At 37.2% G+C, this 111,839-nt stretch overlaps 8 protein-coding genes across 8 annotated transcripts in view; 3 read left to right on the top strand and 5 right to left on the bottom strand.

Annotated features, from left to right (window-relative positions):
* Positions 1-23,548: 23,548 nt before the first annotated feature.
* Positions 23,549-39,505, bottom strand: LOC148959050 (uncharacterized). The gene is made up of 3 exons (XM_089111398.1): positions 34,295-39,505; positions 28,174-29,486; positions 23,549-25,182 (listed from the first exon to the last, which is right to left on the bottom strand). Exons 1-3 carry the CDS (start codon positions 35,112-35,114, stop codon positions 24,121-24,123), a joined length of 3,195 nt encoding a protein of 1,064 aa, XP_088967524.1. The 5' UTR covers positions 35,115-39,505; the 3' UTR covers positions 23,549-24,120.
* Positions 39,506-39,512: 7 nt separating this feature from the next.
* Positions 39,513-41,029, top strand: LOC135693331 (uncharacterized). Its single transcript, XM_089111418.1, has 3 exons — positions 39,513-40,000; positions 40,127-40,372; positions 40,867-41,029. The coding sequence occupies exons 1-3, from the start codon at positions 39,759-39,761 to the stop codon at positions 41,027-41,029; spliced, it is 651 nt and encodes a 216-aa protein (XP_088967544.1). The 5' UTR covers positions 39,513-39,758.
* LOC135693333 (uncharacterized) lies at positions 40,977-45,822 on the bottom strand. Its single transcript, XM_089111409.1, has 9 exons — positions 45,436-45,822; positions 44,678-45,037; positions 44,222-44,448; positions 43,419-43,965; positions 42,755-43,190; positions 42,371-42,542; positions 42,044-42,192; positions 41,345-41,533; positions 40,977-41,200 (listed from the first exon to the last, which is right to left on the bottom strand). The coding sequence occupies exons 1-9, from the start codon at positions 45,820-45,822 to the stop codon at positions 41,064-41,066; spliced, it is 2,604 nt and encodes an 867-aa protein (XP_088967535.1). The 3' UTR covers positions 40,977-41,063.
* A 3,793-nt stretch (positions 45,823-49,615) lies between these two features.
* On the top strand, positions 49,616-49,954 carry LOC148959049 (uncharacterized). Its single transcript, XM_089111436.1, has one exon. The coding sequence runs from the start codon at positions 49,616-49,618 to the stop codon at positions 49,952-49,954; it is 339 nt and encodes a 112-aa protein (XP_088967562.1).
* Positions 49,955-52,818: 2,864 nt separating this feature from the next.
* Positions 52,819-64,517, bottom strand: LOC148959048 (uncharacterized). The gene is made up of 3 exons (XM_089111393.1): positions 63,453-64,517; positions 57,386-58,698; positions 52,819-54,452 (listed from the first exon to the last, which is right to left on the bottom strand). Exons 1-3 carry the CDS (start codon positions 64,273-64,275, stop codon positions 53,391-53,393), a joined length of 3,198 nt encoding a protein of 1,065 aa, XP_088967519.1. The 5' UTR covers positions 64,276-64,517; the 3' UTR covers positions 52,819-53,390.
* Positions 64,518-76,133: 11,616 nt separating this feature from the next.
* Positions 76,134-76,472, top strand: LOC148959047 (uncharacterized). Its single transcript, XM_089111435.1, has one exon. It carries the CDS (start codon positions 76,134-76,136, stop codon positions 76,470-76,472), a length of 339 nt encoding a protein of 112 aa, XP_088967561.1.
* A 2,756-nt stretch (positions 76,473-79,228) lies between these two features.
* Positions 79,229-91,490, bottom strand: LOC135694012 (uncharacterized). The gene is made up of 3 exons (XM_089111397.1): positions 90,000-91,490; positions 83,873-85,185; positions 79,229-80,862 (listed from the first exon to the last, which is right to left on the bottom strand). The coding sequence occupies exons 1-3, from the start codon at positions 90,817-90,819 to the stop codon at positions 79,801-79,803; spliced, it is 3,195 nt and encodes a 1,064-aa protein (XP_088967523.1). The 5' UTR covers positions 90,820-91,490; the 3' UTR covers positions 79,229-79,800.
* Positions 91,491-100,840: 9,350 nt separating this feature from the next.
* The window catches only part of LOC148959046 (uncharacterized), an 11,687-nt gene continuing 688 nt past the window's right edge, over positions 100,841-111,839 (bottom strand). Inside the window, exons 1-3 of the mRNA XM_089111400.1 lie at positions 111,618-111,839; positions 106,192-107,504; positions 100,841-103,181 (exon numbers count right to left, since the gene is read on the bottom strand). The exon at positions 111,618-111,839 is cut by the window's right edge and continues 688 nt beyond it. Of these exons, the coding sequence (XP_088967526.1) occupies positions 102,120-103,181; positions 106,192-107,504; positions 111,618-111,839 (2,597 nt within the window). The 3' untranslated portion in view covers positions 100,841-102,119. The remainder of the gene's footprint in view (positions 103,182-106,191; positions 107,505-111,617) is intronic.

Genomic DNA, 111,839 nt, shown 5'->3' with positions numbered 1-111,839 from the left:
CATCCATGACGTCATTATGATGTCATAATTGAAGAAAATGGCAGAATTTGCCAACTATTGGTAATATCTCAGTTTTAATTATTAAGTCCTTTTATAGTCTCTAGAATGTATCAAAATGCACCAAAAAGTAAAAATCAGAGATATGATTCCCATCTAAGCTTATTATCTATATCGCTTATTCATGATTTATTTACACCAATTTGTCATTGTTTCATTTAAACCCCTAATTGCTGGTGCAAATACTCTAAAATGTCTTGAATTTACTTTTAAAGATTAAGAGAACCAATTTGGGCTAGTAAAGTTGATCTATTACATTTTCTGTGATTTACATGACGTCAAAAATATGATGACGTCATTAACTTAAAAATTGTTCACGCCATCAAAAATTGAAAAGGTCATGCAAAATTTCAAAGGTCTCATCGAAATCAGTCGAATGGTGGCATTCTCGATGATCTATGATCCTCCGGCAAAAATTAAACTCATTGATTTGGTTTTCTAGCTGGTTAGTGTCTACCATTTGAAATAAATCTTCCAGTTTTATTTAGCCCATTTAATTTTAGGAGAAATGGCAAACTTTCGGCTCTTCATTTTTCGAGCCAACGACAAGTTTATGTATGACATTTTCTCAAATGAAATTTTTCCCCAAGTAGTAATCGGGTAAAATGTCAACATTGAATATTCAAGTGGCTGAGCACGTTCCTTTTGTATATCCAGTTCTACTTTGCTGCATTTTTGTGAAGGTCTCTAACGTGTGTCCAAGCTTGAATCTAATCGATTATAGGTCAGTTGAATTCGTTGTTTTCAGCCTTGCTGCATATGCCACACAACTTGCTACATTACAGGCCTTGCGCAAATTAACACTATCTTCTGACTAATAATTCTTGAGAGTTGTTAAGAAAAAAACAGTTGTAGTTTCACTTGAAACTTCATTGCTAATTTTTGAGGATTCTTCTCATGTTGATATGCGCAAGGCCTGCAGTGTGAAGCTTGACCCTACATTAAGATTTGAAGGAGTGTCTGATCTGAATCTTAAAGCAAACTAAGCTATATGAGTTTCTGCATCGTATGTTACATCCGCAAAAGATCATCTCCAGAGAAGCAGCAGGGATGGCTTCACTGTCATTAGAATCGGCTTTAATCGATCTTCAGAAAGCTCCCATCCGAAATCTGTAGGTGACGGTAAATCTTGATGCGGTGATCCAGCTTGTTTCCATATCATTGCTTGGAAGTGTGCTCTTCTGATGTGAAGATGTGCCACATCAATTGTTGGAGGCAATGCCTCGGGTTTGGTTTTCTTGAAAAATAGAACGTGTCGGGCTTCATTTGTGGCCTGCACCAAAGCCGTGGAAAAAAACTGTCTGCTTTCCGCATAATACCTCCTTCTCCCATGTTCATGCGACTCTTTAAAAACTTTCCATGCAGATGCCTTTGTACTCCCAGACAAGTACGAAGTTGTATCACATCCAATAAGAGTGTGAAAGGGGATCAGTGTATGAACAGGTCCCTCTGGCAAGGCGTGAAGAATCTCTTTGACTGGAGTATATTTCCTCTTCTTTGACGTTCCAGACATCATCCAAAGATCATTGCATCGCATTCGTTCACAGTGGGACACCAGAATGATGAGCACATCTGCATCTCTAGTAGCAACTACTATGCAGTAATTGCAGGTGACATTGATAGCATGAAGGGCAAGTCTGGTGTCTGCTTCTTCATGGTCTGCAATCAAAGACAAGGTATCAGTGTAGTATTTCGATGACTGGGCAAGCAATTCATTGATAAATCCACCAGCTGTAACAATTTCTTTATCTTCAGTTGCTTGGCGAAGCAACTCTTCTGACAGGAATCGTGCAAGATCTGCTTTGTTTTCTGGCAATGCAAAGAAGTTTGACCAGAAGTTTGGAAGAGATACCAAACCGCTCTCTTTAACTCGGCGAACAGGCCGGCTAGTTTTTGTCCGCCTTAGTCTGGTACTAGTTTTGATTGATAGTTGTCTATAGCGGTCAAAAACAACATCGATTCTCTGGTAGCGTTTACCCATTTGAAGCACTGCTAAATCTCTGGTAGCGTTTACCCATTTGAAACAAATGTGTCTGCTAAATCACGAAACGAAGAGCAACCATTTGGTTTGCCTAATAACACCACTAGAGCCTGACCATCGATGATTAAGCACGCTGTTATTTCATGAAGATCAATACTCTCTAGACAATTGATGCTATCCGTTAGCTTGTCAATAAGGACAGACTTGCTTCCAGTCCGAAGAGAACAGTTCATTTCAGTGAGAGATGAGGAACTGGCATCAATTCATGAGAAAGCACACTCTTAAGATCAATTTCACGGCCGCCTTCATAAGCAGTGATCAGCCGCATGAGGATATTTCGATCGGCCTTGAAAATCGTCTGCTTCTCCTTGTAGTTTGAATCTATTGGAACTTCATATAGGCTTTGAAAGGTAAGCGCTCTGCATCTTTCTAATGGTTCGTTGAAGGATATCATGGGCTCTGTGTCAGACGGTGTCAGTCTGTGCGTGACAAAGCTTAAAATTTGTTGCTGACCAAGATCGGCTGCATGCAACAAAGATTCTTGAATTTCTTTACTTTTTCTTTATTTGCTATATTCTACTACTTGCCAGAACTTTATGCGGTTCGGAGGGTCCCTTGGTTATACCTTGAAGTTTTTTGACCGGCAGCCATTTTGAATATGCAAATTAAGCCTTTAAATTAGCAAATTTCGCTTGGGATCCGCCAAATTCGTAATCAGCATGGTGAAAATACCCAAAATAAACTGGATCCCAGCTTCTACCCGAAAATGCCTCTTGATCTCTTTTTAAGAACTATTTTAGAGAAATGGAACCAGTCTAAAACCAAAATAGCAAAATTTATTTGTTAACAATGTACAATGATGTGTAGAATAAATGGTGCTGACATCAAGGTTCTTCTAGATACGGGTGCTCAGGTTTCGATCATGAGTTATCAAAACTTAGCAAATTTACAAACGTAAAAATTCTTAAATTTGAAGAGTTGCTGGAGTCAGGGGGAAATTTAGAGTTGACTTCAGCAAATGGAACGCAATTGCCATATCTTTGTTAGGTAGAAATGACCATTGAACTCAAAGGACCCTCAAAGAAGTCACATAGAGTAATTCTACCAATATTGATCACAGTTGCTACTTTGGATTTACCTATTATTAGGTACAATGTCCTGGAAGAGCTGATAAGCAGCAGCAGTTATGAAAATCCAGAATATATTATACTTGAGAAATTTTCAGCAAGTTTTCCAATGATACATAAAACGAACATGAGTGTCCTTTTGAATGTTATATTCATGGAGAGGGAAGCATACCTTTCAACTGTAAAGACATGCAAGAGAGATATACAGAAATTAAGGCGGGAGACATTGCTAACCTATCATGTCGTGTTAATACAGGTTTCTTTGCAAAGGACACTCCAGTAGTTTTTGGAAATGTTATGATGTGCCCCCCCTCCACAGGAAATGCAATTAACGAGTCACTACTGAATCGAATAAGCGGTAATTGTTCTAAAGTAGACGTAATTTGTAAAAATATAAGTGTCCACGACATTGTACTAAAGGGCAGGACAATAATTGGATCACTTCATTTGGTTGGGGTAGTTATGAAAGTTGCAGTGAAACCTGTGGAAGATTACAAGGACTTGGGCTTCTGATGACGCTAGATGACGCTGAAGAAAGTTATAGCCTTGATCTTGTACCTAAAGTCCCTTCGAGTTTAACCGTTAACCAGAAAGAATGTATTCAGAGAATTTTATATCAAGAAATAGACGCATTCTGACAAGATTATGATGATATGGGTTGTGGAACAGACTTTGAGATGATAATACATTTGATAGACAATAGCCCTGTTCAGTGAAACTATGTTGGGGTACCACGCCCTCTTCTGCGAGTATACAGAAGACCTACTGTACCACGGATTTTTACAGAAGTAAAGATCATCTTGTGGCAGCCCATGTGCAGTGGTGCGCAAGAAAGATGGCTCTATGCGTCTGTGCATTGATTGTCGGGAACTTAATAACAAAATAGCGGCAGATAGACATCCATTACCAAGAATCTAGGAAACTTAAGAAAGTTTTTTTGGTCAAAAGTTGTTTTCGACGCTAGATCAGGGAAAAGCGTACCATCAAGGATTTGTCCACCCGAGTAGCCACCCTTTGACTGATATTGTCACACTAAAGGGGCTACATTGTATATGAGTAGGTCAGGGTACCAATGGGATTGAAGAATGCTCCGGCGGAATTCCAGCGCTTTATGGAAGACTGTCTGTCCGATTAATGGGATGTATTCTGCCTTCCATACTTGGACGACATTATTGTCAGTTCTAAAATCTCAGAGGAACACGTTGAACACTTGGGGAATGTTCTGCGCATAAACAAAAATAAAGGAATCCGTCTAAAGGCAAGGAAATGTGATCTTTTTACTCAAGAAGTACTCTACCTAGGGCCTATAATAATTGCAGATTGATATGGCTTAGACCCTGAAGGGATAAAGCCAATCTTAGATCCGTAAAGTTGGAAACCAGTATCACTAGTAGAATTTCGTTAGTTGCTAGGGCTGCTAAGATACTATCGTCGCTATATTCGAGAGTTTGCGCGTAGTGCAAAACCGATATACGATTTAACAAAAGTGGATAAGGCGCACTCAGCCCGCACGGAAGGTAGACAATAGACATGGACAATCCCCTTCAAGTTTTCCTGTGAAATGGGAACAAATTCACAGCAGGGCATTGGATTCTTTCATAGATTGTCTAATATATCCACCAGTTATGGCAAACCCTGATTTTTCACAACCATTTGTGCTACATACGGATGCCTTGCAAGAAGGACTTAGGGCTGTATTGTACCAAAAACAAGAACAGCACATGCGAGGGTGTGATTCAATGACTTTATCCCCAGCTGAACGTAACTATCAACTCAATTCAGGAAAGCTGGAGCTTTTAGCAATGAAATTGGCAATAACTGAGCAGTTCATAAACTATTTATCATTCACTGTTTACACGGACAACAACCCTTTGACTTTTGTCATGTCCACAGCAAAAATAAACGCTACTGGACACAAGTGGGTAACAGCCTTAGCCGATTTCAATTTTACTATCAAATATTGGCCAGGTTCAAGCAAAAATGAAGTTGACTTTTTATCAAGAAGCCCGGTATACATAGACTCAGTAATGAATGCCTGCACAGAGGACATTTCACAAGACGAAATTCAAGGAAGGTTAAATGCAATTTATGTACAAGAAAACAAACAGCCATGTAGGGTGAAGGGCATTACAGTCGATGAAAAGGCCATCAGTGATTTTTACGGATCCTCCTATAGGAAAACATCCTGGCCAATGAAGTTACACTTTATTCGTCAAGCACAACATAATGACCCAGTTATTGGTCGCCTTATAGCCTTTAAGCTGTCAGGAAGTCCTTCAATTGAGAAAATAAAATCAAAGTCTGCTGTGGTAAAACCTGCAATGCATAAGTGGAAAAGGTTTTTGTTTGAAAACGATGAAATTCTGTACCGAAGATCGAATGGTAAAGTGCAGTTATTTCTTCCAAAACGTCACCGTCGGCTCGCCATAAAACATTTACATGATTACCTAGGACATCTCGGGGCTGACAAAGTTATAGAGCTAGCTCGTGAGTGGTTTTATTGGCCTCATATGGCAAGGGACATAAACCACTTTGCTACAAACGTGTGCCAGTGCATTAGAAGTAAGAAACCGGTGGTAAATTCCCGTGCTCCAGCCCAGAGTTTCATTACGAGTACACTTTTTGTGCTGGTCTCGATAGACTTTGTCCATCTGGAAAAGTGTGCTGGGGGTTGTGAGTTTATCTTGGATGTAATTGATCATTTTACTCGCTTTGCCCAAGCGTATGCTACAACCAAAAAATCCGCCAAAACAGCTTCAGAAAAACTCTTTAATGACTACATCCAGCGTTTTGGCTTGCCACGTCGAATACATCATGACCAAGGAATGGAGTTTGGAAACGACTTATTTCGTATTTATGTAAATCTGGGGATGAAGAGATCCTGGACAACTCCTTAGTACCAATGGGAAATGCTCAGTATCAGCTTGTTACGTACACTGGCAGACAATGAAATTTCAGGATGGAACAATCATATGAAAAAGATGGCTTTTTCGTATAAATGGACGAGAAATGATGCCACAGGTTACTCTCTATATGAACTTATGTTTGGTCGCAAGCCTCGTCTTCAGATTGACAAAAATTTTGGAATGACTAAAACACCCGTGTGAAACTTTTTATCCGAGATTTTTTGTTGGAATAACGGCATCCTTGATGGCTCTAAAGGGAATGAATCAATATTTTTCTGCTCTGCTACGTCTTACTAAAACAAAATTTCCCACTCCTGTGACTCCCACTCCTGTGACTTCTAATACAGATGAATCTCATGGTCTGGGTGCTTTTGGTACAGTTAAAAATAATGTGTTAACCCTATCCAGACCCTTGACATATTGACAAATGACGTCATAATTATTCAAGACATGATTACAAAAATACACAAAAAATGCAAAAACATCTATTTTTGACATTTAAATAATTTTCAAAGATTGACTCACAAGGTCACCGCTTTTTTCAAGTTGGTAAATTTAATTTGAGGGCTGACGGACTAAAAATCTTGTTTTTCTGAACAATGATACAAGCAGCACAAATAGAGCGTTTCTCGATATACTAACAAGGAAATCTGTTCAACGATATAAGGTCATATACTTCATGGGTCTTAAATTCCCAGGGCAGATGTCCACAGCGTATTGATAAAATTTTATAAAATTTTATCTATTGTTTCTGTTCAAAGTTCTATGCAGAAACCCTACTAACTAATTGTCGGCTATTTTTAAAAATGATGTCATAGTAAAAGTCACATGACACATGACTGAAATTTTGTACATAGGAAAATAAAAGTAAAAAGGATTCCATAAAATGATTATGGGATGAGCCTGAATTAGGTGAATCAAGAGATTCCTCAAATTTTTACTTTGACCACTGTGAAAAAAATCAGCCTAGTTCCCCTCAAATTTTATTTATTTTGAATCTTTTACACAAATTCACACATCATATAGATAAAAACTAAAAGCCAAAAAGCTTTGTGCTAGTTGAGTCTACCAATATGGAGCACTGCTCGATTAAGTAAGTGGGAGAGGGGATGAATAAGCCTCCCCCAGTCTGGATAGGGTTAAGTAGAATAAGTCTTCCTGATGCGCTTTTTTTGATTGGCCATTTTGATCCACAAATGGGTATATATTTTCCACCTTTATCTTCCATGGCCCTTCTTCTAACCTTTTGTACTTTGAGCAGTGTCAGACGAAAAAGCTTCTAGATTGTTGTCAAAGTGAGTTTGTACAGCCAAAAAATGGTTGATATTTTTAAAGCACAAGTACACTAAATATGCTATTATCGAAAAAAGTAGGGGAAATTCTCCATGCCAAAAAAATATTTGAAATAAAGGGTAGCACAGGGCAAAACGGCAGAACTAGTGCAGAAGCTCCAAAAACGTCTGCTGTAACTGTTTAACTCAGATATGCCGACCACAGAAATTTGTAATAGAATAAGACCCAAGTGCTCTCAACGAGCACGAATGGCCATCCAAATTCTTTATTTTAAAGGCAAGTCACTTGGTGTAATGAGTTAAGGGCATCTTAGTTCGATAACTATAAAGTGTCTTCCAAGCAATTTAGTATTTATGTTGTTAAGACGTGGCGCCAATTCATCTTGTTTTCAAAACAAGAACTTTCTTGCAGTTGTGGCTTCGTCTCAGCTTTTTCCTTAGGCACCCTAGAGGCCCACGTGATGCCATTCTGCAAGTGGAACTGATGGGGCAACCCTAACTGTCATGTCCTCGCGTTTCTGGTTGGCCTATTACGCTGCATTAATTCTAAAAGCGTTTAACAAATACAAATTTTAAAAAATAGGAATGGAATTGCTAAGCTTCCCTGTTAGATAAAGCTTAAAACGATAAGGAGGTCTGAGAAAATGGCAATAACAGACAAAAACAAAAGGAAAATTTTTTTCGCAGAACTGACGAAATGTAAAATGCTCTACTTCATATCTTAATGACTAAAATTATTGGATGCAAAAAATTCTTGTAAATTTTCCTATTTACGAATATTCGTTACTGTGTCCAAGTTCTATGCAAGAGCCTGTTAATAGTTGTGGCAGGTAGGCCTATTTCAAAACTTCAAAATCTCTCGTCCCTGCTTATGGGCCTCCTTTGCATTAGCCCTATACCTGGAAGCGAGCACTTTATTAAATAATCAAGCTGAAATGACTATTTTTTACATTGCATGCTTTTATTTGTTCCTGATTAGATTATTCAATCGAACATGACAAACTGTAATAAAGGAAGCATTTTCACGATGGTTTTGATTGTCGTGCAAATGGTCCTGCTTCTCAAAAATGAACATTGAAAACATGAAATGTTATAGAGGTGATCTTATTTTGAGGAAACCTTCTGAATGTTTTTATATGACCCATCTTCGTTCAACCTCCATTAACCCGAATATAACTTCCTTCAAAGAATTCTTAATCTTGAGGGTGTACGGTATGCAGAAGGCAATGTATACTGTGAATGATAATAAAGTGATTTGATCAGGGAATTTTCTAAGGAATTTTTAGAATGCACTGCACAAATGCATAAATTATAACTTCAAACCAATATTGTGATTCACAACCTGATGTGAACTGATCATCAACACTAGAGCCAAAGCAAGACTAAATCGACTCAAAACAACATAAAGAACAACCTTCTTTCAAGTGTATACTAATTTAAATCGTAAAACTCCAATAATCGAATTCCCTGTACAACAACAAGCTCCAGGGAAACCCCTGGCTGAAGACACCACCACATAGAAAACCCCTAAGTACACTTGTAAAAATGTTCCGAACCGATTGAAACTTTGAGAGTTACTAAAATTAATATGCATAAAATACATTTAGTTCCCCCTTGTTTTTTTCTGGTTTGATGAGAATATCTGAAACGCCCCCCCGTTCGAGCTCCATACTTAAGCCTTATAACAGCTATCTCGTATGTCTGTTTTGTTTCCCCATATTTACTTCCGTAAAACGATTCAAAATTGATTGAAACTTCGTAGAGTAGCTGGAACTAATGTACTAAAAATGAATTTTGGGTTTTGCTGCCTTTTTCCGAAACTTGGTAGGATTGTTCAAAGGATTGTTATAATTCTTGTACGTAACGTGTGTTTTGGGTCATAGGTCGGACGAAGACAATGGATTGAAACCGGTCCTGTGTCTTCTCATGAATTTTACCCAATATCGATGCTATTTTTTTCAGCTTTCGGAAACTTCTGCGACTGATTTTCGGGAATGTAACTGTTACCTAAACAGCCAGTATAGTTTAGTGCACTAGCACAACAATATTTGCCGTATTTAGGTTGTTTTTTGCTATGCCCGATGTCTGCCATCCTTCAAAAGTACGCAATAAACTGACCTTGCCGGTGCACGAACACACCAGAATACATCACAAATTCCTGAAATTCCTCTTTGGCTGCGTTTTTTTATTCGAACAAAATCTGACGAAAACCAGTACTTTGGATCTTGAAAAAATTATGTTAACGAAATAATATGCAGGAAAAAGTTACACCATTCGATTCAGCACTGCCGGCTCTATACTAAAATGAAATAAATGGATTTTATAAAGTTTTTTCATTTTTCATGTCAGTTCCACTTTAATGGTAGATTTCATATCACTAACATCATCCATAGTTTCAAAGGTCGACCCCCCCCCCCCTTTGTGAAATTTATTAGCTGTAAAAAATATAACTTGGACTGATCATCATAGCTCCATCAAATCAGAGGGTGATAGGTAGTGGTACTGTAATATGGATTTTCAAAATCAAGATAATGCTCCAAAGACTGAAACTTTAGAGGATGGCGGATCCAGTGAAAGGTTGTCACTTTCCACAGTTGATTTTCTTTTTCCTTGCTAAAAATACAACGTCTGAAAAATTATCGGCATTCAAGGTTGTACATTCTTTCCTCTTTTCAAAGTGAAAGTCGCTTTCAACATCGCACGAGGGATTCCAGATTCGTGTCCTCTTTTCGTCATCCTTTTCTTATCTTCGCGGGTCTTCTCTAATAGCGTCATCTTCTATGAGTTCATCCAACGATCAATCCCACTCCTGTCACCAATGTAAAATACTGAAACTGTTATAGTGCAGATATTGTGGATTGGACAATGGAAGAGCTGGTGAGCATGGATGGAAGAACTAGAAAAGTTTTGGCAATGATTAGATGTATGCACACCAGAAGAAATGTTGCGAGACTTTATCACCCGAGGAAGGAAGGAGGAAAAGGACTCATCTGCATTGAAAAATGTACAAAGAAAGAGAGTAAGTCGTTGCATGGCTATTTGAGAGAGACCACAGAGTGGATGCTTCAAGCTGCTTTGCAGGAGAAGGTATTAGATGGAAAAGAGAGTCTCCAGGACTACCAGAAGAGAATGCGAGAGGAAAAAGTCAAGAACTGGAAGGAGAAAGCCCTGCATGGAGAGTTTGTGCGACAAACACCAGATGTAGCCGGAGAAAGTTCTTGGATATTGGCTTAGGGGTGGTTTTTTGAAAAAGGAGACAGAAGGTTGGATCCTACCTGCCTAAGAACTGGCTTTAAGAACAAACTCGACAAGTACAGCATTAGATCAGAATAATAATAACGATAATAATAATTAAAATAATAATGATCGATTTATTCACAGTATGGTATGATATAGATATCTATGTACAAGCTCATTTAGGCCTTCTTTGCAAAAATTAAGAATAAATATTCAATAACTACATGTATAAAACAGTTAGATTAATAAATTGAAAGAAAAGAACTTGAAGATTAACAGACTTTTTGAAAATTTTACAATGAGTTTATAGTCCATCCATCCATCCATCCATCCATCCATCCATCCATCCATCCATCCATCCATCCATCCATCCATCCATCCATCCATCCATCCATCCATCCATCCATCCATCCATCCATCCATCCATCCATCCATCCATCCATCCATCCATCCATCCATCCATCCATCCATCCATCCATCCATCCATCCATCCATCCATCCATCCATCCATCCATCCATCCATCCATCCATCCATCCATCCATCCATCCATCCATCCATCCATCCATCCATCCATCCATCCATCCATCCATCCATCCATCCATCCATCCATCCATCCATCCATCCATCCATCCATCCATCCATCCATCCATCCATCCATCCATCCATCCATCCATCCATCCATCCATCCATCCATCCATCCATCCATCCATCCATCCATCCATCCATCCATCCATCCATCCATCCATCCATCCATCCATCCATCCATCCATCCATCCATCCATCCATCCATCCATCCATCCATCCATCCATCCATCCATCCATCCATCCATCCATCCATCCATCCATCCATCCATCCATCCATCCATCCATCCATCCATCCATCCATCCATCCATCCATCCATCCATCCATCCATCCATCCATCCATCCATCCATCCATCCATCCATCCATCCATCCATCCATCCATCCATCCATCCATCCATCCATCCATCCATCCATCCATCCATCCATCCATCCATCCATCCATCCATCATATTTTTTACGAATTCTCATGTTTTGGTTACCTGCTAGACTTCACAAAGAGCCACGAAAATTTGTCACTGTGGAAGTTTCTATGCAAGAGCCTGTTATTAGTTGTCCCAGGTAGGCCTAATTGAAGCCTTGGTTTCTCTCTTCCCTACGTATGTGCCTTTTTCGAATTACCATTAAACCTTAAAATGAACATTTCTTCTAAATCACCAATCCTAGGTAGGACTAGGTTAAAACGGCTTAGCTAGAGTGGAAGCTCTAAAGACGTTTGTTGTAACTGCTTTTCTCAGATTACCAATTACATTACGTTAAACATAGAATTATGTGATACAAAAAGACACGAAGGCTCTCAACGATCACGAATGTATGACCCCCAAACTGTTTATTTTAGAAGCAATTTAATTGGTGTAGCGTAGTTTAGGGCATCTTAGTTCGATGATTATGGGCCCCTGATCAAAACGGTCTTCCAAACTATTTTATATCTTTGTTTTTAAGAAGTTGCGCCAATTCACCTTGTTTTCAAAACGAAGACTTTCTTGCAGTCCGTTCTTCGAGGCTTCGTCTCAGCTTTTTCCTTAGGCAGCCTAGAGGCCCCCGTTATGCCACGTGGCTAGTAGAACTGATGGAGCAACCCTAACAGTTCAGACCTCGCGTTTCTGATTGGCCTGTTTCGATGAACTGATTTTCATGAGTTTCAAAGACAAATTTTAGGAAATTGAAATTGAATTATTACGCTTCCCTGTTAGATGATAGATAATGTTAAAACGATTAAGAGGTCCGAAAGAATAGCAATGACAGACAGACAGAAAGAAAAGCAAAAATATTCGCTGAATCGACGAAATGCAAAATGCTCTAATTCAAAATCTTAGTGAAAGCAAATATTGGATACTAACAATTCTGGTAAATATAGCTAGCCACAAATATTCGTCACGGTGTCGAGGTTCTATGCAAGAGCCTGTTATTAGTTGTGCCAGGTAGGCTTGGTTTTGTTTAAGTTCTCTCTTCCCTAAGTATGAGCCTCCTACGATTTAACCCCTAGACCATAGAATGAGCATTTCTACTAAGTCACCAACCTGATATGACAATTTTTTAAAAATGAATAACATATGTCCATTCTGAAAGGGTTTTTAATCGCAAATGGCAAGCTATAATAGAGGAAAAATTTCAAAAATGTTATTGTTTGACGTCCAAAATGCTTCGTTTCTCAAAGTGAACATCAAGAACGCAAATTGTGACAAAAGTGAACTAATTGTGTGTTAAAATATAGAACTTCTAGACGTGAGGGTTTATAGTATGCAAGAAACTAAGATGATGTAAACATGTGCTAGAACAGATAAACACTGTGCAAGAACAAATAGTACCAACGTAGATATGATTTTTGGTAATGTCAATCTCAAAAGCACGTTATCTGAATTCATCAAAAGCAACCTTCCGTTTCCATACTCCATCTACTTTTTTGGAGATTCCTCTTTTTGTTGCTGCCCAAATCGCCTGGCCGGAGTCATCTATTATCCAAGAGCTTTCTGGCAACTCTGGTAACAAATCAACACTGGCTGCTTTCAGAGCTTTTCTTATTTGCTGTTGATCCTTTACTTGTGTCCATTCGGAATCTTCCATCTGATCAAACACACTGTATGGGTAATAAGAAATAGCATAAGATATTCCAAATCTGCTCAATCCATAGACAGTTTTCTTTTCAACATCAACACCCATCAGTGAGGAAATGTAAGGCAGCTGTCGCCAAAATTCATTCTGCTTCTCTGTGAAAAAGCAAGTGGCAGAGTCTCTTGTCGTGTGTGTTTTATTTTGATAACAGAAAAATAATTGCTGATTTACTTCGTCATAAATCATGCTGAATGCTGGAGACGGCAACCTCACTGATTTCTCCCTGATATCTCTACTCTGGTTAATTTTGCATTTGAATGGCACATTCCTCTCTAAAGTCGAGTTCACAGTTCCAATGAATTTTGCCAAGTTGTTCTTATACGCAAAATCAATGAAGATATCTTCATTGCAGTTTTCTCCTCTTGATAAAGTCTTTGGGTATTTTGCCTGGAGTGTTATCGAGAATTCCTGCCTGTTTAGCAGCCACATTGTATCAGTTTGAATCATAATAAACCCAGGCGTGGTTGTGTTTCTGGACGGGGGTAGACTGAAGCGACTTGTGTTGACGAATGCCAGTGATTTCAACTGAAGAAATTTGGTATTGAAATAAATCATGAGAGTTACACCATAAGCATTTGAGTTGCTTTTTCCAATCAAATGGGAAATTGAGAGGTTTAGGTAAAGATAGCTGTTTTCAACCAAATTATCCAAATTGAACGTTGTTAAATTAAACTGAAGATTGCTCGAATCTGTCTTGGATCTTTTGATTTGATACGTTGTTGGATAAGCCAGGATTCCAGCCTCAGTTTCTGTGGTTATAGTTAGAAAGGTATTGCCCATTGGATGTGCAGCGTCTACCACCTTGAAACCAAAGCATAGAGTTACAATTCATAAAAGAAATTTGTAAGACGGCTCAAGAAGTGATATTTTGTTATCAAATAGAACAAATATCTGATGCTAATTAATGTTTTTTCTGAATCATCTTCAGCCGCTGAGCAAAATTTTTTTGTTGCTATTTATCAATTTTCTTTGATCTTTCTCTTTAAAGGCAAAATCTTCTGTTTGCTTTTATTTCTCTCTTGCTGAGCAAGTTCCCATTTTTCTTCAATACTTTTCTTTATGATCGATTTAATTATCTCGACAGTTCACCGTACTATTTCGAGTAAACGCTCTTTTAATCCCCAATTCGAATAAACTTTCCTTCTTTATCAAAAAGCAGCTATATTGAATTAGCGAAAAATATATAAGCGATTAAATAGTGTAATTGCGAAACGACGCAGAAGGAAATCTTATATGTTTTGAAACCGGGAACTTCATGATTTGCAGAGAGCTCCTTCGATAAGTAATACACCGCTGACGTTTAGAGCAGCCGTGACGAAAAAGGGTTGTAGATATAAGAAATATCCGTTTTCTATTAGTCAGGTTTTCATATATCGTAATTCATCGGCGATGATCTATGCAGCTTCCTGATGGTCTATGACAGTCTGCGATGGTCCACTATTTTTTTAGCTTCATCGTAACAATGGCTTCTTCTAGAGCAATATTTTTCTGACGGGTGCGAGGGGAAAGTTTCTTACTTTGTTGTAATGAATTTTCATTTGCAAGTATATCCCGAAATTATCAATGTGTTTATCATAGATCGATGATAGTATCAAAAGTTGACTATTGGCCTTTATCAGCAGCCATATTCCCAAACTTTCATCAAAATTATAGTTTTGGCGCTTCAATATTGTTTATAGCATCGGGGATCGCCCCGACCATCGGGGATGGTCCCCGACCATCAGGAATGCTGTGCATCGGGGGATCATCGCCGACGGGTTACGATATATGAAAAGCAGGCTTAATGGCGCGTGGATTATCGAAATCTAATCTATCCTTTTGCCAATGTTTGAGAGGTACGAACAAGATGGTGTCTTACTTTAACGAGGGGAATCTACAGCTTTCTCAGATTCATTTTTATAAGGTTTTGACCAGCTACAAATTCAGGTCATTGCTGCTGCAGTAACATTTGACTGTCACAAATTGCCTGAAAACAATAAAGTCTTTGAAAGTCACTCTCCTTTCTTTCGCCTACTGGCCACATCGCGAGAGCCACTAGTTGTTAGGTCTTCATATAGATAAAACACAGAATTAAATATTTCAATAGATGTGTGTATTTTTATTTTTTAAATGGTAAGCTTTTTGGCATATAAGATGAGGTCATCTTGAACTCAACATATGATTGCATATCAATTTCATATTCTAGAGGGATTTTTGATAAGACAGAAGCTTTTTGAGCACTAAAAGGAGTTTGAAACGGCACGGTTCGGAGAAAGGATGAAGCAAGAACGCATTTTGGCGGAAATAAAGAGGGTTAAGACAGGCACTCTTCAAAATATAAACGACAGATAATGGTCGAAAGTAAGCTAAAAATTCTTATCCATTTGTTGATCGGAAGTAATGTGATAGGAAGAAAGACACATTTGATTTGTTGTTTGTTTTTGACCAATCAGCGACCGCTAATCTCTCACCTAGTTGAAGTGTCCAAGAGAGAAAAAAACGCTTTCTGTTTACACAAGTCGAGATCTTTTGTTTGATGTAGACAGATTACAAAACTCCTAACTGAAAAGATGACGTTGCCTGTCAAATGACTTGATATTATCGTCGCTTTACATTTTTTCACACTCTGGGCGTGTAGAATGAAATTCCTCAAAATGTACAAATTTTGACTGATATAGCTATATGATCACATGCTCTTTCCCAATCAAACCATTGTAATTTGTTGTTTTTGAATAAAAGATAGGCAATTTGCATTACCATCTACCAATCTACCTACAAGAACTTTGAAAGGTTTATCATACAAGTAAGGGCCACTTATAATTTTAACCCTATGGAGCATGATGGAAGTCACCATTCAGGACGTGTGAAAAATGCACGGTCAGCAAAATGTTTGATCATCGAAGTTTTCAAATCCGATAATAGCGTCGGAAAGAGCTTGCAAACTGAGTGAACTATTGTAAAATAATACATCAATGCGATTTAACCAATAACCAAAAAGTCATGTCTGTTGAAACTTAAGGTTTGCAAGCAACCAGCCTCTCTCAAATTTGATGACATCTTTTGATACGAGCATGAAGTTTGGTACATATTTCCTAAGACGATGCTTTTGCAACCATCGAGCGGTTGCTTCAGTGACGTTTTGTAAAAAGAAAACATGCTCAGTTCAATCAAGAAACGCTGACGGTATATTAACAAATATTATCAGCTCCGCAACAATTTGATTGAGATGTACGAACATGATAAAAAAGCTGCAAATGGAAGGCCTGAATAAAATATGGAGAGTTATAATGATTTCTTCTATCCTTTTTGAAAGAAAGAGAAAATTGTGAAAAACTAGATGATCTGAAGAAAGAATGTAAAACCACGAGAAGAGTTAACTGGGCGGTTCTATTACCGATATACTGCATAGGTAGCAGCATCTTTTGCTAGAAAATCATTCTTTAAAAAATTTAACAAAGCCTACCTTTCCGACAAAGTCGACTTCAAATGCATAGTAAATATCTCCCTTTAAACCAAACTGAATCAGAGCTTCATTATCAATCTTTCTAGTCCAGTCGGTCAGCAGGTTTATCTCACCATTGTCCATTATGACAGTTCCATTATCAACTGTTGTCGATGCATTTATCCTGCGAAAGTGAAACTGATCATTGCTTGTCGCAAGGCTAGAGAAATCTGGGGCCGTAGAAATATGAACTGACATGTTTTTCGTTATGGTACCGAAGAGAGATATTTTACCTGTGAATATGTCATTCACAAACATGCTAGACGATGGCGAAAGTTCTACACTTACAAAACCCTTTGATATGGAACATCCAAATAACTCCATTCTCAAACAGGTCGAGTAATCAGAAGCTCTTGCTGTACCTCAAATCAGAACCTCATTTGTATGTTTTGAATCTAGTTAACCTTTGTTTCAAATTGGTCAGTATGTTCCCCTTGTAGACCGTCCAATTCCACAGCGGAGCTTAAACCTCTATTGTAAAACTCCCAATTTATTCCGTCATTACTGTACTCTATTTTAAATTTAGAAATTCCATTTCTGCCGTTTAAACCACTACCTTGAATAGCAACAGCACTTAATATTTTTCTGGTTCCGAAATCCACCTGTATGATATTTTAAAAATGGCTTTGAAAAAGCAAACATTTGAGTAAAATAAAGCTTTTTGTCTGACACTCTTCAAGGTTTAAAACATTAGAACATCAGAACAAACGTCAGATTTATGTTCTGACGTTTCAAACTACGAAGATTGTCAGACAAAAATCTTTATTTTACTTAAATGTTTGCTTTTTCAAAGCCATTTTTAAAATATCATCAATTAGGCTAGGAGAAGAATTTTCAACAATTCTAGTTGGCTTTAAATCTAGATATTTAAGAAAGTTTGAGAGCATCAAATTAAGGTAGGAATCAGCATTAGCCGAACTGTCAACTTTAAAAAGGTTAATTGTAAAGTCACCTCAAATTTAATATTGGCTTATTTTCCTTACTTAATTTAGATAAAGTAGATTGTAAGTAATCGAAAAATGATGATAGGTTTTTCAAGAATCATTGTATACCACACCTATAAAAAAATATATATACTGTTAAAACAAGTGATTCTGCCATTGGTCAACATCTTTTAGACAACCCAGATTGTTCAAAACTCTATAATGACGACATGTTTCGGATAATTGGCAGAGCCCGGTCGTCCTTCCATCTAGCAGTTTTGGAGTCAATCTACATAAAAACGAAAAAGCCGCCATTGTGTAGACAAAAGGAGTTCGTTTTCTCTCTTGGACTCCATTGGTAATTTTTCTTTAGGCTCGCGGCTCTGATTGGTCAACTATACCGGTCTTGTGCTTGCGTTTTTCTGATTGGCCTATTTCGATCCACAACTGGGTATATATTTTTCCATCGTGTTTTTTCGGAACCTATTCTGACGTTTTATGCTCTGAGGAGTGTCAGACGAAAAAGCTTTTAGTATGTCGTAAAATGTTTGCTTTTTTTCAAAGCCATTTTCAAATTCTGTACCGCAAAAAAATTGTTCATAATTTAATTTAGAGAAATTATGTAAGTTAGAATCTACGTCACTCTTAAAAAGTATTTCTTGTTTATTTCCAAGTTTCGAGTAAGTTACTTTGCAAGTTTCGAGTTGATTAAGTTGACTTTAGTCAAATTACGAGATAGCTGTTGAGTTTCATTTACAAGTGAAGCTAATATTGTAAGAAAGATTAAGCAGATTATTATAATCAATTGTGAAAAAGGGAATAAGGATAACGTGTTTAAACAGCACAAGGGATACACCAATGTCAACAAATGTTTGTCAAAATCAGTTATATTCCAATTTCGGATTTTCGTGCATCTTGTGTGAACAAGGTGTTGACGTTGATCCCCAGGGATAGAAGACGATGACGTATACGTTCCGGTAGTGATATTTACGATATGAGTGAGGGATTCATCACTTTCGATGTTAAGCTCTTTCACAATTTTTACATTATTCAAACATTGAACCGGAAAAGCATTATGAAGGCAGGTGCCACAAAAGAATTCCCAATTGAAGGTTTGAGGTTTTGTTTTGGTAAGGGTAAGGTATAGCGACTCCTGCCGATGCACCAACGGCCAATCGTCGCTTCTTATGACTTGATAGTAAAAATAAATCTTAATTTTTTATTCCGTGAGAGACCTGGTAATGTCTTTTGACGGACCTATATAATTTATACACAGACATTGTTGATGTTTCCTCATCAACTGTTATTGTAAAGAGACATTTAGGGGATTATCCACTCAGTGGCAGATATTATGTGGGAATGGGGGGCATTTTTTTTAATTTGAGTAGGTGCGACAAATTTGTATTGCGCAGTGCAGAATTTTCACAGATAAAATTTTTGATATTTTCCGTATTTCCCAAGGCCAGGACTGAATTCCGTAAAATAAATGTCTTTCAACAATGTGCCTCGCCTCGTCATGCTTAGAAAGGCCACTTTCTTACTTCCAGTTTTGGTAAAAGTAGTCACACTGAAAAGAGTAACAATATAAAAACCAGATTTTGGATGTGAATGTCTATTGTTGCACAAACAGAACAGAGGTGGATTCAAAGTGAGTTCCTTGGTGCACAGAACTCAGTAAGTTTTCTAACATACCGCTAAAAATAGTGTTGCCTGAAACAAGTAATATTTAAAATAAAAAATAAAAGCTAAAAATTCTAAGTTTTATCACAGTCTCTTCACAATCTTAAAATTGCCAGTTTCTTCTCTGTCGTGATTTGGCATTGATTGGATGTATGCACACCAGAAGTAATATTGCGAGACTTTGTCACCCGAGGAAGGAAGGAGGAAAAGGACTGATCTGCATTGAAAAATGTACAAAGAAGGAGAGTAAGTCCTTGCGTGGCTATTTGAGAGAGACCGCAGAGTGGATGCTTCAAGCTGCTTTGCAGGAGAAGGTATTAGATGAAAAAGAGAGTATCCAGAACTACCAGAAGAGAATGCGCGAGGAGAAAGTCAAGAACTGGAAGGAGAAAGCCCTGCATGGAGAGTTCGTGCGACAAACATCAGATATAGCCGGAGAAAATTCTTGGGTATTGGCTTAGGAGTGGTTTTTTGAAGAAGGAGACAGAATGTTGGATCTTAGCTGCCTAAGAACTGGCTTTAAGAACAAACTCGACAAGTAAAGCATAGATAAGACTTCAGAGACACCTCTGTGTAGATCGTGTGGACACTCTACTGAAGCTGTAAGGCATATTATCAGTGGATGCACGAAGCTTGCCCAGAGAGAGTACAGGAAACGTAATGACAAGGTGGCCCTGCGGGTACACTGGAAGATGTGCAGCAAGTACGACATAGAATGTACCGACAAGTGGTTTGATCATCATCCATTAGCAGTCGCAGAATATAGAGATGCTCGAATTACCTGGGACACGACTGTCTACACAGATAGAAAGCTGCAGCACAATCGACCGGATACACAGGAGTGGACACTAATTGACAAAGCTGTACCAGCGGGTCAGGACATTATCAAAACCGAGGACGGGAAGTTGACCAAATATCAAAGTCTAGTAATCAAAATTAAGAGACAACACAGAGCATTGAAAGTGACAGTAATACCAATCGTGATTGGTGCGCTTGGAACAATCTCAAAGAACGCAAAAGACCTGTCATAGGAAGTTAGACATTCCTGACATCGTTGGAACAGCTCACATATTACGGAAAGTGCTGTGTTTCTCTGCTGCAAGAATTACCCACAAGAGCATCATTGGACTGGAAAGAATCACACAATAATAATAATTAAAATAATAATAATAATGGAAACATTTCATTTCCAATTCAACTTAAACTACAAATACAAATCTCACTATTACAATGTAAATTGCAATGGGCTAGTCTGGTTTTACAAGAAAAAAACTATAACAATCGTAAGGTATAAGGAAAAATTGAGAAAAAATAATAAACAACTAAAGTTAAAAAGGATGTAATTCCAGATTTTTCCATGGCTTTTTTTTGCAACAAAGTATGTAGTACGTAGTACGGATGGCAATGTTGGGAAGTTTAGAAATGAGGTACTGTTTTTGTTGCTGATCGATGGAGAGAGAGTCACACATTTTGAAGAATGAATTGCAGGAATTGCCAAAGATGTCAAGAGAGCTCATAGAAAGATTAACAAAGGAGACACATTTAAACTGCCCTTCTAAACCAGATAAGAGAGGAGCATACTTGCTGTGTTTTCTTGTACAATAATAATAATAATAATTATAATAATAATAACAATAATAACGATCGATTTATTCACAGCATGGTATGATATAGATATCTATGTACAAGCTTATTTAGGCCTTCTTTGCAAAATTTAAGAATAAATATTCAATAACTACATGTATATAACAATTAGATAAATAAATTGAAAAAAAAGAACTTGAAGATTAACAGACTTTTTGAAAATTTTACAATGAGTTTATAGTTATGTTTTACTCTTTTCACACCAAGGCGATTATTTTCTTCATTTTCTAGTCAAAAAATCCAACATGAGCTACGTAGCATCAGGTTGCAACAACATTCTTCTCCTTTCCATTTTTTTATCTGAATTAAACTGGGCAATATTTGATGACTCTTGTATTTCTGTGCACAACTTATGCCATAAGTTTTTTTTATTATTAGCTAGCTATATTAGGATAAGCAACGAAAGGAGCATCGTGGCAGGGACCAGTAGGGGGGGGGGGGTTGCAGATGTTCCCTAGCTTCGACCATTCCAAAATTGTCGTAATTTCGTATCTTTTCGGCTAAAGAATATTGGGCGTTAATAGAATGCTATGAAAGTTCAAAGATACCAATCAGCACATGGAGGAGATTATGAAGACAGAGGAAGCCAAGAAACGTTTTCGAATGACAGTCAAACTGATGGTTAAGCTAATAAAAAACTGATGGTCAAGCTTTATTCACAGTCTGCCTAAACCAAATCTGTACAATTTCACAGCTTCACGGAGCAATCTACCGGTCGCACGGTGTGACCCCATACAGATATATCAATTGGTGAAGAAGTCATGATATATCTACAGCACATGGATTTGGGTATTCTTCGAACTGTTTGCAGTTCGAATCCATCAATACTTATGCCACGTTGTAGTGTCTAGATTCTGTTTCCAGATGAAAATGGCGTAGTTTCTAATCTAATATTAAAACCAAAACTTTCCATTCAGTAACACTGCTCCATCCATCCATCCATCCATCCATCCATCCATCCATCCATCCATCCATCCATCCATCCATCCATCCATCCATCCATCCATCCATCCATCCATCCATCCATCCATCCATCCATCCATCCATCCATCCATCCATCCATCCATCCATCCATCCATCCATCCATCCATCCATCCATCCATCCATCCATCCATCCATCCATCCATCCATCCATCCATCCATCCATCCATCCATCCATCCATCCATCCATCCATCCATCCATCCATCCATCCATCCATCCATCCATCCATCCATCCATCCATCCATCCATCCATCCATCCATCCATCCATCCATCCATCCATCCATCCATCCATCCATCCATCCATCCATCCATCCATCCATCCATCCATCCATCCATCCATCCATCCATCCATCCATCCATCCATCCATCCATCCATCCATCCATCCATCCATCCATCCATCCATCCATCCATCCATCCATCCATCCATCCATCCATCCATCCATCCATCCATCCATCCATCCATCCATCCATCCATCCATCCATCCATCCATCCATCCATCCATCCATCCATCCATCCATCCATCCATCCATCCATCCATCCATCCATCCATCCATCCATCCATCCATCCATCCATCCATCCATCCATCCATCCATCCATCCATCCATCCATCCATCCATCCATCCATCCATCCATCCATCCATCCATCCATCCATCCATCCATCCATCCATCCATCCATCCATCCATCCATCCATCCATCCATCCATCCATCCATCCATCCATCCATCCATCCATGTTTTGGTTACCTGCTAGACTTCACAAAGAGCCACGAAAATTTGTCACTGTGGAAGTTTCTATGCAAGAGCCTGTTATTAGTTGTCCCAGGTAGGCCTAATTGAAGCCTTGGTTTCTCTCTTCCCTACGTATGTGCCTTTTTCGAATTACCATTAAACCTTAAAATGAACATTTCTTCTAAATCACCAATCCTAGGTAGGACTAGGTTAAAACGGCTTAGCTAGAGTGGAAGCTCTAAAGACGTTTGTTGTAACTGCTTTTCTCAGATTACCAATTACATTACGTTAAACATAGAATTATGTGATACAAAAAGACACGAAGGCTCTCAACGATCACGAATGTATGACCCCCAAACTGTTTATTTTAGAAGCAATTTAATTGGTGTAGCGTAGTTTAGGGCATCTTAGTTCGATGATTATGGGCCCCTGATCAAAACGGTCTTCCAAACTATTTTATATCTTTGTTTTTAAGAAGTTGCGCCAATTCACCTTGTTTTCAAAACGAGGACTTTCTTGCAGTCCGTTCTTCGAGGCTTCGTCTCAGCTTTTTCCTTAGGCAGCCTAGAGGCCCCCGTTATGCCACGTGGCTAGTAGAACTGATGGAGCAACCCTAACAGTTCAGATCTCGCGTTTCTGATTGGCCTGTTTCGATGAACTGATTTTCATGAGTTTCAAAGAAAATTTTAGGAAATTGAAATTGAATTATTACGCTTCCCTGTTAGATGATAGATAATGTTAAAACGATTAAGAGGTCCGAAAGAATAGCAATGACAGACAGACAGAAAGAAAAGCAAAAATATTCGCTGAATCGACGAAATGCAAAATGCTCTAATTCAAAATCTTAGTGAAAGCAAATATTGGATACTAACAATTCTGGTAAATATAGCTAGCCACAAATATTCGTCACGGTGTCGAGGTTCTATGCAAGAGCCTGTTATTAGTTGTGCCAGGTAGGCTTGGTTTTGTTTAAGTTCTCTCTTCCCTAAGTATGAGCCTCCATCGATTTAACCCCTAGACCATAGAATGAGCATTTCTACTAAGTCACCAACCTGATATGACAATTTTTTAAAAATGAATAACATATGTCCATTCTGAAAGGGTTTTTAATCGCAAATGGCAAGCTATAATAGAGGAAACATTTCAAAAATGTTATTCTTTGACGTCCAAAATACTTCGTTTCTCAAAGTGAACATCAAGAACGCAAATTGTGACAAAAGTGAACTAATTGTGTGTTAAAATATAGAATTACTAGACGTGAGGGTTTATAGTATGCAAGAAACTAAGATGATGTAAACATGTGCTAGAACAGATAAACACTGTGCAAGAACAAATAGTACCAACGTAGATATGATTTTTGGTAATGTCAATCTCAAAAGCACGTTATCTGAATTCATCAAATGCAACCTTCCGTTTCCATACTCCATCTACTTTTTTAGAGATTCCTCTTTTTGTTGCTGCCCAAATCGCCTGGCCGGAGTCATCTATTATCCAAGAGCTTTCTGGAGACCATGGTAACAAATCAACACTGGCTGCTTTCAGAGCTTTTCTGATTTGCCCTTGATCCTTTACTTGTGTCCATTCGGAATCTTCCATCTGATCAAACACACTGTATGGGTAATAAGAAATAGCATAAGATTTTCCAAATCTGCTCAATCCATAGACAGTTTTCTTTTCAACATCAACACCCATCAGTGAGGAAATGTAAGGCAGCTGTCGCCAAAATTCATTCTGCTTCTCTGTGAAAAAGCAAGTGGCAGAGTCTCTTGTCGTGTGTGTTTTATTTTGATAACAGAAAAAGAATTGCTGATTTACTTCGTCATAAATCATGCTGAATGCTAGAGACGGCAACCTCACTGATTTCTCCCTGATATCTCTACTCTGGTTAATTTTGCATTTGAATGGCACATTCCTCTCTAAAGTCGAGTTCACAGTTCCATTGAATTTTGCCAAGTTGTTCTTATACGCAAAATCAATGATGATATCTTCATTGCAGTTTTCTCCTCTTGATAAAGTCTTTGGGTATTTTGCCTGGAGTGTTATCGAGAATTCCTGCCTGTTTAGCAGCCACATTGTATCAGTTTGAATCATAATAAACCCAGGCGTGGTTGTGTTTCTGGACGGGGGTAGACTGAAGCGACTTGTGTTGACGAATGCCAGTGATTTCAACTGAAGAAATTTGGTATTGAAATAAATCATGAGAGTTACACCATAAGCATTTGAGTTGCTTTTTCCAATCAAATGGGAAATTGAGAGGTTTAGGTAAAGATAGCTGTTTTCAGCCAAATTATCCAAATTGAATGTTGTTAAATTAAACTGAAGATTGCTCGAATCTGTCTTGGATCTTTTGATTTGATACGTTGTTGAATAAGCCAGGATTCCAGCCTCAGTTTCTGTGGTTATAATTAGAAAGGTATTGCCCATTGGATGTGCAGCGTCTACCACCTTGAAACCAAAGCATAGAGTTACAATTCATAAAAGAAATTTGTAAGACGGCTCAAGAAGTGATATTTTGTTATCAAATAGAACAAATATCTGATGCTAATTAATGTTTTTTCTGAATCATCTTCAGCCGCTGAGCAAAATTTTTTTGTTGCTATTTATCAATTTTCTTTGATCTTTCTCTTTAAAGGCAAAATCTTCTGTTTGCTTTTATTTCTCTCTTGCTGAGCAAGTTCCCATTTTTCTTCAATACTTTTCTTTATGATCGATTTAATTATCTCGACAGTTCACCGTACTATTTCGAGTAAACGCTCTTTTAATCCCCAATTCGAATAAAGTTTCCTTCTTTATCAAAAAGCAGCTATATTGAAATAGCGAAAAATATATAAGCGATTAATAGTGTAATTGCGAAACGACGCAGAAGGAAATCTTATATGTTTTGAAACCGGGAACTTCATGATTTGCAGAGAGCTCCTTCGATAAGTAATACACCGCTGACGTTTAGAGCAGCCGTGACGAAAAAGGGTTGTAGATATAAGAAATATCCGTTTTCTATTAGTCAGGTTTTCATATATCGTAATTCATCGGCGATGATCTATGCAGCTTCCTGATGGTCTATGACAGTCTGCGATGGTTTATGACATATGAAAACCGGGTCATCGGGAACCATCGGCGATCATCCCCAATCATCGCAAAAGTCAAAATAATTTGACTTTCCCGACGCTTCCAGACAAACAATAGTAAAGAGAACAATGGATCAAGAATGTTCTCTAATAAAATGTTCATTTGAACTGAAGGGAGGGTAACTGTTTCGCGGAAAAACTGGAATGTTTTCGATAGTACAGAGAACATCAAAGGGGCTATAATTCCTACTTTGATTCCTAGTCTTAAGTTTGAGTTTCGTCATTTTTTCAAGGTGAATCAGGGTGAATCTTCAAGCTATGTCATGATCATTACATAATACACTAAACAGGCATTTTCCCAAGAAAATTCATATCCGGATTTGCCACTATTTTTTTAGCTTCATAGTAACAATGGCTTCTTCTAGAGCAATATTTTTCTGACGGGTGCGAGGGGAAAGTTTCTTACTTTGTTGTAATGAATTTTCATTTGCAAGTATATCCCGAAATTATCAATGTGTTTATCATAGATCGATGATAGTATCAAAAGTTGACTATTGGCCTTTATCAGCAGCCATATTCCCAAACTTTCATCAAAATTATAGTTTTGGCGCTTCAATATTGTTTATAGCATCGGGGATCGCCCCGACCATCAGGAATGCTGTGCATCGGGGGATCATCGCCGACGGGTTACGATATATGAAAAGCAGGCTTAATGGCGCGTGGATTATCGAAATCTAATCTATCCTTTTGCCAATGTTTGAGAGGTACGAACAAGATGGTGTCTTAATTTAACGAGGGGAATCTACAGCTTTCTCAGATTCATTTTTATAAGGTTTTGACCAGCTACAAATTCAGGTCATTGCTGCTGCAGTAACATTTGACTGTCACAAATTGCCTGAAAACAATAAAGTCTTTGAAAGTCACTCTCCTTTCTTTCGCCTACTGGCCACATCGCGAGAGCCACTAGTTGTTAGGTCTTCATATAGATAAAACACAGAATTAAATATTTCAATAGATGTGTGTATTTTTATTTTTTAAATGGTAAGCTTTTTGGCATATAAGATGAGGTCATCTTGAACTCAACATATGATTGCATATCAATTTCATATTCTAGAGGGATTTTTGATAAGACTGAAGCTTTTTGAGCACTAAAAGGAGTTTGAAACGGCACGGTTCGGAGAAAGGATGAAGCAAGAACGCATTTTGGCGGAAATAAAGAGGGTTAAGACAGGCACTCTTCAAAATATAAACGACAGATAATGGTCGAAAGTAAGCTAAAAATTCTTATCCATTTGTTGATCGGAAGTAATGTGATAGGAAGAAAGACACATTTGATTTGTTGTTTGTTTTTGACCAATCAGCGACCGCTAATCTCTCACCTAGTTGAAGTGTCCAAGAGAGAAAAAAACGCTTTCTGTTTACACAAGTCGAGATCTTTTGTTTGATGTAGACAGATTACAAAACTCCTAACTGAAAAGATGACGTTGCCTGTCAAATGACTTGATATTATCGTCGCTTTACATTTTTCCACACTCTGGGCGTGTAGAATGAAATTCCTCAAAATGTACAAATTTTGACTGATATAGCTATATGATCACATGCTCTTTCCCAATCAAACCATTGTAATTTGTTGTTTTTGAATAAAAGATAGGCAATTTGCATTACCATCTACCAATCTACCTACAAGAACTTTGAAAGGTTTATCATACAAGTAAGGGCCACTTATAATTTTAACCCTTAGGAGCATGATGGAAGTCACCATTCAGGACGTGTGAAAAATGCACGGTCAGCAAAAAGTTTGATCATCGAAGTTTTCAAATCCGATAATAGCGTCGGAAAGAGCTTGAAAACTGAGTGAACTATTGTAAAATAATACATCAATTTGATTTAACACACAACCAAAAAGTCATCTCTGTTGAAACTTAATGTTTGCAAGCAACCAGCCTCTCTTAAATTTGATGACATCTTTTGATACCAGCATGAAGTTTGGTACATATTTCCTAAGACGATGCTTTTGCAATCATCGAGCGGTTGCTTCAGTGACGTTTTGTAAAACGAAAACATGCTCAGTTCAATCAAGAAACGCTGACGGTATATTAACAAATATTATCAGCTCCGCAACAATTTGATTGAGATGTACGAACATGATAAAAAAGCTGCAAATGGAAGGCCTGAATAAAATATGGAGAGTTATAATGATTTCTTCTATCCTTTTTGAAAGAAAGAGAAAATTGTGAAAAACTAGATGATCTGAAGAAAGAATGTAAAACCACGAGAAGAGTTAACTGGGCGGTTCTATTACCGATATACTGCATAGGTAGCAGCATCTTTTGCTAGAAAATCATTCTTTAAAAAATTTAACAAAGCCTACCTTTCCGACAAAGTCGACTTCAAATGCATAGTAAATATCTCCCTTTAAACCAAACTGAATCAGAGCTTCATTATCAATCTTTCTAGTCCAGTCGGTCAGCAGGTTTATCTCACCATTGTCCATTATGACAGTTCCATTATCAACTGTTGTCGATGCATTTATCCTGCGAAAGTGAAACTGATCATTGCTTGTCGCAAGGCTAGAGAAATCTGGGGCCGTAGAAATATGAACTGACATGTTTTTCGTTATGGTACCTAAGAGAGATATTTTACCTGTGAATATGTCATTCACAAACATGCTAGACGATGGCGAAAGTTCTACACTTACAAAACCCTTTGATATGGAACATCCAAATAACTCCATTCTCAAACAGGTCGAGTAATCAGAAGCTTTTGCTGTTGGAACAACTCTAATGAACCTCATTTGTATGTTTTGAATCCAGTTAACCTTTGTTTCAAATTGGTCAGTATGTTCCCCTTGTAGACCGTCCAATTCCACAGCGGAGCTTAAACCTCTATTGTAAAACTCCCAATTTATTCCGTCATTACTGTACTCTATTTTAAATTTAGAAATTCCATTTCTGCCGTTTAAACCACTACCTTGAATAGCAACAGCACTTAATATTTTTCTGGTTCCGAAATCCACCTGTAAGTATTCCGACACCGGTACATAAGTACCTGAACACCATCCCGGTTTAGAAGAATGCAATCTAGCAATATGAGGCATGTGGTCGATGTCATTACTCCAACTTGTCCTTGCATAAAACCTAGAATCCGGTATTTTTCTGGTTCGCACTCCAAGTTCATTTGAACAATCATCAATTCCATCCCGTTCATGAAAAGTCTTGATGCTGACTTCAATAATTGAAGCTCCTGACCCCCCAATCTTGTTAACAGATTTCTCCCAATCTTTTCTCACCTGTCCTGTATAGCCAACATATGCCAGAGACATATTGACATTTGGAACAGGGGCAGTTGCAAATGTTGCAGAAACACCAATCTTTTGTAGCGCAAGAGCTAGACCACTATTCATGTTAACTGCATCCTTTGCTGACATGAACAGGATCTTCCCTGGGGGAAGGTTATTTAGAAACGTTGCTAAATTGTCTTGATGTACTGTGCTGCCGACGACATCGTAATTCATCCTATGCTCAAATAGGCCACTTCTGAAATCAAAGAGAACGATATCTATCCCACGCATGTTTAGACTGTGTTGACGGCCATTGACTAGCACGTGACTTTTGCAATGAGCACAATCAGTATCTGGCGGGATGTCCTTACAGGATTCGGATATGATCTTGATTTTAAGTAAATCTGAAATATAGTTAAATTATGTTTAGTATATATGAAATTAGATAAAATATTTCAAACTGGCTCTTTTATTTGGAATTAATTTCTTACTCAGAGAAAAACATCAACATTAATTAAGATAAAATGATCCCTCATCAGAAGACGTTGCCACATCCCTCATCAAATCAGGTTTTGAGGCTACACACCATCATCACAGGAAGCAGCGTCGGGCCGTTCCCAAAACTTTATCGAAGAACGGGAGAAGAAGTTCGAGGGGAAAATCCGTCTTCAAAACTTTATCGGCAAAGAAACAGACGAAATACTGCAACAATTAGGGTCAGTCGACAACTCGAGATCTACAACAAACGGATAAACGAATTTCAGGATTTAAAAATAAGCGTGCAAGAGTTGAAATTGGAGAAAGGGGATGGCCCCGTTCACGTTGGTATGTGGAGCATCAAAAATACGGAAGAAATTTTGAGCCTATTTTCACACAACTAAAAGGAAAATTAGACTTTGCTTCAACTGTATGTGATCCAGTCACAAAATCATAGAACGTAGGATGAAAAGTGGATGCCAAATCTGTGATGGCAAACACCATAAATCAATATGTGACAGGAAGGCTGAACAATCTCTTTTAGCCACAGGGGGAAAAGGAGTTAAATCCAATTGTTGTCGACAACGTAAACGGAGTAAAATGCAGAGCCTTGTTAGATACAGGTGTCGAAAGTTCGTATATCTCAGCCACATTGGTGAACCTGTTGGGTATAAAGCCAGTGTTGAAACAAACTAGGCAAATAGATAGGATGCTGAGTACAGCACACAAGCGCATAGAGATCTACAATGTGGAAGTTAACAGCATTAAGGATGATTTCAAATTGGAGATTGACGTAAGTAAGTAGGTCGAGAGGTGCTTTAAGCTATAAAGAATCCAAGATACGAAGATGTTCTTAGAAGGTATCAACACTTGCAAGGAGTGAGAATGGATGATATAGATCTAAAGCCAGAGCTTCCAGTTCACCTAAACGTGGGAGCCTCAGAGTTTGCAAAGATCAAAACAAATGCCAAGGTAAAAATTGGTAAACCAGGAGATCTTGTAGGAGAGCAAACCAGATTAGGATAGACACTGATGTCTCCAGGAGTCGATACAGAGTAAAGTCAGATTTTATTCTCTAGAAGCACTCTTGGAGACTATGAGCATCTTTGTAGTCTGGATTTGTTAGTCCTTGAGGATCGTAACAAACAAGAGGAGGATCTTTCAGTTTACGGTGCGTTCAAGTGCGTTCTAAGAACAGTTAAGACAAGATCTACAAGGGTGCTATGAGCCTGCGCTCTCAAGGAAAGCAAAATGCCGAGAACTGCAAAATAACAAGACAGGAAGTATCGCAAGAATGAATTAGGTCATAAATTAGAAAGGGAACCAGAGCTGTTTATAAAGTACAATCAGATAATCAGAGACCAGGAGGCACATGGGATCATTGAAAAAGGAGAGAACGAACCAAGTGGAAAGTTCTTTTTATTTGCCTTACAAACCTGTAGTGAAGGAAGCTGCAGAAAGTATTAAAGCAAGGGTGGTGTATGATGCCTCTGCAAAAGCCAACAATTATGCAGCTTCATCAAACGTATGTTTAGAAACTGGACCGCTGCTGCAGAATCTTGTATGGAACAGAGTGAAACCAGTCTCATTAGCAGGAGACATGAAAAACAGGCGTTTCTACCGATTAGAATAAAGGAGGAAGACCGAGATCTTTTGCGGTTTGACAAAGAAGAGTGGAAAGAGGGACATGCCGGTTTGCGCGCATACTTTTCGGTCTAAACCATTCTCCATTCCTGTTTGGGGCTACAATTAAGGGACATCTGAAAAATAAAAAATAAGAGTTTCCTTATGGAGTGAACGAAGGAAGACACAGCATCTATGTTAAAGGGCCTCTCCAGCCAAAAAAAAAAAATTTTTATTGACTAAAAAGTTAGCAATTGGTGCGTGTATTATGGCAAAGTCGTTGTTATTGCAAAATTCCAATTAGTTTAGAAGTTATAAGGCTTTAAAGTTGCACCTTTCCGAGAAAAAAAACGACGAATCAGTTTTGTGACATTCTGACGTCACAATGTGCTGCTCTCGTTCGCCGTGAATTTCGTATATCTTCCACCGAATCGTGAAGGAGTCATGGTCACGCGTTGATAACGGCATCTAAATCTAGAGCACGAGCTGTTTAGGATCGAAAAATATTAAATGTTTACAATCATTCTAAGTTTGCGGGTTGGAATGTGTCCATGCTGTGTCACGACTTTGTTTTGATCACATGTGTAGGCCCACAAAGCTACGGCTTCCTGTTCCAGCTCTTCCCTCGCGTATAATTAATCAAAATTGACACTTCAGTTGTTCTCCAGAAACGATGAACAACTAAAGGCTTCAGAATTGATATCTGAAATGCTCAAACTAAAAGCCGGTGGAACAGAACTGAGAGTACCATCACTTGCAGTGTTCAATTTGCGAATCGCTGTCGTTCGATTCGGTTTGAGGCGAGACTAACGAAATACACTGTGACGTCAAAATTGCGTCACAGTGTCACCAAACCGAAAACTTTTTGTCGGTTAATTCAATTCAATTATCGAAATGCAAGAGCTTATATCTCACAAACTGTAAAAAATATCGAAAAACAAATAACGAATTCGTGATCAGCAGGCTCAACTCCTTTAGATTGGCCAATAAAATGCTAGTGCAAAATTTGGCTGGAGAGGCCCTTTAATGACATAATTTTATCTGCAGAAACTGGAAACGACAGTAATCAAGATTTTCGATGTAGCCGGCTTTAAATTACACAAATGACATTCGAATATACCAGAATTGGAAAGTAATAATACAGAGAATTCAAAGCAGAGTTTTGCAAAACAATAGTTACGGTTGAAGACAGACGAAAACAAAGCTTCTAGGTCTATCTTGGAACAAGGTAGATGATACAATTGGATTGACCTTTCCGGAAGAACAGATCACAGTTATATCTAAGAAGAGACTGCTAAAAAGTCTTAAATATACGATCCTCTGGGAATAATCTCGTAAGTAATTCCAGGGGGTAAGATCATATAACGAGATGTTTGTGAAGCAAAGCTGCCATGGCATGAGGAGCTACCAAGAGAATTATCGGAAAATTGGAACAAAAGGACAAGAACACTACCAGAGAAAGTAGAGATCCTCAGAAGTATATCAAAATATGAAGAAAAAGTGGAAACATCGATCTACATGCTTTTGGTGACTCAATTGGAATTGGCACAGCAGGTTTCAGGTTAAGGTTTACAATCAACCCCAAGCAGGGATGTTACCGAAAGACCGCACTGAAGGATCAAGACCGTTCAAAATCGTTGGGGTGGATTTTGCAGGCCCCTAAACTTACAAAGTTAAAGTAAAGACGGAAGGAAAAATCATATTTTGCACTGTGCCCATGCAGTTTAATTAGAGCTATATACATAACTGTTCTTACAGACCTGACAACTTTATGATTTGCTTGAAAGAATTCATTGCAAGAAGAGGGCATCCTAGCAAGATCTTTCCTGACAATGCGAAAACATTCATAGCTGCTTCAAGAAAGATAAAAAAGATAATGATAGTTGAAGAAGTTCACCACATATTGATAATCGTGTTGTTTCGAGTGGCGCTTTAAGTATATATTCCACTCTTCTCTATTTTATCATGCAAAATTCATTCTCTGGCCAATTATAAAACGCATGTGTACTCCACTCCCGTGAACTTTGCTCCCATCAGAGAACTTTCACCCTCGTAAACTTTGGGGGGGGGGGGGGGGTTCACCACTTCCTTTTGACGATGTTCATTTTCTGGAGCACAGAGTGAATAGATTATTCCTCCACATGGCAAAAGTTGTCACGGCAAGTAACTAGAGAAAAATTCCTAAACTTTGAGAGAAGAAATTGGTAGAAAAAAGAATAAGAGACTATTCGAACAAAATAGAAACTCATGGCGGTGACTGTGTTGGAATCGAAAAGGGTCAAGCCATGGCATCTTTGCTTTGGCGAGTTTCAGAACTCCACAAAACTCGACACAACCAGTAGCCGTGTTGCCAGGTAGGCCTCAAGATAAATCATGTTGAAACCATTTTTTTCAGTAATGATAGCCACAATACCATTCAGCCTAGTGGTGTAGTGCTACCAAAATAACAAGAGGGGCTCCTGTACAAAATTTTGCAAAAAGAATAGCAAAAGTAGAAATTCGCCAATTTTCTCATTAACAAGGTGGTTTAACCCCCCTAAGCTCCCTAGCATAACACCCCTGAGTCAGGCCCAAAGCATGTCCTTCCACATAAAATGGTTCTGTTCACATTCGAATGGGTTTGGTAATTTCTAGCCTAAAACTGAGGTTTATTTATAAAGAAGGTCTTTGCGAATCAGCGATCTTAAATTTATAATCGGCAAATAATAGACAACCTTTAATCAAGATAAAACGAAAGAACTATAATAGTATTTATCTTGGTTTACTTAATTGGAGTAATACCAAATTTGCTGGAAGTTCAGAGCTCCCAGTAAAGCATAGTAAAAGTAGTGGCGTATAATGCTGAAAACTAATTAGGCTTAATCACAAACAAAAAGAATTCAACATGGCTACATTATAAGGTTGTATTGTGCATCATTCACATGATATCAACAGATCAAAGAAGCCCATTGTACAGAAACAACGTTGTTGTGCACAAGACAATGCACGAGTGTTAACAGATTATGATAGAGCACATATAGCCAAGATAATGGTAGAGCACCAGAGAGCTATGTAGCCAGAGAGCTATGATGAATTTACATCTATCTATTTTGATATATAACAAATGGTTTACCTTTATCGTCAAAGAAGGAGAATCTCGCGCGGTCTTCATCAGTACATCCATTGCTATGTAGGATAAGCAAATTTCCATTGGCAGGATATAAAGCTCCATTCAAAGGATGTATACAATTGGTTGGTCCATGCTCAAGTAGAGAGAACTGGTTGAGTTTGTAAATTGTTTCTGGAGATTGACAGTCGTCAGTCAGTCTTATATATGAACTTGAGAAAATAACACATTTGCCGGTTTCAACGTGCCTCAAATGGTAATTATTCATATACTCAAAGCGATCGCATGCAAATGGATTCATCAGTTTGATCAAGTTCTCTGCAGAGCTATAAACCCAACATAGTCCACCAAAGTGCCGGATGATATAGTAGGCTTTCTTTCTGAAGTAGAATTTGTTGGTGTTTCCATCGCAGCCTGACTTCAGGACAATTGCAGTATTATTTGCAGGATCAGCATCACTATTTTCTGGATGCAAACATTTGTTAGAGAGAAGATGTCGAATCACTCGATTGCTTTCATCATATTGGAACAAACGGCTTGTACCACTGCACTGGCTTGACAAAGACAAAAAGCTTCCATCGCTTGTGGCATTGATATTGATGCATTTCTTTGTTGGTATATGGATGAGTCTTGCTCCTCCCTGCCATTGGAACTTTTCTCGGCAAAGTCGACCGTAAACCAGGACCTGACGGACCTCATCGTACTCTAAGCACTTTCCATCAAAATGGCGAATGTAATAGGTCTTTGACACTCCAAAGTTTGTGCCTACAACAAGCTTTTTTTGTGCGAAAATAAAGAACACAAGGAATAAGAAAAAACGTTCCATATCCACAGTCACTCTTTGATTAAGATACGAACAATGTGCATTGCAGCTTTATAGTTGTGTCATGACATATTGAAGCACCCCTTTTAAATGTTTCTATTCGCTTGTAAAGCAAATAAAAGACAGGTGGTTTATTTAGCCCATACTGTATTACATAGACCTTAATCGATACATTAAAACCAATACAATGTTGATACCCTAGCAACGTCAACTGTGCCTGTTCTGTATGTTTATGAAAAACTCATAAGGTGTCATTGTATTCAAGCCTTTTTTTTAAACGAAGGCACTCTTTCATTTGATGCTAGGACGTATTAACCTTAGCTTTCATAATGTTAACAACAAGGTTTTGTAGCCATAACAAAGTCACATCATTGCAAGATGTAGTAGATTTTGGTGTGATTTTAGGTTTGATAATTTATAGTTGCTCAACCAGTTCTCAACAGAAAAACATTTGGCTTGAAATTAGGAAAGCAAATCTAAGACAATCATATCCGCTTTTAAAGAATAATGTTTTCGCAGGACCTTGCTTTGTCAAAAAAACTTTATAAATTTCATCAATTTCTTATTTCGTACAAACTTTGGACGTATTCTAGATAGCAAACATGACCTGTGCAAAGTTCATTGGCTTCTGCAGCAAATGGCAATTTCATATTGTATATCAATCAATTGCTGTCGACATCAGTCATACCTTTGGGTTTTTTTTATGATCACTTCTGCTAAACAATTAACAATGAATATTTTGATTCTGCTACGCAAAGAGCAATCTAAATTTATTCAAATTCCGAATGTTGATTGTGCTGAAATGCAAATAGGCAGTCTCCCCTGTCCTTAGGCAAAAAAAGCTAAAAGTAAGGACCGTATAATTGCTTTTGTAAAAAATTATAAAATCATTTTGATAGTTTGATTCTAGTATTATATGAATCATAAGGTATGCAACTTATTTCGGTAATTATGGCAATTATCAAATACAATCTTGGTACTTATTTTCAGAAGAAAAACATTTACCCAGTTAAAAACCTTCTTTGAGCTGTGTTTGACTTATAATTAAAAATACAGTAGATGATGAGGTTTGTTCACAGGCGGAATAAGTTTCTATCATTGTCATGGTTTAAAGTAATGAAGTAAATTGTGAGATTGAAAAATATTTATAAAAAACGATATTCTATGCGAATGTTTTGAGTTTGCTGGGAATATGCTCTTTTTGACAAAGGGATATCAATTAAAGATCGCCAGTTCAGAGTAAGTATATTTTCATATTTATCTTTGTCGATGCCTCATTTTCTCTCTTAAAGTTGATTAAAAATTCATCTTTATAAGGTTTTTTTTAATATAATCTCAGGAAAAGGCTACAAAGAAATATTAGTCCCAGAGAATCAAATTAAGTCCTATAGAAACGAGCTGTTTCTATGCTTTATTGAATGAACTCAGCTTACACCTAGCAATATTCCTGTGATAGTAATCTCGTAGATGACTTCATGTTATCAAACGACACTGCAACCAAACGAATTGTCATTCTCTTAATGCTCCTTTTGTGAAAAGTTACTTATGTGGCATAAGAACATGATATCCTGATAAGCAAGTCAAAAAAGGATAGTATACTAATAGTAAATCGCTGAAATTTACAATCTTCAATGGTGTTTTATAGATAGGCCATGAAAATTTATCTGCAACAGGAGTTTCGAAACAGGAATATTTGCACAGGTCGTGTCAACAGATTTCCATGTTGTTGAATCATAACAGATTTTTTTTCAAAATGATTCTTAAAATGGTTCAAATAACTGATTGCTTCCATTTATACATAATAAAATGTTAATTCAATTCAATTTCTTTTTTAATAAGTTTTTAAAATGACATATTAAAATTCTGATCTCTATGTCGTTTTCTTTCTTGCAGAAAACCACAACCAGCTCACATGAACTTGGTCATCGCTTGAAAAGAATAAGTTTATCAACAGAATATTGATGTAGTCTTTATTAACCACCCACAGTCAATGGATATCCTTTTGAATTACATGAATATGTAAGATTCATTTGGTTGAGCAACTGGTTGATTAATCATAAATTTTGAACGGCTATTGAATTTTATCTAGGCAACAGTAACCATAAAATGTCTGCAATTAATGATGTTTTGTTACTTCTGAAGCCTAAAATGCTTCAACTTTTGCAGCAAAATAGAATGATTTGAATAGCAAATAGAATGTTCTATGACTGTAGCATACAGAAGATTCAAACCACTTCTATCAACAGGTGACATTTTCTCATTCAACGAATATTGAAAGAAAATTAAGATGTCGCATTATTCATGTGTCAGAGTGTCAGACGAAAAGCTTTAGTTTACTAAATGTTTGCTTTTTTCAAAGCCATTTTTAAGTTTTGTACCACCAAAAGATTGTTAATTGATTAGCAGAAAGCCATTCTGAGGTGCTCTTAAATTCAGTATTTTCAATAGTTTTTAAGCTATGCCAGTTTTTATGAGAGAACAAATTCTAGTATCATTAGCGAAAAGATGAAACTTCAGAATTTCTGAGGAAGTTGGCATTTCTTTTATAAATAATAGAAAAAATAGGGGACCTAAGACGCTTTCTTGCGGAACTACATGGGTTATACGAGGTGACTTAGATAGGACCCAATAAAGGTAGAAGTTTTGTGTTCGATCAAAGAGATTAGACTTAAACCAATCTTTAAGCAGTACCTCTAATTCCATGATGAGAAAGCTTTGATATTAATATTTCATGGTCAACTGTGTCAAACACTTTAGCAAGATCTAAAAACATACAAAAAGAAATTTATTTCTTTTCAATGGCATTAGTTTGATGGTTACATAGGTTAAGTATTGCTTGGGTTGTAGATTTATTTTTTTGGAAGCCAAACTGATGGAAATATAATATTTCATGTTTTTCTAAGAATTGGACAAGTCGGGTATGCATGAAATATTCAAAAATCTTTTTTAAAAATGGTTAACAGGGATATTGGACGATAATTAGAAACGTCTAATTTGGAGTTTGCTTTGTAAATTAGAATAACCTAATATCTTAAAGTAGAGAATGATATTGCCCTTTACTTAAAGACTCGTTTATTAAGTCAGATAGAACACTTGATAAAGAATCACTTATGTATTTCACCATTGTAACTGGAATGTCATATGAAACTTGTGATTTAAACTCTTTGAGTAGCATAATTTAACTTTACCAGGCTAAACAGGTGAAAAGAAATTTCTGAGATTTCATTTTTTAATAAAGCCTTATAGTCAGTCCTAGCTGGGCCTAGCTAGGTTAGGAGCTATACTTTTGTAAAAAAGTTATTAGCTATTTATTTATCGTCTGAAAAAAGCTTACCCTCAAAATCCAGTTTTATCCTTTGATGAGACTTACGATTATTTTTTATTCATAATTTTTTTAATTCCTTTCTAGATTAGCTTTGAGTCATTTTTGAAGCTATTAAAGTATGAAGTGTAATGATTTTGTCTACTTAGTTAAATTACACGATTAAGTGTATTTTTTGTATTTTTCATGACGTAGAAACCAAAACTGGTCTTTTCTTTCGATAAACTTTTTTTGGAGTGAGGTTTTTGTAGCTATTGATTTTAGAATGCCATTAGATTTGCGTTGCTGTTTCCTAAAGCGTTTCGATTTTTTATAATGGAGCATGCTTGTTTAACGGGGTAAGAAAGTTGTTGTGAAATTTTTCGCATTTTGAGTCTAATGTTTCATCAACAGAAAAAGAAATTATCTGTTTGGAATAATTTATGTATGTTTCCTTATTAAAATTGAGTTAATCTCTAAACATCGAGTTTTCTTTAACTTTAGTTCTATTATCAACCTCAAATAAAGTGAAGATTGGAAAAAATGATCAGATAATTTATCTATCGAATCATCACTATCTGTTAATGTGTCTAAAGAGTTTATGAAAGTATTATCAAACAGTCTTTTGGTGGTACGAAACTTGAAAATGGTTTTGAAAAAAGCAAACATTTGAGTAAAATAAAGCTGTTTGTTTGACACTCTTCAAGGTTTAAAACGTTAGAACATCAGAACAAACGTCAGATTTATGTTCTGACGTTTTAAACTCCGAACATTGTCAGACAAAAAGCTTTATTTTACTCAATTGTTTGCTTTTTCAAAGCCATTTTTAAAATATTATCAATTAGGCTAGGAGAAGGATTATCAACAATTCTAGTTGGCTTAAAACTAGAGGTTTAAGAAAGTTTGAGAGCATCAAATTAAGGAAGGAATCAGTATTGACCGAACTGTCAACTTTAAGAAGGTTAATAAAAAAGTCACCTCAAATTTAATATTGCCTTATTTTCTTTACTTATGTTAGATAAAGTAGATTTTAAGTTATCGAAAAATGATGATAGGTTTTCAAGTATCATTGCATTCCACACCTTCAAAGTGAATATGAAACGAATTTTTTTTCCGCATTCACCGGGGCTAAAAAATGCACTGATTTCGAAAATAATCTCAGTTTTTCAAAATTCTGTGCAAAAATCACGATTTTGGGGGTATGAAAGTTTTTAAAAAACGGCGCGGGGATCTGGGACGAGTGTAGTGTTGTTACGTAAAGTGTTGGACACGAAAATCAAACAAACAATAGACGGCTCAGTTTAGTGTTAGGAGAATCGTGTACCGTCGTTGTGTTCTGCAAGAAAATGGCCGATTCCAGCGAAAGCGAACGTGAGAACTACAATATTTCTTCAAGCACTGACGAGGAAGATCTTTTTGGAACGATTGGGAGGAGGTTTCAACCATACCAAGACGAACCATTGGCATCGTCAGACAGTGAGGGCGATGGGCCTACTTCGGATGGGAATGACGATCCCGAAGATGAGGATGGGATACGACCGTCACAGTTTAGAGACAGAGAAGCTGGATCGGTTTCTGTCGATCATTGGTAAGTTCACAAAATCTTCATGTTCGCCATTTTCGTTTTCTCCTTTTTCTCAACCAACGTTCCTTCTGAATTTTGACTCTTTCGAACCCGGCTTACCGCAAACCTGTTTATTTTCTAATACCCAAGGTGTGAATGTGGAAAATGCAGTTCGGAACACTTGGTCTCCGCCCGAGAGTATCGTTGCTGTAAAGAAGTCTCTGGGGCTTATGAAAAAGTAGTTGCAGAAGGGATTCAAGATGCAACCCAGTGCATTACATGTCATCCTGATTACCAGGCGATGACAAATAAAACGGTCCTTCTTCAAGTAGGCCCGATGTTTAAGGGAAGAGATGGTAAACCTTACCGCCGTCGACCTGGGGTGTCAGAAGAAGAGTAAGTTTCATTCAAGATTTTGATAGCATCAAAATCATGCTTTAACAATGGAATAAAGTCTCTATATTTTTCACTCTTTCAAATAAGTGGTTGAACTTCATAAACATGAGAGAAGGGGTTGAGATTAGCGCCAAGGTCAAAATTTACTAAAATCGGTTCCTCTGTTATTTTTACAGAAATAATGGTAACAGAAATGAAAAACACTCTAAGCTTGGCTATCACAAAAGTAAAAAAATTCCATATTTTGCCTCATACAAATACCGAATCTAATTTAATCAAACAATTATTAAATAACCTAAGCTACATTTTGAACAAAAAGTTATTTTTTAGCACAACCAGTTTTATGGAAAAAGTGCCTAGCTAAGTATTTCTTGTGTAATTCAAATGTAATTCTTTAAACCCTAAATACATCTTATCAAAATAAAAATATATGTGATTGTGTTTAAAGACCTGTGGTTACATAAGCTATATGTTGTATGACTTTTTGCTCACAGATACATCAGAGCTATTGCCTATCGCTGGATTATAAAGTGGCTGTATGGGTATTTAGGTTGGGACAATTCAAGACCTTTATGTGCTTGTGTTTACAACCATATTCGAGGACTGTACCAAGTTGGCCAAAACAAAGGTTACAAAGACTCAGCAGAAAGACAGTAAATTACTTAAAATAAATTAATATAGAAATCAAGGTTCATTTTTGGCATTTTTTCTTTGGGTGTCCTTTTTTTGGCTGATTGCAGACTTTACATTTTGGGGCTTTTCTTTTACGATTTGCTGTTGACTGTTCCTGGTGTAAAAGTAGTTCTTGTTGGCCACTTTGCTCCCTCTCTATGGAAAAAAAGAACATCATATAACCAAATTGTTTTGTCAACTTGATGGATAATTACACTTGCTACTCACAGACTAATTTTAAAAAAAAGGTAAAAATTTTTTTGATCTATGAAAATAAAATCATTCAAAATAGTTGTTTACCTGTTGGATACATTGAAGTTGTACTTTGATTCCTCTCTAAATATTTCTGAACAGCCTCTAATTTCGGCAATCGGTCTTTAAACTGTGATGTCAATGGTAGAGGGGCAATCCTTTCATATTGTTTCATTATTTCATTGCATTCAGCTTTTTGGATTGTAAACATCAGCTTTCTGATTGTATCAACATACTCTGTTTAAAAGATTAGTATCATTGAGTATCATTTGTATCAACAAGTTGTATCATTTTCTAAATTATAATGATGCAAGATATATATTATTTGTCTTTTTATTGATCACTGCCAGGTCAAAGTTGTTCTTTCTGAAACCATATCAGATGTTTTGAACCAAAAACTGTTCTTGTCAAAAACACAATGCAAATTATATTATGCCCCTTGAAAGAAAGTCATGTGAATATATTCAGTAAGGGTTTATCAGTCTATTCTTATTATTAAACAAAAAGAGATGAAAAGCTTCCTGTGAGCCCTTCCAGAATGTTTTATTGCTTTGTTAGAAAAATACAAATTGAAGTGGGAATAAACAAATATGGAATACAGTGGAGCCGTTTGGACCAGTTTAATTGTTTATTTTAAAAGAGATGTCCATTGTATAAGGTTCTTTTAGTCCTTTTTGGCTTTTTGGAACAAAAGGATGTGAATGAAGATTCCACTGTACTATGGGTGAAAACATATACAATAACTACCATAAGTTGGAGCAACTGGGACTTTACGGACTGATTCTTCCCCTAGTTTGAATTTGGGCCAAGATATCCGCATGACTTCAGTACCATCAGCTTTCTTCTGAATGTCCCTTTTCAAATTTTCATTAAAATGACAAATTGCCAGAATATGCCTGCAAATAAATTTAAATTGCAGTTACAGAAAGAGTAAATGCAATTTTTCAAATGCGAGTTGCACTGAATTTGTTACCAGTTACTATGATTTGATAACAAAACTTTATCTACTACAGAATCAACAATCAAGACTTATTAGAATATATTGTCTTTTTCAAAATTAATATTGTAGTTTACCTGCAGAAAGTCCCAATCCATTGAAAGTGTAGCATTTTTGGATGCCACTGATTCAATGTTGAATGGTATCCCTCAAGACAACTTGTTTGCACCATGGGAGATAATTGCCGAATACCATTTAAAAGTCTTTTGTCCAACAATATTGCCTTGAGTTTGTCGTGGGCGACAGTACCTTGTAATGAAGATGCATCTTTTGTTAAAATCTAAAATGACTGCACTAGTCAATAAGGTTGTATGATATATTTTATTGTATTTTAAGTATTCTATCATTCTTTAAAAAATATGACAATCAGAATTTAGGCAAGACCAATTTATAAGTGTAAATTGTCATGACTGACCTATAACAGAAATTAGGATATACAATTGTTGGTTTATATGACTTACCATTTTTGATCCAATGCCTCTTCCTTAGTTTTTCATGTTTACAGTTTTTGTATAAGGGGTCTGGATGATTCTCATGCTCATTTGCAATATGGCGAATAACTGACTTCCATTTTGCTTCAATTAGCTCATGGAAACCCTCCTTTGTTGATGTTACACACCAGTATAAATGATTTCGAATGGAAGATGCCCATTCACTGATTCGCTCACAATCCTTCTCTTTACCTGCCTTCAATAATTTTTTTGTAATTGTTCTTGCAACATGCCAGATGTCAAAATAATGTTTTAATTGCTTCTCTGAATCCCGTATCCATTTTGCAATACCAGTGTGGCGATCAGAAACAAAAACTGAAATTGGTACCTCCTTATTTTTGAGAAACTCTATTCCTCTCTGGCACCCTACCAACTCCATACCAGTACTACTTTTGCATTCATTTGCCTACAAAGAAAGAAAAAGAACTACAAATCAGATAATGATTTAACAGCATACAGAAATGGTCATCCTTACACTCATGAAACAAAGAAACAATTAGATCAAAAAATGAAGACCTTATTAAATGTATGGTTAATTCCAAAATTTTCATTTAAAATCATCTTTTGGGTAGAATTGCATAAAATGTGCACATATGTAGATACATATCTGTCCTTATAAGCTTCTATGTCTCACCTGCACAAGCTCAAAGTGAACTATCTTCATGATATTTTCGCAAAAGAAAGTATAGCTGCCATATTTCGCAGAATGGCCCATTGAATCAAACCGCCCATCACCACAAACAATAATGCGATCTGACAGCTGCAAAACTTGATTCAATGTTGTAGAGCAGTAGAGTTGCCAATGCCGTATGATGCTAGGGAAAATAAAGTTTCTCTGGTGCAAAAAGAAAGTTCGTGCCTGGTAGGTCATGAGTCCAAGGTGCCTGCAAACAAGTAATACTTTGCTGACTGATGCACCAGCTGCTAATATCCCAAAGCTGAGAAGCACATTTCCAGCTGGGTACCTTCCAAAAATAAAAGGCTGAGATCTCCAGACAAAGGAATCTTTTCCACATCTGTTACAGCTCTGAATGGCAGTTATCATTGTTCCATTCTTCAACAAATTTACAGTTGGGGAATTATCTTTGCATTTAAAACAGAACATTGACAAGAGATTCATGAGCATACTGTAAAAAACAATAAACTTTGGCTCTTCTTCTTTGGGAGTTGCTGGATCAACCCTAAAATTAAAAAAGTGATCTTTGAGGCTCTGATTTATTAATTAAAAAACTTCAGATTATACATATTTCTACAAAATCAAAAAATACATTCTAATAGATTAAATAAATTGAACTTTGAACTAGTATATGTAACAATTATTATAGTTATTGCAGCATGACCAAAGCACAATTTAAAAAAAAATTTTGAAAAAGTCTACAGGAATTATAAATGTTGTAGTGATTTAATTCAAATGTAGGGAATTTCTGCAAAATATACCTAATGTAGCTTCTTGGAGTTGCATCAAACAAGTGCCCATTGTCAACGTCATCCTCATCATCATCCTTTTCCAAATCACTTTCACTTGTCATATTCAAATCAAAGATGTCATCTTCATCACCATCTGAAAAAACATCACTCTCGTCACCACTGTCTATCCCAGCTGCAAATTGATCTTTTTTTGCCTCTGGTGCTTCAGCTTCATTGTTTGGTGAAGTTTGTTTTGCCTATCAACATAAATAAATTGTCACATTTACTTTGTTTAGTTATCTGCACCATACAGGATGTTTAAAAGTAAGAATGAAGAATCACATCTGGTTATCAGGACTTGATGAAAAGAGACCGTTTTTATACAAAGTACATATACTGGAAGGATTCTGGCCTTTTGAGTAAGGAAAGGAAATAAGACATTTAAATTGCCACATCAGTGTTTTAGATACCAACAGAAATGCTTACCAAGCAGGTTTTCAGAAAGACTATTTCATCTTTCAGCTTCTCGATTTTGCAATTCAGCCTCTTTTCCTTTTTTTTCATGCTGTCTTTTTCCTGCATGTAAAATTTGCACCTACTGCAGGGCAGTTTGGCTTCAACAGACTTGTTTTTTGAATTTGGCAAGGCTAATGTTTCTCCCACAGCATCACAACAAGTAGGACAACCAGTCATTGGAGCACATGAGAGATGGAGGGGACATGCTTCTACATCAAATATACTTTCCTCATGATCAGGTTCTGTTGTCAGAATGGGAGAGGCTTCATTTGTGGAACTGGCCTTGTCGTCATTAAATTTAAGTGTAGCATGCATTGCTTCTTTTACCAGCTAAAAAGAAAAAATTGAAATGATTTGCAGTTTCACCATTCACCAAGCCATCTCATGTTATTCATGCAAAAATTTCAAGTCTAGTTTATCAAAAAGGGAACATTGACATAAATAATCTGGACATAAATCAATAATGTTTGACAATATATGGATAGCATGTTGAAAATGAAATGAACATTCAAACCAGATAGACCATAACAAGCACTTTAGCATTTGGGCCTATTTGGTACAACATATTTTAGATGAACCCTTCAGTCTTAAAAGCATCACAAACCATTCTCAATATTTAAACAACCATAATACAATTAGAAGGACAAAGAGTATGGAAATGCTTAGCTAACTGGAAAAGAACTCTACATAGACGAACAGGCAGAAACTTGACAGTGCAAACTTCTTACCCGGCGTTTTTCTCTGCTTGAATAAGATGTCTCTTCTTGTGGAGGATTGTGCAGCGTTGGCACAGCTTCTCGGAGAAGAAAACGCTTCGTGTGTTCTGCATCAAAGTCCCCTAAATTGGACACTAACGCTTTCGAAAAGCAGGTAGGATTGAAATGTAAAGAGCACAGAAAAGGTCCTTTGCTGTACGTTTCTGGATCAAAATTTACACGGTACCGTCGAACAAACGCAGTCCATTTGCTCCTTACTTCCGGGTTCTTTGGAAAACGATGTATTGAAATACCGACAGTACCACTACTACTGGTGCATGGTTTCCCGTTTGGTAGTCCTGCAACACAATACTGACCTCCGCGTCGATAAGTCTTCGCAGATCTTGCTTCATTCTCCATTTAAGAATGGATACTCGTAAAATCAAACTTCGAGCACGAACGATTTGCTGACCGGCTTTCGGAAACGGGCCTAAGCTGAAGGTTGCTTATTCCGATACGAATGCTCGCCTAGTCTAACCGCAACGTTAGAATGGATTTGATGTTGGCTGAAATTCTCTAGCCAGTTAACTCTTTTATTGATATTGTCCCAGAGTCTTGCACAATTACCACTAATAAAACTTTCACACGTTGTGAATGGTCTGATTTGCACGTTTCTCAATCCTTTTGTGAAGTCATAAACTCGCAAAGTCATCTAAAATTGCGTTTCCCAAGGCTTATTTGTTGTGCATTCAATTCTCTTAACACCCTTTTCGTAAAGGTTGACAATACTCCCTTGCTTGAGATTTCACAATAGCAAAAAAAAGAAAAACTTGCCAGCAAAATGATAAACCGCATAGAAAGTTTTGGAAGGTGTTTACTTCGTGTCCAACACTTGACGTCACAAGCCTACAAAGCACGTGACTCGACCGCGTTTTCGCCCCGCCATAATTTTGATGAAATTTCGCAACTTTAACCGCAAATTACAGAAAACTTATCACGAATTTGACACTGAAACCAAAAAATATGGATTTAGCGTGTCTACATATGTAAGAAACTTCAATAAAAAAATTCGTTTCATATTCACTTTAAATATATATGTTTTGCTTGGATTTAGAATCTTTAATCGGATGGGCTTCAAATTCAAAGTCAGAATTTTCATGAGATTTGTTAATATCATCCTTTAAAGAATAGGAAAGATGGTTAGCGATGAAAACATCACACCCACTTTTCATATTTCTACCAGTTTGCCCAGAAATATTATGAAATCCTTCTAGTTTGATTTGATTTATAAGTTTATCAAATATAGAGTCAAGATTATCAAGCAAGATTTCTAAGTTTTCTAGGTTATTAGAGATATATGAAATATAAGTATGAAGGATGCTTAACATCTCATTAGCATTTACAGAGTGAGACTCAATTAGTTTATGAAATTCGTGGTTATCGTATTAATTTAATTTAGAGAAATTATGTAAGTTAGAATCTACGTCACTCTTAAAAAGTATTTCTTGTTTATTTGCAAGTTTCGAGTAAGTTAATTTGCAAGTTTCGAGTTGATTAAGTTGACTTTAGTCAAATTACGAGATAGCTGTTGAGTTTCATTTACAAGTGAAGCTAATATTGTAAGAAAGATTAAGCAGATTATTATAATCAATTGTGAAAAAGGGAATAAGGATAACGTGTTTAAACAGCACAAGGGATACACCAATGTCAACAAATGTTTGTCAAAATCAGTTATATCCCAATTTCGGATTTTCGTGCATCTTGTGTGAACAAGGTGTTGACGTTGATCCCCAGGGATAGAAGACGATGACGTATACGTTCCGGTAGTGATATTGACGATATGAATGAGCGATTCATCACTTTCGATGTTAAAGGCAATATATCACGACGTTGATTGATTAAAAGAATTGTGTTTAGGCTATTGTTCCAGCTATTATTCTCGTTAACCAATCCACAACGAGACAGATTGCCTTTAAGCTCTTTCATAATTTTTACATTATTTAAACATTGAAACGGAAAAGCATTATGAAGGCAGGTGGAACAAAAGAATTCTCAATCTTGTTCAGAAAGTTCATGAAATGATTTCTAAATGGATCCAACAATTGCATAGGTCGCAAAAATTGAGTTTTAATAATCATAAACAGTTTTATGCCAAAATGGTATTAAAAGAGTTCTTACACACGTTTTTCCAAATCTACCACGTCGTTGATTTTTTTATACTGAGCTAGCTTTGTCTTTTCTTAGGTAAATACTTCCGTTTCGTGTCCAAACAAACTTGTAGTCTAGGTCTCGCTTCTTTGTTTTAGTTAACCTCAACAGATTTTTGTTGTGTTAGGTCAGGCTTTCATTCACGTTTATTTCGTTTCACCAGTAGAATTTTGAAAACCAAGATCAGAAATATTCATCTTCCTAATGTTATTTCGGGCGATTCGGCTCAAAAAAGACGCTCTCGTTTTTCTAGAACGGCATTTTGTTACAATGCCTGCCTGTTTCTTGGGCGAATTTCTGTGGCTTGCTTCGTTGCCATCTTTATCAATAATAACTCTGATTTCTTGGCCAACTTTTACAATAATTTCTTTGCAATTTTCATCAGAAAGGTGAGGAGCCTTCGAAACTTCATCCATCTATCTGCGACCATATCGCCTATATTCTCTGTTTATCTTTCGTTTTTGCTAAGAAAAGCATTGCACGTTTCTAGGTTTTATGATTGAAGTTTTTAATATTCAGCCCTAGCAAAACTACATTTAGAAATTCACTCAACTTCTATTTAGTGAAGTTGAGCAAAGTTTAGCGAGGGGGACAACACGGGACCATATCTTTTATTGAAATTTATTTAACTGTGAGCTTTTAAGACGACTTGAAAGTGTACTGTAGGGGAACCTGTAAAGGAATTTGCTGATCAAAATAACTGTTGTTTTATGTCTTTCAGTAATTGAGTTAGCCACAAAAAACACCTTTGCCGAAAAACGAGACGTATTGAAGGTTTGAGGTTTTGTTTTGGTAAGGGTAAGGTATAGCGACTCCTGCCGATGCACCAACGGCCAATCGCCGCTTCTTATGACTTGATAGTAAAAGAAAAAATATCAATTTCTTATTCCATGAGAGACCTGGTAATGTCTTTTGACGGACCTATATAATTTATACACATACATTGTTGATGTTTCCTCATCAACTGTTATTGTAAAGAGACATTTAGGGGATTATCCACTCAGTGGCAGATATTATGTGGGAATGGGGGGCATTTTTTTTAATTTGAGCAGGTGCGACAAATTTGTATTGCGCAGTGCAGAATTTTCACAGATAAAATTTTTGATATTTTCCGTATTTCCCAAGGCCAGGACTGAATTCCGTAAAATAAATGTCTTTCAACAATGTGCCTCGCCTCGTCATGCTTAGAAAGGCCACTTTCTTACTTCCAGTTTTGGTAAAAGTAGTCACACTGAAAAGAGTAACAATATAAAAACCAGATTTTGGATGTGAATGTCTATTGTTGCACAAACAGAACAGAGGTGGATTCAAAGTGAGTTCCTTGGTGCACAGAACTCAGTAAGTTTTCTAACATACCGCTAAAAATAGTGTTGCCTGAAACAAGTAATATTTAAAATAAAAAATAAAAGCTAAAAATTCTAATTGCCAGTTTCTTCTCTGCCGTGATTTGGCATTGATTGGATGTATGCACACCAGAAGTAATGTTGCGAGACTTTGTCACCCGAGGAAGGAAGGAGGAAAAGGACTGATCTGCATTGAAAAATGTACAAAGAAGGAGAGTAAGTCGTTGCGTGGCTATTTGAGAGAGACTGCAGAGTGGATGCTTCAAGCTGCTTTGCAGGAGAAGGTATTAGATGAAAAAGAGAGTATCCAGAACTACCAGAAGAGAATGCGCGAGGAAAAAGTCAAGAACTGGAAGGAGAAAGCCCTGCATGGAGAGTTCGTGCGACAAACATCAGATATAGCCGGAGAAAATTCTTGGGTATTGGCTTAGGAGTGGTTTTTTGAAAAAGGAGACAGAATGTTGGATCTTAGCTGCCTAAGAACTGGCATTAAGAACATACTCGACAAGTAAAGCATAGATAAGACTTCAGAGACACCTCTGAGTAGATCGTGTGGACACTCTACTGAAGCTGTAAGGCATATTATCAGTGGATGCACGAAGCTTGTCCAGAGAGAGTACAGGAAACGTAATGACAAGGTGGCCCTGCGGGTACACTGGAAGATGTGCAGCAAGTACGACATAGAATGTACCGACAAGTGGTTTGATCATCATCCATTAGCAGTCGCAGAATATAGAGATGCTCCAATTACCTGGGAAACGACTATCTACACAGATAGAAAGCTGCAGCACAATCGACCGGATACACAGGAGTGGACACTAATTGACAAAGCTGTACCAGCGGGTCAGGACATTATCAAAACCGAGGACGGGAAGTTGACCAAATATCAAAATCTAGCAATCGAAATTAAGAGACAACACAGAGCATTGAAAGTGACAGTAATACCAATCGTGATTGGTGCGCTTGGAGCAATCTCAAAGAACGCAAAAGACCTGTCATAGGAAGTTAGACATTCCTGACATCGTTAGAACAGCTCACATATTACGGAAAGTGCTGTGTTTCTCTGCTGCAAGAATTACCCACAAGAGCATCATTGGACTGGAAAGAATCACACAATAATAATAATTAAAATAATAATAATAATGGAAACATTTCATTTCCAATTCAACTTAAACTACAACTACAAATCTCACTATTACAATGTAAATTGCAATGGGCTAGTCTGGTTTTACAAGAAAAAAACTATAACAATCGTAAGGTATAAGGAAAAATTGAGAAAAAAAATAAACAACTAAAGTTAAAAAGGATGTAATTCCAGATTTTTCCATGGCTTTTTTTTGCAACAAGTATGTAGTACGTAGTACGGATGGCAATGTTGGGAAGTTTAGAAATGAGGTACTGTTTTTGTTGCTGATCGATGGAGAGAGAGTCACACATTTTGAAGAATGAATTGCAGGAATTGCCAAAGATGTCAAGAGAGCTCATAGAAAGATTAACAAAGGAGACACATTTAAACTGCCCTTCTAAACCAGATAAGAGAGGAGCATACTTGCTGTGTTTTCTTGTACAATAATAATAATAATAATAATAATAACAATAATAACGATCGATTTATTCACAGCATGGTATGATATAGATATCTTTGTACAAGCTAATTTAGGCCTTCTTTGCAAAATTTAAGAATAAATATTCAATAACTACATGTATATAACAATTAGATAAATAAATTGAAAGAAAAGAACTTGAAGATTAACAGACTTTTTGAAAATTTTACAATGAGTTTATAGTTATGTTTCACTCTTTTCACACCAAGGCGACTATTTTCTTCATTTTCTAGTCACAAAATCCAACATGAGCTACGTAGCATCAGGTTGCAACAACATTCTTCTCCTTTCCATTTTTTTATCTGAATTAAACTGGGCAATATTTGATGACTCTTGTATTTCTGTGCACAACTTATGCCATAAGATTTTTTTATTATTAGCTAGCTATATTAGGATAAGCAACGAATGTAGCATCGTGGCAGGGAGCCGGAGGAGGGGGGGGGGGGGCAGATGTTCCCTAGCTTCGACCATTCCAAAATTGTGGTAATTTCGTATCTTTTCGGCTAAAGAATATTGGGCGTTAATTGAATGCTTAGAATTCTTAAGATACCAATCAGCACATGGAGGAGATTATGAAGACAGAGGAAGCCAAGAAACCTTTTCGAATGACAGTCAAACTGATGGTTAAGCTAATAAAAAACTGATGGTCAAGCTTTATTCACAGTCTGCCTAACCAAATCTGTACAATTTCACAGCTCCACGGAGCAATCTACCGGTCGCACGGTGTGACCCCATACAGATATATCAATTGGTGAAGAAGTCATGATATATCTACAGCACATGGATTTGGGTATTCTTCGAGATGTTTGCAGTTCGAATCCATCAATACTTATGCCACGTTGTAGTGTCTAGATTCTGTTTCGAGATGAAAATGGCGTTAAAAACTTTCAAACGCAAATCTAATATTAAAACCAAAACTTTCCATTCAGTAACACTGCTCCATCCATCCATCCATCCATCCATCCATCCATCCATCCATCCATCCATCCATCCATCCATCCATCCATCCATCCATCCATCCATCCATCCATCCATCCATCCATCCATCCATCCATCCATCCATCCATCCATCCATCCATCCATCCATCCATCCATCCATCCATCCATCCATCCATCCATCCATCCATCCATCCATCCATCCATCCATCCATCCATCCATCCATCCATCCATCCATCCATCCATCCATCCATCCATCCATCCATCCATCCATCCATCCATCCATCCATCCATCCATCCATCCATCCATCCATCCATCCATCCATCCATCCATCCATCCATCCATCCATCCATCCATCCATCCATCCATCCATCCATCCATCCATCCATCCATCCATCCATCCATCCATCCATCCATCCATCCATCCATCCATCCATCCATCCATCCATCCATCCATCCATCCATCCATCCATCCATCCATCCATCCATCCATCATATTTTTTACGAATTCTCATGTTTTGGTTACCTGCTAGACTTCACAAAGAGCCACGAAAATTTGTCACTGTGGAAGTTTCTATGCAAGAGCCTGTTATTAGTTGTCCCAGGTAGGCCCAATTGAAGCCTTGGTTTCTCTCTCCCCTACGTATGTGCCTTTTTCAAATTACCATTAAACCTTAAAATGAACTTTTCTTCTAAATTACCAATCCTAGGTAGGACTAGGTTAAAACGGCTTAGCTAGAGTGGAAGCTCTAAAGACGTTTGTTGTAACTGCTTTTCTCAGATTACCAATTACATTACGTTAAACATAGAATTATGTGATACAAAAAGACACGAAGGCTCTCAACGATCACGAATGTATGACCCCCAAACTGTTTATTTTAGAAGCAATTTAATTGGTGTAGCGTAGTTTAGGGCATCTTAGTTCGATGATTATGGGCCCCTGATCAAAACGGTCTTCCAAACTATTTTATATCTTTGTTTTTAAGAAGTTGCGCCAATTCACCTTGTTTTCAAAACGAGGACTTTCTTGCAGTCCGTTCTTCGAGGCTTCGTCTCAGCTTTTTCCTTAGGCAGCCTAGAGGCCCCCGTTATGCCACGTGGCTAGTAGAACTGATGGAGCAACCCTAACAGTTCAGACCTCGCGTTTCTGATTGGCCTGTTTCGATGAACTGATTTTCATGAGTTTCAAGGACAAATTTTAGGAAATTGAAATTGAATTATTACGCTTCCCTGTTAGATGATAGATAATGTTAAAACGATTAAGAGGTCCGAAAGAATAGCAATGACAGACAGACAGAAAGAAAAGCAAAAATATTCGCTGAATCGACGAAATGCAAAATGCTCTAATTCAAAATCTTAGTGAAAGCAAATATTGGATACTAACAATTCTGGTAAATATAGCTAGCCACAAATATTCGTCACGGTGTCGAGGTTCTATGCAAGAGCCTGTTATTAGTTGTGCCAGGTAGGCTTGGTTTTGTTTAAGTTCTCTCTTCCCTAAGTATGAGCCTCCTACGATTTAACCCCTAGACCATAGAATGAGCATTTCTACTAAGTCACCAACCTGATATGACAATTTTTTAAAAATGAATAACATATGTCCATTCTGAAAGGGTTTTTAATCGCAAATGGCAAGCTATAATAGAGGAAACATTTCAAAAATGTTATTGTTTGACGTCCAAAATGCTTCGTTTCTCAAAGTGAACATCAAGAACGCAAATTGTGACAAAAGTGAACTAATTGTGTGTTAAAATATAGAATTACTAGACGTGAGGGTTTATAGTATGCAAGAAACTAAGATGATGTAAACATGTGCTAGAACGGATAAACACTGTGCAAGAACAAATAGTACCAACGTAGATATGATTTTTGGTAATGTCAATCTCAAAAGCACGTTATCTGAATTCATCAAAAGCAACCTTCCGTTTCCATACTCCATCTACTTTTTTGGAGATTCCTCTTTTTGTTGCTGCCCAAATCGCCTGGCCGGAGTCATCTATTATCCAAGAGCTTTCTGGCAACTCTGGTAACAAATCAACACTGGCTGCTTTCAGAGCTTTTCTTATTTGCTGTTGATCCTTTACTTGTGTCCATTCGGAATCTTCCATCTGATCAAACACACTGTATGGGTAATAAGAAATAGCATAAGATATTCCAAATCTGCTCAATCCATAGACAGTTTTCTTTTCAACATCAACACCCATCAGTGAGGAAATATAAGGCAGATGTCGCCAAAATTCATTCTGCTTCTCTGTGAAAAAGCAAGTGGCAGAGTCTCTTGTCGGGTGTGTTTTATTTTGATAACAGAAAAAGAATTGCTGATTTACTTCGTCATAAATCATGCTGAATGCTAGAGACGGCAACCTCACTGATTTCTCCCTGATATCTCTACTCTGGTTAATTTTGCATTTGAATGGCACATTCCTCTCTAAAGTCGAGTTCACAGTTCCATTGAATTTTGCCAAGTTGTTCTTATACGCAAAATCAATGATGATATCTTCATTGCAGTTTTCTCCTCTTGATAAAGTCTTTGGGTATTTTGCCTGGAGTGTTATCGAGAATTCCTGGATGTTTAGCAGCCACATTGTATCAGTTTGAATCATAATAAACCCAGGCGTGGTTGTGTTTCTGGACGGGGGTAGACTGAAGCGACTTGTGTTGACGAATGCCAGTGATTTCAACTGAAGAAATTTGGTATTGAAATAAATCATGAGAGTTACACCATAAGCATTTGAGTTGCTTTTTCCAATCAAATGGGAAATTGAGAGGTTTAGGTAAAGATAGCTGTTTTCAACCAAATTATCCAAATTGAACGTTGTTAAATTAAACTGAAGATTGCTCGAATCTGTCTTGGATCTTTTGATTTGATACGTTGTTGAATAAGCCAGGATTCCAGCCTCAGTTTCTGTGGTTATAGTTAGAAAGGTATTGCCCATTGGATGTGCAGCGTCTACCACCTTGAAACCAAAGCATAGAGTTACAATTCATAAAAGAAATTTGTAAGACGGCTCAAGAAGTGATATTTTGTTATCAAATAGAACAAATATCTGATGCTAATTAATGTTTTTTCTGAATCATCTTCAGCCGCTGAGCAAAATTTTTTTGTTGCTATTTATCAATTTTCTTTGATCTTTCTCTTTAAAGGCAAAATCTTCTGTTTGCTTTTATTTCTCTCTTGCTGAGCAAGTTCCCATTTTTCTTCAATACTTTTCTTTATGATCGATTTAATTATCTCGACAGTTCACCGTACTATTTCGAGTAAACGCTCTTTTAATCCCCAATTCGAATAAACTTCCTTCTTTATCAAAAAGCAGCTATATTGAATTAGCGAAAAATATATAAGCGATTAAATGGTGTAATTGCGAAACGACGCGGAAGGAAATCATATATGTTTTGAAACCGGAAACTTCATGATTTGCAGAGAGCTCCTTCGATAAGTAATACACCGCTGACGTTTAGAGCAGCCGTGACGAAAAAGGGTTGTAGATATAAGAAATATCCATTATCTATTAGTCAGGTTTTCATATGTCGTAATTCGTCGGCGATGATCCCGACGCAGCTTCCCGATGGTCTATGACAGTCTGCGATGGTTTATGACATATGAAAACCGGGTCATCGGCGGTCATACCCGATCATTGCAAAAGTCAAAATAATTTGACTTTCCCGACGCTTCCCCGACGAACAATATTAAAGAGAACAATGGATCAGGAATATTCTGTAAAAAAAATGTTCATTTGAACTGAAGGGAGGGTAACTGTTTCGCGGAAAAACTGGAATGTTTTCGATAGTACAGAGAACATCAAGGGGGCTTTAATTCCTAGTTTGATTCCCAGTCTTAAGTTTGAGTTTCATCATTTTTTCAAGGTGAATCAGGGTGAATCTTCAAGCTATGTCATGATCATTACATAATACACTAAACAGGCATTTTCCCAAGAAAATTCATACCCGGATTTGCCACTATTTTTTTAGCTTCATCGTAACAATGGCTTCTTCTAGAGCAATATTTTTCTGACGGGTGCGCGAGGAAAGTTTCTTACTTTGTTGCAATGAATTTTCATTTGCAAATATATCCCGAAATTATCAATGTGTTTATCATAGATCGATGATATTATCAAAAGTTGACTATTGGCCTTCATCAGCAGCCATATTCCCAAACTTTCATCAAAATGATAGTTTTGGCGCTTCAATATTTTTTAAAGCATCGTGGATCGCCCCGACCATCGGGGATGGTCCCCGACCATCAGGAATGCTGTTCATCGGGGGATCATCGCCGACGGGTTACGATATATGAAAAGCAGGCTTAATGGCGCGTGGATTATCGAAATTTAATCTATCCTTTTGCCAATGTTTGAGAGGTACGAACAAGATGGTGTCTTACTTCAACGAGGGGAATCTACAGCTTTCTCAGATTCATTTTTATAAGGTTTTGACCAGCTACAAATTCAGGTCATTGCTGCTGCAGTAACATTTGACTGTCACAAATTGCCTGAAAACAATAAAGTCTTTGAAAGTCACTCTCCTTTCTTTCGCCTACTGGCCACATCGCGAGAGCCACTAGTTGTTAGGTCTTCATATAGATAAAACACAGAATTAAATATTTCAATAGATGTGTGTATTTTAATTTTTTAAATGGTAAGCTTTTTGGCATATAAGATGAGGTCATCTTGAACTCAACATATGATTGCATATCAATTTCATATTCTAGAGGGATTTTTGATAAGACAGAGGCTTTTTGAGCACTAAAAGGAGTTTGAAACGGCACGGTTCGGAGAAAGGATGAAGCAAGAACGCATTTTGGCGGAAATAAAGAGAGTTAAGACAGGCACTCTTCTGAATATAAACGACAGATAATGGCCGAAAGTAAGCTAAAAATTCTTATCCATTTGTTGATCGGAAGTAATGTGATAGGAAGAAAGACACATTTGATTTGTTGTTTGTTTTTGACCAATCAGCGACCGCTAATCTCTCACCTAGTTGAAGTGTCCAAGAGAGAAAAAAGCGCTTTCTGTTTACACAAGTCGAGATCTTTTGTTTGATGTAGACAGATTACAAAACTCCTAACTGAAAAGATGACGTTGCCTGTCAAATGACTTGATATTATCGTCGCTTATGATCACATGCTCTTTCCCAATCAAACCATTGTAATTTGTTATTTTTGAATAAAAGATAGGCAATTTGCATTACCATCTACCAATCTACCTACAAGAACTTTGAAAGGTTTATCATACAAGTAAGGGCCACTTAAAATTTTAACCCTGTGGAGCATGATGGAAGTCACCATTCAGGACGTGTGAAAAATGCACGGTCAGCAAAAAGTTTGATCATCGAAGTTTTCAAATCCGATAATAGCATTGGAAAGAGCTTGCAAACTGAGTGAACTATTGTAAAATAATACATCAATTTGATTTAACCCACAACCAAAAAGTCATGTCTGTTGAAACTTAATGTTTGCAAGCAACCAGCCTCTCTTAAATTTGATGACATCTTTTGATACCAGCATGAAGTTTGGTACATATTTCCTAAGACGATGCTTTTGCAATCATCGAGCGGTTGCTTCAGTGACGTTTTGTAAAAAGAAAACATGCTCAGTTCAATCAAGAAACGCTGACGGTATATTAACAAATATTATCAGCTCCGCAACAATTTGATTGAGATGTACGAACATGATAAAAAAGCTGCAAGTGGAAGGCCTGAATAAAATATCGAGAGTTATAATGATTTCTTCTATCCTTTTTGAAAGAAAGAGAAAATTGCGAAAAACTAGATGATCTGAAGAAAGAAAGTAAAACCACGAGAAGAGTTAACTGGGCGGTTCTATTACCGATATACTGCATAGGTAGCTGCATCTTTTGCTAGAAAATCATTCTTTAAAAAATTTAACAAAGCCTACCTTTCCGACAAAGTCGACTTCAAATGCATAGTAAATATCTCCCTTTAAACCAAACTGAATCAGAGCTTCATTATCAATCTTTCTAGTCCAGTCGGTCAGCAGGTTCATCTGACCATTGTCCATTATGACAGTTCCATTATCAACTGTTGTCGATGCATTTATCCTGCGAAAGTGAAACTGATCATTGCTTGTCGCAAGGCTAGAGAAATCTGGGGCCGTAGAAATATGAACTGACATGTTTTTCGTTATGGTACCGAAGAGAGAGATTGTACCTGTGAATATGTCATTCACAAACATGCTAGACGATTGCCAAAGTTCTACACTTACAAAACTCCTTGATATGGAACATCCAAATAACTCCATTCTCAAACAGGTCGAGTAATCAGAAGCTCTTGCTGTTGGAACAACTCTAATGAACCTCATTTGCATGTTTTGAAGCCAGTTAACCTTTGTTTCAAATTGGTCAGTATATTCTCCTTGTAGACCGTCCAATTCCACAGCGGAGCTTAAACCTCTATTGTAAAACTCCCAATTTATTCCGTCATTACTGTACTCTATTTTAAATTTAGAAATTCTATTTCTGCCGTTTAAACCATGACCTTGAATAGCAACAGCACTTAATATTTTTCTGGTTCCGAAATCCACCTGTAAGTATTCCGACACCGGTACATAAGTACCTGAACACCATCCAGGTTTAGATAAATGCAATCTAGCAATATGAGGCATGTGGCCGATGTCATTACTCCAACTTGTCCTTGCATAAAACCTAGAATCCGGTATTTTTCTGGTTCGCACTCCAAGTTCATTTGAGCAATCATCAATTCCATCCCGTTCATGAAAGGTTTTGATGTTAACTTCAATAATTGAAGCTCCTGACCCCCCAATCTTGTTAACAGATTTCTCCCAATCTTTTCTCACCTGTCCTGTATAGCCAACATATGCCAGAGACATAAAGACATTTGGAACAGGGGCAGTTGCAAATGTTGCAGAAACACCAATCTTTTGTAGCGCAAGAGCTAGACCACTATTCATGTTAACTGCATCCTTTGCTGACATGAACAGGATCTTCCCTGGGGGAAGGTTATTTAGAAACGTTGCTAAATTGTCTTGATGTACTGTGCTGCCGAAGACATCGTAATTCATCCTATGCTCAAATAGGCCACTTCTGAAATCAAAGAGAACGATATCTATCCCACGCATGTTTAGACTGTGTTGACGGCCATTGACTAGCACGTGACTTTTGCAATGAGCACAACCAGTATCTGGCGGGATGTCCTTACAGGATTCGGATATGATCTTGACTTTAAGTATATCTGAAATATAGTTAAATTATGTTTAGTATATATGAAATTAGATAAAATATTTCAAACTGGCTCTTCTATTTGCAATTAATTTCTTACTCGGAGAAAAACATCAACATTAATTAAGATAAAATGATCCCTCATCAGAAGACGTTGCCACATCCCTCATCGAATCAGGTTTTGAGGCTACACACCATCATCACAGGAAGCAGCGTCGGGCCGTTCTCAAAACTTTATCGAAGAACTGGAGAAGAATTTCGAGGGGAAAATCCATCTTCAAAACTTTATCGGCAAAGAAACAGACGAAATACTGCAACAATTAGGGTCAGTCGACAACTCGAGATCTACAACAAACGGATAAACGAATTTCAGGATTTAAAAAAAAGCGTGCAAGAGTTGAAATTGGAGAAAGGGGATGGCCCCGTTCACGTTGGTATGTGGAGCATCAAAAATACGGAAGAAATTTTGAGCCTATTTTCGCACAACTAAAAGGAAAATTAGACTTTGCTTCAACTGTATGTGATCCAGTCACAAAATCATAGAACGTAGGATGAAAAGTGGATGCCAAATCTGTGATGGCAAACACCATAAATCAATATGTGACAGGAAGGCTGAACAATCTCTTTTAGCCACAGGGGGAAAAGGAGTTAAATCCAATTATTGTCGACAACGTAAACGGAGTAAAATGCAGAGCCTTGTTAGATACAGGTGTCAAAAGTTCGTATATCTCAGCCACATTGGTGAACCTGTTGGGTATAAAGCCAGTGTTGAAACAAACTAGGCAAATAGATAGGATGCTGAGTACAGCACACAAGCGCATAGAGATCTACAATGTGGAAGTTAACAGCATTAAGGATGATTTCAAATTGGAGATTGACGTAAGTAAGTAGGTCGAGAGGTGCTTTAAGCTATAAAGAATCCAAGATACGAAGATGTTCTTAGAAGGTATCAACACTTGCAAGGAGTGAGAATGGATGATATAGATCTAAAGCCAGAGCTTTCAGTTCACCTAAACGTGAGAGCCTGAGAGTTTGCAAAGATCAAAACAAATGCCAAGGTAAAAATTGGTAAACCAGGAGATCTTGTAGGAGAGCAAACCAGATTAGGATAGACACTGATGTCTCCAGGAGTCGATACAGGGTAAAGTCAGATTTTTTTCTGTAGAGGCACTCTTGGAGACTATGAGCATCTTTGTAGTCTGGATTTGTTAGTCCTTGAGGATCGTAACAAACAAGAGGAGGATCTTTCAGTTTACGGTGCGTTCAAGTGCGTTCAAAGAACTGCAAAATAACAAGACAGGAAGTATCGCAAGAATGAATTAGGTCATAAATTAGAAAGGGAACCAGAGCTGTTTATAAAGTACAATCAGATAATCAGAGACCAGGAGGCACATGGGATCATTGAAAAAGGAGAGAACGAACCAAGTGGAAAGTTCTTTTTATTTGCCTTACAAACTTGTAGTGAAGGAAGCTGCAAAAAGTATTAAAGCAAGGGTGGTGTATGATGCCTCTGCAAAAGCCAACAATTATGCAGCTTCATCAAACGAATGTTTAGAAACTGGACCGCTGCTGCAGAGTCTTATATGGAACAGAGTGAAACCAGTCTCATTAGCAGGAGACATGAAAAACAGGCGTTTCTACCGATTAAAATAAAGGAGGATAACCGAGATCTTTTGCGGTTTGACAAAAAAGAGAGGAAAGAGGGACATGCCGGTTTGCGCGCATACTTTTCGGTCTAAACCATTCTCCATTCCTGTTTGGGGCTACAATTAAGGGATATCTGAAAAATAAAAAATAAGAGTTTCCTTATGGAGTTAACGAAGAAAGACACAGCATCTATGTTAAAGGGCCTCTACAGCCAAAAAGTAAAAAAATTTTTATTGACTAAAAAGTTAGCAATTGATGCGTGTATTATGGCAAAGTCGTTGTTTTTGCAAAATTCCAATTAGTTTAGAAGTTATAAGGCTTAAAAGTTGCACCTTTCCGAGAAAAAAACGACAAAAGCCGAATCAGTTTTGTGACATTCTCACGTCACAATGTGCGGCTCTCGTTCGTCGTGAATTTCGTATATCTTCCACCGAATCGTGAAAGAGTCATGGTCACGCGTTGATAACGGCATCTAAATCTAGAGCACGAGCTGTTTAGGATCGAAAAATATTAAATGTTTACAATCATTCTAAGTTTGTGGGTTGGAATGTGTCTATGCTGTGTCACGACTTTGTTTTGATCACATGTGTAGGCCCACAAAGCTACGGCTTCCTGTTCCAGCTCTTCCCTCGCGTATAATTAATCAAAATTGACACTTCAGTTGTTCTCCAGAAACGATGAACAACTAAAGGCTTCAGAATTGATATCTGAAATGCTCAAACTAAAAGCCGGTGGAACAGAACTGAGAGTACCATCACTTGCAGTGTTCAATTTGCGAATCGCTGTCGTTCGATTCGGTTTGACGCGAGACTAACGAAATACACTGTGACGTCAAAATTGCGTCACAGTGTCACCAAACCGAAAACTTTTTGTCGGTTAATTCAATTCAATTATCGAAATGCAAGAGCTTATATCTCACAAACTGTAAAAAATATCGAAAAACAAATGACGAATTCGTGATCAGCAGGTTCAACTCCTTTAGATTGGCCAATAAAATGCTAGTGCAAAATTTGGCTGGAGAGGCCCTTTAATGACATAATTTTATCTGCAGAAACTGGAAACGACAGTAAGCAAGATTTTCGATGTAGCCGGCTTTAAATTACACAAATGACATTCGAAAATACCAGAACTGGAAAGTAATAATACAGAGAATTCAAAGCAGAGTTTTGCAAAACAATAGTTACGGTTGAAGACAGACGAAAACAAAGCTTCTAGGTCTATCTTGGAACAAGGTAGATGATACAATTGGATTGACCTTTCCGGAAGAACAGATCACAGTTATATCTAAGAAGAGACTGCTAAAAAGTCTTGCCTCAATATACGATCCTCTGGGAATAATATCGCAAGTAATTCCAGGGGGTAAGATCATATAAGGAGATGTTTGTGAAGCAAAGCTGCCATGGCATGAGGAGCTACCAAGAGAATTATCGGAAAATTTGAACAAAAGGACAAGAATGCTACCAGAGAAAGTAGAGATCCTCAGAAGTATATCAAAATATGAAGAAAAAATGGAAACATCGATCTACATGCTTTTGGTGACTCAAGTGGAATTGGCACAGCAGGTTTCAGGTTAAGGTTTACAATCAACCCCAAGCAAGGATGTTACCGAAAGACCGCACTGAAGGATCAAGACCGTTCAAAATCGTTGGGGTGGATTTTGCAGGCCCCTAAACTTACAAAGTTAAAGTAAAGACGGAAGGAAAAATCATATTTTGCACTGTGCGCATGCAGTTTAATTAGAGCTATATACATAACTGTTCTTACAGACTTGACAACTTTATGATTTGCTTGAAAGAATTCATTGCAAGAAGAGGGCATCCTAGCAAGATTTATCCTGACAATGCGAAAACATTCATAGCTGCTTCAAGAAAGATAAAGAAGATAATGATAGTTGAAGAAGTTCACCACATATTGATAATCGTGTTGTTTCGAGTGGCGCTTTAAGTATATATTCCACTCTTCGCTATTTTATCATGCAAAATTCATTCTCTGGCCAATTATAAAACGCATGTGTACTCCACTCCCGTGAACTTTGCTCCCATCAGAGAACTTTCACCCTCGTAAACTTTGGGGGGGGGGGGGGGGTTCACCACTTCCTTTTGACGATGTTCATTTTCTGGAGCACAGAGTGAATAGATTATTCCTCCACATGGCAAAAGTTGTCACGGCAAGTAACTAGAGAAAAATTCCTAAACTTTGAGAGAAGAAAGTGGTAGAAAAAAGAATGAGAGACTATTCGAACAAAATAGAAACTCATGGCGGTGACTGTGTTGGAATCGAAAAGGGTCAAGCCATGGCATCTTTGCTTTGGCGAGTTTCAGAACTCCACAAAACCCGACATAACCAGTAGCCGTGTTGCCAGGTAGGCCTCAAGATAAATCATGTTGAAACCATTTTTTTCAGTAATGATAGCCACAATACCATTCAGCCTAGTGGTGTAGTGCTACCAAAATAACAAGAGGGGCTCCTGTACAAAATTTTGCAAAAAGAATAGCAAAAGTAGAAATTCGCCAATTTTCTCATTAACAAGGTGGTTTAACCCCCCTAAGCTCCCTAGCATAACACCCCTGAGTCAGGCCCAAAGCATGTCCTTCCACATAAAATGGTTCTGTTCACATTCGAATGGGTTTGGTAATTTCTAGCCTAAAACTGAGGTTTATTTATAAAGAAGGTCTTTGCGAATCAGCGATCTTAAATTTATAATCGGCAAATAATAGACAACCTTTAATCAAGATAAAACGAAAGAACTATAATAGTATTTATCTTGGTTTACTTAATTGGAGTAATACCAAATTTGCTGGAAGTTCAGAGCTCCCAGTAAAGCATAGTGAAAGTAGTGGCGTATAATGCTGAAAACTAATTAGGCTTAATCACAAACAAAAAGAATTCAACATGGCTACATTATAAGGTTGTATTGTGCATCATTCACATGATATCAACAGATCAAAGAAGCCCATTGTACAGAAACAACGTTGTTGTGCACAAGACAATGCACGAGTGTTAACAGATTATGATAGAGCACATATAGCCAAGATAATGGTAGAGCACCAGAGAGCTATGTAGCCAGAGAGCTATGATGAATTTACATCTATCTATTTTGATATATAACAAATGGTTTACCTTTATCGTCAAAGAAGGAGAATCTCGCGCGGTCTTCATCAGTACATCCATTGCTATGTAGGATAAGCAAATTTCCATTGGCAGGATATAAAGCTCCATACAAAGGATGTATACAACAATTAGTTGGTGCATGCTCAAGTAGAGAGAACTGGTTGAGTTTGTAAATTGTTTCTGGAGATTGACAGTCGTCAGTCAGTCGTATATATGAGCTTGAGAAAATAACACATTTGCCGGTTTCAACGTGCCTCAAATGGTAATTATTCATATACTCAAAGCGATCGCATGCAAATGGATTCATCAGTTTGATCAAGTTCTCTGCAGAGTTATAAACCCAACATAGTCCACCAAAGTGCCGGATGATATAGTAGGCTTTCTTTCTGAAGTAGAATTTGTTGGTGTTTCCATCGCAGCCTGACTTCAGGACAATTGCAGTATTATTTGCAGGATCAGCATCTCTATTTTCTGGATGCAAACATTTGTTAGAGAGAAGATGTCGAATCACTCGATTGCTTTCATCGTATTGAAACAAACTGTTTGTACCACTGCATTGGCTTGACAAGGACAAGAAGCTTCCATCGCTTGTGGCATTGATATTGATGCATTTCTTTGTTGGTATATGGATGAGTCTTGCTCCTCCCTGCCATTGGAACTTTTCTCGGCAAAGTCGACCGTAAACCAGGACCTGACGGACCTCATCGTACTCTAAGCACTTTCCATCAAAATGGCGAATGTAATAGGTCTTTGACACTCCAAAGTTTGTGCCTACAACAAGCTTATTTTGTGCGAAAATAAAGAACACAAGGAATAAGAAAAAACGTTCCATATCCACGGTCACTCTTTGATTAAGATACGAACAATGTGCATTGCAGCTTTATAGTTGTGTCATGACATATTGAAGCACCCCTTTTAAATGTTTCTATTCGCTTGTAAAGCAAATGAAAGACAGGTGGTTTATTTAGCCTACACTGTATTACATAGACCTTAATCGATACATTAAAACCAATACAATGTTGATACCCTAGCAACGTCAACTGTGCCTGTTCTGTATGTTTATGAAAAACTCATAAGGTGTCATTGTATTCAAGCCTTTTTTTTAAACGAAGACACTCTTTCATTTGATGCTAGGACGTATTAACCTTAGCTTTCATAATGTTAACAACAAGGTTTTGTAGCCATTAAAAAGTCACATCATTGCAAGATGTAGTAGATTTTGGTGTGATTGTAAGGTTGATAATTTATAGTTGCTCAACCAGTTCTCAACAGAAAAACATGTGGCTTGAAATTAGGAAAGCAAATCTAATACAATCATATCCGCTTTTAAAGAATAATGTTTTCGCAGGTCCATGCTTTGTCAAAAAAACTTTATAAATTTGATCGATTTCTCATTTCTTACAAACTTTGGACGTATTCTAGATAGCAAACATGACCTGTGCAAAGTTCATTGGCTTCTGCAGCAAATGGCAATTTCATATTGTATATCAGTCAATTGCTGTCGACATCAGTCATACCTTTGGGTTTTTTTTTATGATCACTTCTGCTAAACACTTAACAATGAATATTTTGATTCAGCTACGCAAATAGCAATCTAAATTTATTCAAATTCCGAATGTTGATTGTGCTGAAATGCAAATAGGCAGTCTCCCCTGTCCTTAGGCAAAAAAAGCTAAAAGTAAGGACCGTATAATTGCTTTTGTAAAAAATTATATAATCACTTTGATAGTTTGATTCTAGTATTATATGAATCATAAGGTATGCAACTTATTTCGGTAATTATGGCAATTATCAAATACAATCTTGGTACTTATTTTCAGAAGAAAAACATTTACCTAGTTAAAAACCTTCTTTGAGCTGTGTTTGACTTATAATTAAAAATATAGTAGATGATGAGGTTTGTTCTCAGGCGGAATAAGTTTCTATCATTCTCATGGTTTAAGGTAATCAAGTAAATTGTGTGATTGAAAAATATTTTTAAAAAATGATATTCTATGCGAATCTTTTGAGATTGCTTGGAATGTACTCTTATTTGACAAAGGGATATCAATTAAAGATCGCCAGTTCAGAGTAAGTATATTTTCATATTTATCTTTGTCGATGCCTCATTTTCTCTCTTAAAGTTGATTAAAAATTCATCTTTATAAGGTTTTTTTTAATATAATCTCAGGAAAAGGCTACAAAGAAATATTAGTCCCAGAGAATCAAATTAAGTCCTATAGAAACGAGCTGTTTCTATGCTTTATTGAATGAACTCAGCTTACACCTAGCAATATTCCTGTGATAGTAATCTCGTAGATGACTTCATGTTATCAAACGACACTGCAACCAAACGAATTTTCATTCTCTTAATGCTCCTTTTGTGAAAAGTTACTTTTGTGGCATAAGAACATGAAAAATCCTGATAAGCAAGTCAAAAAAGGATAGTATACTAATAGTAAATCGCTGAAATTTACAATCTTCAATGGTGTTTTATACATAGGCCATGAAAATTTATCTGCAACAGGAGTTTCGAAACAGGAATATTTGCACAGGTCGTGTCAACAGATTTCCATGTTGTTGAATCATAACAGATTTTTTTTCAAAATGATTCTTAAAATGGTTCAAATAACTGATTGCTTCCATTTATACATAATAAAATGTTAATTCAATTCAATTTCTTTTTTAATAAGTTTTTAAAATGACATATTAAAATTCTGATCTCTATGTCGTTTTCTTTCTTGCAGAAAACCACAACCAGCTCACATGAACTTGGTCATCGCTTGAAAAGAATAAGTTTATCAACAGAATATTGATGTAGTCTTTATTAACCACCCACAGTCAATGGATATCCTTTTGAATTACATGAATATGTAAGATTCATTTGGTTGAGCAACTGGTTGATTAATCATAAATTTTGAACGGCTATTGAATTTTATCTAGGCAACAGTAACCATAAAATGTCTGCAATTAATGATGTTTTGTTACTTCTGAAGCCTAAAATGCTTCAACTTTTGCAGCAAAATAGAATGATTTGAATAGCAAATAGAATGTTCTATGACTGTAGCATACAGAAGATTCAAACCACTTCTATCAACAGGTGACATTTTCTCATTCAACGAATATTGAAAGAAAATTAAGATGTCGCATTATTCATGTGTCAGAGTGTCAGACGAAAAGCTTTAGTTTACTAAATGTTTGCTTTTTTCAAAGCCATTTTTAAGTTTTGTACCACCAAAAGATTGTTAATTGATTAGCAGAAAGCCATTCTGAGGTGCTCTTAAATTCAGTATTTTCAATAGTTTTTAAGCTGTTAAGATGTGAAGGAGATAGAACAACGCATGGGTTGAACAGAAACAAAACGATAACTTTATATTAACTTCAAACGGCCTACACACATAACTGTAATACTGTCAACTGTAATCTGAAACTATATAAACATGGGTCACATAAAGTAATGCTCCTGCGCATAGTCAATTAGGTTACTACATCACTCCTCCTTTTAAAGAAGTTTTTTTTCGTATACTGTTTACAAAGTGCCCAATGGTATTGGTTCACCATATCGTACTGGTGCATAACGTTTTCTAACTAGTCTTTCAGCAGGTCTAGGAACCTCTTGTTCACAAGCGTATGTGGCTCGATTTGATTGATTGGCATCTTCGGAATCCGACATCTGAGCGCGTAATTTTTTTAAAAATGATACGTTGCGAGTTACACGACGATGATTACTGTCTTCTGCAGTTATCTGCGTACCTTTACGGTTTACGACTTTGTATTGCGTTTTGCTGAATCGTGTCGTTAGTTTGTCCCTTTTTTGTTGGCGGACAAGAACAGTATCTCCAACTTGAAGGTTGCTCTTCTTTGCTTTTCTGCGTTTGTTTGCATATGTTTCTTGGTATGATCGACTGCGTTCCTCGTTTATTCTAGCTTCTTTGTGTCGATTTATTACGCGATTGTTCTCTAAAGTAGGAAATTTTCCTTGTACTTTCCTGTTGAATAACAACTCTGATGGCGCAATTTTCGTTGTGCTGTGAGGTGTATTACGATACTGGAACAAGAAACGGTTCAGTTCTTGTTGCCATACCTTACCATCTGCCACTGCGCTTTGTACGGCTTTGATGAGAGGCTGATTAAAGCGTTCGACTTCTCCATTTGCCTGCGGCCAGTAAGGTGTGACAGGTTTATGGTTTATACCGAGGATATTTACATATCGTGCAAACTCTTCACTCGAGAATGGTGGACCGTTATCTGTCTTTAATTCACGTGGTATGCCGTGTACCGAAAATATTTTGTCCAGCTTCGGAATGACAGTTGATGCTTTCGTGGATCGCACAAATTCGGTTTCCGGAAATCGCGAATAACGATCAATGACGACTAAAAGATGATCTCCTGAAGGAAGCGGTCCGCAGAAATCGATATGAACAGTTTCCCATGGTCCTTTAGGAAAATCAGTTTGTTGCAGAGGTTCTGGTGGCGATGGTTTGCCGACAATTTGACAAGTCAGGCACGAATCTAGGGTATGCTGAACTAGGTTGTCCATACCTGGGAACCATACTTTTTCTCGTAATAGACTTTTTGTTTTGGAAAGACCTTGGTGAGCTTCATGGGCAATATCTATAGCTCGTTGCTGAAGTGACTCTGGTATAACTAAACGTGTTCCTCTCAAAACAATTCCCTTCGCACCAACAGTGAGCTCATCGTTGATTGCACAATAAGGCTTTAAACGATCAGATGCTTGCCATCTATTTGTTCGTATAGCGGCTCGCAATGCTTGCAATGTCTTGTCAGTGTTGGTAGCACTCGCTATTTCGTCTAGCGACATAGCTTTAGGCACAGAGTGACTCGTAATCATGTTTACGTACTCCTCCGCAATTCTTTCTTGTTTTCGCGATTGTTGACTGGAGGGGTGTCTGGATAGATAATCAGCAGAGTTCTCGCTTCCTGCCTTGTACTGCACTTTAAACGAATAAGGTTGTAGTCGCAAAACCCATGGCTCAATCCTCGCGGACGGCTTAGAGGTTGAACTGCCGTAAATGGTTTCCAAAGGTTTGTGATCTGTAATCAAAGTAACTTCGTTGCCATATAGGAACAAATGAAAATGTTCTACGGCCCAAACGATGGCTAGAGCCTCTTTTTCCGTTTGCGAGTATCGTTTCTCAGTATCGGACAGTCCACGACTGGCGTAAGCAACAACCTTGTAATCATCACTGTTCTTGGTTGCTTGACTCAAAATTGCGGACACACCTACGGGACTTGCGTCCACCGTAACGAAAGTTTCTTTATTGGTATCGAAATACGACATAACGGGAGCTTCTGACAGAGCCAATTTTATGTTTTCAAATGCTTTCTGTTGAACTGCTTGCCATACGAATGGTGTATTCTTTTTTGTCAACTCTCGAAGTGGTGCAGTGAGCGTCGCAAAATCTTGGATGTACTTAGCACTATAGTTTGCCATTCCGAGCAGGCTTCGTACCTCTTTGATGCTGGTAGGTATTGGTGCATTCTGAAGATCGCTTATGCGTGCTGGATCTGGCTGCGTACCATGTTCTGTGAAAATTTGTCCATAAAACTGAATTGATTTCTGTAGAAAGTTACATTTCTTGAGATTTAGCGTAAGGCATTTTGAATGCAGACGTTGCAAACAATTTTGCAAAGCTAAATCGTGTTCCTTGCGAGTTTTGCCAAAAACTACGATGTCATCTGCGATGTTCAGCACTCCATTTATACCTTGTAAAGATTCTTGTAAAACATGCTGGAAAATTTCCATAGCAGCATTTGTCCCATAATTGAGACAAGTGTATCGATAAAGTCCTACGTGTGTGCTGAAGGTAGTGATAAAACGACTGTCTATGTGTAATGGTAGCTGGTGGTAAGCTTGGTTTAGATCCAATTTACTGAAATATTTGGCACCATTGAGTTGAATGCTGATATCATTCAATGTAGGGATCGGATAACGTACACGTTTTATTGCAGTATTTGGCACACGCATATCTACGCAAAGACGAACAGATCCATCCTTTTTCGGTACTACGACGATTGGAGATACCCACTGCGAAGGCGCGTTTTCTGGTACAGCTTCAATGATCCCCTCTTTTTCCAGCTGGGTGACAGCTTCTTTAACTTTCTTTCTCAAATGAAAAGGAATTCTCCTTTGCGGTTGTGCACGTGGTATTGCCTTTTCGTCGATGTTTAGCTTCACCGAGTACCCCTTCAGTTTACCAGTTCCTTCAAAGACTTTGTTGAAACGTTGAATAATGGCATCAATTTGCGGATCAATATGTTTTGTAGGGGTTGCTGAAACTGAAAGTTTGTTCAATTTCAGCGTTATGACTCCAAGTTCTTGTGCTGTATTGGCTGAAAGTAAACAACCAGCATTACGATCTTTTAGGACATAAAATGTTGCAACTCCATAGCGAGATTTTGTTGTGATCATCGATTCAAATTTTCCTATAAAACAAACTGGTTTCGAAGAGTTGAATGGAAAAGCTTTTATTTTGGTTTGTTGTAACTTGACTCCGTGCATCTTTTCGAAAGTATTTCTATCGATAACGTTGATTGTGGATCCGGTATCCAATATCATGTTGAACTTGTGACCCTCGACCACAACATTAACCACAGGGCTGCGTTTTGATAATTTGTCGTTGCCATTTGAGACCGTATACAGGTATTCCTCGTCACTAGAATTATCCTCATGCTGCAAAGGTCTCACCGCTGCATGTGATTTGCGAGAATGTGCAGGACGTCTTTGTTTCTGCTTCGAGAATTTTGAGCTCCTACAAACTGATTGAAAGTGGTTCGGTTTGTTGCACTTGCGACATGTTTTCCCTTGTGCGGGGCATTGATTTTTGTGCGGCCATTCTCCTCCACAATTGTTGCAAGTCTTGTTATCAGACTTCGATTGCAAGCGGTTCGTTGTTTCTGTGTGTACGTGGGTGGTTTCTATATCTCGGGCTTGATACGAACTGGTTTCATCCCGTCTTCCATCGATTAGCATGTCTTTAAGGGTATACGTAGGGTCACGCAAAGCTCGGCGTCTTATACGGGAAGATCGACCCCCTATAATTATTTGTTCCTCGATTTCAAAGTCTACATCTTCGAATTCGCATGTACTGGATATCTGCCTGAGTCGTGTATGAAAAGTATCGAGCGATTCTTGATCTCCCTGACGAGTTTCACGAAAACGATAAACTTCATACCGTCGATTTTTCTGAGGCTCGAAGTACTCAATGAGCTTGGCTTTTGTTGTCGCAAAGTTGTCTTCATCCCCTTCTCCGTTGACATCACTCAACTGGTTAAAAATTTCTCGAACTTTGGGTCCAGCTTGGTAAAGTAACAAAGCTTTCTGGCGCTTAGCGTCTCGAATTCCGCTAGCCACAAGAAAAGTATCAAAATCACGTAGCCAAAGTTTCCATCTGGCAGCAACACTCGCTCCAAGTTCTGCATTCGGGTCGAACGGTGGTAATGGATTGAGTTGTACAGACATTCTCGTCGCCAATGTTAAGATGTGAAGGAGATAGAACAACGCATGGGTTGAACAGAAACAAAACGATAACTTTATATTAACTTCAAACGGCCTACACACATAACTGTAATACTGTCAACTGTAATCTGAAACTATATAAACATGGGTCACATAAAGTAATGCTCCTGCGCATAGTCAATTAGGTTACTACATAAGCTATGCCAGTTTTTATGAGAGAACAAATTCTAGTATCATTAGCGAAAAGATGAAACTTCAGAATTTCTGAGGAAGTTGGAATTTCATTTATAAATAATAGAAAAAATAGGGGACCTAAGACGCTTTCTTGCGGAACTACATGGGTTATACGAGGTGACTTAGATAGGACCCAATAAAGGTAGAACTTTTGTGTTCGATCAAAGAGATTAGACTTAAACCAATCTTTAAGCAGTACCTCTAATTCCATGATGAGAAAGCTTTGATATTAATATTTCATGGCCAACTGTGTCAAACACTTTAGCAAGATCTAAAAACATACAAAAAGAAATTTATTTCTTTTCAATGGCATTAGTTTGATGGTTACATAGGTTAAGTATTGCTTGGGTTGTAGATTTATTTTTTTGGAAGCCAAACTGATGGAAATATAATATTTCATGTTTTTCTAAGAATTGGACAAGTCGGGTATGCATGAAATATTCAAAAATCTTTTTTAAAAATGGTTAACAGGGATATTGGACGATAATTAGAAACGTCTAATTTGGAGTTTGCTTTGTAAATTAGAATAACCTAATATCTTAAAGTAGAGAATGATATTGCCTTTTACTTAAAGACTCGTTTATTAAGTCAGATAGAACACTTGATAAAGAATCACTTATGTATTTCACCATTGTAACTGGAATGTCATATGAAACTTGTGATTTAAACTCTTTGAGTAGCATAATTTAACTTTACCAGGCTAAACAGGTGAAAAGAAATTTCTGAGATTTCATTTTTTAATAAAGCCTTATAGTCAGTCCTAGCTAGCTAGGTTAGGAGCTATACTTTTGTAAAAAAGTTATTAGCTATTTATTTATCGTCTGAAAAAAGCTTACCCTCAAAATCCAGTTTTATCCTTTGATCAGACTTACGATTATTTTTTATTCATAATTTTTTTAATTCCTTTCTAGATTAGCTTTGAGTCATTTTTGAAGCTATTAAAGTATGAAGTGTAATGATTTTGTCTACTTAGTTAAATTACACGATTAAGTGTATTTTTTGTATTTTTCATGACGTAGAAACCAAAACTGGTCTTTTCTTTCGATAAACTTTTTTTGGAGTGAGGTTTTTGTAGCTATTGATTTTAGAATGCCATTAGATTTGCGTTGCTGTTTCCTAAAGCGTTTCGATTCTTTTTAATGGAGCATGCTTGTTTAACAGGGTAAGAAAGTTGTTGTGAAATTTTTCGCATTTTGAGTCTAATGTTTCATCAACAGAAAAAGAAATTATCTGTTTGGAATAATTTATGTATGTTTCCTTATTAAAATTGAGTTAATCTCTAAACATCGAGTTTTCTTTAACTTTAGTTCTATTATCAACCTCAAATAAAGTGAAGATTGGAAAAAATGATCAGATAATTTATCTATCGAATCATCACTATCTGTTACTGTGTCTAAAGAGTTTATGAAAGTATTATCAAACAGTCTTTTGGTGGTACGAAACTTGAAAATGGTTTTGAAAAAAGCAAACATTTGAGTAAAATAAAGCTTTTTGTTTGACACTCTTCAAGGTTCAAAACGTTAGAACATCAGAACAAACGTCAGATTTATGTTCTGACGTTTTAAACTCCGAACATTGTCAGACAAAAAGCTTTATTTTACTCAATTGTTTGCTTTTTCAAAGCCATTTTTAAAATATTATCAATTAGGCTAGGAGAAGGATTATCAACAATTCTAGTTGGCTTAAAACTAGAGGTTTAAGAAAGTTTGAGAGCATCAAATTAAGGAAGGAATCAGTATTGACCGAACTGTCAACTTTAAGAAGGTTAATAAAAAAGTCACCTCAAATTTAATATTGCCTTATTTTCTTTACTTATGTTAGATAAAGTAGATTTTAAGTTATCGAAAAATGATGATAGGTTTTCAAGTATCATTGCATTCCACACCTTTAAATATATATGTTTTGCTTGGATTTAGAATCTTTAATCGGATGGGCTTCAAATTCAAAGTCAGAATTTTCATGAGATTTGTTAATATCATCCTTTAAAGAATAGGAAAGATGGTTAGCGATGAAAACATCACACCCACTTTTCATATTTCTACCAGTTTGCCCAGAAATATTATGAAATCCTTCTAGTTTGATTTGATTTATAAGTTTATCAAATATAGAGTCAAGATTGTCAAGCAAGATTTCTAAGTTTTCTAGGTTATTAGAGATATATGAAATATAAGTATGAAGGATGCTTAACATCTCATTAGCATTTACAGAGTGAGACTCAATTAGTTTATGAAATTCGTGGTTATCGTATTAATTTAATTTAGAGAATTATGTAAGTTAGAATCTACGTCACTCTTAAATTATGTAAGTATTTTTTGTTTATTTGCAAGTTTCGAGTTGATTAAGTTGACTTTAGTCAAATTACGAGATAGCTGTTGAGTTTCATTTACAAGTGAAGCTAATATTGTAAGAAAGATTAAGCAGATTATTATAATCAATTGTGAAAAAGGGAATAAGGATAACGCGTTTAAACAGCACGAGGGATACACAAATGTCAACAAATGTTTGTCAAAATCAGTTATATTCCAATTTCGGATTTTCGTGCATCTTGTGTGAACAAGGTGTTGACGTTGATCCCCAGGGATAGAAGACGATGACGTATACGTTCCGGTAGTGATATTGACGATATGAATGAGCGATTCATCACTTTCGATGTTAAAGGCAATATATCACGACGTTGATTGATTAAAAGAATTGTGTTTAGGCTATTGTTCCAGCTATTATTCTCGTTAACCAATCCACAACGAGACAGATTGCCTTTAAGCTCTTTCATAATTTTTACATTATTTAAACATTGAAACGGAAAAGCATTATGAAGGCAGGTGGCACAAAAGAATTCTCAATCTTGTTCAGAAAGTTCATGAAATGATTTCTAAATGGATCCAACAATTGCATAGGTCGCAAAAATTGAGTTTTAATAATCATAAACAGTTTTATGCCAAAATGGTATTAAAAGAGTTCTTACACACGTTTTTCCAAATCTACCACGTCGTTGATTTTTTTATACTGAGCTAGCTTTGTCTTTTCTTAGGTAAATACTTCCGTTTCGTGTCCAAACAAACTTGTAGTCTAGGTCTCGCTTCTTTGTTTTAGTTAACCTCAACAGATTTTTGTTGTGTTAGGTCAGGCTTTCATTCACGTTTATTTCGTTTCACCAGTAGAATTTTGAAAACCAAGATCAGAAATATTCATCTTCCTAATGTTATTTCGGGCGATTCGGCTCAAAAAAGACGCTCTCGTTTTTCTAGAACGGCATTTTGTTACAATGCCTGCCTGTTTCTTGGGCGAATTTCTGTGGCTTGCTTCGTTGCCATCTTTATCAATAATAACTCTGATTTCTTAGCCAACTTTTACAATAATTTCTTTGCAATTTTCATCAGAAAGGTGAGGAGCCTTCGAAACTTCATCCATCTATCTGCGACCATATCGCCTATATTCTCTGTTTATCTTTCGTTTTTGCTAAGAAAAGCATTGCACGTTTCTAGCTTTTATGATTGAAGTTTTTAATATTCAGCCCTAGCAAAACTACTTTTAGAAATTCACTCAACTTCTATTTAGTGAAGTTGAGCAAAATTTAGCGAGGGGGACAACACGGGACCATATCTTTTATTGAAATTTATTTAACTGTGAGCTTTTAAGACCACTTGAAAGTGTACTGTAGGGGAACCTGTAAAGGAATTTGCGGATCAAAATAACTGTTGTTTTATGTCTTTCAGTAATTGAGTTAGCCACAAAAAACACCTTTGCCGAAAAACGAGACGTATTGAAGGTTTGAGGTTTTGTTTTGGTAAGGGTAAGGTATAGCGACTCCTGCCGATGCACCAACGGCCAATCGCCGCTTCTTATGACTTGATAGTAAAAGAAAAAATATCAATTTCTTATTCCATGAGAGACCTGGTAATGTCTTTTGACGGACCTATATAATTTATACACAGACATTGTTGATGTTTCCTCATCAACTGTTATTGTAAAGAGACATTTAGGGGATTATCCACTCAGTGGCAGATATTATGTGGGAATGGGGGGCATTTTTTTTAATTTGAGCAGGTGCGACAAATTTGTATTGCGCAGTGCAGAATTTTCACAGATAAAATTTTTGATATTTTCCGTACTTCCCAAGGCCAGGACTGAATTCCGTAAAATAAATGTCTTTCAACAATGTGCCTCGCCTCGTCATGCTTAGAAAGGCCACTTTCTTACTTCCAGTTTTGGTAAAAGTAGTCACACTGAAAAGAGTAACAATATAAAAACCAGATTTTGGATGTGAATGTCTATTGTTGCACAAACAGAACAGAGGTGGATTCAAAGTGAGTTCCTTGGTGCACAGAACTCAGTAAGTTTTCTAACATACCGCTAAAAATAGTGTTGCCTGAAACAAGTAATATTTAAAATAAAAAATAAAAGCTAAAAATTCTAATTGCCAGTTTCTTCTCTGCCGTGATTTGGCATTGATTGGATGTATGCACACCAGAAGTAATGTTGCGAGACTTTGTCACCCGAGGAAGGAAGGAGGAAAAGGACTGATCTGCATTGAAAAATGTACAAAGAAGGAGAGTAAGTCGTTGCGTGGCTATTTGAGAGAGACCGCAGAGTGGATGCTTCAAGCTGCTTTGCAGGAGAAGGTATTAGATGAAAAAGAGAGTATCCAGAACTACCAGAAGAGAATGCGCGAGGAAAAAGTCAAGAACTGGAAGGAGAAAGCCCTGCATGGAGAGTTCGTGCGACAAACATCAGATATAGCCGGAGAAAATTCTTGGGTATTGGCTTAGGAGTGGTTTTTTGAAAAAGGAGACAGAATGTTGGATCTTAGCTGCCTAAGAACTGGCATTAAGAATATACTCGACAAGTAAAGCATAGATAAGACTTCAGAGACACCTCTGAGTAGATCGTGTGGACACTCTACTGAAGCTGTAAGGCATATTATCAGTGGATGTACGAAGCTTGTCCAGAGAGAGTACAGGAAACGTAATGACAAGGTGGCCCTGCGGGTACACTGGAAGATGTGCAGCAAGTACGACATAGAATGTACCGACAAGTGGTTTGATCATCATCCATTAGCAGTCGCAGAATATAGAGATGCTCCAATTACCTGGGAAACGACTATCTACACAGATAGAAAGCTGCAGCACAATCGACCGGATACACAGGAGTGGACACTAATTGACAAAGCTGTACCAGCGGGTCAGGACATTATCAAAACCGAGGACGGGAAGTTGACCAAATATCAAAATCTAGCAATCGAAATTAAGAGACAACACAGAGCATTGAAAGTGACAGTAATACCAATCGTGATTGGTGCGCTTGGAACAATCTCAAAGAACGCAAAAGACCTGTCATAGGAAGTTAGACATTCCTGACATCGTTAGAACAGCTCACATATTACGGAAAGTGCTGTGTTTCTCTGCTGCAAGAATTACCCACAAGAGCATCATTGGACTGGAAAGAATCACACAATAATAATAATTAAAATAATAATAATAATGGAAACATTTCATTTCCAATTCAACTTAAACTACAACTACAAATCTCACTATTACAATGTAAATTGCAATGGGCTAGTCTGGTTTTACAAGAAAAAAACTATAACAATCGTAAGGTATAAGGAAAAATTGAGAAAAAAAATAAACAACTAAAGTTAAAAAGGATGTAATTCCAGATTTTTCCATGGCTTTTTTTTGCAACAAGTATGTAGTACGTAGTACGGATGGCAATGTTGGGAAGTTTAGAAATGAGGCACTGTTTTTGTTGCTGATCGATGGAGAGAGAGAGTCACACATTTGGAGAATGAATTGCAGGAATTGCCAAAGATGTCAAGAGAGCTCATAGAAAGATTAACAAAGGAGACACATTTAAACTGCCCTTCTAAACCAGATAAGAGAGGAGCATACTTGCTGTGTTTTCTTGTACAATAATAATAATAATAATAATAATAATAATAACAATAATAACGATCGATTTATTCACAGCATGGTATGATATAGATATCTATGTACAAGCTTATTTAGGCCTTCTTTGCAAAATTTAAGAATAAATATTCAATAACTACATGTATATAACAATTAGATAAATAAATTGAAAGAAAAGAACTTGAAGATTAACAGACTTTTTGAAAATTTTACAATGAGTTTATAGTTATGTTTTACTCTTTTCACACCAAGGCGATTATTTTCTTCATTTTCTAGTCATAAAATCCAACATGAGCTACGTAGCATCAGGTTGCAACAACATTCTTCTCCTTTCCATTTTTTTATCTGAATTAAACTGGGCAATATTTGATGACTCTTGTATTTCTGTGCACAACTTATGCCATAAGTTTTTTTTATTATTAGCTAGCTATATTAGGATAAGCAACGAACGGAGCATCGTGGCAGGGACCAGGAGGGGGGGGGGGGGGGGGGCAGATGTTTTCTAGCTTCAACCATTCCAAAATTGTCGTAATTTCGTATCTTTTCGGCTAAAGAATATTGGGCGTTAATAGAATGCTATGAAAGTTCAAAGATACCAATCAGCACATGGAGGAGATTATGAAGACAGAGGAAGCCAAGAAACGTTTTCGAATGACAGTCAAACTGATGGTTAAGCTAATAAAAAACTGATGGTCAAGCTTTATTCACAGTCTGCCTAAACCAAATCTGTACAATTTCACAGCTCCACGGAGCAATCTACCGGTCGCACGGTGTGACCCCATACAGATATATCAATTGGTGAAGAAGTCATGATATATCTACAGCACATGGATTTGGGTATTCTTCGAGATGTTTGCAGTTCGAATCCATCAATACTTATGCCACGTTGTAGTGTCTAGATTCTGTTTCCAGATGAAAATGGCGTAGTTTCTAATCTAATATTAAAACCAAAACTTTCCATTCAGTAACACTGCTCCATCCATCCATCCATCCATCCATCCATCCATCCATCCATCCATCCATCCATCCATCCATCCATCCATCCATCCATCCATCCATCCATCCATCCATCCATCCATCCATCCATCCATCCATCCATCCATCCATCCATCCATCCATCCATCCATCCATCCATCCATCCATCCATCCATCCATCCATCCATCCATCCATCCATCCATCCATCCATCCATCCATCCATCCATCCATCCATCCATCCATCCATCCATCCATCCATCCATCCATCCATCCATCCATCCATCCATCCATCCATCCATCCATCCATCCATCCATCCATCCATCCATCCATCCATCCATCCATCCATCCATCCATCCATCCATCCATCCATCCATCCATCCATCATATTTTTTACGAATTCTCATGTTTTGGTTACCTGCTAGACTTCACAAAGAGCCACGAAAATTTGTCACTGTGGAAGTTTCTATGCAAGAGCCTGTTATTAGTTGTCCCAGGTAGGCCTAATTGAAGCCTTGGTTTCTCTCTTCCCTACGTATGTGCCTTTTTCGAATTACCATTAAACCTTAAAATGAACATTTCTTCTAAATCACCAATCCTAGGTAGGACTAGGTTAAAACGGCTTAGCTAGAGTGGAAGCTCTAAAGACGTTTGTTGTAACTGCTTTTCTCAGATTACCAATTACATTACGTTAAACATAGAATTATGTGATACAAAAAGACACGAAGGCTCTCAACGATCACGAATGTATAACCCCCAAACTGTTTATTTTAGAAGCAATTTAATTGGTGTAGCGTAGTTTAGGGCATCTTAGTTCGATGATTATGGGCCCCTGATCAAAACGGTCTTCCAAACTATTTTATATCTTTGTTTTTAAGAAGTTGCGCCAATTCACCATGTTTTCAAAACGAGGACTTTCTTGCAGTCCGTTCTTCGAGGCTTCGTCTCAGCTTTTTCCTTAGGCAGCCTAGAGGCCCCCGTTATGCCACGTGGCTAGTAGAACTGATGGAGCAACCCTAACAGTTCAGACCTCGCGTTTCTGATTGGCCTGTTTCGATGAACTGATTTTCATGAGTTTCAAAGACAAATTTTAGGAAATTGAAATTGAATTATTACGCTTCCCTGTTAGATGATAGATAATGTTAAAACGATTAAGAGGTCCGAAAGAATAGCAATGACAGACAGACAGAAAGAAAAGCAAAAATATTCGCTGAATCGACGAAATGCAAAATGCTCTAATTCAAAATCTTAGTGAAAGCAAATATTGGATACTAACAATTCTGGTAAATATAGCTAGCCACAAATATTCGTCACGGTGTCGAGGTTCTATGCAAGAGCCTGTTATTAGTTGTGCCAGGTAGGCTTGGTTTTGTTTAAGTTCTCTCTTCCCTAAGTATGAGCCTCCTACGATTTAACCCCTAGACCATAGAATGAGCATTTCTACTAAGTCACCAACCTGATATGACAATTTTTTAAAAATGAATAACATATGTCCATTCTGAAAGGGTTTTTAATCGCAAATGGCAAGCTATAATAGAGGAAACATTTCAAAAATGTTATTGTTTGACGTCCAAAATGCTTCGTTTCTCAAAGTGAACATCAAGAACGCAAATTGTGACAAAAGTGAACTAATTGTGTGTTAAAATATAGAACTTCTAGACGTGAGGGTTTATAGTATGCAAGAAACTAAGATGATGTAAACATGTGCTAGAACAGATAAACACTGTGCAAGAACAAATAGTACCAACGTAGATATGATTTTTGGTAATGTCAATCTCAAAAGCACGTTATCTGAATTCATCAAAAGCAACCTTCCGTTTCCATACTCCATCTACTTTTTTGGAGATTCCTCTTTTTGTTGCTGCCCAAATCGCCTGGCCGGAGTCATCTATTATCCAAGAGCTTTCTGGCAACTCTGGTAACAAATCAACACTGGCTGCTTTCAGAGCTTTTCTGATTTGCCCTTGATCCTTTACTTGTGTCCATTCGGAATCTTCCATCTGATCAAACACACTGTATGGGTAATAAGAAATAGCATAAGATATTCCAAATCTGCTCAATCCATAGACAGTTTTCTTTTCAACATCAACACCCATCAGTGAGGAAATATAAGGCAGCTGTCGCCAAAATTCATTCTGCTTCTCTGTGAAAAAGCAAGTGGCAGAGTCTCTTGTCGTGTGTGTTTTATTTTGATAACAGAAAAAGAATTGCTGATTTACTTCGTCATAAATCATGCTGAATGCTGGAGACGGCAACCTCACTGATTTCTCCCTGATATCTCTACTCTGGTTAATTTTGCATTTGAATGGCACATTCCTCTCTAAAGTCGAGTTCACAGTTCCATTGAATTTTGCCAATTTGTTCTTATACGCAAAATCAATGATGATATCTTCATTGCAGTTTTCTCCTCTTGATAAAGTCTTTGGGTATTTTGCCTGGAGTGTTATCGAGAATTCCTGCCTGTTTAGCAGCCACATTGTATCAGTTTGAATCATAATAAACCCAGGCGTGGTTGTGTTTCTGGACGGGGGTAGACTGAAGCGACTTGTGTTGACGAATGCCAGTGATTTCAACTGAAGAAATTTGGTATTGAAATAAATCATGAGAGTTACACCATAAGCATTTGAGTTGCTTTTTCCAATCAAATGGGAAATTGAGAGGTTTAGGTAAAGATAGCTGTTTTCAACCAAATTATCCAAATTGAACGTTGTTAAATTAAACTGAAGATTGCTCGAATCTGTCTTGGATCTTTTGATTTGATACGTTGTTGAATAAGCCAGGATTCCAGCCTCAGTTTCTGTGGTTATAATTAGAAAGGTATTGCCCATTGGATGTGCAGCGTCTACCACCTTGAAACCAAAGCATAGAGTTACAATTCATAAAAGAAATTTGTAAGACGGCTCAAGAAGTGATATTTTGTTATCAAATAGAACAAATATCTGATGCTAATTAATGTTTTTTCTGAATCATCTTCAGCCGCTGAGCAAAATTTTTTTGTTGCTATTTATCAATTTTCTTTGATCTTTCTCTTTAAAGGCAAAATCTTCTGTTTGCTTTTATTTCTCTCTTGCTGAGCAAGTTCCCATTTTTCTTCAATACTTTTCTTTATGATCGATTTAATTATCTCGACAGTTCACCGTACTATTTCGAGTAAACGCTCTTTTAATCCCCAATTCGAATAAACTTTCCTTCTTTATCAAAAAGCAGCTATATTGAAATAGCGAAAAATATATAAGCGATTAATAGTGTAATTGCGAAACGACGCAGAAGGAAATCTTATATGTTTTGAAACCGGGAACTTCATGATTTGCAGAGAGCTCCTTCGATAAGTAATACACCGCTGACGTTTAGAGCAGCCGTGACGAAAAAGGGTTGTAGATATAAGAAATATCCGTTTTCTATTAGTCAGCTTTTCATATATCGTAATTCATCGGCGATGATCTATGCAGCTTCCTGATGGTCTATGACAGTCTGCGATGGTTTATGACATATGAAAACCGGGTCATCGGGAACCATCGGCGATCATCCCCAATCATCGCAAAAGTCAAAATAATTTGACTTTCCCGACGCTTCCCGACAAACAATAGTAAAGAGAACAATGGATCAGGAATGTTCTCTAATAAAATGTTCATTTGAACTGAAGGGAGGGTAACTGTTTCGCGGAAAAACTGGAATGTTTTCAATAGTACAGAGAACATCAAAGGGGCTATAATTCCTACTTTGATTCCTAGTCTTAAGTTTGAGTTTCGTCAATTTTTCAAGGTGAATCAGGGTGAATCTTCAAGCTATGTCATGATCATTACATAATACACTAAACAGGCATTTTCCCAAGAAAATTCATACCCGGATTTGCCACTATTTTTTTAGCTTCATCGTAACAATGGCTTCTTCTAGAGCAATATTTTTCTGACGGGTGCGAGGGGAAAGTTTCTTACTTTGTTGTAATGAATTTTCATTTGCAAGTATATCCCGAAATTATCAATGTGTTTATCATAGATCGATGATAGTATCAAAAGTTGACTATTGGCCTTTATCAGCAGCCATATTCCCAAACTTTCATCAAAATTATAGTTTTGGCGCTTCAATATTGTTTATAGCATCGGGGATCGCCCCGACCATCGGGGATGGTCCCCGACCATCAGGAATGCTGTGCATCGGGGGATCATCGCCGACGGGTTACGATATATGAAAAGCAGGCTTAATGGCGCGTGGATTATCGAAATCTAATCTATCCTTTTGCCAATGTTTGAGAGGTACGAACAAGATGGTGTCTTACTTTAACGAGGGGAATCTACAGCTTTCTCAGATTCATTTTTATAAGGTTTTGACCAGCTACAAATTCAGGTCATTGCTGCTGCAGTAACATTTGACTGTCACAAATTGCCTGAAAACAATAAAGTCTTTGAAAGTCACTCTCCTTTCTTTCGCCTACTGGCCACATCGCGAGAGCCACTAGTTGTTAGGTCTTCATATAGATAAAACACAGAATTAAATATTTCAATAGATGTGTGTATTTTTATTTTTTAAATGGTAAGCTTTTTGGCATATAAGATGAGGTCATCTTGAACTCAACATATGATTGCATATCAATTTCATATTCTAGAGGGATTTTTGATAAGACAGAACTTTTTGAGCACTAAAAGGAGTTTGAAACGGCACGGTTCGGAGAAAGGATGAAGCAAGAACGCATTTTGGCGGAAATAAAGAGGGTTAAGACAGGCACTCTTCAAAATATAAACGACAGATAATGGTCGAAAGTAAGCTAAAAATTCTTATCCATTTGTTGATCGGAAGTAATGTGATAGGAAGAAAGACACATTTGATTTGTTGTTTGTTTTTGACCAATCAGCGACCGCTAATCTCTCACCTAGTTGAAGTGTCCAAGAGAGAAAAAAACGCTTTCTGTTTACACAAGTCGAGATCTTTTGTTTGATGTAGACAGATTACAAAACTCCTAACTGAAAAGATGACATTGCCTGTCAAATGACTTGATATTATCGTCGCTTTACATTTTTCCAAACTCTGGGCGTGTAGAATGAAATTCCTCAAAATGTACAAATTTTGACTGATATAGCTATATGATCACATGCTCTTTCCCAATCAAACCATTGTAATTTGTTGTTTTTGAATAAAAGATAGGCAATTTGCATTACCATCTACCAATCTACCTACAAGAACTTTGAAAGGTTTATCATACAAGTAAGGGCCACTTATAATTTTAACCCTTAGGAGCATGATGGAAGTCACCATTCAGGACGTGTGAAAAATGCACGGTCAGCAAAAAGTTTGATCATCGAAGTTTTCAAATCCGATAATAGCGTCGGAAAGAGCTTGAAAACTGAGTGAACTATTGTAAAATAATACATCAATTTGATTTAACCCACAACCAAAAAGTCATCTCTGTTGAAACTTAATGTTTGCAAGCAACCAGCCTCTCTTAAATTTGATGACATCTTTTGATACCAGCATGAAGTTTGGTACATATTTCCTAAGACGATGCTTTTGCAATCATCGAGCGGCTGCTTCAGTGACGTTTTGTAAAAAGAAAACATGCTCAGTTCAATCAAGAAACGCTGACGGTATATTAACAAATATTATCAGCTCCGCAACAATTTGATTGAGATGTACGAACATGATAAAAAAGCTGCAAATGGAAGGCCTGAATAAAATATGGAGAGTTATAATGATTTCTTCTATCCTTTTTGAAAGAAAGAGAAAATTGTGAAAAACTAGATGATCTGAAGAAAGAATGTAAAACCACGAGAAGAGTTAACTGGGCGGTTCTATTACCGATATACTGCATAGGTAGCAGCATCTTTTGCTAGAAAATCATTCTTTAAAAAATTTAACAAAGCCTACCTTTCCGACAAAGTCGACTTCAAATGCATAGTAAATATCTCCCTTTAAACCAAACTGAATCAGAGCTTCATTATCAATCTTTCTAGTCCAGTCGGTCAGCAGGTTTATCTCACCATTGTCCATTATGACAGTTCCATTATCAACTGTTGTCGATGCATTTATCCTGCGAAAGTGAAACTGATCATTGCTTGTCGCAAGGCTAGAGAAATCTGGGGCCGTAGAAATATGAACTGACATGTTTTTCGTTATGGTACCGAAGAGAGATATTTTACCTGTGAATATGTCATTCACAAACATGCTAGACGATGGCGAAAGTTCTACACTTACAAAACCCTTTGATATGGAACATCCAAATAACTCCATTCTCAAACAGGTCGAGTAATCAGAAGCTTTTGCTGTTGGAACAACTCTAATGAACCTCATTTGTATGTTTTGAATCCAGTTAACCTTTGTTTCAAATTGGTCAGTATGTTCCCCTTGTAGACCGTCCAATTCCACAGCGGAGCTTAAACCTCTATTGTAAAACTCCCAATTTATTCCGTCATTACTGTACTCTATTTTAAATTTAGAAATTCCATTTCTGCCGTTTAAACCACTACCTTGAATAGCAACAGCACTTAATATTTTTCTGGTTCCGAAATCCACCTGTAAGTATTCCGACACCGGTACATAAGTACCTGAACACCATCCCGGTTTAGAAGAATGCAATCTAGCAATATGAGGCATGTGGTCGATGTCATTACTCCAACTTGTCCTTGCATAAAACCTAGAATCCGGTATTTTTCTGGTTCGCACTCCAAGTTCATTTGAACAATCATCAATTCCATCCCGTTCATGAAAAGTCTTGATGCTGACTTCAATAATTGAAGCTCCTGACCCCCCAATCTTGTTAACAGATTTCTCCCAATCTTTTCTCACCTGTCCTGTATAGCCAACATATGCCAGAGACATATTGACATTTGGAACAGGGGCAGTTGCAAATGTTGCAGAAACACCAATCTTTTGTAGCGCAAGAGCTAGACCACTATTCATGTTAACTGCATCCTTTGCTGACATGAACAGGATCTTCCCTGGGGGAAGGTTATTTAGAAACGTTGCTAAATTGTCTTGATGTACTGTGCTGCCGACGACATCGTAATTCATCCTATGCTCAAATAGGCCACTTCTGAAATCAAAGAGAACGATATCTATCCCACGCATGTTTAGACTGTGTTGACGGCCATTGACTAGCACGTGACTTTTGCAATGAGCACAATCAGTATCTGGCGGGATGTCCTTACAGGATTCGGATATGATCTTGACTTTAAGTAAATCTGAAATATAGTTAAATTATGTTTAGTATATATGAAATTAGATAAAATATTTCAAACTGGCTCTTTTATTTGGAATTAATTTCTTACTCAGAGAAAAACATCAACATTAATTAAGATAAAATGATCCCTCATCAGAAGACGTTGCCACATCCCTCATCAAATCAGTATTTGAGGCTACACACCATCATCACAGGAAGCAGCGTCGGGCCGTTCTCAAAACTTTATCGAAGAACTGGAGAAGAAGTTCGAGGGGAAAATCCGTCTTCAAAACTTTATCGGCAAAGAAACAGACGAAATACTGCAACAATTAGGGTCAGTCGACAACTCGAGATCTACAACAAACGGATAAACGAATTTCAGGATTTAAAAATAAGCGTGCAAGAGTTGAAATTGGAGAAAGGGTATGGCCCCGTTCACGTTGGTATGTGGAGCATCAAAAATACGGAAGAAATTTTGAGCCTATTTTCGCACAACTAAAAGGAAAATTAGACTTTGCTTCAACTGTATGTGATCCAGTCACAAAATCATAGAACGTAGGATGAAAAGTGGATGCCAAATCTGTGATGGCAAACACCATAAATCAATATGTGACAGGAAGGCTGAACAATCTCTTTTAGCCACAGGGGGAAAAGGAGTTAAATCCAATTATTGTCGACAACGTAAACGGAGTAAAATGCAGAGCCTTGTTAGATACAGGTGTCGAAAGTTCGTGAACCTGATCTCAGCCACATTGGTGAACCTGTTGGGTATAAAGCCAGTGTTGAAACAAACTAGGCAATAGATAGGATGCTGAGTACAGCACACAAGCGCATAGAGATCTACAATGTGGAAGTTAACAGCATTAAGGATGATTTCAAATTGGAGATTGACGTAAGTAAGTAGGTCGAGAGGTGCTTTAAGCTATAAAGAATCCAAGATACGAAGATGTTCTTAGAAGGTATCAACACTTGCAAGGAGTGAGAATGGATGATATAGATCTAAAGCCAAAGCTTCCAGTTCACCTAAACGTGGGAGCCTCAGAGTTTGCAAAGATCAAAACAAATGCCAAGGTAAAAATTGGTAAACCAGGAGATCTTGTAGGAGAGCAAACCAGATTAGGATAGACACTGATGTCTCCAGGAGTCGATACAGGGTAAAGTCAGATTTTTTTCTCTAGAGGCACTCTTGGAGACTATGAGCATCTTTGTAGTCTGGATTTGTTAGTCCTTGAGGATCGTAACAAACAAGAGGAGGATCTTTCAGTTTACGGTGCGTTCAAGTGCGTTCTAAGAACAGTTAAGACAAGATCTACAAGGGTGCTATGAGCCTGCGCTCTCAAGGAAAGCAAAATGCCGAGAACTGCAAAATAACAAGACAGGAAGTATCGCAAGAATGAATTAGGTCATAAATTAGAAAGGGAACCAGAGCTGTTTATAAAGTACAATCAGATAATCAGAGACCAGGAGGCACATGGGATCATTGAAAAAGGAGAGAACGAACCAAGTGGAAAGTTCTTTTTATTTGCCTTACAAACCTGTAGTGAAGGAAGCTGCAGAAAGTATTAAAGCAAGGGTGGTGTATGATGCCTCTGCAAAAGCCAACAATTATGCAGCTTCATCAAACGAATGTTTAGAAACTGGACCGCTGCTGCAGAATCTTATATGGAACAGAGTGAAACCAGTCTCATTAGCAGGAGACATGAAAAACAGGCGTTTCTACCGATTAGAATAAAGGAGGAAGACCGAGATCTTTGGCGGTTTGACAAAAAAGAGAGGAAAGAGGGACATGCCGGTTTGCGCGCATACTTTTCGGTCTAAACCATTCTCCATTCCTGTTTGGGGCTACAATTAAGGGACATCTGAAAAATAAAAAATAAGAGTTTCCTTATGGAGTGAACGAAGGAAGACACAGCATCTATGTTAAAGGGCCTCTCCAGCCAAAAAAAAAATTTTTATTGACTAAAAAGTTAGCAATTGGTGCGTGTATTATGGCAAAGTCGTTGTTATTGCAAAATTCCAATTAGTTTAGAAGTTATAAGGCTTTAAAGTTGCACCTTTCCGAGAAAAAAAACGACGAATCAGTTTTGTGACATTCTGACGTCACAATGTGCGGCTCTCGTTCGCCGTGAATTTCGTATATCTTCCACCGAATCGTGAAGGAGTCATGGTCACGCGTTGATAACGGCATCTAAATCTAGAGCACGAGCTGTTTAGGATCGAAAAATATTAAATGTTTACAATCATTCTAAGTTTGCGGGTTGGAATGTGTCCATGCTGTGTCACGACTTTGTTTTGATCACATGTGTAGGCCCACAAAGCTACGGCTTCCTGTTCCAGCTCTTCCTTCGCGTATAATTAATCAAAATTGACACTTCAGTTGTTCTCCAGAAACGATGAACAACTAAAGGCTTCAGAATTGATATCTGAAATGCTCAAACTAAAAGCCGGTGGAACAGAACTGAGAGTACCATCACTTGCAGTGTTCAATTTGCGAATCGCTGTCGTTCGATTCGGTTTGAGGCGAGACTAACGAAATACACTGTGACGTCAAAATTGCGTCACAGTGTCACCAAACCGAAAACTTTTTGTCGGTTAATTCAATTCAATTATCGAAATGCAAGAGCTTATATCTCACAAACTGTAAAAAATATCGAAAAACAAATGACGAATTCGTGATCAGCAGGCTCAACTCCTTTAGATTGGCCAATAAAATGCTAGTGCAAAATTTGGCTGGAGAGGCCCTTTAATGACATAATTTTATCTGCAGAAACTGGAAACGACAGTAATCAAGATTTTCGATGTAGCCGGCTTTAAATTACACAAATGACATTCGAATATACCAGAATTGGAAAGTAATAATACAGAGAATTCAAAGCAGAGTTTTGCAAAACAATAGTTACGGTTGAAGACAGACGAAAACAAAGCTTCTAGGTCTATCTTGGAACAAGGTAGATGATACAATTGGATTGACCTTTCCGGAAGAACAGATCACAGTTATATCTAAGAAGAGACTGCTAAAAAGTCTTGCCTCAATATACGATCCTCTGGGAATAATCTCGCAAGTAATTCTAGGGGGTAAGATCATATAACGAGATGTTTGTGAAGCAAAGCTGCCATGGCATGAGGAGCTACCAAGAGAATTATCGGAAAATTGGAACAAAAGGACAAGAACACTACCAGAGAAAGTAGAGATCCTCAGAAGTATATCAAAATATGAAGAAAAAGTGGAAACATCGATCTACATGCTTTTGGTGACTCAATTGGAATTGGCACAGCAGGTTTCAGGTTAAGGTTTACAATCAACCGCAAGCAGGGATGTTACCGAAAGACCGCACTGAAGGATCAAGACCGTTCAAAATCGTTGGGGTGGATTTTGCAGGCCCCTAAACTTACAAAGTTAAAGTAACGACGGAAGGAAAAATCATATTTTGCACTGTGCGCATGCAGTTTAATTAGAGCTATATACATAACTGTTCTTACAGACCTGACAACTTTATGATTTGCTTGAAAGAATTCATTGCAAGAAGAGGGCATCCTAGCAAGATTTATCCTGACAATGCGAAAACATTCATAGCTGCTTCAAGAAAGATAAAGAAGATAATGATAGTTGAAGAAGTTCACCACATATTGATAATCGTGTTGTTTCGAGTGGCGCTTTAAGTATATATTCCACTCTTCTCTATTTTATCATGCAAAATTCATTCTCTGGCCAATTATAAAACGCATGTGTACTCCACTCCCGTGAACTTTGCTCCCATCAGAGAACTTTCACCCTCGTAAACTTTGGGGAGGGGGGGTGGGTTCACCACTTCCTTTTGACGATGTTCATTTTCTGGAGCACAGAGTGAATAGATTATTCCTCCACATGGCAAAAGTTGTCACGGCAAGTAACTAGAGAAAAATTCCTAAACTTTGAGAGAAGAAATTGGTAGAAAAAAGAATAAGAGACTATTGGAACAAAATAGAAACTCATGGCGGTGACTGTGTTGGAATCGAAAAGGGTCAAGCCATGGCATCTTTGCTTTGGCGAGTTTCAGAACTTCACAAAACCCGACATAACCAGTAGCCGTGTTGCCAGGTAGGCCTCAAAATAAATCATGTTGAAACCATTTTTTTCAGTAATGATAGCCACAATACCATTCAGCCTAGTGGTGTAGTGCTACCAAAATAACAAGAGGGGCTCCTGTACAAAATTTTGCAAAAAGAATAGCAAAAGTAGAAATTCGCCAATTTTCTCATTAACAAGGTGGTTTAACCCCCCTAAGCTCCCTAGCATAACACCCCTGAGTCAGGCCCAAAGCATGGCCTTCCACATAAAAAGGTTCTGTTCACATTCGAATGGGTTTGGTAATTTCTAGCCTAAAACTAAAGTTTATTTATAAAGAAGGTCTTTGCGAATCAGCGATCTTAAATTTATAATAGGCAAATAATAGACAACGTTCAATGAAGATAAAACAAAAGAACTATAATAGTATTTATCTTGGTTTACTTAATTGGAGTAATACCAAATTTGCTGGAAGTTCAGAGCTCCCAGTAAAGCATAGTAAAAGTAGTGGCGTATAATGCTGAAAACTAATTAGGCTTAATCACAAACAAAAAGAATTCAACATGGCTACATTATAAGGTTGTATTGTGCATCATTCACATGATATCAACAGATCAAAGAAGCCCATTGTACAGAAACAACGTTGTTGTGCACAAGACAATGCACGAGTGTTAACAGATTATGATAGAGCACATATAGCCAAGATAATGGTAGAGCACCAGAGAGCTATGTAGCCAGAGAGCTATGATGAATTTACATCTATCTATTTTGATATATAACAAATGGTTTACCTTTATCGTCAAAGAAGGAGAATCTCGCGCGGTCTTCATCAGTACATCCATTGCTATGTAGGATAAGCAAATTTCCATTGGCAGGATATAAAGCTCCATTCAAAGGATGTATACAATTAGTTGGTCCATGCTCAAGTAGAGAGAACTGGTTGAGTTTGTAATTTGTTTCTGGAGATTGACAGTCGTCAGTCAGTCGTATATATGAACTTGAGAAAATAACACATTTGCCGGTTTCAACGTGCCTCAAATGGTAATTATTCATATACTCAAAGCGATCGCATGCAAATGGATTCATCAGTTTGATCAAGTTCTCTGCAGAGCTATAAACCCAACATAGTCCACCAAAGTGCCGGATGATATAGTAGGCTTTCTTTCTGAAGTAGAATTTGTTGGTGTTTCCATCGCAGCCTGACTTCAGGACAATTGCAGTATTATTTGCAGGATCAGCATCACTATTTTCTGGATGCAAACATTTGTTAGAGAGAAGATGTCGAATCACTCGATTGCTTTCATCATATTGGAACAAACGGCTTGTACCACTGCACTGGCTTGACAAAGACAAAAAGCTTCCATCGCTTGTGGCATTGATATTGATGCATTTCTTTGTTGGTATATGGATGAGTCTTGCTCCTCCCTGCCATTGGAACTTTTCTCGGCAAAGTCGACCGTAAACCAGGACCTGACGGACCTCATCGTACTCTAAGCACTTTCCATCACAATGGCGAATGTAATAGGTCTTTGACACTCCAAAGTTTGTGCCTACAACAAGCTTTTTTTGTGCGAAAATAAAGAACACAAGGAATAAGAAAAAACGTTCCATATCCACGGTCACTCTTTGATTAAGATACGAGCAATGTGCATTGCAGCTTTATAGTTGTGTCATGACATATTGAAGCACCCCTTTTAAATGTTTCTATTCGCTTGTAAAGCAAATAAAAGACAGGTGGTTTATTTAGCCCATACTGTATTACATAGACCTTAATCGATACATTAAAACCAATACAATGTTGATACCCTAGCAACGTCAACTGTGCCTGTTCTGTATGTTTATGAAAAACTCATAAGGTGTCATTGTATTCAAGCCTTTTTTTTAAACGAAGGCACTCTTTCATTTGATGCTAGGACGTATTAACCTTAGCTTTCATAATGTTAACAACAAGGTTTTGTAGCCATAACAAAGTCACATCATTGCAAGATGTAGTAGATTTTGGTGTGATTTTAGGTTTGATAATTTATAGTTGCTCAACCAGTTCTCAACAGAAAAACATGTGGCTTGAAATTAGGAAAGCAAATCTAAGACAATCATATCCGCTTTTAAAGAATAATGTTTTCGCAGGACCTTGCTTTGTCAAAAAAACTTTATAAATTTCATCAATTTCTTATTTCTTACAAACTTTGGACGTATTCTAGATAGCAAACATGACCTGTGCAAAGTTCATTGGCTTCTGCAGCAAATGGCAATTTCTTATTGTATATCAGTCAATTGCTGTCGACATCAGTCATACCTTTGGGTTTTTTTTATGATCACTTCTGCTAAACAATTAACAATGAATATTTTGGTTCTGCTACGCAAAGAGCAATCTAAATTTATTCAAATTCCGAATGTTGATTGTGCTGAAATGCAAATAGGCAGTCTCCCCTGTCCTTAGGCAAAAAAAGCTAAAAGTAAGGACCGTATAATTGCTTTTGTAAAAAATTATAAAATCATTTCGATAGTTTGATTCTAGTATTATATGAATCATAAGGTATGCAACTTATTTCGGTAATTATGGCAATTATCAAATACAATCTTGGTACTTATTTTCAGAAGAAAAACATTTACCCAGTTAAAAACCTTCTTTGAGCTGTGTTTGACTTATAATTAAAAATACAGTAGATGATGAGGTTTGTTCACAGGCGGAATAAGTTTCTATCATTGTCATGGTTTAAAGTAATCAAGTAAATTGTGAGATTGAAAAATATTTACAAAAAACGATATTCTATGCGAATGTTTTGAGTTTGCTGGGAATATGCTCTTTTTGACAAAGGGATATCAATCAAAGATCGCCAGTTCAGAGTTAGAAAACTTTTCATATTTATCTTTGTCGATGCCTCATTTTCTCTCTTAAAGTTGATTAAAAATTCATCTTTATAAGGTTTTTTTTAATATAATCTCAGGAAAAGGCTACAAAGAAATATTAGTCCCAGAGAATCAAATTAAGTCCTATAGAAACGAGCTGTTTCTATGCTTTATTGAATGAACTCAGCTTACAACTAGCAATATTCCTGTGATAGTGATCTCGTAGATGACTTCATGTTATCAAACGACACTGCAACCAAACGAATTGTCATTCTCTTAATGCTCCTTTTGTGAAAAGTTACTTTTGTGGCATAAGAACATGAAAAATCCTGATAAGCAAGTCAAAAAAGGATAGTATACTAATAGTAAATCGCTGAAATTTACAATCTTCAATGGTGTTTTATACATAGGCCATGAAAATTTATCTGTAACAGGAGTTTCGAAACAGGAATATTTGCACAGGTCGTGTCAACAGATTTCCATGTTGTTTAATCATAACAGATTTTTTTTCAAAATGATTCTTAAAATGGTTCAAATAACTGATTGCTTCCATTTATACATAATAAAATGTTAATTCAATTCAATTTCTTTTTTAATAAGTTTTTAAAATGACATATTAAAATTCTGATCTCTATGTCGTTTTCTTTCTTGCAGAAAACCACAACCAGCTCACATGAACTTGGTCATCGCTTGAAAAGAATAAGTTTATCAACAGAATATTGATGTAGTCTTTATTAACCACCCACAGTCAATGGATATCCTTTTGAATTACATGAATATGTAAGATTCATTTGGTTGAGCAACTGGTTGATTAATCATAAATTTTGAACGGCTATTGAATTTTATCTAGGCAACAGTAACCATAAAATGTCTGCAATTAATGATGTTTTGTTACTTCTGAAACCTAAAATGCTTCAACTTTTGCAGCAAAATAGAATGATTTGAATAGCAAATAGAATGTTCTATGACTGTAGCATACAGAAGATTCAAACCACTTCTATCAACAGGTGACATTTTCTCATTCAACGAATATTGAAAGAAAATTAAGATGTCGCATTATTCATGTGTCAGAGTGTCAGACGAAAAGCTTTAGTTTACTAAATGTTTGCTTTTTTCAAAGCCATTTTTAAGTTTTGTACCACCAAAAGATTGTTAATTGATTAGCAGAAAGCCATTCTGAGGTGCTCTTAAATTCAGTATTTTCAATAGTTTTTAAGCTATGCCAGTTTTTATGAGAGAACAAATTCTAGTATCATTAGCGAAAAGATGAAACTTCAGAATTTCTGAGGAAGTTGGCATTTCATTTATAAATAATAGAAAAAATAGGGGACCTAAGACGCTTTCTTGCGGAACTACATGGGTTATACGAGGTGACTTAGATAGGACCCAATAAAGGTAGAAGTTTTGTGTTCGATCAAAGAGATTAGACTTAAACCAATCTTTAAGCAGTACCTCTAATTCCATGATGAGAAAGCTTTGATATTAATATTTCATGGTCAACTGTGTCAAACACTTTAGCAAGATCTAAAAACATACAAAAAGAAATTTATTTCTTTTCAATGGCATTAGTTTGATGGTTACATAGGTTAAGTATTGCTTGGGTTGTAGATTTATTTTTTTGGAAGCCAAACTGATGGAAATATAATATTTTATGTTTTTCTAAGAATTGGACAAGTCGGGTATGCATGAAATATTCAAAAATCTTTTTTAAAAATGGTTAACAAGGATATTGAACGATAATTAGAAACGTCTAATTTGGAGTTTGCTTTGTAAATTAGAATAACCTAATATCTTAAAGTAGAGAATGATATTGCCCTTTACTTAAAGACTCGTTTATTAAGTCAGATAGAACACTTGATAAAGAATCACTTATGTATTTCACCATTGTAACTGGAATGTCATATGAAACTTGTGATTTAAACTCTTTGAGTAGCATAATTTAACTTTACCAGGCTAAACAGGTGAAAAGAAATTTCTGAGATTTCATTTTTTAATAAAGCCTTATAGTCAGTCCTAGCTAGCTAGGTTAGGAGCTATACTTTTGTAAAAAAGTTATTAGCTATTTATTTATCGTCTGAAAAAAGCTTACCCTCAAAATCCAGTTTTATCCTTTGATGAGACTTACGATTATTTTTTATTCATAATTTTTTTAATTCCTTTCTAGATTAGCTTTGAGTCATTTTTGAAGCTATTAAAGTATGAAGTGTAATGATTTTGTCTACTTAGTTAAATTACACGATTAAGTGTATTTTTTGTATTTTTCATGACGTAGAAACCAAAACTGGTCTTTTCTTTCGATAAACTTTTTTGGATTGAGGTTTTTGTAGCTATTGGTTTTAGAATGCCATTAGATTTGCGTTGCTGTTTCCTAAAGCGTTTCGATTTTTTTTAATGGAGCATGCTTGTTTAACAGGGTAAGAAAGTTGTTGTGAAATTTTTCGCATTTTGAGTCTAATGTTTCATCAACAGAAAAAGAAATTATCTGTTTGGAATAATTTATGTATGTTTCCTTATTAAAATTGAGTTAATTTCTAAACATCGAGTTTTCTTTAACTTTAGTTCTATTATCAACCTCAAATAAAGTGAAGATTGGAAAAAATGATCAGATAATTTATCTATCGAATCATCACTATCTGTTACTGTGTCTAAAGAGTTTATGAAAGTATTATCAAACAGTCTTTTGGTGGTACGAAACTTGAAAATGGTTTTGAAAAAAGCAAACATTTGAGTAAAATAAAGCTTTTTGTTTGACACTCTTCAAGGTTCAAAACGTTAGAACATCAGAACAAACGTCAGATTTATGTTCTGACGTTTTAAACTCCGAACATTGTCAGACAAAAAGCTTTATTTTACTCAATTGTTTGCTTTTTCAAAGCCATTTTTAAAATATCATCAATTAGGCTAGGAGAAGGATTATCAACAATTCTAGTTGGCTTAAAACTAGAGGTTTAAGAAAGTTTGAGAGCATCAAATTAAGGAAGGAATCAGTATTGACCGAACTGTCAACTTTAAGAAGGTTAATAAAAAAGTCACCTCAAATTTAATATTGCCTTATTTTCTTTACTTATGTTAGATAAAGTAGATTTTAAGTTATCGAAAAATGATGATAGGTTTTCAAGTATCATTGCATTCCACACCTTTAAATATATATGTTTTGCTTGGATTTAGAATCTTTAATCGGATGGGCTTCAAATTCAAAGTCAGAATTTTCATGAGATTTGTTAATATCATCCTTTAAAGAATAGGAAAGATGGTTAGCGATGAAAACATCACACCCACTTTTCATATTTCTACCAGTTTGCCCAGAAATATTATGAAATCCTTCTAGTTTGATTTGATTTATAAGTTTATCAAATATAGAATCAAGATTGTCAAGCAAGATTTCTAAGTTTTCTAGGTTATTAGAGATATATGAAATATAAGTATGAAGGATGCTTAACATCTCATTAGCATTTACAGAGTGAGACTCAATTAGTTTATGAAATTCGTGGTTATCGTATTAATTTAATTTAGAGAATTATGTAAGTTAGAATCTACGTCACTCTTAAATTATGTAAGTATTTTTTGTTTATTTGCAAGTTGCGAGTAAGTTAATTTGCAAGTTTCGAGTTGATTAAGTTGACTTTAGTCTAATTACGAGATAGCTGTTGAGTTTCATTTACAAGTGAAGCTAATATTGTAAGAAAGATTAAGCAGATTATTATAATCAATTGTGAAAAAGGGAATAAGGATAACGTGTTTAAACAGCACAAGGGATACACCAATGTCAACAAATGTTTGTCAAAATCAGTTATATCCCAATTTCGGATTTTCGTGCATCTTGTGTGAACAAGGTGTTGACGTTGATCCCCAGGGATAGAAGACGATGACGTATGAGTTCCGGTAGTGATATTTACGATATGAATGAGCGATTCATCACTTTCGATGTTAAAGGCAATATGTCACGACGTTGATTGATTAAAAGAACAACGGGGTTTTAATTGTTTCCAGTCCCCCTTTAATTTATCGCATTGTAAAAAATATGGCGGAGCGCTGGAATTGTGTTTAGGCTATTGCTCCAGCTTTTGTTCTCGTTAACCAATCCACAACGAGACAGATTGCCTTTAAGCTCTTTCATAATTTTTACATTATTTAAACATTGAAACGGAAAAGCATTATGAAGGCAGGTGGCACAAAAGAATTCTCAATCTTGTTCAGAAAGTTCATGAAATGATTTCTAAATGGATCCAACAATTGCATAGGTCGCAAAAATTGAGTTTTAATAATCATAAACAGTTTTATGCCAAAATGTATTAAAAGAGTTCTTACACACGTTTTTCCAAATCTACCACGTCGTTGATTTTTTTATACTGAGCTAGCTTTGTCTTTTCTTAGGTAAATACTTCCGTTTCGTGTCCAAACAAACTTGTAGTCTAGGTCTCGCTTCTTTGTTTTAGTTAACCTCAACAGATTTTTGTTGTGTTAGGTCAGGCTTTCATTCACGTTTATTTCGTTTCACCAGTAGAATTTTGAAAACCAAGATCAGAAATATTCATCTTCCTAATGTTATTTCGGGCGATTCGGCTCAAAAAAGACGCTCTCGTTTTTCAAGAACGGCATTTTGTTACAATGCCTGCCTGTTTCTTGGGCGAATTTCTGTGGCTTGCTTCGTTGCCATCTTTATCAATAATAACTCTGATTTCTTGGCCAACTTTTACAATAATTTCTTTGCAATTTTCATCAGAAAGGTGAGGAGCCTTCGAAACTTCATCCATCTATCTGCGACCATATCGCCTATATTCTCTGTTTATCTTTCGTTTTTGCTAAGAAAAGCATTGCACGTTTCTAGCTTTTATGATTGAAGTTTTTAATATTCAGCCCTAGCAAAACTACTTTTAGAAATTCACTCAACTTCTATTTAGTGAAGTTGAGCAAAGTTTAGCGAGGGGGACAACACGGGACCATATCTTTTATTGAAATTTATTTAACTGTGAGCTTTTAAGACGACTTGAAAGTGTACTGTAGGGGAACCTGTAAAGGAATTTGCTGATCAAAATAACTGTTGTTTTATGTCTTTCAGTAATTGAGTTAGCCACAAAAAACACCTTTGCCGAAAAACGAGACGTATTGAAGGTTTGAGGTTTTGTTTTGGTAAGGGTAAGGTATAGCGACTCCTGCCGATGCACCAACGGCCAATCGCCGCTTCTTATGACTTGATAGTAAAAGAAAAAATATCGATTTCTTATTCCATGAGAGACCTGGTAATGTCTTTTGACGGACCTATATAATTTATACACAGACATTGTTGATGTTTCCTCATCAACTGTTATTGTAAAGAGACATTTAGGGGATTATCCACTCAGTGGCAGATATTATGTGGGAATGGGGGGCATTTTTTTTAATTTGAGCAGGTGCGACAAATTTGTATTGCGCAGTTCAGAATTTTCACAGATAAAATTTTTGATATTTTCCGTATTTCCCAAGGCCAGGACTGAATTCCGTAAAATAAATGTCTTTCAACAATGTGCCTCGCCTCGTTATGCTTAGAAAGGCCACTTTCTTACTTCCAGTTTTGGTAAAAGTAGTCACACTGAAAAGAGTAACAATATAAAAACCAGATTTTGGATGTGAATGTCTATTGTTGCACAAACAGAACAGAGGTGGATTCAAAGTGAGTTCCTTGGAGCACAGAACTCAGTAAGTTTTCTAACATACCGCTAAAAATAGTGTTGCCTGAAACAAGTAATATTTAAAATAAAAAATAAAAGCTAAAAATTCTAATTGCCAGTTTCTTCTCTGCCGTGATTTGGCATTGATTGGATGTATGCACACCAGAAGTAATGTTGCGAGACTTTGTCACCCGAGGAAGGAGGGAGAAAAAGGACTGATCTGCATTGAAAAATGTACAAAGAAGGAGAGTAAGTCGTTGCGTGGCTATTTGAGAGAGACCGCAGAGTGGATGCTTCAAGCTGCTTTGCAGGAGAAGGTATTAGATGAAAAAGAGAGTATCCAGAACTACCAGAAGAGAATGCGCGAGGAAAAAGTCAAGAACTGGAAGGAGAAAGCCCTGCATGGAGAGTTTGTGCGACAAACATCAGATAAAGCAGGAGAAAATTCTTGGGTATTGGCTTAGGAGTGGTTTTTTGAAAAAGGAGACAGAATGTTGGATCTTAGCTGCCTAAGAACTGGCTTTAAGAACATACTCGACAAGTAAAGCATAGATAAGACTTCAGAGACACCTCTGAGTAGATCGTGTGGACACTCTACTGAAGCTGTAAGGTATATTATCAGTGGATGCACGAAACTTGTCCAGAGAGAGTACAGGAAACGTAATGACAAGGTGGCCCTGCGGGTACACTGGAAGATGTGCAGCAAGTACGACATAGAATGTACCGACAAGTGGTTTGATCATCATCCATTAGCAGTCGCAGAATATAGAGATGCTCGAATTACCTGGGAAACGACTATCTACACAGATAGAAAGCTGCAGCACAATCGACCGGATACACAGGAGTGGACACTAATTGACAAAGCTGTACCAGCGGGTCAGGACATTATCAAAACCGAGGACGGGAAGTTGACCAAATATCAAAATCTAGCAATCGAAATTAAGAGACAACACAGAGCATTGAAAGTGACAGTAATACCAATCGTGATTGGTGCGCTTGGAGCAATCTCAAAGAACGCAAAAGACCTGTCATAGGAAGTTAGACATTCCTGACATCGTTAGAACAGCTCACATATTACGGAAAGTGCTGTGTTTCTCTGCTGCAAGAATTACCCACAAGAGCATCATTGGACTGGAAAGAATCACACAATAATAATAATTAAAATAATAATAATAATGGAAACATTTCATTTCCAATTCAACTTAAACTACAACTACAAATCTCACTATTACAATGTAAATTGCAATGGGCTAGTCTGGTTTTACAAGAAAAAAACTATAACAATCGTAAGGTATAAGGAAAAATTGAGAAAAAAAATAAACAACTAAAGTTAAAAAGGATGTAATTCCAGATTTTTCCATGGCTTTTTTTTGCAACAAGTATGTAGTACGTAGTACGGATGGCAATGTTGGGAAGTTTAGAAATGAGGCACTGTTTTTGTTGCTGATCGATGGAGAGAGAGAGTCACACATTTTGAAGAATGAATTGCAGGAATTGCCAAAGATGTCAAGAGAGCTCATAGAAAGATTAACAAAGGAGACACATTTAAACTGCCCTTGTAAACCAGATAAGAAAGGAGCATACTTGCTGTGTTTTCTTGTACAATAATAATAATAATAATTATAATAATAATAACAATAATAACGATCGATTTATTCACAGCATGGTTTGATATAGATATCTATGTACAAGCTTATTTAGGCCTTCTTTGCAAAATTTAAGAATAAATATTCAATAACTACATGTATATAACAATTAGATAAATAAATTGAAAGAAAAGAACTTGAAGATTAACAGACTTTTTGAAAATTTTACAATGAGTTTATAGTTATGTTTCACTCTTTTCACACCAAGGCGATTATTTTCTTCATTTTCTAGTCACAAAATCCAACATGAGCTACGTAGCATCAGGTTGCAACAACATTCTTCTCCTTTCCATTTTTTTTATCTGAATTAAACTGGGCAATATTTGATGACTCTTGTATTTCTGTGCACAACTTATGCCATAAGATTTTTTTATTATTAGCTAGCTATATTAGGATAAGCAACGAAAGGAGCATCGTGGCAGGGAGCCGGAGGAGGGGGGGGGGGCAGATGTTCCCTAGCTTCGACCATTCCAAAATTGTGGTAATTTCGTATCTTTTCGGCTAAAGAATATTGGGCGTTAATAGAATGCTATGAAAGTTCAAAGATGCCAATCAGCACATGGAGGAGATTATGAAGACAGAGGAAGCCAAGAAACGTTTTCGAATGACAGTCAAACTGATGGTTAAGCTAATAAAAAACTGATGGTCAAGCTTTATTCACAGTCTGCCTAACCAAATCTGTACAATTTCACAGCTTCACGGAGCAATCTACCGGTCGCACGGTGTGACCCCATACAGATATATCAATTGGTGAAGAAGTCATGATATATCTACAGCACATGGATTTGGGTATTCTTCGAGATGTTTGCAGTTCGAATCCATCAATACTTATGCCACGTTGTAGTGTCTAGATTCTGTTTCCAGATAAAAATGGCGTTAGAAACTTTCAAACGCAAATCTAATATTAAAACCAAAACTTTCCATTCAGTAACACTGCTCCATCCATCCATCCATCCATCCATCCATCCATCCATCCATCCATCCATCCATCCACCCATCCATCCATCCATCCATCCGCCCATCCATCCATCCATCCATCCATCCATCCATCCATCCGCCCATCCATCCATCCATCCATCCATCCATCCATCCATCCATCCATCCATCCATCCACCCATCCATCCATCCATCCATCCGCCCATCCATCCATCCATCCATCCATCCATCCATCCATCCATCCATCCATCCATCCATCCATCCATCCATCCATCCATCCATCCATCCATCCATCCATCCATCCATCCATCCATCCATCCATCCATCCATCCATCCATCCATCCATCCATCCATCCATCCATCCATCCATCCATCCATCCATCCATCCATCCATCCATCCATCCATCCATCAATCCATCTATCCATCTATCCATTTTTTACGAATTCTCATATTTTGGTTACCTGCTAGACTTCACAAAGAGCCACGAAAATTTGTCACTATGGAAGTTTCTATGCAAGAGCCTGTTATTAGTTGTCCCAGGTAGGCCCAATTGAAGCCTTGGTTTCTCTCTCCCCTACGTATGTGCCTTTTTCGAATTACCATTAAACCTTAAAATGAACATTTCTTCTAAATCACCAATCCTAGGTAGGACTAGGTTAAGACGGCTTAGCTAGAGTGGAAGCTCTAAAGACGTTTGTTGTAACTGCTTTTCTCAGATTACCAATTACATTACGTTAAACATAGAATTATGTGATACAAAAAGACACGAAGGCTCTCAACGATCACGAATGTATGACCCCCAAACTGTTTATTTTAGAAGCAATTTAATTGGTGTAGCGTAGTTTAGGGCATCTTAGTTCGATGATTATGGGCCCCTGATCAAAACGGTCTTCCAAACTATTTTATATCTTTGTTTTTAAGAAGTTGCGCCAATTCACCTTGTCTTCAAAACGAGGACTTTCTTGCAGTCCGTTCTTCGAGGCTTCGTCTCAGCTTTTTCCTTAGGCAGCCTAGAGGCCCCCGTTATGCCACGTGGCTAGTAGAACTGATGGAGCAACCCTAACAGTTCAGACCTCGCGTTTCTGATTGGCCTGTTTCGATGAACTGATTTTCATGAGTTTCAAAGACAAATTTTAGGAAATTGAAATTGAATTATTACGCTTCCGTGTTAGAAGATAGATAATGTTAAAACGATTAAGAGGTCCGAAAGAATAGCAATGACAGACAGACAGAAAGAAAAGCAAAAATATTCGCTGAATCGACGAAATGCAAAATGCTCTAATTCAAAATCTTAGTGAAAGCAAATATTGGATACTAACAATTCTGGTAAATATAGCTGGCCACAAATATTCGTCACGGTGTCGAGGTTCTCTGCAAGAGCCTGTTATTAGTTGTGCCAGGTAGGCTTGGTTTTGTTTAAGTTCTCCCTTCCCTAAGTATGAGCCTCCATCGATTTAACCCCTAGACCATAGAATGAGCATTTCTACTAAGTCACCAACCTGATATGACAATTTTTTAAAAATGAATAACATATGTCCATTCTGAAAGGGTTTTTAATCGCAAATGGCAAGCTATAATAGAGGAAACATTTCAAAAATGTTATTGTTTGACGTCCAAAATGCTTCGTTTCTCAAAGTGAACATCAAGAACGCAAATTGTGACAAAAGTGAACTAATTGTGTGTTAAAATATAGAATTACTAGACGTGAGGGTTTATAGTATGCAAGAACCTAAGATGATGTAAACATGTGCTAGAACAGATAAACACTGTGCAAGAACAAATAGTACCAACGTAGATATGATTTTTGGTAATGTCAATCTCAAAAGCTCGTTATCTGAATTCATCAAAAGCAACCTTCCGTTTCCATACTCCATCTACTTTTTTAGAGATTCCTCTTTTTGTTGCTGCCCAAATCGCCTGGCCGGAGTCATCTATTATCCAAGAGCTTTCTGGAGACCATGGTAACAAATCAACACTGGCTGCTTTCAGAGCTTTTCTGATTTGCCCTTGATCCTTTACTTGTGTCCATTCGGAATCTTCCATCTGATCAAACACACTGTATGGGTAATAAGAAATAGCATAAGATATTCCAAATCTGCTCAATCCATAGACAGTTTTCTTTTCAACATCAACACCCATCAGTGAGGAAATGTAAGGCAGCTGTCGCCAAAATTCATTCTGCTTCTCTGTGAAAAAGCAAGTGGCAGAGTCTCTTGTCGTGTGTGTTTTATTTTGATAACAGAAAAAGAATTGCTGATTTACTTCGTCATAAATCATGCTGAATGCTAGAGACGGCAACCTCACTGATTTCTCCCTGATATCTCTACTCTGGTTAATTTTGCATTTGAATGGCACATTCCTCTCTAAAGTCGAGTTCACAGTTCCATTGAATTTTGCCAAGTTGTTCTTATACGCAAAATCAATGATGATATCTTCATTGCAGTTTTCTCCTCTTGATAAAGTCTTTGGGTATTTTGCCTGGAGTGTTATCGAGAATTCCTGCCTGTTTAGCAGCCACATTGTATCAGTTTGAATCATAATAAACCCAGGCGTGGTTGTGTTTCTGGACGGGGGTAGACTGAAGCGACTTGTGTTGACGAATGCCAGTGATTTCAACTGAAGAAATTTGGTATTGAAATAAATCATGAGAGTTACACCATAAGCATTTGAGTTGCTTTTTCCAATCAAATGGGAAATTGAGAGGTTTAGGTAAAGATAGCTGTTTTCAACCAAATTATCCAAATTGAACGTTGTTAAATTAAACTGAAGATTGCTGGAATCTGTCTTGGATCTTTTGATTTGATACGTTGTTGAATAAGCCAGGATTCCAGCCTCAGTTTCTGTGGTTATAGTTAGAAAGGTATTGCCCATTGGATGTGCAGCGTCTACCACCTTGAAACCAAAGCATAGAGTTACAATTCATAAAAGAAATTTGTAAGACGGCTCAAGAAGTGATATTTTGTTATCAAATAGAACAAATATCTGATGCTAATTAATGTTTTTTCTGAATCATCTTCAGCCGCTGAGCAAAATTTTGTTGTTGCTATTTATCAATTTTCTTTGATCTTTCTCTTTAAAGGCAAAATCTTCTGTTTGCTTTTATTTCTCTCTTGCTGAGCAAGTTCCCATTTTTCTTCAATACTTTTCTTTATGATCGATTTAATTATCTCGACAGTTCACCGTACTATTTCGAGTAAACGCTCTTTTAATCCCCAATTCGAATAAACTTTCCTTCTTTATCAAAAAGCAGCTATATTGAAAAAGCGAAAAATATATAAGCGATTAATAGTGTAATTGCGAAACGACGCAGAAGGAAATCTTATATGTTTTGAAACCGGGAACTTCATTATTTGCAGAGAGCTCCTTCGATAAGTAATACACCGCTGACGTTTAGAGCAGCCATGACGAAAAAGGGTTGTAGATATAAGAAATATCCGTTTTCTATTAGTCAGGTTTTCATATATCGTAATTCATCGGCGATGATCTATGCAGCTTCCTGATGGTCTATGACAGTCTGCGATGGTTTATGACATATGAAAACCGGGTCATCGGGAACCATCGGCGATCATCCCCAATCATCGCAAAAGTCAAAATAATTTGACTTTCCCGACGCTTCCCGACAAACAATAGTAAAGAGAACAATGGATCAGGAATGTTCTCTAATAAAATGTTCATTTGAACTGAAGGGAGGGTAACTGTTTCGCGGAAAAACTGGAATGTTTTCGATAGTACAGAGAACATCAAAGGGGCTATAATTCCTACTTTGATTCCTAGTCTTAAGCTTGAGTTTCGTCATTTTTTCAAGGTGAATCAGGGTGAATCTTCAAGCTATGTCATGATCATTACATAATACTCTAAACAGGCATTTTCCCAAGAAAATTCATACCCGGATTTGCCACTATTTTTTTAGCTTCATCGTAACAATGGCTTCTTCTAGAGCAATATTTTTCTGACGGGTGCGAGGGGAAAGTTTCTTACTTTGTTGTAATGAATTTTCATTTGCAAGTATATCCCGAAATTATCAATGTGTTTATCATAGATCGATGATAGTATCAAAAGTTGACTATTGGCCTTCATCAGCAGCCATATTCCCAAACTTTCATCAAAATTACAGTTTTGGCGCTTCAATATTGTTTATATCATCGGGGATCGCCCCGACCATCGGGGATGGTCCCCGACCATCAGGAATGCTGTGCATCGGGGGATCATCGCCGACGGGTTACGATATATGAAAAGCAGGCTTAATGGCGCGTGGATTATCGAAATCTAATCTATCCTTTTGCCAATGTTTGAGAGGTACGAACAAGATGGTGTCTTACTTTAACGAGGGGAATCTACAGCTTTCTCAGATTCATTTTTATAAGGTTTTGACCAGCTACAAATTCAGGTCATTGCTGCTGCAGTAACATTTGACTGTCACAAATTGCCTGAAAACAATAAAGTCTTTGAAAGTCACTCTGCTTTCTTTCGCCTACTGGCCACATCGCGAGAGCCACTAGTTGTTAGGTCTTCATATAGATAAAACACAGAATTAAATATTTCAATAGATGTGTGTATTTTTATTTTTTAAATGGTAAGCTTTTTGGCATATAAGATGAGGTCATCTTGAACTCAACATATGATTGCATATCAATTTCATATTCTAGGGGGATTTTTGATAAGACAGAAGCTTTTTGAGCACTAAAAGGAGTTTGAAACGGCACGGTTCGGAGAAAGGATGAAGCAAGAACGCATTTTGGCGGAAATAAAGAGGGTTAAGACAGGCACTCTTCAAAATATAAAAGACAGATAATGGTCGAAAGTAAGCTAAAAATTCTTATCCATTTGTTGATCGGAAGTAATGTGATAGGAAGAAAGACACATTTGATTTGTTGTTTGTTTTTGACCAATCAGCGACCGCTAATCTCTCACCTAGTTGAAGTGTCCAAGAGAGAAAAAAACGCTTTTTGTTTACACAAGTCGAGATCTTTTGTTTGATGTAGACAGATTACAAAACTCCTAACTGAAAAGATGACGTTGCCTGTCAAATGACTTGATATTATCGTCGCTTTACATTTTTCCACACTCTGGCGGGTAGAATGAAATTCCTCAAAATGTACAAATTTTGACTGATATAGCTATATGATCACATGCTCTTTCCCAATCAAACCATTGTAATTTGTTGTTTTTGAATAAAAGATAGGCAATTTGCATTACCATTTACCAATCTAACTACAAGAACTTTGAAAGGTTTATCATACAACTAAGGGCCACTTATAATTTTAACCCTGTGGAGCATGATGGAAGTCACCATTCAGGACGTGTGAAAAATGCACGGTCAGCAAAAAGTTTGATCATCGAAGTTTTCAAATCCGATAATAGCGTCGGAAAGAGCTTGAAAACTGAGTGAACTATTGTAAAATAATACATCAATGCGATTTAACCAATAACCTAAAAGTCATGTCTGTTGAAACTTAAGGTTTGCAAGCAACCAGCCTCTCTCAAATTTGATGACATCTTTTGATATCAGCATGAAGTTTGGTACATATTTCCTAAGACGATGCTTTTGCAACCATCGAGCGGTTGCTTCAGTGACGTTTTGTAAAAAGAAAACATGCTCAGTTCAATCAAGAAACGCTGACGGTATATTAACAAATATTATCAGCTCCGCAACAATTTGATTGAGATGTACGAACATGATAAAAAAGCTGCAAATGGAAGGCCTGAATAAAATATGGAGAGTTATAATGATTTCTTCTATCCTTTTTGAAAGAAAGAGAAAATTGTGAAAAACTAGATGATCTGAAGAAAGAATGTAAAACCACGAGAAGAGTTAACTGGGCGGTTCTATTACCGATATACTGCATAGGTAGCAGCATCTTTTGCTAGAAAATCATTCTTTAAAAAATTTAACAAAGCCTACCTTTCCGACAAAGTCGACTTCAAATGCATAGTAAATATCTCCCTTTAAACCAAACTGAATCAGAGCTTCATTATCAATCTTTCTAGTCCAGTCGGTCAGCAGGTTAATCTCACCATTGTCCATTATGACAGTTCCATTATCAACTGTTGTCGATGCATTTATCCTGCGAAAGTGAAACTGATCATTGCTTGTCGCAAGGCTAGAGAAATCTGGGGCCGTAGAAATATGAACTGACATGTTTTTCGTTATGGTACCGAAGAGAGATATTTTACCTGTGAATATGTCATTCACAAACATGCTAGACGATGGCGAAAGTTCTACACTTACAAAACCCTTTGATATGGAACATCCAAATAACTCCATTCTCAAACAGGTCGAGTAATCAGAAGCTTTTGCTGTTGGAACAACTCTAATGAACCTCATTTGTATGTTTTGAATCCAGTTAACCTTTGTTTCAAATTGGTCAGTATGTTCCCCTTGTAGACCGTCCAATTCCACAGCGGAGCTTAAACCTCTATTGTAAAACTCCCAATTTATTCCGTCATTACTGTACTCTATTTTAAATTTAGAAATTCCATTTCTGCCGTTTAAACCACTACCTTGAATAGCAACAGCACTTAATATTTTTCTGGTTCCGAAATCCACCTGTAAGTATTCCGACACCGGTACATAAGTACCTGAACACCATCCCGGTTTAGAAGAATGCAATCTAGCAATATGAGGCATGTGGTCGATGTCATTACTCCAACTTGTCCTTGCATAAAACCTAGAATCCGGTATTTTTCTGGTTCGCACTCCAAGTTCATTTGAACAATCATCAATTCCATCCCGTTCATGAAAAGTCTTGATGCTGACTTCAATAATTGAAGCTCCTGACCCCCCAATCTTGTTAACAGATTTCTCCCAATCTTTTCTCACCTGTCCTGTATAGCCAACATATGCCAGAGACATATTGACATTTGGAACAGGGGCAGTTGCAAATGTTGCAGAAAGACCAATCTTTTGTAGCGCAAGAGCTAGACCACTATTCATGTTAACTGCATCCTTTGCTGACATGAACAGGATCTTCCCTGGGGGAAGGTTATTTAGAAACGTTGCTAAATGGTCTTGATGTACTGTGCTGCCGACGACATCGTAATTCATCCTATGCTCAAATAGGCCACTTCTGAAATCAAAGAGAACGATATCTATCCCACGCATGTTTAGACTGTGTTGACGGCCATTGACTAGCACGTGACTTTTGCAATGAGCACAATCAGTATCTGGCGGGATGTCCTTACAGGATTCGGATATGATCTTGACTTTAAGTAAATCTGAAATATAGTTAAATTATGTTTAGTATATATGAAATTAGATAAAATATTTCAAACTGGCTCTTCTATTTGCAATTAATTTCTTACTCGGAGAAAAACATCAACATTAATTAAGATAAAATGATCCCTCATCAGAAGACGTTGCCACATCCCTCATCAAATCAGTATTTGAGGCTACACACCATCATCACAGAAAGCAGCGTCGGGCCGTTCTCAAAACTTTATCGAAGAACTGGAGAAGAAGTTCGAGGGGAAAATCCGTCTTCAAAACTTTATCGGCAAAGAAACAGACGAAATACTGCAACAATTAGGGTCAGTCGACAACTCGAGATCTACAACAAACGGATAAACGAATTTCAGGATTTAAAAATAAGCGTGCAAGAGTTGAAATTGGAGAAAGGGGATGGCCCCGTTCACGTTGGTATGTGGAGCATCAAAAATACGGAAGAAATTTTGAGCCTATTTTCGCACAACTAAAAGGAAAATTAGACTTTGCTTCAACTGTATGTGATCCAGTCACAAAATCATAGAACGTAGGATGAAAAGTGGATGCCAAATCTGTGATGGCAAACACCATAAATCAATATGTGACAGGAAGGCTGAACAATCTCTTTTAGCCACAGGGGGAAAAGGAGTTAAATCCAATTATTGTCGACAACGTAAACGGAGTAAAATGCAGAGCCTTGTTAGATACAGGTGTCGAAAGTTCGTATATCTCAGCCACATTGGTGAACCTGTTGGGTATAAAGCCAGTGTTGAAACAAACTAGGCAAATAGATAGGATGCTGAGTACAGCACACAAGCGCATAGAGATCTACAATGTGGAAGTTAACAGCATTAAGGATGATTTCAAATTGGAGATTGACGTAAGTAAGTAGGTCGAGAGGTGCTTTAAGCTATAAAGAATCCAAGATACGAAGATGTTCTTAGAAGGTATCAACACTTGCAAGGAGTGAGAATGGATGATATAGATCTAAAGCCAGAGCTTCCAGTTCACCTAAACGTGGGAGCCTCAGAGTTTGCAAAGATCAAAACAAATGCCAAGGTAAAAATTGGTAAACCAGGAGATCTTGTAGGAGAGCAAACCAGATTAGGATAGACACTGATGTCTCCAGGAGTCGATACAGGGTAAAGTCAGATTTTTTTCTCTAGAGGCACTCTTGGAGACTATGAGCATCTTTGTAGTCTGGATTTGTTAGTCCTTGAGGATCGTAACAAACAAGAGGAGGATCTTTCAGTTTACGGTGCGTTCAAGTGCGTTCTAAGAACAGTTAAGACAAGATCTACAAGGGTGCTATGAGCCTGCGCTCTCAAGGAAAGCAAAATGCCGAGAACTGCAAAATAACAAGACAGGAAATATCGCAAGAATGAATTAGGTCATAAATTAGAAAGGGAACCAGAGCTGTTTATAAAGTACAATCAGGTAATCAGAGACCAGGAGGCACATGGGATCATTGAAAAAGGAGAGAACGAACCAAGTGGAAAGTTCTTTTTATTTGCCTTACAAACCTGTAGTGAAGGAAGCTGCAGAAAGTATTAAAGCAAGGGTGGTGTATGATGCCTCTGCAAAAGCCAACAATTATGCAGCTTCATCAAACGAATGTTTAGAAACTGGACCGCTGCTGCAGAATCTTATATGGAACAGAGTGAAACCAGTCTCATTAGCAGGAGACATGAAAAACAGGCGTTTCTACCGATTAGAATAAAGGAGGAAGACCGAGATCTTTTGCGGTTTGACAAAGAAGAGAGGAAAGAGGGACATGCCGGTTTGCGCGCATACTTTTCGGTCTAAACCATTCTCCATTCCTGTTTGGGGCTACAATTAAGGGACATCTGAAAAATAAAAAATAAGAGTTTCCTTATGGAGTGAACGAAGGAAGACACAGCATCTATGTTAAAGGGCCTCTCCAGCCAAAAAAAAATTTTTATTGACTAAAAAGTTAGCAATTGGTGCGTGTATTATGGCAAAGTCGTTGTTATTGCAAAATTCCAATTAGTTTAGAAGTTATAAGGCTTTAAAGTTGCACCTTTCCGAGAAAAAAAACGACGAATCAGTTTTGTGACATTCTGACGTCACAATGTGCGGCTCTCGTTCGCCGTGAATTTCGTATATCTTCCACCGAATCGTGAAGGAGTCATGGTCACGCGTTGATAACGGCATCTAAATCTAGAGCACGAGCTGTTTAGGATCGAAAAATATTAAATGTTTACAATCATTCTAAGTTTGCGGGTTGGAATGTGTCCATGCTGTGTCACGACTTTGTTTTGATCACATGTGTAGGCCCACAAAGCTACGGCTTCCTGTTCCAGCTCTTCCCTCGCGTATAATTAATCAAAATTGACACTTCAGTTGTTCTCCAGAAACGATGAACAACTAAAGGCTTCAGAATTGATATCTGAAATGCTCAAACTAAAAGCCGGTGGAACAGAACTGAGAGTACCATCACTTGCAGTGTTCAATTTGCGAATCGCTGTCGTTCGATTCGGTTTGAGGCGAGACTAACGAAATACACTGTGACGTCAAAATTGCGTCACAGTGTCACCAAACCGAAAACTTTTTGTCGGTTAATTCAATTCAATTATCGAAATGCAAGAGCTTATATCTCACAAACTGTAAAAAATATCGAAAAACAAATGACGAATTCGTGATCAGCAGGCTCAACTCCTTTAGATTGGCCAATAAAATGCTAGTGCAAAATTTGGCTGGAGAGGCCCTTTAATGACATAATTTTATCTGCAGAAACTGGAAACGACAGTAATCAAGATTTTCGATGTAGCCGGCTTTAAATTACACAAATGACATTCGAATATACCAGAATTGGAAAGTAATAATACAGAGAATTCAAAGCAGAGTTTTGCAAAACAATAGTTACGGTTGAAGACAGACGAAAACAAAGCTTCTAGGTCTATCTTGGAACAAGGTAGATGATACAATTGGATTGACCTTTCCGGAAGAACAGATCACAGTTATATCTAAGAAGAGACTGCTAAAAAGTCTTGCCTCAATATACGATCCTCTGGGAATAATCTCGCAAGTAATTCTAGGGGGTAAGATCATATAACGAGATGTTTGTGAAGCAAAGCTGGGGGGGTTCACCACTTCCTTTTGACGATGTTCATTTTCTGGAGCACAGAGTGAATAGATTATTCCTCCACATGGCAAAAGATGTCACGGCAAGTAACTAGAAAATAATTTTCTCAACTTTGAGAGAAGAAATGGGTAGAAAAAAGAATAAGAGACTATTCGAACAAAATAGAAACTCATGGCGGTGACTGTGTTGGAATCGAAAAGGGTCAAGCCATGGCATCTTTGCTTTGGCGAGTTTCAGAACTCCACAAAACTCGACACAACCAGTAGCCATGTTGCCAGGTAGGCCTCAAGATAAATCATGTTGAAACCATTTTTTCAGTAATGATAGCCACAATACCATTCAGCCTAGTGGTGTAGTGCTACCAAAATAACAAGAGGGGCTCCTGTACAAAATTTTGCAAAAAGAATAGCAAAAGTAGAAATTCGCCAATTTTCTCATTAACAAGGTGGTTTAACCCCCCTAAGCTCCCTAGCATAACACCCCTGAGTCAGGCCCAAAGCATGTCCTTCCACATAAAATGGTTCTGTTCACATTCGAATGGGTTTGGTAATTTCTAGCCTAAAACTGAGGTTTATTTATAAAGAAGGTCTTTGCGAATCAGCGATCTTAAATTTATAATCGGCAAATAATAGACAACCTTTAATCAAGATAAAACGAAAGAACTATAATAGTATTTATCTTGGTTTACTTAATTGGAGTAATACCAAATTTGCTGGAAGTTCAGAGCTCCCAGTAAAGCATAGTAAAAGTAGTGGCGTATAATGCTGAAAACTAATTAGGCTTAATCACAAACAAAAAGAATTCAACATGGCTACATTATAAGGTTGTATTGTGCATCATTCACATGATATCAACAGATCAAAGAAGCCCATTGTATTGTGCACAAGACAATGCACGAGTGTTAACAGATTATGATAGAGCACATATAGCCAAGATAATGGTAGAGCACCAGAGAGCTATGTAGCCAGAGAGCTATGATGAATTTACATCTATCTATTTTGATATATAACAAATGGTTTACCTTTATCGTCAAAGAAGGAGAATCTCGCGCGGTCTTCATCAGTACATCCATTGCTATGTAGGATAAGCAAATTTCCATTGGCAGGATATAAAGCTCCATTCAAAGGATGTATACAATTAGTTGGTCCATGCTCAAGTAGAGAGAACTGGTTGAGTTTGTAAATTGTTTCTGGAGATTGACAGTCGTCAGTCAGTCGTATATATGAACTTGAGAAAATAACAC

This window comes from Rhopilema esculentum, chromosome 11 (genome assembly GCF_057945365.1).
Source record: "Rhopilema esculentum isolate cy_ngs chromosome 11, ASM5794536v1, whole genome shotgun sequence".
Lineage (NCBI taxonomy): Eukaryota > Metazoa > Cnidaria > Scyphozoa > Rhizostomeae > Rhizostomatidae > Rhopilema > Rhopilema esculentum.
Note: the sequence above shows the minus strand (reverse complement) of the source record. Positions and strands in the feature narration are given on the sequence as shown.

What these genes read in the sequence shown, in the direction of transcription:
- LOC148959050 (XM_089111398.1), bottom strand. Translation starts at nt 35,114, where the DNA reads ATGGAACGTTTTTTCTTATTCCTTGTGTTCTTTATTTTCGCACAAAAA. An exon ending in CTCCTTCTTTGACGATAAAG is followed by an intron (nt 29,487 to 34,294) that starts GTAAACCATTTG and finishes ACTATATTTCAG; the next exon opens with ATTTACTTAAAATCAAGATC. An exon ending in AAGTCGACTTTGTCGGAAAG is followed by an intron (nt 25,183 to 28,173) that starts GTAGGCTTTGTT and finishes TTTGGTTTCAAG; the next exon opens with GTGGTAGACGCTGCACATCC.
- LOC135693331 (XM_089111418.1), top strand. Translation starts at nt 39,759, where the DNA reads ATGGCCGATTCCAGCGAAAGCGAACGTGAGAACTACAATATTTCTTCA. An exon ending in TCGGTTTCTGTCGATCATTG is followed by an intron (nt 40,001 to 40,126) that starts GTAAGTTCACAA and finishes CTAATACCCAAG; the next exon opens with GTGTGAATGTGGAAAATGCA. An exon ending in CCTGGGGTGTCAGAAGAAGA is followed by an intron (nt 40,373 to 40,866) that starts GTAAGTTTCATT and finishes TTTTGCTCACAG; the next exon opens with ATACATCAGAGCTATTGCCT.
- LOC135693333 (XM_089111409.1), bottom strand. Translation starts at nt 45,822, where the DNA reads ATGGAGAATGAAGCAAGATCTGCGAAGACTTATCGACGCGGAGGTCAG. An exon ending in TTCACTTTGAGCTTGTGCAG is followed by an intron (nt 43,191 to 43,418) that starts GTGAGACATAGA and finishes CTTTCTTTGTAG; the next exon opens with GCAAATGAATGCAAAAGTAG. An exon ending in CCCAGTTGCTCCAACTTATG is followed by an intron (nt 41,534 to 42,043) that starts GTAGTTATTGTA and finishes TCTTTTAAACAG; the next exon opens with AGTATGTTGATACAATCAGA.
- LOC148959049 (XM_089111436.1), top strand. Translation starts at nt 49,616, where the DNA reads ATGTGCAGCAAGTACGACATAGAATGTACCGACAAGTGGTTTGATCAT.
- LOC148959048 (XM_089111393.1), bottom strand. Translation starts at nt 64,275, where the DNA reads ATGGAACGTTTTTTCTTATTCCTTGTGTTCTTTATTTTCGCACAAAAT. An exon ending in CTCCTTCTTTGACGATAAAG is followed by an intron (nt 58,699 to 63,452) that starts GTAAACCATTTG and finishes ACTATATTTCAG; the next exon opens with ATATACTTAAAGTCAAGATC. An exon ending in AAGTCGACTTTGTCGGAAAG is followed by an intron (nt 54,453 to 57,385) that starts GTAGGCTTTGTT and finishes TTTGGTTTCAAG; the next exon opens with GTGGTAGACGCTGCACATCC.
- LOC148959047 (XM_089111435.1), top strand. Translation starts at nt 76,134, where the DNA reads ATGTGCAGCAAGTACGACATAGAATGTACCGACAAGTGGTTTGATCAT.
- LOC135694012 (XM_089111397.1), bottom strand. Translation starts at nt 90,819, where the DNA reads ATGGAACGTTTTTTCTTATTCCTTGTGTTCTTTATTTTCGCACAAAAA. An exon ending in CTCCTTCTTTGACGATAAAG is followed by an intron (nt 85,186 to 89,999) that starts GTAAACCATTTG and finishes ACTATATTTCAG; the next exon opens with ATTTACTTAAAGTCAAGATC. An exon ending in AAGTCGACTTTGTCGGAAAG is followed by an intron (nt 80,863 to 83,872) that starts GTAGGCTTTGTT and finishes TTTGGTTTCAAG; the next exon opens with GTGGTAGACGCTGCACATCC.